The sequence below is a fragment of the Strix aluco genome, unplaced genomic scaffold (genome assembly GCF_031877795.1).
Source record: "Strix aluco isolate bStrAlu1 unplaced genomic scaffold, bStrAlu1.hap1 HAP1_SCAFFOLD_60, whole genome shotgun sequence".
Classification (NCBI taxonomy): domain Eukaryota; kingdom Metazoa; phylum Chordata; class Aves; order Strigiformes; family Strigidae; genus Strix; species Strix aluco.
Genome location: NW_027436642.1, coordinates 60,152 through 199,434, shown reverse-complemented (window position 1 = coordinate 199,434; position 139,283 = coordinate 60,152).

The following is a 139,283-nucleotide window of genomic DNA, read 5'->3' as shown; positions in this document are numbered from 1 at the left end:
TGCTTCCCAGGCACAGAGAAGGTGCTAGCAAGGAATTCTCTGCCTGCCTTTCCCCAGTGCTCTGCAAGCTCTCCAGGACAACAGCAAATCTGGGGCTCTGTGCTTTCTTTCCTTCTGAACAAGTGTTAGTGTTTTCTGCACAAAAGCGATTCTGCGATGCAATGTGAACACTTTTGCTTCCCAGGCACAGAGAAGGTGCTAGCAAGGAATTCTCTGCCTGCCTTTCCCCAGTGCTCTGCAAGCTCTCCAGGACAACAGCAAATCTGGGGCTCTGTGCTTTCTTTCCTTCTGAACAAGTGTTAGTGTTTTCTGCACAAAAGCGATTCTTGCGAAGCAATGTGAATACTTCTGCTTCCCAGGCACAGAGAAGCTGCTAGCAGGAAATTCTCTGCCTGCCTTTCCCCAGTGCTCTGCAAGCTCTCCAGGACAACAGCAAATCTGGGGCTCTGTGCTTTCTTTCGTTCTGAACAAGTGTTACTGTTTTCTGCACAAAAGCGATTCTGCGAAGCAATGTGAACAGGCACAGAGAAGGTGCTAGCAGGGAATTCTCTGCCTGCCTTTCCCCAGTACTCTGCAAGCTCTCCAGGACAACATAGAATCTGGGGCTCTGTGCTTTCTTTCCTTCTGAACAAGTGTTAGTGTTTTCTGCACAAAAGCGATTCTGCGAAGCAATGTGAACACTTCTGCTTCCCAGGCACAGAGAAGGTGCTAGCAAGGAATTCTCTGCCTGCCTTTCCCCAGTGCTCTGCAAGCTCTCCAGGACAACATAAAATCTGGAGCTCTGTGCTTTCTTTCCTTCTGAACAAGTGTTACTGTTTTCTGCACAAAAGCGATTCTGCGAAGCAATGTGAACAGGCACAGAGAAGGTGCTAGCAGGGAATTCTCTGCCTGCCTTTCCCCAGTGCTCTGCAAGCTCTCCAGGACAACATAGAATCTGGGGCTCTGTGCTTTCTTTCCTTCTGAACAAGTGTTAGTGTTTTCTGCACAAAAGCGTTTCTGCGAAGCAATGTGAACACTTCTGCTTCCCAGGCACAGAGAAGGTGCTAGCAAGGAATTCTCTGCCTGCCTTTCCCCAGTGCTCTGCAAGCTCTCCAGGACAACATAAAATCTGGGGCTCTGTGCTTTCTTTCCTTCTGAACAAGTGTTACTGTTTTCTGCACAAAAGCGATTCTTGCGAAGCAATGTGAACACTTCTGCTTCCCAGGCACAGAGAAGGTGCTAGCAGGGAATTCTCTGCCTGCCTTTCCCCAGTGCTCTGCAAGCTCTCCAGGACAACATAGAATCTGGGGCTCTGTGCTTTCTTTCCTTCTGAACAAGTGTTACTGTTTTCTGCACAAAAGCGATTCTGCGAAGCAATGTGAACACTTCTGCTTCCCAGGCACAGAGAAGGTGCTAGCAAGGAATTCTCTGCCTGCCTTTCCCCAGTGCTCTGCAAGCTCTCCAGGACAACAGCAAATCTGGGGCTCTGTGCTTTCGTTCATTCTGAACAAGTGTTAGTGTTTTCTGCACAAAAGCGATTCTGCGAAGCAATGGGAACACTTCTACTTCCCAGGCACAGAGAAGGTGCTAGCAGGGAATTCTCTGCCTGCCTTTCCCCAGTGCTCTGCAAGCTCTCCAGGACAACATAGAATCTGGGGCTCTGTGCTTTCTTTCGTTCTGAACAAGTGTTAGTGTTTTCTGCACAAAAGCGATTCTGAGAAGCAATATGAACACTTCTGCTTCCCAGGCACAGAGAAGGTGCTAGCAGGGAATTCTCTGCCTGCCTTTCCCCAGTGCTCTGCAAGCTCTCCAGGACAACAGCAAACCTGGGGCTCTGTGCTTTCTTTCATTCTGAACAAGTGTTGCTGTTTTCTGCACAAAAGTGATTCTGCGAAGCAATGTGAACACTTCTGCTTCCCAGGCACAGAGAAGGTGCTAGCAGGGAATTCTCTGCCTGCCTTTCCCCAGTACTCTGCAAGCTCTCCAGGACAACATAAAATCTGGGGCTGTGTGCTTTCTTTCGTTCTGAACAAGTGTTAATGTTTTCTGCACAAAAGCGATTCTGCGAAGCAATGTGAACACTTCTGCTTCCCAGGCACAGAGAAGGTGCTAGCAGGGAATTCTCTGCCTGCCTTTCCCCAGTGCTCTGCAAGCTCTCCAGGACAACATAAAATCTGGGGCTCTGTGCTTTCTTTCCTTCTGAACAAGTGTTAGTGTTTTCTGCACAAAAGCGATTCTGCGAAGCAATGTGAACAGGCACAGAGAAGGTGCTATCAGGGAATTCTCTGCCTGCCTTTCCCCAGTGCTCTGCAAGCTCTCCAGGACAACATAAAATCTGGGGCTCTGTGCTTTCTTTCCTTCTGAACAAGTGTTACTGTTTTCTGCACAAAAGCGATTCTTGCGAAGCAATGTGAACACTTCTGCTTCCCAGGCACAGAGAAGGTGCTAGCAAGGAATTCTCTGCCTGCCTTTCCCCAGTGCTCTGCAAGCTCTCCAGGACAACAGCAAATCTGGGGCTCTGTGCTTTCTTTCCTTCTGAACAAGTGTTACTGTTTTCTGCACAAAAGCGATTCTTGCGAAGCAATGTGAACACTTCTGCTTCCCAGGCACAGAGAAGCTGCTAGCAGGAAATTCTCTGCCTGCCTTTCCCCAGTGCTCTGCAAGCTCTCCAGGACAACAGCAAATCTGGGGCTCTGTGCTTTCTTTCGTTCTGAACAAGTGTTAGTGTTTTCTGCACAAAAGCGATTCTGCGAAGCAATGTGAACAGGCACAGAGAAGGTGCTATCAGGGAATTCTCTGCCTGCCTTTCCCCAGTACTCTGCAAGCTCTCCAGGACAACATAGAATCTGGGGCTCTGTGCTTTCTTTCCTTCTGAACAAGTGTTAGTGTTTTCTGCACAAAAGCGATTCTGCGAAGCAATGTGAACACTTCTGCTTCCCAGGCACAGAGAAGGTGCTAGCAAGGAATTCTCTGCCTGCCTTTCCCCAGTGCTCTGCAAGCTCTCCAGGACAACATAAAATCTGGAGCTCTGTGCTTTCTTTCCTTCTGAACAAGTGTTACTGTTTTCTGCACAAAAGCGATTCTGCGAAGCAATATGAACACTTCTGCTTCCCAGGCACAGAGAAGGTGCTAGCAGGGAATTCTCTGCCTGCCTTTCCCCAGTGCTCTGCAAGCTCTCCAGGACAACAGCAAATCTGGGGCTCTGTGCTTTCTTTCGTTCTGAACAAGTCTTAGTGTTTTCTGCACAAAAGCGATTCTGCGAAGCAATGTGAACACTCCTGCTTCCCAGGCACAGAGAAGGTGCTAGCAGGGAATTCTCTGCCTGCCTTTCCCCAGTGCTCTGCAAGCTCTCCAGGACAACAGCAAATCTGGGGATCTGTGCTATCTTTCGTTCTGAACAAATGTTAGTGTTTTCTGCACAAAAGCGATTCTGAGAAGCAATATGAACACTTCTGCTTCCCAGGCACAGAGAAGGTGCTAGCAGGGAATTCTCTGCCTGCCTTTCCCCAGTGCTCTGCAAGCTCTCCAGGACAACATCAAATTTGGGGCTCTGTGCTTTCTTTCGTTCTGAACAAGTGTTACTGTTTTCTGCACAAAAGCGATTCTGCGAAGCAATGTGAACACTTCTGCTTCCCAGGCACAGAGAAGGTGCTAGCAGGGAATTCTCTGCCTGCCTTTCCCCAGTGCTCTGCAAGCTCTCCAGGACAACAGCAAACCTGGGGCTCTGTGCTTTCTTTCATTCTGAACAAGTGTTGCTGTTTTCTGCACAAAAGTGATTCTGCGAAGCAATGTGAACACTCCTGCTTCCCAGGCACAGAGAAGGTGCTAGCAGGGAATTCTCTGCCTGCCTTTCCCCAGTGCTCTGCAAGCTCTCCAGGACAACATAAAATCTGGGGCTGTGTGCTTTCTTTCGTTCTGAACTAGTGTTACTGTTTTCTGCACAAAAGCGATTCTTGCGAAGCAATGTGAACACTTCTGCTTCCCAGGCACAGAGAAGGTGCTAGCAGGGAATTCTCTGCCTGCCTTTCCCCAGTGCTCTGCAAGCTCTCCAGGACAACATAAAATCTGGGGCTCTGTGCTTTCTTTCCTTCTGAACAAGTGTTAGTGTTTTCTGCACAAAAGCGATTCTGCGAAGCAATGTGAACAGGCACAGAGAAGGTGCTATCAGGGAATTCTCTGCCTGCCTTTCCCCAGTGCTCTGCAAGCTCTCCAGGACAACATAAAATCTGGGGCTCTGTGCTTTCTTTCCTTCTGAACAAGTGTTACTGTTTTCTGCACAAAAGCGATTCTTGCGAAGCAATGTGAACACTTCTGCTTCCCAGGCACAGAGAAGGTGCTAGCAAGGAATTCTCTGCCTGCCTTTCCCCAGTGCTCTGCAAGCTCTCCAGGACAACAGCAAATCTGGGGCTCTGTGCTTTCTTTCCTTCTGAACAAGTGTTAGTGTTTTCTGCACAAAAGCGATTCTTGCGAAGCAATGTGAACACTTCTGCTTCCCAGGCACAGAGAAGCTGCTAGCAGGAAATTCTCTGCCTGCCTTTCCCCAGTGCTCTGCAAGCTCTCCAGGACAACAGCAAATCTGGGGCTCTGTGCTTTCTTTCGTTCTGAACAAGTGTTACTGTTTTCTGCACAAAAGCGATTCTGCGAAGCAATGTGAACAGGCACAGAGAAGGTGCTAGCAGGGAATTCTCTGCCTGCCTTTCCCCAGTACTCTGCAAGCTCTCCAGGACAACATAGAATCTGGGGCTCTGTGCTTTCTTTCCTTCTGAACAAGTGTTACTGTTTTCTGCACAAAAGCGATTCTGCGAAGCAATGTGAACACTTCTGCTTCCCAGGCACAGAGAAGGTGCTAGCAAGGAATTCTCTGCCTGCCTTTCCCCAGTGCTCTGCAAGCTCTCCAGGACAACATAAAATCTGGAGCTCTGTGCTTTCTTTCCTTCTGAACAAGTGTTAGTGTTTTCTGCACAAAAGCGATTCTGCGAAGCAATGTGAACAGGCACAGAGAAGGTGCTAGCAGGGAATTCTCTGCCTGCCTTTCCCCAGTGCTCTGCAAGCTCTCCAGGACAACATAGAATCTGGGGCTCTGTGCTTTCTTTCCTTCTGAACAAGTGTTACTGTTTTCTGCACAAAAGCGTTTCTGCGAAGCAATGTGAACACTTCTGCTTCCCAGGCACAGAGAAGGTGCTAGCAAGGAATTCTCTGCCTGCCTTTCCCCAGTGCTCTGCAAGCTCTCCAGGACAACATAAAATCTGGGGCTCTGTGCTTTCTTTCCTTCTGAACAAGTGTTACTGTTTTCTGCACAAAAGCGATTCTGCGAAGCAATGTGAACAGGCACAGAGAAGGTGCTATCAGGGAATTCTCTGCCTGCCTTTCCCCAGTGCTCTGCAAGCTCTCCAGGACAACATAGAATCTGGGGCTCTGTGCTTTCTTTCCTTCTGAACAAGTGTTACTGTTTTCTGCACAAAAGCGATTCTGCGAAGCAATGTGAACACTTCTGCTTCCCAGGCACAGAGAAGGTGCTAGCAAGGAATTCTCTGCCTGCCTTTCCCCAGTGCTCTGCAAGCTCTCCAGGACAACATAAAATCTGGGGCTCTGTGCTTTCTTTCCTTCTGAACAAGTGTTAGTGTTTTCTGCACAAAAGCGATTCTTGCGAAGCAATGTGAACACTTCTGCTTCCCAGGCACAGAGAAGGTGCTAGCAGGGAATTCTCTGCCTGCCTTTCCCCAGTGCTCTGCAAGCTCTCCAGGGCAACATCAAATCTGGGGCTCTGTGCTTTCGTTCATTCTGAACAAGTGTTAATGTTTTCTGCACAAAAGCGATTCTGCGAAGCAATGGGAACACTTCTGCTTCCCAGGCACAGAGAAGGTGCTAGCAGGGAATTCTCTGCCTGCCTTTCCCCAGTGCTCTGCAAGCTCTCCAGGACAACATAGAATCTGGGGCTCTGTGCTTTCTTTCCTTCTGAACAAGTGTTAGTGTTTTCTGCACAAAAGCGATTCTGCGAAGCAATGTGAACACTTCTGCTTCCCAGGCACAGAGAAGGTGCTAGCAGGGAATTCTCTGCCTGCCTTTCCCCAGTGCTCTGCAAGCTCTCCAGGACAACAGCAAATCTGGGGCTGTGTGCTTTCTTTCGTTCTGAACAAGTCTTAGTGTTTTCTGCACAAAAGCGATTCTGCGAAGCAATGTGAACACTCCTGCTTCCCAGGCACAGAGAAGGTGCTAGCAGGGAATTCTCTGCCTGCCTTTCCCCAGTGCTCTGCAAGCTCTCCAGGACAACATCAAATTTGGGGCTCTGTGCTTTCTTTCGTTCTGAACAAGTGTTACTGTTTTCTGCACAAAAGCGATTCTGCGAAGCAATGTGAACACTTCTGCTTCCCAGGCACAGAGAAGGTGCTAGCAGGGAATTCTCTGCCTGCCTTTCCCCAGTGCTCTGCAAGCTCTCCAGGACAACAGAGAATCTGGGGCTCTGTGCTTTCTTTCGTTCTGAACAAGTGTTACTGTTTTCTGCACAAAAGCGATTCTGCGAAGCAATGTGAACACTTCTCCTTCCCAGGCACAGAGAAGGTGCTAGCAGGGAATTCTCTGCCTGCCTTTCCCCAGTGCTCTGCAAGCTCTCCAGGACAACAGCAAATCTGGGGCTCTGTGCTTTCTTTCGTTCTGAACAAGTGTTAGTGTTTTCTGCACAAAAGCGATTCTGCGAAGCAATGTGAACACTTCTGCTTCCCAGGCACAGAGAAGGTGCTAGCAAGGAATTCTCTGCCTGCCTTTCCCCAGTGCTCTGCAAGCTCTCCAGGACAACATAAAATCTGGGGCTCTGTGCTTTCTTTCCTTCTGAACAAGTGTTACTGTTTTCTGCACAAAAGCGATTCTGCGAAGCAATGTGAACAGGCACAGAGAAGGTGCTAGCAGGGAATTCTCTGCCTGCCTTTCCCCAGTGCTCTGCAAGCTCTCCAGGACAACATAGAATCTGGGGCTCTGTGCTTTCTTTCCTTCTGAACAAGTGTTAGTGTTTTCTGCACAAAAGCGATTCTGCGAAGCAATGTGAACACTTCTGCTTCCCAGGCACAGAGAAGGTGCTAGCAAGGAATTCTCTGCCTGCCTTTCCCCAGTGCTCTGCAAGCTCTCCAGGACAACATAAAATCTGGGGCTCTGTGCTTTCTTTCCTTCTGAACAAGTGTTACTGTTTTCTGCACAAAAGCGATTCTTGCGAAGCAATGTGAACACTTCTGCTTCCCAGGCACAGAGAAGGTGCTAGCAGGGAATTCTCTGCCTGCCTTTCCCCAGTGCTCTGCAAGCTCTCCAGGACAACATAAAATCTGGGGCTCTGTGCTTTCTTTCCTTCTGAACAAGTGTTAGTGTTTTCTGCACAAAAGCGATTCTGCGAAGCAATGTGAACAGGCACAGAGAAGGTGCTAGCAGGGAATTCTCTGCCTGCCTTTCCCCAGTGCTCTGCAAGCTCTCCAGGACAACATAAAATCTGGGGCTCTGTGCTTTCTTTCCTTCTGAACAAGTGTTACTGTTTTCTGCACAAAAGCGATTCTGCGAAGCAATGTGAACACTTCTGCTTCCCAGGCACAGAGAAGGTGCTAGCAAGGAATTCTCTGCCTGCCTTTCCCCAGTGCTCTGCAAGCTCTCCAGGACAACATAAAATCTGGGGCTCTGTGCTTTCTTTCCTTCTGAACAAGTGTTACTGTTTTCTGCACAAAAGCGATTCTGCGAAGCAATGTGAACACTTCTGCTTCCCAGGCACAGAGAAGGTGCTAGCAGGGAATTCTCTGCCTGCCTTTCCCCAGTGCTCTGCAAGCTCTCCAGGACAACAGCAAATCTGGGGCTCTGTGCTTTCTTTCGTTCTGAACAAGTGTTAGTGTTTTCTGCACAAAAGCGATTCTGCGAAGCAATGTGAACAGGCACAGAGAAGGTGCTATCAGGGAATTCTCTGCCTGCCTTTCCCCAGTGCTCTGCAAGCTCTCCAGGACAACATAGAATCTGGGGCTCTGTGCTTTCTTTCCTTCTGAACAAGTGTTACTGTTTTCTGCACAAAAGCGATTCTGCGAAGCAATGTGAACACTCCTGCTTCCCAGGCACAGAGAAGGTGCTAGCAGGGAATTCTCTGCCTGCCTTTCCCCAGTGCTCTGCAAGCTCTCCAGGACAACATCAAATTTGGGGCTCTGTGCTTTCTTTCGTTCTGAACAAGTGTTACTGTTTTCTGCACAAAAGCGATTCTGCGAAGCAATGTGAACACTTCTGCTTCCCAGGCACAGAGAAGGTGCTAGCAGGGAATTCTCTGCCTGCCTTTCCCCAGTGCTCTACAAGCTCTCCAGGACAACATAGAATCTGGGGCTCTGTGCTTTCTTTCCTTCTGAACAAGTGTTACTGTTTTCTGCACAAAAGCGATTCTGCGAAGCAATGTGAACACTTCTGCTTCCCAGGCACAGAGAAGGTGCTAGCAAGGAATTCTCTGCCTGCCTTTCCCCAGTGCTCTGCAAGCTCTCCAGGACAACATAAAATCTGGGGCTCTGTGCTTTCTTTCCTTCTGAACAAGTGTTACTGTTTTCTGCACAAAAGCGATTCTTGCGAAGCAATGTGAACACTTCTGCTTCCCAGGCACAGAGAAGGTGCTAGCAGGGAATTCTCTGCCTGCCTTTCCCCAGTGCTCTGCAAGCTCTCCAGGACAACATAAAATCTGGGGCTCTGTGCTTTCTTTCCTTCTGAACAAGTGTTAGTGTTTTCTGCACAAAAGCGATTCTGCGAAGCAATGTGAACAGGCACAGAGAAGGTGCTAGCAGGGAATTCTCTGCCTGCCTTTCCCCAGTGCTCTGCAAGCTCTCCAGGACAACAGTGAATCTGGGGCTCTGTGCTTTCTTTCGTTCTGAACAAGTGTTAGTGTTTTCTGCACAAAAGCGATTCTGCGAAGCAATGTGAACAGGCACAGAGAAGGTGCTATCAGGGAATTCTCTGCCTGCCTTTCCCCAGTGCTCTGCAAGCTCTCCAGGACAACATAAAATCTGGGGCTCTGTGCTTTCTTTCCTTCTGAACAAGTGTTACTGTTTTCTGCACAAAAGCGATTCTTGCGAAGCAATGTGAACACTTCTGCTTCCCAGGCACAGAGAAGGTGCTAGCAGGGAATTCTCTGCCTGCCTTTCCCCAGTACTCTGCAAGCTCTCCAGGACAACATAGAATCTGGGGCTCTGTGCTTTCTTTCCTTCTGAACAAGTGTTAGTGTTTTCTGCACAAAAGCGATTCTGCGAAGCAATGTGAACACTTCTGCTTCCCAGGCACAGAGAAGGTGCTAGCAAGGAATTCTCTGCCTGCCTTTCCCCAGTGCTCTGCAAGCTCTCCAGGACAACATAAAATCTGGGGCTCTGTGCTTTCTTTCCTTCTGAACAAGTGTTAGTGTTTTCTGCACAAAAGCGATTCTTGCGAAGCAATGTGAACACTTCTGCTTCCCAGACACAGAGAAGGTGCTAGCAGGGAATTCTCTGCCTGCCTTTCCCCAGTGCTCTGCAAGCTCTCCAGGACAACATAAAATCTGGGGCTCTGTGCTTTCTTTCCTTCTGAACAAGTGTTAGTGTTTTCTGCACAAAAGCGATTCTGCGAAGCAATGTGAACAGGCACAGAGAAGGTGCTAGCAGGGAATTCTCTGCCTGCCTTTCCCCAGTGCTCTGCAAGCTCTCCAGGACAACATAAAATCTGGGGCTCTGTGCTTTCTTTCCTTCTGAACAAGTGTTACTGTTTTCTGCACAAAAGCGATTCTGCGAAGCAATGTGAACACTTTTGCTTCCCATGCACAGAGAAGGTGCTAGCAAGGAATTCTCTGCCTGCCTTTCCCCAGTGCTCTGCAAGCTCTCCAGGACAACAGCAAATCTGGGGCTCTGTGCTTTCTTTCCTTCTGAACAAGTGTTAGTGTTTTCTGCACAAAAGCGATTCTCGCGAAGCAATGTGAACACTTCTGCTTCCCAGGCACAGAGAAGCTGCTAGCAGGAAATTCTCTGGCTGCCTTTCCCCAGTGCTCTGCAAGCTCTCCAGGACAACAGCAAATCTGGGGCTCTGTGCTTTCTTTCGTTCTGAACAAGTGTTACTGTTTTCTGCACAAAAGCGATTCTGCGAAGCAATGTGAACAGGCACAGAGAAGGTGCTAGCAGGGAATTCTCTGCCTGCCTTTCCCCAGTACTCTGCAAGCTCTCCAGGACAACATAGAATCTGGGGCTCTGTGCTTTCTTTCCTTCTGAACAAGTGTTAGTGTTTTCTGCACAAAAGCGATTCTGCGAAGCAATGTGAACAGGCACAGAGAAGGTGCTAGCAGGGAATTCTCTGCCTGCCTTTCCCCAGTGCTCTGCAAGCTCTCCAGGACAACATAAAATCTGGGGCTCTGTGCTTTCTTTCCTTCTGAACAAGTGTTACTGTTTTCTGCACAAAAGCGATTCTGCGAAGCAATGTGAACACTTTTGCTTCCCATGCACAGAGAAGGTGCTAGCAAGGAATTCTCTGCCTGCCTTTCCCCAGTGCTCTGCAAGCTCTCCAGGACAACAGCAAATCTGGGGCTCTGTGCTTTCTTTCCTTCTGAACAAGTGTTAGTGTTTTCTGCACAAAAGCGATTCTCGCGAAGCAATGTGAACACTTCTGCTTCCCAGGCACAGAGAAGCTGCTAGCAGGAAATTCTCTGCCTGCCTTTCCCCAGTGCTCTGCAAGCTCTCCAGGACAACATAAAATCTGGGGCTCTGTGCTTTCTTTCGTTCTGAACAAGTGTTACTGTTTTCTGCACAAAAGCGATTCTGGAGAAGCAATGTGAACAGGCACAGAGAAGGTGCTAGCAGGGAATTCTCTGCCTGCCTTTCCCCAGTACTCTGCAAGCTCTCCAGGACAACATAGAATCTGGGGCTCTGTGCTTTCTTTCCTTCTGAACAAGTGTTAGTGTTTTCTGCACAAAAGCGATTCTGCGAAGCAATGTGAACACTTCTGCTTCCCAGGCACAGAGAAGGTGCTAGCAAGGAATTCTCTGCCTGCCTTTCCCCAGTGCTCTGCAAGCTCTCCAGGACAACATAAAATCTGGAGCTCTGTGCTTTCTTTCCTTCTGAACAAGTGTTACTGTTTTCTGCACAAAAGCGATTCTGCGAAGCAATGTGAACAGGCACAGAGAAGGTGCTAGCAGGGAATTCTCTGCCTGCCTTTCCCCAGTGCTCTGCAAGCTCTCCAGGACAACATAGAATCTGGGGCTCTGTGCTTTCTTTCGTTCTGAACAAGTGTTACTGTTTTCTGCACAAAAGCGTTTCTGCGAAGCAATGTGAACACTTCTGCTTCCCAGGCACAGAGAAGGTGCTAGCAAGGAATTCTCTGCCTGCCTTTCCCCAGTGCTCTGCAAGCTCTCCAGGACAACATAAAATCTGGGGCTCTGTGCTTTCTTTCCTTCTGAACAAGTGTTAGTGTTTTCTGCACAAAAGCGATTCTTGCGAAGCAATGTGAACACTTCTGCTTCCCAGGCACAGAGAAGCTGCTAGCAGGAAATTCTCTGCCTGCCTTTCCCCAGTGCTCTGCAAGCTCTCCAGGACAACAGCAAATCTGGGGCTCTGTGCTTTCTTTCGTTCTGAACAAGTGTTACTGTTTTCTGCACAAAAGCGATTCTGCGAAGCAATGTGAACAGGCACAGAGAAGGTGCTAGCAGGGAATTCTCTGCCTGCCTTTCCCCAGTACTCTGCAAGCTCTCCAGGACAACATAGAATCTGGGGCTCTGTGCTTTCTTTCCTTCTGAACAAGTGTTACTGTTTTCTGCACAAAAGCGTTTCTGCGAAGCAATGTGAACACTTCTGCTTCCCAGGCACAGAGAAGGTGCTAGCAAGGAATTCTCTGCCTGCCTTTCCCCAGTGCTCTGCAAGCTCTCCAGGACAACATAAAATCTGGGGCTCTGTGCTTTCTTTCCTTCTGAACAAGTGTTACTGTTTTCTGCACAAAAGCGATTCTGCGAAGCAATGTGAACAGGCACAGAGAAGGTGCTAGCAGGGAATTCTCTGCCTGCCTTTCCCCAGTACTCTGCAAGCTCTCCAGGACAACATAGAATCTGGGGCTCTGTGCTTTCTTTCCTTCTGAACAAGTGTTAGTGTTTTCTGCACAAAAGCGATTCTGCGAAGCAATGTGAACAGGCACAGAGAAGGTGCTAGCAGGGAATTCTCTGCCTGCCTTTCCCCAGTGCTCTGCAAGCTCTCCAGGACAACATAAAATCTGGGGCTCTGTGCTTTCTTTCCTTCTGAACAAGTGTTACTGTTTTCTGCACAAAAGCGATTCTGCGAAGCAATGTGAACACTTTTGCTTCCCATGCACAGAGAAGGTGCTAGCAAGGAATTCTCTGCCTGCCTTTCCCCAGTGCTCTGCAAGCTCTCCAGGACAACAGCAAATCTGGGGCTCTGTGCTTTCTTTCCTTCTGAACAAGTGTTAGTGTTTTCTGCACAAAAGCGATTCTCGCGAAGCAATGTGAACACTTCTGCTTCCCAGGCACAGAGAAGCTGCTAGCAGGAAATTCTCTGCCTGCCTTTCCCCAGTGCTCTGCAAGCTCTCCAGGACAACATAAAATCTGGGGCTCTGTGCTTTCTTTCGTTCTGAACAAGTGTTACTGTTTTCTGCACAAAAGCGATTCTGCGAAGCAATGTGAACAGGCACAGAGAAGGTGCTAGCAGGGAATTCTCTGCCTGCCTTTCCCCAGTACTCTGCAAGCTCTCCAGGACAACATAGAATCTGGGGCTCTGTGCTTTCTTTCCTTCTGAACAAGTGTTAGTGTTTTCTGCACAAAAGCGATTCTGCGAAGCAATGTGAACACTTCTGCTTCCCAGGCACAGAGAAGGTGCTAGCAAGGAATTCTCTGCCTGCCTTTCCCCAGTGCTCTGCAAGCTCTCCAGGACAACATAAAATCTGGAGCTCTGTGCTTTCTTTCCTTCTGAACAAGTGTTACTGTTTTCTGCACAAAAGCGATTCTGCGAAGCAATGTGAACAGGCACAGAGAAGGTGCTAGCAGGGAATTCTCTGCCTGCCTTTCCCCAGTGCTCTGCAAGCTCTCCAGGACAACATAGAATCTGGGGCTCTGTGCTTTCTTTCGTTCTGAACAAGTGTTACTGTTTTCTGCACAAAAGCGTTTCTGCGAAGCAATGTGAACACTTCTGCTTCCCAGGCACAGAGAAGGTGCTAGCAAGGAATTCTCTGCCTGCCTTTCCCCAGTGCTCTGCAAGCTCTCCAGGACAACATAAAATCTGGGGCTCTGTGCTTTCTTTCCTTCTGAACAAGTGTTAGTGTTTTCTGCACAAAAGCGATTCTTGCGAAGCAATGTGAACACTTCTGCTTCCCAGGCACAGAGAAGCTGCTAGCAGGAAATTCTCTGCCTGCCTTTCCCCAGTGCTCTGCAAGCTCTCCAGGACAACATAAAATCTGGGGCTCTGTGCTTTCTTTCCTTCTGAACAAGTGTTACTGTTTTCTGCACAAAAGCGATTCTGCGAAGCAATGTGAACAGGCACAGAGAAGGTGCTAGCAGGGAATTCTCTGCCTGCCTTTCCCCAGTACTCTGCAAGCTCTCCAGGACAACATAGAATCTGGGGCTCTGTGCTTTCTTTCCTTCTGAACAAGTGTTACTGTTTTCTGCACAAAAGCGTTTCTGCGAAGCAATGTGAACACTTCTGCTTCCCAGGCACAGAGAAGGTGCTAGCAAGGAATTCTCTGCCTGCCTTTCCCCAGTGCTCTGCAAGCTCTCCAGGACAACATAAAATCTGGGGCTCTGTGCTTTCTTTCCTTCTGAACAAGTGTTAGTGTTTTCTGCACAAAAGCGATTCTTGCGAAGCAATGTGAACACTTCTGCTTCCCAGGCACAGAGAAGCTGCTAGCAGGAAATTCTCTGCCTGCCTTTCCCCAGTGCTCTGCAAGCTCTCCAGGACAACAGCAAATCTGGGGCTCTGTGCTTTCTTTCGTTCTGAACAAGTGTTACTGTTTTCTGCACAAAAGCGATTCTGCGAAGCAATGTGAACAGGCACAGAGAAGGTGCTAGCAGGGAATTCTCTGCCTGCCTTTCCCCAGTACTCTGCAAGCTCTCCAGGACAACATAGAATCTGGGGCTCTGTGCTTTCTTTCCTTCTGAACAAGTGTTACTGTTTTCTGCACAAAAGCGTTTCTGCGAAGCAATGTGAACACTTCTGCTTCCCAGGCACAGAGAAGGTGCTAGCAAGGAATTCTCTGCCTGCCTTTCCCCAGTGCTCTGCAAGCTCTCCAGGACAACATAAAATCTGGGGCTCTGTGCTTTCTTTCCTTCTGAACAAGTGTTACTGTTTTCTGCACAAAAGCGATTCTGCGAAGCAATGTGAACAGGCACAGAGAAGGTGCTAGCAGGGAATTCTCTGCCTGCCTTTCCCCAGTACTCTGCAAGCTCTCCAGGACAACATAGAATCTGGGGCTCTGTGCTTTCTTTCCTTCTGAACAAGTGTTAGTGTTTTCTGCACAAAAGCGATTCTGCGAAGCAATGTGAACAGGCACAGAGAAGGTGCTAGCAGGGAATTCTCTGCCTGCCTTTCCCCAGTGCTCTGCAAGCTCTCCAGGACAACATAAAATCTGGGGCTCTGTGCTTTCTTTCCTTCTGAACAAGTGTTACTGTTTTCTGCACAAAAGCGATTCTGCGAAGCAATGTGAACACTTTTGCTTCCCATGCACAGAGAAGGTGCTAGCAAGGAATTCTCTGCCTGCCTTTCCCCAGTGCTCTGCAAGCTCTCCAGGACAACAGCAAATCTGGGGCTCTGTGCTTTCTTTCCTTCTGAACAAGTGTTAGTGTTTTCTGCACAAAAGCGATTCTCGCGAAGCAATGTGAACACTTCTGCTTCCCAGGCACAGAGAAGCTGCTAGCAGGAAATTCTCTGCCTGCCTTTCCCCAGTGCTCTGCAAGCTCTCCAGGACAACATAAAATCTGGGGCTCTGTGCTTTCTTTCGTTCTGAACAAGTGTTACTGTTTTCTGCACAAAAGCGATTCTGCGAAGCAATGTGAACAGGCACAGAGAAGGTGCTAGCAGGGAATTCTCTGCCTGCCTTTCCCCAGTACTCTGCAAGCTCTCCAGGACAACATAGAATCTGGGGCTCTGTGCTTTCTTTCCTTCTGAACAAGTGTTAGTGTTTTCTGCACAAAAGCGATTCTGCGAAGCAATGTGAACACTTCTGCTTCCCAGGCACAGAGAAGGTGCTAGCAAGGAATTCTCTGCCTGCCTTTCCCCAGTGCTCTGCAAGCTCTCCAGGACAACATAAAATCTGGAGCTCTGTGCTTTCTTTCCTTCTGAACAAGTGTTACTGTTTTCTGCACAAAAGCGATTCTGCGAAGCAATGTGAACAGGCACAGAGAAGGTGCTAGCAGGGAATTCTCTGCCTGCCTTTCCCCAGTGCTCTGCAAGCTCTCCAGGACAACATAGAATCTGGGGCTCTGTGCTTTCTTTCGTTCTGAACAAGTGTTACTGTTTTCTGCACAAAAGCGTTTCTGCGAAGCAATGTGAACACTTCTGCTTCCCAGGCACAGAGAAGGTGCTAGCAAGGAATTCTCTGCCTGCCTTTCCCCAGTGCTCTGCAAGCTCTCCAGGACAACATAAAATCTGGGGCTCTGTGCTTTCTTTCCTTCTGAACAAGTGTTAGTGTTTTCTGCACAAAAGCGATTCTTGCGAAGCAATGTGAACACTTCTGCTTCCCAGGCACAGAGAAGCTGCTAGCAGGAAATTCTCTGCCTGCCTTTCCCCAGTGCTCTGCAAGCTCTCCAGGACAACATAAAATCTGGGGCTCTGTGCTTTCTTTCCTTCTGAACAAGTGTTACTGTTTTCTGCACAAAAGCGATTCTGCGAAGCAATGTGAACAGGCACAGAGAAGGTGCTAGCAGGGAATTCTCTGCCTGCCTTTCCCCAGTACTCTGCAAGCTCTCCAGGACAACATAGAATCTGGGGCTCTGTGCTTTCTTTCCTTCTGAACAAGTGTTACTGTTTTCTGCACAAAAGCGTTTCTGCGAAGCAATGTGAACACTTCTGCTTCCCAGGCACAGAGAAGGTGCTAGCAAGGAATTCTCTGCCTGCCTTTCCCCAGTGCTCTGCAAGCTCTCCAGGACAACATAAAATCTGGGGCTCTGTGCTTTCTTTCCTTCTGAACAAGTGTTACTGTTTTCTGCACAAAAGCGATTCTGCGAAGCAATGTGAACACTTCTGCTTCCCAGGCACAGAGAAGGTGCTAGCAGGGAATTCTCTGCCTGCCTTTCCCCAGTGCTCTGCAAGCTCTCCAGGACAACATAAAATCTGGGGCTCTGTGCTTTCTTTCGTTCTGAACAAGTGTTAGTGTTTTCTGCACAAAAGCGATTCTGCGAAGCAATGTGAACAGGCACAGAGAAGGTGCTACCAGGGAATTCTCTGCCTGCCTTTCCCCAGTGCTCTGCAAGCTCTCCAGGACAACAGCAAATCTGGGGCTCTGTGCTTTCTTTCCTTCTGAACAAGTGTTAGTGTTTTCTGCACAAAAGCGATTCTTGCGAAGCAATGTGAACACTTCTGCTTCCCAGGCACAGAGAATCTGCTAGCAGGAAATTCTCTGCCTGCCTTTCCCCAGTGCTCTGCAAGCTCTCCAGGACAACAGCAAATCTGGGGCTCTGTGCTTTCTTTCGTTCTGAACAAGTGTTACTGTTTTCTGCACAAAAGCGATTCTGCGAAGCAATGTGAACAGGCACAGAGAAGGTGCTAGCAGGGAATTCTCTGCCTGCCTTTCCCCAGTACTCTGCAAGCTCTCCAGGACAACATAGAATCTGGGGCTGTGTGCTTTCTTTCGTTCTGAGCAAGTGTTACTGTTTTCTGCACAAAAGCGTTTCTGCGAAGCAATGTGAACACTTCTGCTTCCCAGGCACAGAGAAGGTGCTAGCAAGGAATTCTCTGCCTGCCTTTCCCCAGTGCTCTGCAAGCTCTCCAGGACAACATAAAATCTGGGGCTCTGTGCTTTCTTTCCTTCTGAACAAGTGTTACTGTTTTCTGCACAAAAGCGATTCTTGCGAAGCAATGTGAACACTTCTGCTTCCCAGGCACAGAGAAGGTGCTACCAGGGAATTCTCTGCCTGCCTTTCCCCAGTGCTCTGCAAGCTCTCCAGGACAACATAGAATCTGGGGCTCTGTGCTTTCTTTCCTTCTGAACAAGTGTTACTGTTTTCTGCACAAAAGCGTTTCTGCGAAGCAATGTGAACACTTGTGCTTCCCAGGCACAGAGAAGGTGCTAGCAAGGAATTCTCTGCCTGCCTTTCCCCAGTGCTCTGCAAGCTCTCCAGGACAACATAAAATCTGGGGCTCTGTGCTTTCTTTCCTTCTGAACAAGTGTTACTGTTTTCTGCACAAAAGCGATTCTTGCGAAGCAATGTGAACACTTCTGCTTCCCAGGCACAGAGAAGGTGCTAGCAGGGAATTCTCTGCCTGCCTTTCCCCAGTGCTCTGCAAGCTCTCCAGGACAATATAAAATCTGGGGCTCTGTGCTTTCTTTCCTTCTGAACAAGTGTTAGTGTTTTCTGCACAAAAGCGATTCTGCGAAGCAATGTGAACAGGCACAGAGAAGGTGCTATCAGGGAATTCTCTGCCTGCCTTTCCCCAGTGCTCTGCAAGCTCTCCAGGACAACATAAAATCTGGGGCTCTGTGCTTTCTTTCCTTCTGAACAAGTGTTACTGTTTTCTGCACAAAAGCGATTCTGCGAAGCAATGTGAACACTTCTGCTTCCCAGGCACAGAGAAGGTGCTAGCAAGGAATTCTCTGCCTGCCTTTCCCCAGTGCTCTGCAAGCTCTCCAGGACAACATAAAATCTGGGGCTCTGTGCTTTCTTTCCTTCTGAACAAGTGTTAGTGTTTTCTGCACAAAAGCGATTCTTGCGAAGCAATGTGAACACTTCTGCTTCCCAGACACAGAGAAGGTGCTAGCAGGGAATTCTCTGCCTGCCTTTCCCCAGTGCTCTGCAAGCTCTCCAGGGCAACATCAAATCTGGGGCTCTGTGCTTTCGTTCATTCTGAACAAGTGTTAGTGTTTTCTGCACAAAAGCGATTCTGCGAAGCAATGGGAACACTTCTACTTCCCAGGCACAGAGAAGGTGCTAGCAGGGAATTCTCTGCCTGCCTTTCCCCAGTGCTCTGCAAGCTCTCCAGGACAACATAGAATCTGGGGCTCTGTGCTTTCTTTCGTTCTGAACAAGTGTTAGTGTTTTCTGCACAAAAGCGATTCTGCGAAGCAATGTGAACACTTCTGCTTCCCAGGCACAGAGAAGGTGCTAGCAGGGAATTCTCTGCCTGCCTTTCCCCAGTGCTCTGCAAGCTCTCCAGGACAACAGCAAATCTGGGGCTCTGTGCTTTCTTTCGTTCTGAACAAGTGTTAGTGTTTTCGCACAAAAGCGATTCTGCGAAGCAATATGAACACTTCTGCTTTCCAGGCACAGAGAAGGTGCTAGCAGGGAATTCTCTGCCTGCCTTTCCCCAGTGCTCTGCAAGCTCTCCAGGACAACAGCAAATCTGGGGCTGTGTGCTTTCTTTCGTTCTGAACAAGTCTTAGTGTTTTCTGCACAAAAGCGATTCTGCGAAGCAATGTGAACACTTCTGCTTCCCAGGCACAGAGAAGGTGCTAGCAGGGAATTCTCTGCCTGCCTTTCCCCAGTGCTCTGCAAGCTCTCCAGGACAACATCAAATCTGGGGCCCTGTGCTTTCTTTCCTTCTGAACAAGTGTTAGTGTTTTCTGCACAAAAGCGATTCTGCGAAGCAATGTGAACACTTCTGCTTCCCAGACACAGAGAAGGTGCTAGCAGGGAATTCTCTGCCTGCCTTTCCCCAGTGCTCTGCAAGCTCTCCAGGACAACATAAAATCTGGGGCTCTGTGCTTTCTTTCCTTCTGAACAAGTGTTAGTGTTTTCTGCACAAAAGCGATTCTGCGAAGCAATGTGAACAGGCACAGAGAAGGTGCTAGCAGGGAATTCTCTGCCTGCCTTTCCCCAGTGCTCTGCAAGCTCTCCAGGACAACATAAAATCTGGGGCTCTGTGCTTTCTTTCCTTCTGAACAAGTGTTACTGTTTTCTGCACAAAAGCGATTCTGCGAAGCAATGTGAACACTTTTGCTTCCCAGGCACAGAGAAGGTGCTAGCAAGGAATTTTCTGTCTGCCTTTCCCCAGTGCTCTGCAAGCTCTCCAGGACAACAGCAAATCTGGGGCTCTGTGCTTTCTTTCCTTCTGAACAAGTGTTAGTGTTTTCTGCACAAAAGCGATTCTTGCGAAGCAATGTGAACACTTCTGCTTCCCAGGCACAGAGAATCTGCTAGCAGGAAATTCTCTGCCTGCCTTTCCCCAGTGCTCTGCAAGCTCTCCAGGACAACAGCAAATCTGGGGCTCTGTGCTTTCTTTCGTTCTGAACAAGTGTTACTGTTTTCTGCACAAAAGCGATTCTGCGAAGCAATGTGAACAGGCACAGAGAAGGTGCTAGCAGGGAATTCTCTGCCTGCCTTTCCCCAGTACTCTGCAAGCTCTCCAGGACAACATAGAATCTGGGGCTGTGTGCTTTCTTTCGTTCTGAGCAAGTGTTACTGTTTTCTGCACAAAAGCGTTTCTGCGAAGCAATGTGAACACTTCTGCTTCCCAGGCACAGAGAAGGTGCTAGCAAGGAATTCTCTGCCTGCCTTTCCCCAGTGCTCTGCAAGCTCTCCAGGACAACATAAAATCTGGGGCTCTGTGCTTTCTTTCCTTCTGAACAAGTGTTACTGTTTTCTGCACAAAAGCGATTCTTGCGAAGCAATGTGAACACTTCTGCTTCCCAGGCACAGAGAAGGTGCTACCAGGGAATTCTCTGCCTGCCTTTCCCCAGTGCTCTGCAAGCTCTCCAGGACAACATAGAATCTGGGGCTCTGTGCTTTCTTTCCTTCTGAACAAGTGTTACTGTTTTCTGCACAAAAGCGTTTCTGCGAAGCAATGTGAACACTTGTGCTTCCCAGGCACAGAGAAGGTGCTAGCAAGGAATTCTCTGCCTGCCTTTCCCCAGTGCTCTGCAAGCTCTCCAGGACAACATAAAATCTGGGGCTCTGTGCTTTCTTTCCTTCTGAACAAGTGTTACTGTTTTCTGCACAAAAGCGATTCTTGCGAAGCAATGTGAACACTTCTGCTTCCCAGGCACAGAGAAGGTGCTAGCAGGGAATTCTCTGCCTGCCTTTCCCCAGTGCTCTGCAAGCTCTCCAGGACAATATAAAATCTGGGGCTCTGTGCTTTCTTTCCTTCTGAACAAGTGTTAGTGTTTTCTGCACAAAAGCGATTCTGCGAAGCAATGTGAACAGGCACAGAGAAGGTGCTATCAGGGAATTCTCTGCCTGCCTTTCCCCAGTGCTCTGCAAGCTCTCCAGGACAACATAAAATCTGGGGCTCTGTGCTTTCTTTCCTTCTGAACAAGTGTTACTGTTTTCTGCACAAAAGCGATTCTGCGAAGCAATGTGAACACTTCTGCTTCCCAGGCACAGAGAAGGTGCTAGCAAGGAATTCTCTGCCTGCCTTTCCCCAGTGCTCTGCAAGCTCTCCAGGACAACATAAAATCTGGGGCTCTGTGCTTTCTTTCCTTCTGAACAAGTGTTAGTGTTTTCTGCACAAAAGCGATTCTTGCGAAGCAATGTGAACACTTCTGCTTCCCAGACACAGAGAAGGTGCTAGCAGGGAATTCTCTGCCTGCCTTTCCCCAGTGCTCTGCAAGCTCTCCAGGGCAACATCAAATCTGGGGCTCTGTGCTTTCGTTCATTCTGAACAAGTGTTAGTGTTTTCTGCACAAAAGCGATTCTGCGAAGCAATGGGAACACTTCTACTTCCCAGGCACAGAGAAGGTGCTAGCAGGGAATTCTCTGCCTGCCTTTCCCCAGTGCTCTGCAAGCTCTCCAGGACAACATAGAATCTGGGGCTCTGTGCTTTCTTTCGTTCTGAACAAGTGTTAGTGTTTTCTGCACAAAAGCGATTCTGCGAAGCAATGTGAACACTTCTGCTTCCCAGGCACAGAGAAGGTGCTAGCAGGGAATTCTCTGCCTGCCTTTCCCCAGTGCTCTGCAAGCTCTCCAGGACAACAGCAAATCTGGGGCTCTGTGCTTTCTTTCGTTCTGAACAAGTGTTAGTGTTTTCGCACAAAAGCGATTCTGCGAAGCAATATGAACACTTCTGCTTTCCAGGCACAGAGAAGGTGCTAGCAGGGAATTCTCTGCCTGCCTTTCCCCAGTGCTCTGCAAGCTCTCCAGGACAACAGCAAATCTGGGGCTGTGTGCTTTCTTTCGTTCTGAACAAGTCTTAGTGTTTTCTGCACAAAAGCGATTCTGCGAAGCAATGTGAACACTTCTGCTTCCCAGGCACAGAGAAGGTGCTAGCAGGGAATTCTCTGCCTGCCTTTCCCCAGTGCTCTGCAAGCTCTCCAGGACAACATCAAATCTGGGGCCCTGTGCTTTCTTTCCTTCTGAACAAGTGTTAGTGTTTTCTGCACAAAAGCGATTCTGCGAAGCAATGTGAACACTTCTGCTTCCCAGACACAGAGAAGGTGCTAGCAGGGAATTCTCTGCCTGCCTTTCCCCAGTGCTCTGCAAGCTCTCCAGGACAACATAAAATCTGGGGCTCTGTGCTTTCTTTCCTTCTGAACAAGTGTTAGTGTTTTCTGCACAAAAGCGATTCTGCGAAGCAATGTGAACAGGCACAGAGAAGGTGCTAGCAGGGAATTCTCTGCCTGCCTTTCCCCAGTGCTCTGCAAGCTCTCCAGGACAACATAAAATCTGGGGCTCTGTGCTTTCTTTCCTTCTGAACAAGTGTTACTGTTTTCTGCACAAAAGCGATTCTGCGAAGCAATGTGAACACTTTTGCTTCCCAGGCACAGAGAAGGTGCTAGCAAGGAATTTTCTGTCTGCCTTTCCCCAGTGCTCTGCAAGCTCTCCAGGACAACAGCAAATCTGGGGCTCTGTGCTTTCTTTCCTTCTGAACAAGTGTTAGTGTTTTCTGCACAAAAGCGATTCTTGCGAAGCAATGTGAACACTTCTGCTTCCCAGGCACAGAGAATCTGCTAGCAGGAAATTCTCTGCCTGCCTTTCCCCAGTGCTCTGCAAGCTCTCCAGGACAACAGCAAATCTGGGGCTCTGTGCTTTCTTTCGTTCTGAACAAGTGTTACTGTTTTCTGCACAAAAGCGATTCTGCGAAGCAATGTGAACAGGCACAGAGAAGGTGCTAGCAGGGAATTCTCTGCCTGCCTTTCCCCAGTACTCTGCAAGCTCTCCAGGACAACATAGAATCTGGGGCTGTGTGCTTTCTTTCGTTCTGAGCAAGTGTTACTGTTTTCTGCACAAAAGCGTTTCTGCGAAGCAATGTGAACACTTCTGCTTCCCAGGCACAGAGAAGGTGCTAGCAAGGAATTCTCTGCCTGCCTTTCCCCAGTGCTCTGCAAGCTCTCCAGGACAACATAAAATCTGGGGCTCTGTGCTTTCTTTCCTTCTGAACAAGTGTTACTGTTTTCTGCACAAAAGCGATTCTTGCGAAGCAATGTGAACACTTCTGCTTCCCAGGCACAGAGAAGGTGCTAGCAGGGAATTCTCTGCCTGCCTTTCCCCAGTGCTCTGCAAGCTCTCCAGGACAACAGTGAATCTGGGGCTCTGTGCTTTCTTTCGTTCTGAACAAGTGTAAGTGTTTTCTGCACAAAGGCGATTCTGCGAAGCAATGTGAACAGGCACAGAGAAGGTGCTAGCAAGGAATTCTCTGCCTGCCTTTCCCCAGTGCTCTGCAAGCTCTCCAGGACAACATAAAATCTGGGGCTCTGTGCTTTCTTTCCTTCTGAACAAGTGTTACTGTTTTCTGCACAAAAGCGATTCTTGCGAAGCAATGTGAACACTTCTGCTTCCCAGGCACAGAGAAGGTGCTAGCAGGGAATTCTCTGCCTGCCTTTCCCCAGTGCTCTGCAAGCTCTCCAGGACAACATAGAATCTGGGGCTCTGTGCTTTCTTTCCTTCTGAACAAGTGTTAGTGTTTTCTGCACAAAAGCGATTCTGCGAAGCAATGGGAACACTTCTGCTTCCCAGGCACAGAGAAGGTGCTAGCAAGGAATTCTCTGCCTGCCTTTCCCCAGTGCTCTGCAAGCTCTCCAGGACAACATAAAATCTGGGGCTCTGTGCTTTCTTTCCTTCTGAACAAGTGTTAGTGTTTTCTGCACAAAAGCGATTCTTGCGAAGCAATGTGAACACTTCTGCTTCCCAGACACAGAGAAGGTGCTAGCAGGGAATTCTCTGCCTGCCTTTCCCCAGTGCTCTGCAAGCTCTCCAGGGCAACATAAAATCTGGGGCTCTGTGCTTTCGTTCATTCTGAACAAGTGTTAGTGTTTTCTGCACAAAAGCGATTCTGCGAAGCAATGGGAACACTTCTACTTCCCAGGCACAGAGAAGGTGCTAGCAGGGAATTCTCTGCCTGCCTTTCCCCAGTGCTCTGCAAGCTCTCCAGGACAACATAGAATCTGGGGCTCTGTGCTTTCTTTCGTTCTGAACAAGTGTTAGTGTTTTCTGCACAAAAGCGATTCTGCGAAGCAATGTGAACACTTCTGCTTCCCAGGCACAGAGAAGGTGCTAGCAGGGAATTCTCTGCCTGCCTTTCCCCAGTGCTCTGCAAGCTCTCCAGGACAACAGCAAATCTGGGGCTCTGTGCTTTCTTTCGTTCTGAACAAGTGTTAGTGTTTTCTGCACAAAAGCGATTCTGCGAAGCAATATGAACACTTCTGCTTTCCAGGCACAGAGAAGGTGCTAGCAGGGAATTCTCTGCCTGCCTTTCCCCAGTGCTCTGCAAGCTCTCCAGGACAACAGCAAATCTGGGGCTGTGTGCTTTCTTTCGTTCTGAACAAGTCTTAGTGTTTTCTGCACAAAAGCGATTCTGCGAAGCAATGTGAACACTTCTGCTTCCCAGGCACAGAGAAGGTGCTAGCAGGGAATTCTCTGCCTGCCTTTCCCCAGTGCTCTGCAAGCTCTCCAGGACAACATCAAATTTGGGGCTCTGTGCTTTCTTTCGTTCTGAACAAGTGTTACTGTTTTCTGCACAAAAGCGATTCTGCGAAGCAATGTGAACACTTCTGCTTCCCAGGCACAGAGAAGGTGCTAGCAGGGAATTCTCTGCCTGCCTTTCCCCAGTGCTCTGCAAGCTCTCCAGGACAACATCAAATCTGGGGCTCTGTGCTTTCTTTCCTTCTGAACAAGTGTTAGTGTTTTCTGCACAAAAGCGATTCTGCGAAGCAATGTGAACACTTCTGCTTCCCAGACACAGAGAAGGTGCTAGCAGGGAATTCTCTGCCTGCCTTTCCCCAGTGCTCTGCAAGCTCTCCAGGACAACATAAAATCTGGGGCTCTGTGCTTTCTTTCCTTCTGAACAAGTGTTAGTGTTTTCTGCACAAAAGCGATTCTGCGAAGCAATATGAACAGGCACAGAGAAGGTGCTAGCAGGGAATTCTCTGCCTGCCTTTCCCCAGTGCTCTGCAAGCTCTCCAGGACAACATAAAATCTGGGGCTCTGTGCTTTCTTTCCTTCTGAACAAGTGTTACTGTTTTCTGCACAAAAGCGATTCTGCGAAGCAATGGGAACACTTCTGCTTCCCAGGCACAGAGAAGGTGCTAGCAAGGAATTTTCTGTCTGCCTTTCCCCAGTGCTCTGCAAGCTCTCCAGGACAACATCAAATCTGGGGCTCTGTGCTTTCTTTCCTTCTGAACAAGTGTTAGTGTTTTCTGCACAAAAGCGATTCTGCGAAGCAATGTAAACACTTCTGCTTCCCAGACACAGAGAAGGTGCTAGCAGGGAATTCTCTGCCTGCCTTTCCCCAGTGCTCTGCAAGCTCTCCAGGACAACATAAAATCTGGGGCTCTGTGCTTTCTTTCCTTCTGAACAAGTGTTAGTGTTTTCTGCACAAAAGCGATTCTGCGAAGCAATATGAACAGGCACAGAGAAGGTGCTAGCAGGGAATTCTCTGCCTGCCTTTCCCCAGTGCTCTGCAAGCTCTCCAGGACAACATAAAATCTGGGGCTCTGTGCTTTCTTTCCTTCTGAACAAGTGTTACTGTTTTCTGCACAAAAGCGATTCTGCGAAGCAATGTGAACACTTTTGCTTCCCAGGCACAGAGAAGGTGCTAGCAAGGAATTTTCTGTCTGCCTTTCCCCAGTGCTCTGCAAGCTCTCCAGGACAACAGCAAATCTGGGGCTCTGTGCTTTCTTTCCTTCTGAACAAGTGTTAGTGTTTTCTGCACAAAAGCGATTCTTGCGAAGCAATGTGAACACTTCTGCTTCCCAGGCACAGAGAAGGTGCTAGCAAGGAATTCTCTGCCTGCCTTTCCCCAGTGCTCTGCAAGCTCTCCAGGACAACATAAAATCTGGAGCTCTGTGCTTTCTTTCCTTCTGAACAAGTGTTACTGTTTTCTGCACAAAAGCGATTCTGCGAAGCAATGTGAACAGGCACAGAGAAGGTGCTAGCAGGGAATTCTCTGCCTGCCTTTCCCCAGTGCTCTGCAAGCTCTCCAGGACAACATAGAATCTGGGGCTCTGTGCTTTCTTTCGTTCTGAACAAGTGTTAGTGTTTTCTGCACAAAAGCGTTTCTGCGAAGCAATGTGAACACTTCTGCTTCCCAGGCACAGAGAAGGTGCTAGCAAGGAATTCTCTGCCTGCCTTTCCCCAGTGCTCTGCAAGCTCTCCAGGACAACATAAAATCTGGGGCTCTGTGCTTTCTTTCCTTCTGAACAAGTGTTAGTGTTTTCTGCACAAAAGCGATTCTTGCGAAGCAATGTGAACACTTCTGCTTCCCAGGCACAGAGAATCTGCTAGCAGGAAATTCTCTGCCTGCCTTTCCCCAGTGCTCTGCAAGCTCTCCAGGACAACAGCAAATCTGGGGCTCTGTGCTTTCTTTCGTTCTGAACAAGTGTTACTGTTTTCTGCACAAAAGCGATTCTGCGAAGCAATGTGAACACTTCTGCTTCCCAGGCACAGAGAAGGTGCTAGCAAGGAATTCTCTGCCTGCCTTTCCCCAGTGCTCTGCAAGCTCTCCAGGACAACATAAAATCTGGGGCTCTGTGCTTTCTTTCCTTCTGAACAAGTGTTACTGTTTTCTGCACAAAAGCGATTCTTGCGAAGCAATGTGAACACTTCTGCTTCCCAGGCACAGAGAAGGTGCTAGCAGGGAATTCTCTGCCTGCCTTTCCCCAGTGCTCTGCAAGCTCTCCAGGACAACAGTGAATCTGGGGCTCTGTGCTTTCTTTCGTTCTGAACAAGTGTTAGTGTTTTCTGCACAAAAGCGATTCTGCGAAGCAATGTGAACAGGCACAGAGAAGGTGCTATCAGGGAATTCTCTGCCTGCCTTTCCCCAGTGCTCTGCAAGCTCTCCAGGACAACATAAAATCTGGGGCTCTGTGCTTTCTTTCCTTCTGAACAAGTGTTACTGTTTTCTGCACAAAAGCGATTCTTGCGAAGCAATGTAAACACTTCTGCTTCCCAGGCACAGAGAAGCTGCTAGCAGGAAATTCTCTGCCTGCCTTTCCCCAGTGCTCTGCAAGCTCTCCAGGACAACAGCAAATCTGGGGCTCTGTGCTTTCTTTCGTTCTGAACAAGTGTTACTGTTTTCTGCACAAAAGCGATTCTGCGAAGCAATGTGAACACTTCTGCTTCCCAGGCACAGAGAAGGTGCTAGCAAGGAATTCTCTGCCTGCCTTTCCCCAGTGCTCTGCAAGCTCTCCAGGACAACATAAAATCTGGGGCTCTGTGCTTTCTTTCCTTCTGAACAAGTGTTACTGTTTTCTGCACAAAAGCGATTCTTGCGAAGCAATGTGAACACTTCTGCTTCCCAGGCACAGAGAAGGTGCTAGCAGGGAATTCTCTGCCTGCCTTTCCCCAGTGCTCTGCAAGCTCTCCAGGACAACAGTGAATCTGGGGCTCTGTGCTTTCTTTCGTTCTGAACAAGTGTTAGTGTTTTCTGCACAAAAGCGATTCTGCGAAGCAATGTGAACAGGCACAGAGAAGGTGCTATCAGGGAATTCTCTGCCTGCCTTTCCCCAGTGCTCTGCAAGCTCTCCAGGACAACATAAAATCTGGGGCTCTGTGCTTTCTTTCCTTCTGAACAAGTGTTAGTGTTTTCTGCACAAAAGCGATTCTTGCGAAGCAATGTGAACACTTCTGCTTCCCAGGCACAGAGAAGGTGCTAGCAGGGAATTCTCTGCCTGCCTTTCCCCAGTGCTCTGCAAGCTCTCCAGGGCAACATCAAATCTGGGGCTCTGTGCTTTCGTTCGTTCTGAACAAGTGTTAGTGTTTTCTGCACAAAAGCGATTCTGCGAAGCAATGTGAACAGGCACAGAGAAGGTGCTAGCAGGGAATTCTCTGCCTGCCTTTCCCCAGTACTCTGCAAGCTCTCCAGGACAACATAGAATCTGGGGCTCTGTGCTTTCTTTCCTTCTGAACAAGTGTTAGTGTTTTCTGCACAAAAGCGATTCTGCGAAGCAATGTGAACACTTCTGCTTCCCAGGCACAGAGAAGGTGCTAGCAAGGAATTCTCTGCCTGCCTTTCCCCAGTGCTCTGCAAGCTCTCCAGGACAACATAAAATCTGGAGCTCTGTGCTTTCTTTCCTTCTGAACAAGTGTTACTGTTTTCTGCACAAAAGCGATTCTGCGATGCAATGTGAACAGGCACAGAGAAGGTGCTAGCAGGGAATTCTCTGCCTGCCTTTCCCCAGTGCTCTGCAAGCTCTCCAGGACAACATAGAATCTGGGGCTCTGTGCTTTCTTTCGTTCTGAACAAGTGTTAGTGTTTTCTGCACAAAAGCGTTTCTGCGAAGCAATGTGAACACTTCTGCTTCCCAGGCACAGAGAAGGTGCTAGCAAGGAATTCTCTGCCTGCCTTTCCCCAGTGCTCTGCAAGCTCTCCAGGACAACATAAAATCTGGGGCTCTGTGCTTTCTTTCCTTCTGAACAAGTGTTAGTGTTTTCTGCACAAAAGCGATTCTTGCGAAGCAATGTGAACACTTCTGCTTCCCAGGCACAGAGAATCTGCTAGCAGGAAATTCTCTGCCTGCCTTTCCCCAGTGCTCTGCAAGCTCTCCAGGACAACAGCAAATCTGGGGCTCTGTGCTTTCTTTCGTTCTGAACAAGTGTTACTGTTTTCTGCACAAAAGCGATTCTGCGAAGCAATGTGAACACTTCTGCTTCCCAGGCACAGAGAAGGTGCTAGCAGGGAATTCTCTGCCTGCCTTTCCCCAGTGCTCTGCAAGCTCTCCAGGACAACATAAAATCTGGGGCTCTGTGCTTTCTTTCCTTCTGAACAAGTGTTACTGTTTTCTGCACAAAAGCGATTCTGCGAAGCAATGGGAACACTTCTGCTTCCCAGGCACAGAGAAGGTGCTAGCAAGGAATTCTCTGCCTGCCTTTCCCCAGTGCTCTGCAAGCTCTCCAGGACAACATAAAATCTGGGGCTCTGTGCTTTCTTTCCTTCTGAACAAGTGTTAGTGTTTTCTGCACAAAAGCGATTCTGCGAAGCAATGTGAACACTTCTGCTTCCCAGGCACAGAGAAGGTGCTAGCAAGGAATTCTCTGCCTGCCTTTCCCCAGTGCTCTGCAAGCTCTCCAGGACAACATAAAATCTGGAGCTCTGTGCTTTCTTTCCTTCTGAACAAGTGTTACTGTTTTCTGCACAAAAGCGATTCTGCGAAGCAATGTGAACAGGCACAGAGAAGGTGCTAGCAGGGAATTCTCTGCCTGCCTTTCCCCAGTGCTCTGCAAGCTCTCCAGGACAACATAGAATCTGGGGCTCTGTGCTTTCTTTCCTTCTGAACAAGTGTTACTGTTTTCTGCACAAAAGCGTTTCTGCGAAGCAATGTGAACACTTCTGCTTCCCAGGCACAGAGAAGGTGCTAGCAAGGAATTCTCTGCCTGCCTTTCCCCAGTGCTCTGCAAGCTCTCCAGGACAACATAGAATCTGGGGCTGTGTGCTTTCTTTCGTTCTGAGCAAGTGTTACTGTTTTCTGCACAAAAGCGTTTCTGCGAAGCAATGTGAACACTTCTGCTTCCCAGGCACAGAGAAGGTTCTAGCAAGGAATTCTCTGCCTGCCTTTCCCCAGTGCTCTGCAAGCTCTCCAGGACAACATAAAATCTGGGGCTCTGTGCTTTCTTTCCTTCTGAACAAGTGTTACTGTTTTCTGCACAAAAGCGATTCTTGCGAAGCAATGTGAACACTTCTGCTTCCCAGGCACAGAGAAGGTGCTAGCAGGGAATTCTCTGCCTGCCTTTCCCCAGTGCTCTGCAAGCTCTCCAGGACAACAGTGAATCTGGGGCTCTGTGCTTTCTTTCGTTCTGAACAAGTGTTAGTGTTTTCTGCACAAAAGCGATTCTGCGAAGCAATGTGAACAGGCACAGAGAAGGTGCTATCAGGGAATTCTCTGCCTGCCTTTCCCCAGTGCTCTGCAAGCTCTCCAGGACAACATAAAATCTGGGGCTCTGTGCTTTCTTTCCTTCTGAACAAGTGTTACTGTTTTCTGCACAAAAGCGATTCTTGCGAAGCAATGTGAACACTTCTGCTTCCCAGGCACAGAGAAGGTGCTAGCAGGGAATTCTCTGCCTGCCTTTCCCCAGTGCTCTGCAAGCTCTCCAGGACAACATAGAATCTGGGGCTCTGTGCTTTCTTTCCTTCTGAACAAGTGTTACTGTTTTCTGCACAAAAGCGATTCTGCGAAGCAATGGGAACACTTCTGCTTCCCAGGCACAGAGAAGGTGCTAGCAAGGAATTCTCTGCCTGCCTTTCCCCAGTGCTCTGCAAGCTCTCCAGGACAACATAAAATCTGGGGCTCTGTGCTTTCTTTCCTTCTGAACAAGTGTTAGTGTTTTCTGCACAAAAGCGATTCTTGCGAAGCAATGTGAACACTTCTGCTTCCCAGACACAGAGAAGGTGCTAGCAGGGAATTCTCTGCCTGCCTTTCCCCAGTGCTCTGCAAGCTCTCCAGGGCAACATAAAATCTGGGGCTCTGTGCTTTCTTTCCTTCTGAACAAGTGTTACTGTTTTCTGCACAAAAGCGATTCTGCGAAGCAATGGGAACACTTCTACTTCCCAGGCACAGAGAAGGTGCTAGCAGGGAATTCTCTGCCTGCCTTTCCCCAGTGCTCTGCAAGCTCTCCAGGACAACATAGAATCTGGGGCTCTGTGCTTTCTTTCGTTCTGAACAAGTGTTAGTGTTTTCTGCACAAAAGCGATTCTGCGAAGCAATGTGAACACTTCTGCTTCCCAGGCACAGAGAAGGTGCTAGCAGGGAATTCTCTGCCTGCCTTTCCCCAGTGCTCTGCAAGCTCTCCAGGACAACAGCAAATCTGGGGTCTGTGCTTTCTTTCGTTCTGAACAAGTGTTAGTGTTTTCTGCACAAAAGCGATTCTGCGAAGCAATATGAACACTTCTGCTTTCCAGGCACAGAGAAGGTGCTAGCAGGGAATTCTCTGCCTGCCTTTCCCCAGTGCTCTGCAAGCTCTCCAGGACAACAGCAAATCTGGGGCTGTGTGCTTTCTTTCGTTCTGAACAATTCTTAGTGTTTTCTGCACAAAAGCGATTCTGCGAAGCAATGTGAACACTTCTGCTTCCCAGGCACAGAGAAGGTGCTAGCAGGGAATTCTCTGCCTGCCTTTCCCCAGTGCTCTGCAAGCTCTCCAGGACAACATCAAATTTGGGGCTCTGTGCTTTCTTTCGTTCTGAACAAGTGTTACTGTTTTCTGCACAAAAGCGATTCTGCGAAGCAATGTGAACACTTCTGCTTCCCAGGCACAGAGAAGGTGCTAGCAGGGAATTCTCTGCCTGCCTTTCCCCAGTGCTCTGCAAGCTCTCCAGGACAACAGCAAACCTGGGGCTCTGTGCTTTCTTTCGTTCTGAACAAGTGTTGCTGTTTTCTGCACAAAAGCGATTCTGCGAAGCAATGTGAACACTTCTGCTTCCCAGGCACAGAGAAGGTGCTAGCAGGGAATTCTCTGCCTGCCTTTCCCCAGTGCTCTGCAGGCTCTCCAGGACAACATAGAATCTGGGGCTCTGTGCTTTCTTTCCTTCTGAACAAGTGTTAGTGTTTTCTGCACAAAAGCGATTCTGCGAAGCAATGTGAACACTTCTGCTTCCCAGGCACAGAGAAGGTGCTAGCAGGGAATTCTCTGCCTGCCTTTCCCCAGTGCTCTGCAAGCTCTCCAGGACAACAGCAAACCTGGGGCTCTGTGCTTTCTTTCATTCTGAACAAGTGTTGCTGTTTTCTGCACAAAAGTGATTCTGCGAAGCAATGTGAACACTTCTGCTTCCCAGGCACAGAGAAGGTGCTAGCAGGGAATTCTCTGCCTGCCTTTCCCCAGTGCTCTGCAAGCTCTCCAGGACAACATAAAATCTGGGGCTGTGTGCTTTCTTTCGTTCTGAACAAGTGTTACTGTTTTCTGCACAAAAGCGATTCTGCGAAGCAATGTGAACACTTCTGCTTCCCAGGCACAGAGAAGGTGCTAGCAGGGAATTCTCTGCCTGCCTTTCCCCAGTGCTCTGCAAGCTCTCCAGGACAACAGCAAATCTGGGGCTCTGTGCTTTCTTTCCTTCTGAACAAGTGTTAGTGTTTTCTGCACAAAAGCGATTCTGCGAAGCAATGTGAACAGGCACAGAGAAGGTGCTAGCAGGGAATTCTCTGCCTGCCTTTCCCCAGTGCTCTGCAAGCTCTCCAGGACAACATAAAATCTGGGGCTCTGTGCTTTCTTTCCTTCTGAACAAGTGTTACTGTTTTCTGCACAAAAGCGATTCTGCGAAGCAATGTGAACACTTCTGCTTCCCAGGCACAGAGAAGGTGCTAGCAAGGAATTCTCTGCCTGCCTTTCCCCAGTGCTCTGCAAGCTCTCCAGGACAACAGCAAATCTGGGGCTCTGTGCTTTCTTTCCTTCTGAACAAGTGTTAGTGTTTTCTGCACAAAAGCGATTCTTGCGAAGCGATGTGAACACTTCTGCTTCCCAGGCACAGAGAAGCTGCTAGCAGGAAATTCTCTGCCTGCCTTTCCCCAGTGCTCTGCAAGCTCTCCAGGACAACAGCAAATCTGGGGCTCTGTGCTTTCTTTCGTTCTGAACAAGTGTTACTGTTTTCTGCACAAAAGCGATTCTGCGAAGCAATGTGAACAGGCACAGAGAAGGTGCTAGCAGGGAATTCTCTGCCTGCCTTTCCCCAGTACTCTGCAAGCTCTCCAGGACAACATAGAATCTGGGGCTCTGTGCTTTCTTTCCTTCTGAACAAGTGTTAGTGTTTTCTGCACAAAAGCGATTCTGCGAAGCAATGTGAACACTTCTGCTTCCCAGGCACAGAGAAGGTGCTAGCAAGGAATTCTCTGCCTGCCTTTCCCCAGTGCTCTGCAAGCTCTCCAGGACAACATAAAATCTGGAGCTCTGTGCTTTCTTTCCTTCTGACCAAGTGTTACTGTTTTCTGCACAAAAGCGATTCTGCGAAGCAATGTGAACAGGCACAGAGAAGGTGCTAGCAGGGAATTCTCTGCCTGCCTTTCCCCAGTGCTCTGCAAGCTCTCCAGGACAACATAAAATCTGGGGCTCTGTGCTTTCTTTCCTTCTGAACAAGTGTTACTGTTTTCTGCACAAAAGCGATTCTTGCGAAGCAATGGGAACACTTCTGCTTCCCAGGCACAGAGAAGGTGCTAGCAGGGAATTCTCTGCCTGCCTTTCCCCAGTGCTCTGCAAGCTCTCCAGGGCAACATAAAATCTGGGGCTCTGTGCTTTCTTTCCTTCTGAACAAGTGTTACTGTTTTCTGCACAAAAGCGATTCTGCGAAGCAATGGGAACACTTCTACTTCCCAGGCACAGAGAAGGTGCTAGCAGGGAATTCTCTGCCTGCCTTTCCCCAGTGCTCTGCAAGCTCTCCAGGACAACATAGAATCTGGGGCTCTGTGCTTTCTTTCGTTCTGAACAAGTGTTAGTGTTTTCTGCACAAAAGCGATTCTGCGAAGCAATGTGAACACTTCTGCTTCCCAGGCACAGAGAAGGTGCTAGCAGGGAATTCTCTGCCTGCCTTTCCCCAGTGCTCTGCAAGCTCTCCAGGACAACATCAAATTTGGGGCTCTGTGCTTTCTTTCCTTCTGAACAAGTGTTAGTGTTTTCTGCACAAAAGCGATTCTGCGAAGCAATGTGAACAGGCACAGAGAAGGTGCTAGCAGGGAATTCTCTGCCTGCCTTTCCCCAGTGCTCTGCAAGCTCTCCAGGACAACATAAAATCTGGGGCTCTGTGCTTTCTTTCCTTCTGAACAAGTGTTACTGTTTTCTGCACAAAAGCGATTCTTGCGAAGCAATGTGAACACTTCTGCTTCCCAGGCACAGAGAAGGTGCTAGCAAGGAATTCTCTGCCTGCCTTTCCCCAGTGCTCTGCAAGCTCTCCAGGACAACAGCAAATCTGGGGCTCTGTGCTTTCTTTCCTTCTGAACAAGTGTTAGTGTTTTCTGCACAAAAGCGATTCTTGCGAAGCGATGTGAACACTTCTGCTTCCCAGGCACAGAGAAGCTGCTAGCAGGAAATTCTCTGCCTGCCTTTCCCCAGTGCTCTGCAAGCTCTCCAGGACAACAGCAAATCTGGGGCTCTGTGCTTTCTTTCGTTCTGAACAAGTGTTACTGTTTTCTGCACAAAAGCGATTCTGCGAAGCAATGTGAACAGGCACAGAGAAGGTGCTAGCAGGGAATTCTCTGCCTGCCTTTCCCCAGTACTCTGCAAGCTCTCCAGGACAACATAGAATCTGGGGCTCTGTGCTTTCTTTCCTTCTGAACAAGTGTTAGTGTTTTCTGCACAAAAGCGATTCTGCGAAGCAATGTGAACACTTCTGCTTCCCAGGCACAGAGAAGGTGCTAGCAAGGAATTCTCTGCCTGCCTTTCCCCAGTGCTCTGCAAGCTCTCCAGGACAACATAAAATCTGGAGCTCTGTGCTTTCTTTCCTTCTGACCAAGTGTTACTGTTTTCTGCACAAAAGCGATTCTGCGAAGCAATGTGAACAGGCACAGAGAAGGTGCTAGCAGGAAATTCTCTGCCTGCCTTTCCCCAGTGCTCTGCAAGCTCTCCAGGACAACATAAAATCTGGGGCTCTGTGCTTTCTTTCCTTCTGAACAAGTGTTACTGTTTTCTGCACAAAAGCGATTCTTGCGAAGCAATGTGAACACTTCTGCTTCCCAGGCATAGAGAAGGTGCTAGCAGGGAATTCTCTGCCTGCCTTTCCCCAGTGCTCTGCAAGCTCTCCAGGACAACAGTGAATCTGGGGCTCTGTGCTTTCTTTCCTTCTGAACAAGTGTTAGTGTTTTCTGCATAAAAGCGATTCTGCGAAGCAATGTGAACAGGCATAGAGAAGGTGCTATCAGGGAATTCTCTGCCTGCCTTTCCCCAGTGCTCTGCAAGCTCTCCAGGACAACATAGAATCTGGGGCTCTGTGCTTTCTTTCCTTCTGAACAAGTGTTACTGTTTTCTGCACAAAAGCGATTCTTGCGAAGCAATGTGAACACTTCTGCTTCCCAGGCACAGAGAAGGTGCTAGCAGGGAATTCTCTGCCTGCCTTTCCCCAGTGCTCTGCAAGCTCTCCAGGGCAACATCAAATCTGGGGCTCTGTGCTTTCGTTCATTCTGAACAAGTGTTAGTGTTTTCTGCACAAAAGCGATTCTGCGAAGCAATGGGAACACTTCTGCTTCCCAGGCACAGAGAAGGTGCTAGCAGGGAATTCTCTGCCTGCCTTTCCCCAGTGCTCTGCAAGCTCTCCAGGACAACATAGAATCTGGGGCTCTGTGCTTTCTTTCCTTCTGAACAAGTGTTAGTGTTTTCTGCACAAAAGCGATTCTGCGAAGCAATGTGAACACTTCTGCTTCCCAGGCACAGAGAAGGTGCTAGCAGGGAATTCTCTGCCTGCCTTTCCCCAGTGCTCTGCAAGCTCTCCAGGACAACAGCAAATCTGGGGCTGTGTGCTTTCTTTCGTTCTGAACAAGTCTTAGTGTTTTCTGCACAAAAGCGATTCTGCGAAGCAATGTGAACACTCCTGCTTCCCAGGCACAGAGAAGGTGCTAGCAGGGAATTCTCTGCCTGCCTTTCTCCAGTGCTCTGCAAGCTCTCCAGGACAACATCAAATTTGGGGCTCTGTGCTTTCTTTCGTTCTGAACAAGTGTTAGTGTTTTCTGCACAAAAGCGATTCTGCGAAGCAATATGAACACTTCTGCTTCCCAGGCACAGAGAAGGTGCTAGCAGGGAATTCTCTGCCTGCCTTTCCCCAGTGCTCTGCAAGCTCTCCAGGACAACATAAAATCTGGGGCTCTGTGCTTTCTTTCCTTCTGAACAAGTGTTACTGTTTTCTGCACAAAAGCGATTCTGCGAAGCAATGTGAACACTTCTCCTTCCCAGGCACAGAGAAGGTGCTAGCAGGGAATTCTCTGCCTGCCTTTTCCCAGTGCTCTGCAAGCTCTCCAGGACAACAGCAAATCTGGGGCTCTGTGCTTTCTTTCGTTCTGAACAAGTGTTAGTGTTTTCTGCACAAAAGCGATTCTGCGAAGCAATGTGAACACTTCTGCTTCCCAGGCACAGAGAAGGTGCTAGCAGGGAATTCTCTGCCTGCCTTTCCCCAGTGCTCTGCAAGCTCTCCAGGACAACATAAAATCTGGGGCTCTGTGCTTTCTTTCCTTCTGAACAAGTGTTACTGTTTTCTGCACAAAAGCGATTCTGCGAAGCAATGTGAACACTTCTGCTTCCCAGGCACAGAGAAGGTGCTAGCAAGGAATTCTCTGCCTGCCTTTCCCCAGTGCTCTGCAAGCTCTCCAGGACAACATAGAATCTGGGGCTCTGAGCTTTCTTTCGTTCTGAACAAGTGTTAGTGTTTTCTGCACAAAAGCGATTCTGCGAAGCAATGTGAACACTTCTGCTTCCCAGGCACAGAGAAGGTGCTAGCAGGGAATTCTCTGCCTGCCTTTCCCCAGTGCTCTGCAAGCTCTCCAGGACAACAGCAAATCTGGGGCTCTGTGCTTTCTTTCGTTCTGAACAAGTGTTACTGTTTTCTGCACAAAAGCGATTCTGAGAAGCAATATGAACACTTCTGCTTCCCAGACACAGAGAAGGTGCTAGCAGGGAATTCTCTGCCTGCCTTTCCCCAGTGCTCTGCAAGCTCTCCAGGGCAACATCAAATCTGGGGCTCTGTGCTTTCGTTCATTCTGAACAAGTGTTAGTGTTTTCTGTACAAAAGCGATTCTGCGAAGCAATGGGAACACTTCTACTTCCCAGGCACAGAGAAGGTGCTAGCAGGGAATTCTCTGCCTGCCTTTCCCCAGTGCTCTGCAAGCTCTCCAGGACAACATAGAATCTGGGGCTCTGTGCTTTCTTTCCTTCTGAACAAGTGTTAGTGTTTTCTGCACAAAAGCGATTCTGCGAAGCAATGTGAACACTTCTGCTTCCCAGGCACAGAGAAGGTGCTAGCAGGGAATTCTCTGCCTGCCTTTCCCCAGTGCTCTGCAAGCTCTCCAGGACAACAGCAAATCTGGGGCTCTGTGCTTTCTTTCGTTCTGAACAAGTGTTAGTGTTTTCTGCACAAAAGCGATTCTGCGAAGCAATATGAACACTTCTGCTTTCCAGGCACAGAGAAGGTGCTAGCAGGGAATTCTCTGCCTGCCTTTCCCCAGTGCTCTGCAAGCTCTCCAGGACAACAGCAAATCTGGGGCTGTGTGCTTTCTTTCGTTCTGAACAAGTCTTAGTGTTTTCTGCACAAAAGCGATTCTGCGAAGCAATGTGAACACTTCTGCTTCCCAGGCACAGAGAAGGTGCTAGCAGGGAATTCTCTGCCTGCCTTTCCCCAGTGCTCTGCAAGCTCTCCAGGACAACATCAAATTTGGGGCTCTGTGCTTTCTTTCGTTCTGAACAAGTGTTACTGTTTTCTGCACAAAAGCGATTCTGCGAAGCAATGTGAACACTTCTGCTTCCCAGGCACAGAGAAGGTGCTAGCAGGGAATTCTCTGCCTGCCTTTCCCCAGTGCTCTGCAAGCTCTCCAGGACAACAGCAAACCTGGGGCTCTGTGCTTTCTTTCATTCTGAACAAGTGTTGCTGTTTTCTGCACAAAAGTGATTCTGCGAAGCAATGTGAACACTTCTGCTTCCCAGGCACAGAGAAGGTGCTAGCAGGGAATTCTCTGCCTGCCTTTCCCCAGTGCTCTGCAGGCTCTCCAGGACAACATAGAATCTGGGGCTCTGTGCTTTCTTTCCTTCTGAACAAGTGTTAGTGTTTTCTGCACAAAAGCGATTCTGCGAAGCAATGTGAACACTTCTGCTTCCCAGGCACAGAGAAGGTGCTAGCAGGGAATTCTCTGTCTGCCTTTCCCCAGTGCTCTGCAAGCTCTCCAGGACAACAGCAAATCTGGGGCTGTGTGCTTTCTTTCGTTCTGAACAAGTCTTAGTGTTTTCTGCACAAAAGCGATTCTGCGAAGCAATGTGAACACTCCTGCTTCCCAGGCACAGAGAAGGTGCTAGCAGGGAATTCTCTGCCTGCCTTTCTCCAGTGCTCTGCAAGCTCTCCAGGACAACATCAAATTTGGGGCTCTGTGCTTTCTTTCCTTCTGAACAAGTGTTACTGTTTTCTGCACAAAAGCGATTCTGCGAAGCAATGTGAACACTTCTCCTTCCCAGGCACAGAGAAGGTGCTAGCAGGGAATTCTCTGCCTGCCTTTTCCCAGTGCTCTGCAAGCTCTCCAGGACAACAGCAAATCTGGGGCTCTGTGCTTTCTTTCGTTCTGAACAAGTGTTAGTGTTTTCTGCACAAAAGCGATTCTGCGAAGCAATGTGAACACTTCTGCTTCCCAGGCACAGAGAAGGTGCTAGCAGGGAATTCTCTGCCTGCCTTTCCCCAGTGCTCTGCAAGCTCTCCAGGACAACATAAAATCTGGGGCTCTGTGCTTTCTTTCCTTCTGAACAAGTGTTACTGTTTTCTGCACAAAAGCGATTCTGCGAAGCAATGTGAACACTTCTGCTTCCCAGGCACAGAGAAGGTGCTAGCAAGGAATTCTCTGCCTGCCTTTCCCCAGTGCTCTGCAAGCTCTCCAGGACAACATAGAATCTGGGGCTCTGAGCTTTCTTTCGTTCTGAACAAGTGTTAGTGTTTTCTGCACAAAAGCGATTCTGCGAAGCAATGTGAACACTTCTGCTTCCCAGGCACAGAGAAGGTGCTAGCAGGGAATTCTCTGCCTGCCTTTCCCCAGTGCTCTGCAAGCTCTCCAGGACAACAGCAAATCTGGGGCTCTGTGCTTTCTTTCGTTCTGAACAAGTGTTACTGTTTTCTGCACAAAAGCGATTCTGAGAAGCAATATGAACACTTCTGCTTCCCAGACACAGAGAAGGTGCTAGCAGGGAATTCTCTGCCTGCCTTTCCCCAGTGCTCTGCAAGCTCTCCAGGGCAACATCAAATCTGGGGCTCTGTGCTTTCGTTCATTCTGAACAAGTGTTACTGTTTTCTGCACAAAAGCGATTCTGCGAAGCAATGGGAACACTTCTACTTCCCAGGCACAGAGAAGGTGCTAGCAGGGAATTCTCTGCCTGCCTTTCCCCAGTGCTCTGCAAGCTCTCCAGGACAACATAGAATCTGGGGCTCTGTGCTTTCTTTCGTTCTGAACAAGTGTTAGTGTTTTCTGCACAAAAGCGATTCTGCGAAGCAATGTGAACACTTCTGCTTCCCAGGCACAGAGAAGGTGCTAGCAGGGAATTCTCTGCCTGCCTTTCCCCAGTGCTCTGCAAGCTCTCCAGGACAACAGCAAATCTGGGGCTCTGTGCTTTCTTTCGTTCTGAACAAGTGTTAGTGTTTTCTGCACAAAAGCGATTCTGCGAAGCAATATGAACACTTCTGCTTTCCAGGCACAGAGAAGGTGCTAGCAGGGAATTCTCTGCCTGCCTTTCCCCAGTGCTCTGCAAGCTCTCCAGGACAACAGCAAATCTGGGGCTGTGTGCTTTCTTTCGTTCTGAACAAGTCTTAGTGTTTTCTGCACAAAAGCGATTCTGCGAAGCAATGTGAACACTTCTGCTTCCCAGGCACAGAGAAGGTGCTAGCAGGGAATTCTCTGCCTGCCTTTCCCCAGTGCTCTGCAAGCTCTCCAGGACAAAATCAAATTTGGGGCTCTGTGCTTTCTTTCGTTCTGAACAAGTGTTACTGTTTTCTGCACAAAAGCGATTCTGCGAAGCAATGTGAACACTTCTGCTTCATAGGCACAGAGAAGGTGCTAGCAGGGAATTCTCTGCCTGCCTTTCCCCAGTGCTCTGCAAGCTCTCCAGGACAACAGCAAACCTGGGGCTCTGTGCTTTCTTTCATTCTGAACAAGTGTTGCTGTTTTCTGCACAAAAGTGATTCTGCGAAGCAATGTGAACACTTCTGCTTCCCAGGCACAGAGAAGGTGCTAGCAGGGAATTCTCTGCCTGCCTTTCCCCAGTGCTCTGCAGGCTCTCCAGGACAACATAGAATCTGGGGCTCTGTGCTTTCTTTCCTTCTGAACAAGTGTTAGTGTTTTCTGCACAAAAGCGATTCTGCGAAGCAATGTGAACACTTCTGCTTCCCAGGCACAGAGAAGGTGCTAGCAGGGAATTCTCTGTCTGCCTTTCCCCAGTGCTCTGCAAGCTCTCCAGGACAACAGCAAACCTGGGGCTCTGTGCTTTCTTTCATTCTGAACAAGTGTTGCTGTTTTCTGCACAAAAGTGATTCTGCGAAGCAATGTGAACACTTCTGCTTCCCAGGCACAGAGAAGGTGCTAGCAGGGAATTCTCTGCCTGCCTTTCCCCAGTGCTCTGCAAGCTCTCCAGGACAACATAAAATCTGGGGCTGTGTGCTTTCTTTCGTTCTGAACAAGTGTTACTGTTTTCTGCACAAAAGCGATTCTGCGAAGCAATGTGAACACTTCTGCTTCCCAGGCACAGAGAAGGTGCTAGCAGGGAATTCTCTGCCTGCCTTTCCCCAGTGCTCTGCAAGCTCTCCAGGACAACATAAAATCTGGGGCTCTGTGCTTTCTTTCCTTCTGAACAAGTGTTAGTGTTTTCTGCACAAAAGCGATTCTGCGAAGCAATGTGAACAGGCACAGAGAAGGTGCTAGCAGGGAATTCTCTGCCTGCCTTTCCCCAGTGCTCTGCAAGCTCTCCAGGACAACATAAAATCTGGGGCTCTGTGCTTTCTTTCCTTCTGAACAAGTGTTACTGTTTTCTGCACAAAAGCGATTCTTGCGAAGCAATGTGAACACTTCTGCTTCCCAGGCACAGAGAAGGTGCTAGCAAGGAATTCTCTGCCTGCCTTTCCCCAGTGCTCTGCAAGCTCTCCAGGACAACAGCAAATCTGGGGCTCTGTGCTTTCTTTCCTTCTGAACAAGTGTTAGTGTTTTCTGCACAAAAGCGATTCTTGCGAAGCGATGTGAACACTTCTGCTTCCCAGGCACAGAGAAGCTGCTAGCAGGAAATTCTCTGCCTGCCTTTCCCCAGTGCTCTGCAAGCTCTCCAGGACAACAGCAAATCTGGGGCTCTGTGCTTTCTTTCGTTCTGAACAAGTGTTACTGTTTTCTGCACAAAAGCGATTCTGCGAAGCAATGTGAACAGGCACAGAGAAGGTGCTAGCAGGGAATTCTCTGCCTGCCTTTCCCCAGTACTCTGCAAGCTCTCCAGGACAACATAGAATCTGGGGCTCTGTGCTTTCTTTCCTTCTGAACAAGTGTTAGTGTTTTCTGCACAAAAGCGATTCTGCGAAGCAATGTGAACACTTCTGCTTCCCAGGCACAGAGAAGGTGCTAGCAAGGAATTCTCTGCCTGCCTTTCCCCAGTGCTCTGCAAGCTCTCCAGGACAACATAAAATCTGGAGCTCTGTGCTTTCTTTCCTTCTGAACAAGTGTTACTGTTTTCTGCACAAAAGCGATTCTGCGAAGCAATGTGAACAGGCACAGAGAAGGTGCTAGCAGGGAATTCTCTGCCTGCCTTTTCCCAGTGCTCTGCAAGCTCTCCAGGACAACATAAAATCTGGGGCTCTGTGCTTTCTTTCGTTCTGAACAAGTGTTAGTGTTTTCTGCACAAAAGCGATTCTGCGAAGCAATGTGAACACTTCTGCTTCCCAGGCACAGAGAAGGTGCTAGCAGGGAATTCTCTGCCTGCCTTTCCCCAGTGCTCTGCAAGCTCTCCAGGACAACATAAAATCTGGGGCTCTGTGCTTTCTTTCCTTCTGAACAAGTGTTACTGTTTTCTGCACAAAAGCGATTCTGCGAAGCAATGTGAACACTTCTGCTTCCCAGGCACAGAGAAGGTGCTAGCAAGGAATTCTCTGCCTGCCTTTCCCCAGTGCTCTGCAAGCTCTCCAGGACAACATAGAATCTGGGGCTCTGAGCTTTCTTTCGTTCTGAACAAGTGTTAGTGTTTTCTGCACAAAAGCGATTCTGCGAAGCAATGTGAACACTTCTGCTTCCCAGGCACAGAGAAGGTGCTAGCAGGGAATTCTCTGCCTGCCTTTCCCCAGTGCTCTGCAAGCTCTCCAGGACAACAGCAAATCTGGGGCTCTGTGCTTTCTTTCGTTCTGAACAAGTGTTACTGTTTTCTGCACAAAAGCGATTCTGAGAAGCAATATGAACACTTCTGCTTCCCAGACACAGAGAAGGTGCTAGCAGGGAATTCTCTGCCTGCCTTTCCCCAGTGCTCTGCAAGCTCTCCAGGGCAACATCAAATCTGGGGCTCTGTGCTTTCGTTCATTCTGAACAAGTGTTAGTGTTTTCTGCACAAAAGCGATTCTGCGAAGCAATGGGAACACTTCTACTTCCCAGGCACAGAGAAGGTGCTAGCAGGGAATTCTCTGCCTGCCTTTCCCCAGTGCTCTGCAAGCTCTCCAGGACAACATAGAATCTGGGGCTCTGTGCTTTCTTTCGTTCTGAACAAGTGTTAGTGTTTTCTGCACAAAAGCGATTCTGCGAAGCAATGTGAACACTTCTGCTTCCCAGGCACAGAGAAGGTGCTAGCAGGGAATTCTCTGCCTGCCTTTCCCCAGTGCTCTGCAAGCTCTCCAGGACAACAGCAAATCTGGGGCTCTGTGCTTTCTTTCGTTCTGAACAAGTGTTAGTGTTTTCTGCACAAAAGCGATTCTGCGAAGCAATATGAACACTTCTGCTTTCCAGGCACAGAGAAGGTGCTAGCAGGGAATTCTCTGCCTGCCTTTCCCCAGTGCTCTGCAAGCTCTCCAGGACAACAGCAAATCTGGGGCTGTGTGCTTTCTTTCGTTCTGAACAAGTCTTAGTGTTTTCTGCACAAAAGCGATTCTGCGAAGCAATGTGAACACTTCTGCTTCCCAGGCACAGAGAAGGTGCTAGCAGGGAATTCTCTGCCTGCCTTTCCCCAGTGCTCTGCAAGCTCTCCAGGACAACATCAAATTTGGGGCTCTGTGCTTTCTTTCGTTCTGAACAAGTGTTACTGTTTTCTGCACAAAAGCGATTCTGCGAAGCAATGTGAACACTTCTGCTTCCCAGGCACAGAGAAGGTGCTAGCAGGGAATTCTCTGCCTGCCTTTCCCCAGTGCTCTGCAAGCTCTCCAGGACAACAGCAAACCTGGGGCTCTGTGCTTTCTTTCATTCTGAACAAGTGTTGCTGTTTTCTGCACAAAAGTGATTCTGCGAAGCAATGTGAACACTTCTGCTTCCCAGGCACAGAGAAGGTGCTAGCAGGGAATTCTCTGCCTGCCTTTCCCCAGTGCTCTGCAGGCTCTCCAGGACAACATAGAATCTGGGGCTCTGTGCTTTCTTTCCTTCTGAACAAGTGTTAGTGTTTTCTGCACAAAAGCGATTCTGCGAAGCAATGTGAACACTTCTGCTTCCCAGGCACAGAGAAGGTGCTAGCAGGGAATTCTCTGTCTGCCTTTCCCCAGTGCTCTGCAAGCTCTCCAGGACAACAGCAAATCTGGGGCTGTGTGCTTTCTTTCGTTCTGAACAAGTCTTAGTGTTTTCTGCACAAAAGCGATTCTGCGAAGCAATGTGAACACTCCTGCTTCCCAGGCACAGAGAAGGTGCTAGCAGGGAATTCTCTGCCTGCCTTTCTCCAGTGCTCTGCAAGCTCTCCAGGACAACATCAAATTTGGGGCTCTGTGCTTTCTTTCCTTCTGAACAAGTGTTACTGTTTTCTGCACAAAAGCGATTCTGCGAAGCAATGTGAACACTTCTGCTTCCCAGGCACAGAGAAGGTGCTAGCAGGGAATTCTCTGCCTGCCTTTCCCCAGTGCTCTGCAAGCTCTCCAGGACAACATAAAATCTGGGGCTCTGTGCTTTCTTTCCTTCTGAACAAGTGTTACTGTTTTCTGCACAAAAGCGATTCTGCGAAGCAATGTGAACACTTCTCCTTCCCAGGCACAGAGAAGGTGCTAGCAGGGAATTCTCTGCCTGCCTTTTCCCAGTGCTCTGCAAGCTCTCCAGGACAACAGCAAATCTGGGGCTCTGTGCTTTCTTTCGTTCTGAACAAGTGTTAGTGTTTTCTGCACAAAAGCGATTCTGCGAAGCAATGTGAACACTTCTGCTTCCCAGGCACAGAGAAGGTGCTAGCAGGGAATTCTCTGCCTGCCTTTCCCCAGTGCTCTGCAAGCTCTCCAGGACAACATAAAATCTGGGGCTCTGTGCTTTCTTTCCTTCTGAACAAGTGTTACTGTTTTCTGCACAAAAGCGATTCTGCGAAGCAATGTGAACACTTCTGCTTCCCAGGCACAGAGAAGGTGCTAGCAAGGAATTCTCTGCCTGCCTTTCCCCAGTGCTCTGCAAGCTCTCCAGGACAACATAGAATCTGGGGCTCTGAGCTTTCTTTCGTTCTGAACAAGTGTTAGTGTTTTCTGCACAAAAGCGATTCTGCGAAGCAATGTGAACACTTCTGCTTCCCAGGCACAGAGAAGGTGCTAGCAGGGAATTCTCTGCCTGCCTTTCCCCAGTGCTCTGCAAGCTCTCCAGGACAACAGCAAATCTGGGGCTCTGTGCTTTCTTTCGTTCTGAACAAGTGTTACTGTTTTCTGCACAAAAGCGATTCTGAGAAGCAATATGAACACTTCTGCTTCCCAGACACAGAGAAGGTGCTAGCAGGGAATTCTCTGCCTGCCTTTCCCCAGTGCTCTGCAAGCTCTCCAGGGCAACATCAAATCTGGGGCTCTGTGCTTTCGTTCATTCTGAACAAGTGTTAGTGTTTTCTGCACAAAAGCGATTCTGCGAAGCAATGGGAACACTTCTACTTCCCAGGCACAGAGAAGGTGCTAGCAGGGAATTCTCTGCCTGCCTTTCCCCAGTGCTCTGCAAGCTCTCCAGGACAACATAGAATCTGGGGCTCTGTGCTTTCTTTCGTTCTGAACAAGTGTTAGTGTTTTCTGCACAAAAGCGATTCTGCGAAGCAATGTGAACACTTCTGCTTCCCAGGCACAGAGAAGGTGCTAGCAGGGAATTCTCTGCCTGCCTTTCCCCAGTGCTCTGCAAGCTCTCCAGGACAACAGCAAATCTGGGGCTCTGTGCTTTCTTTCGTTCTGAACAAGTGTTAGTGTTTTCTGCACAAAAGCGATTCTGCGAAGCAATATGAACACTTCTGCTTTCCAGGCACAGAGAAGGTGCTAGCAGGGAATTCTCTGCCTGCCTTTCCCCAGTGCTCTGCAAGCTCTCCAGGACAACAGCAAATCTGGGGCTGTGTGCTTTCTTTCGTTCTGAACAAGTCTTAGTGTTTTCTGCACAAAAGCGATTCTGCGAAGCAATGTGAACACTTCTGCTTCCCAGGCACAGAGAAGGTGCTAGCAGGGAATTCTCTGCCTGCCTTTCCCCAGTGCTCTGCAAGCTCTCCAGGACAACATCAAATTTGGGGCTCTGTGCTTTCTTTCGTTCTGAACAAGTGTTACTGTTTTCTGCACAAAAGCGATTCTGCGAAGCAATGTGAACACTTCTGCTTCCCAGGCACAGAGAAGGTGCTAGCAGGGAATTCTCTGCCTGCCTTTCCCCAGTGCTCTGCAAGCTCTCCAGGACAACAGCAAACCTGGGGCTCTGTGCTTTCTTTCATTCTGAACAAGTGTTGCTGTTTTCTGCACAAAAGTGATTCTGCGAAGCAATGTGAACACTTCTGCTTCCCAGGCACAGAGAAGGTGCTAGCAGGGAATTCTCTGCCTGCCTTTCCCCAGTGCTCTGCAGGCTCTCCAGGACAACATAGAATCTGGGGCTCTGTGCTTTCTTTCCTTCTGAACAAGTGTTAGTGTTTTCTGCACAAAAGCGATTCTGCGAAGCAATGTGAACACTTCTGCTTCCCAGGCACAGAGAAGGTGCTAGCAGGGAATTCTCTGTCTGCCTTTCCCCAGTGCTCTGCAAGCTCTCCAGGACAACAGCAAACCTGGGGCTCTGTGCTTTCTTTCATTCTGAACAAGTGTTGCTGTTTTCTGCACAAAAGTGATTCTGCGAAGCAATGTGAACACTTCTGCTTCCCAGGCACAGAGAAGGTGCTAGCAGGGAATTCTCTGCCTGCCTTTCCCCAGTGCTCTGCAAGCTCTCCAGGACAACATAAAATCTGGGGCTGTGTGCTTTCTTTCGTTCTGAACAAGTGTTACTGTTTTCTGCACAAAAGCGATTCTGCGAAGCAATGTGAACACTTCTGCTTCCCAGGCACAGAGAAGGTGCTAGCAGGGAATTCTCTGCCTGCCTTTCCCCAGTGCTCTGCAAGCTCTCCAGGACAACATAAAATCTGGGGCTCTGTGCTTTCTTTCCTTCTGAACAAGTGTTAGTGTTTTCTGCACAAAAGCGATTCTGCGAAGCAATGTGAACAGGCACAGAGAAGGTGCTAGCAGGGAATTCTCTGCCTGCCTTTCCCCAGTGCTCTGCAAGCTCTCCAGGACAACATAAAATCTGGGGCTCTGTGCTTTCTTTCCTTCTGAACAAGTGTTACTGTTTTCTGCACAAAAGCGATTCTTGCGAAGCAATGTGAACACTTCTGCTTCCCAGGCACAGAGAAGGTGCTAGCAAGGAATTCTCTGCCTGCCTTTCCCCAGTGCTCTGCAAGCTCTCCAGGACAACAGCAAATCTGGGGCTCTGTGCTTTCTTTCCTTCTGAACAAGTGTTAGTGTTTTCTGCACAAAAGCGATTCTTGCGAAGCGATGTGAACACTTCTGCTTCCCAGGCACAGAGAAGCTGCTAGCAGGAAATTCTCTGCCTGCCTTTCCCCAGTGCTCTGCAAGCTCTCCAGGACAACAGCAAATCTGGGGCTCTGTGCTTTCTTTCGTTCTGAACAAGTGTTACTGTTTTCTGCACAAAAGCGATTCTGCGAAGCAATGTGAACAGGCACAGAGAAGGTGCTAGCAGGGAATTCTCTGCCTGCCTTTCCCCAGTACTCTGCAAGCTCTCCAGGACAACATAGAATCTGGGGCTCTGTGCTTTCTTTCCTTCTGAACAAGTGTTAGTGTTTTCTGCACAAAAGCGATTCTGCGAAGCAATGTGAACACTTCTGCTTCCCAGGCACAGAGAAGGTGCTAGCAAGGAATTCTCTGCCTGCCTTTCCCCAGTGCTCTGCAAGCTCTCCAGGACAACATAAAATCTGGAGCTCTGTGCTTTCTTTCCTTCTGACCAAGTGTTACTGTTTTCTGCACAAAAGCGATTCTGCGAAGCAATGTGAACAGGCACAGAGAAGGTGCTAGCAGGAAATTCTCTGCCTGCCTTTCCCCAGTGCTCTGCAAGCTCTCCAGGACAACAGTGAATCTGGGGCTCTGTGCTTTCTTTCCTTCTGAACAAGTGTTAGTGTTTTCTGCACAAAAGCGATTCTGCGAAGCAATGGGAACATTTCTGCTTCCCAGGCACAGAGAAGGTGCTAGCAGGGAATTCTCTGCCTGCCTTTCCCCAGTGCTCTGCAAGCTCTCCAGGACAACAGCAAATCTGGGGCTGTGTGCTTTCTTTCGTTCTGAACAAGTCTTAGTGTTTTCTGCACAAAAGCGATTCTGCGAAGCAATGTGAACACTCCTGCTTCCCAGGCACAGAGAAGGTGCTAGCAGGGAATTCTCTGCCTGCCTTTCCCCAGTGCTCTGCAAGCTCTCCAGGACAACATAAAATCTGGGGCTCTGTGCTTTCTTTCCTTCTGAACAAGTGTTACTGTTTTCTGCACAAAAGCGATTCTGCGAAGCAATGTGAACACTTCTGCTTCCCAGGCACAGAGAAGGTGCTAGCAGGGAATTCTCTGCCTGCCTTTCCCCAGTGCTCTGCAAGCTCTCCAGGACAACATAAAATCTGGGGCTCTGTGCTTTCTTTCCTTCTGAACAAGTGTTACTGTTTTCTGCACAAAAGCGATTCTGCGAAGCAATGTGAACACTTCTGCTTCCAGGCACAGAGAAGGTGCTAGCAGGGAATTCTCTGCCTGCCTTTTCCCAGTGCTCTGCAAGCTCTCCAGGACAACAGCAAATCTGGGGCTCTGTGCTTTCTTTCCTTCTGAACAAGTGTTACTGTTTTCTGCACAAAAGCGATTCTGCGAAGCAATGTGAACACTTCTGCTTCCCAGGCACAGAGAAGGTGCTAGCAGGGAATTCTCTGCCTGCCTTTCCCCAGTGCTCTGCAAGCTCTCCAGGACAACATAAAATCTGGGGCTCTGTGCTTTCTTTCCTTCTGAACAAGTGTTACTGTTTTCTGCACAAAAGCGATTCTGCGAAGCAATGTGAACACTTCTGCTTCCCAGGCACAGAGAAGGTGCTAGCAAGGAATTCTCTGCCTGCCTTTCCCCAGTGCTCTGCAAGCTCTCCAGGACAACATAGAATCTGGGGCTCTGTGCTTTCTTTCGTTCTGAACAAGTGTTAGTGTTTTCTGCACAAAAGCGATTCTGCGAAGCAATGTGAACACTTCTGCTTCCCAGGCACAGAGAAGGTGCTAGCAGGGAATTCTCTGCCTGCCTTTCCCCAGTGCTCTGCAAGCTCTCCAGGACAACAGCAAATCTGGGGCTCTGTGCTTTCTTTCGTTCTGAACAAGTGTTACTGTTTTCTGCACAAAAGCGATTCTGAGAAGCAATATGAACACTTCTGCTTCCCAGGCACAGAGAAGGTGCTAGCAGGGAATTCTCTGCCTGCCTTTCCCCAGTGCTCTGCAATCTCTCCAGGACAACAGCAAATCTGGGGCTCTGTGCTTTCTTTCGTTCTGAACAAGTCTTAGTGTTTTCTGCACAAAAGCGATTCTGCGAAGCAATGTGAACAGGCACAGAGAAGGTGCTAGCAGGGAATTCTCTGCCTGCCTTTCCCCAGTGCTCTGCAAGCTCTCCAGGACAACATAGAATCTGGGGCTCTGTGCTTTCTTTCCTTCTGAACAAGTGTTACTGTTTTCTGCACAAAAGCGATTCTGCGAAGCAATGGGAACACTTCTGCTTCCCAGGCACAGAGAAGGTGCTAGCAAGGAATTCTCTGCCTGCCTTTCCCCAGTGCTCTGCAAGCTCTCCAGGACAACATAAAATCTGGGGCTCTGTGCTTTCTTTCCTTCTGAACAAGTGTTACTATTTTCTGCACAAAAGCGATTCTTGCGAAGCAATGTGAACACTTCTGCTTCCCAGGCACAGAGAAGGTGCTAGCAGGGAATTCTCTGCCTGCCTTTCCCCAGTGCTCTGCAAGCTCTCCAGGACAACATAAAATCTGGGGCTCTGTGCTTTCTTTCCTTCTGAACAAGTGTTAGTGTTTTCTGCACAAAAGCGATTCTGCGAAGCAATGTGAACAGGCACAGAGAAGGTGCTAGCAGGGAATTCTCTGCCTGCCTTTCCCCAGTGCTCTGCAAGCTCTCCAGGACAACATAAAATCTGGGGCTCTGTGCTTTCTTTCCTTCTGAACAAGTGTTACTGTTTTCTGCACAAAAGCGATTCTGCGAAGCAATGTGAACACTTTTGCTTCCCATGCACAGAGAAGGTGCTAGCAAGGAATTCTCTGCCTGCCTTTCCCCAGTGCTCTGCAAGCTCTCCAGGACAACATAAAATCTGGGGCTCTGTGCTTTCTTTCCTTCTGAACAAGTGTTAGTGTTTTCTGCACAAAAGCGATTCTTGCGAAGCAATGTGAACACTTCTGCTTCCCAGGCACAGAGAAGGTGCTAGCAGGGAATTCTCTGCCTGCCTTTCCCCAGTGCTCTGCAAGCTCTCCAGGGCAACATCAAATCTGGGGCTCTGTGCTTTCTTTCCTTCTGAACAAGTGTTAGTGTTTTCTGCACAAAAGCGATTCTGCGAAGCAATGGGAACACTTCTACTTCCCAGGCACAGAGAAGGTGCTAGCAGGGAATTCTCTGCCTGCCTTTCCCCAGTGCTCTGCAAGCTCTCCAGGACAACATAGAATCTGGGGCTCTGTGCTTTCTTTCCTTCTGAACAAGTGTTACTGTTTTCTGCACAAAAGCGATTCTGCGAAGCAATGTGAACACTTCTGCTTCCCAGGCACAGAGAAGGTGCTAGCAGGGAATTCTCTGCCTGCCTTTCCCCAGTGCTCTGCAAGCTCTCCAGGACAACAGCAAATCTGGGGCTCTGTGCTTTCTTTCGTTCTGAACAAGTGTTAGTGTTTTCTGCACAAAAGCGATTCTGCGAAGCAATATGAACACTTCTGCTTCCCAGGCACAGAGAAGGTGCTAGCAGGGAATTCTCTGCCTGCCTTTCCCCAGTGCTCTGCAAGCTCTCCAGGACAACAGCAAATCTGGGGCTGTGTGCTTTCTTTCGTTCTGAACAAGTCTTAGTGTTTTCTGCACAAAAGCGATTCTGCGAAGCAATGTGAACACTTTTGCTTCCCATGCACAGAGAAGGTGCTAGCAAGGAATTCTCTGCCTGCCTTTCCCCAGTGCTCTGCAAGCTCTCCAGGACAACAGCAAATCTGGGGCTCTGTGCTTTCTTTCCTTCTGAACAAGTGTTAGTGTTTTCTGCACAAAAGCGATTCTTGCGAAGCAATGTGAACACTTCTGCTTCCCAGGCACAGAGAAGCTGCTAGCAGGAAATTCTCTGCCTGCCTTTCCCCAGTGCTCTGCAAGCTCTCCAGGACAACAGCAAATCTGGGGCTCTGTGCTTTCTTTCGTTCTGAACAAGTGTTACTGTTTTCTGCACAAAAGCGATTCTGCGAAGCAATGTGAACAGGCACAGAGAAGGTGCTAGCAGGGAATTCTCTGCCTGCCTTTCCCCAGTGCTCTGCAAGCTCTCCAGGACAACATAGAATCTGGGGCTCTGTGCTTTCTTTCCTTCTGAACAAGTGTTAGTGTTTTCTGCACAAAAGCGATTCTGCGAAGCAATGTGAACACTTCTGCTTCCCAGGCACAGAGAAGGTGCTAGCAAGGAATTCTCTGCCTGCCTTTCCCCAGTGCTCTGCAAGCTCTCCAGGACAACATAAAATCTGGAGCTCTGTGCTTTCTTTCCTTCTGAACAAGTGTTACTGTTTTCTGCACAAAAGCGATTCTGCGAAGCAATGTGAACAGGCACAGAGAAGGTGCTAGCAGGGAATTCTCTGCCTGCCTTTCCCCAGTGCTCTGCAAGCTCTCCAGGACAACATAGAATCTGGGGCTCTGTGCTTTCTTTCCTTCTGAACAAGTGTTACTGTTTTCTGCACAAAAGCGTTTCTGCGAAGCAATGTGAACACTTCTGCTTCCCAGGCACAGAGAAGGTGCTAGCAAGGCATTCTCTGCCTGCCTTTCCCCAGTGCTCTGCAAGCTCTCCAGGACAACATAAAATCTGGGGCTCTGTGCTTTCTTTCCTTCTGAACGAGTGTTACTGTTTTCTGCACAAAAGCGATTCTTGCGAAGCAATGTGAACACTGCTGCTTCCCAGGCACAGAGAAGCTGCTAGCAGGAAATTCTCTGCCTGCCTTTCCCCAGTGCTCTGCAAGCTCTCCAGGACAACATAAAATCTGGGGCTCTGTGCTTTCTTTCCTTCTGAACAAGTGTTACTGTTTTCTGCACAAAAGCGATTCTGCGAAGCAATATGAACACTTCTGCTTCCCAGGCACAGAGAAGGTGCTAGCAGGGAATTCTCTGCCTGCCTTTCCCCAGTGCTCTGCAAGCTCTCCAGGACAACAGCAAATCTGGGGCTGTGTGCTTTCTTTCGTTCTGAACAAGTCTTAGTGTTTTCTGCACAAAAGCGATTCTGCGAAGCAATGTGAACACTTCTGCTTCCCAGGCACAGAGAAGGTGCTAGCAGGGAATTCTCTGCCTGCCTTTCCCCAGTGCTCTGCAAGCTCTCCAGGACAACATCAAATCTGGGGCTCTGTGCTTTCTTTCCTTCTGAACAAGTGTTAGTGTTTTCTGCACAAAAGCGATTCTGCGAAGCAATGTGAACACTTCTGCTTCCCAGACACAGAGAAGGTGCTAGCAGGGAATTCTCTGCCTGCCTTTCCCCAGTGCTCTGCAAGCTCTCCAGGACAACATAAAATCTGGGGCTCTGTGCTTTCTTTCCTTCTGAACAAGTGTTAGTGTTTTCTGCACAAAAGCGATTCTGCGAAGCAATGTGAACAGGCACAGAGAAGGTGCTAGCAGGGAATTCTCTGCCTGCCTTTCCCCAGTGCTCTGCAAGCTCTCCAGGACAACATAAAATCTGGGGCTCTGTGCTTTCTTTCCTTCTGAACAAGTGTTACTGTTTTCTGCACAAAAGCGATTCTGCGAAGCAATGTGAACACTTTTGCTTCCCATGCACAGAGAAGGTGCTAGCAAGGAATTCTCTGCCTGCCTTTCCCCAGTGCTCTGCAAGCTCTCCAGGACAACAGAGAATCTGGGACTCTGTGCTTTCTTTCCTTCTGAACAAGTGTTAGTGTTTTCTGCACAAAAGCGATTCTGCGAAGCAATGTGAACAGGCACAGAGAAGGTGCTAGCAGGGAATTCTCTGCCTGCCTTTCCCCAGTGCTCTGCAAGCTCTCCAGGACAACAGCAAATCTGGGGCTGTGTGCTTTCTTTCGTTCTGAGCAAGTGTTACTGTTTTCTGCACAAAAGCGTTTCTGCGAAGCAATGTGAACACTTCTGCTTCCCAGGCACAGAGAAGGTGCTAGCAAGGAATTCTCTGCCTGCCTTTCCCCAGTGCTCTGCAAGCTCTCCAGGACAACATAAAATCTGGGGCTCTGTGCTTTCTTTCCTTCTGAACAAGTGTTACTGTTTTCTGCACAAAAGCGATTCTTGCGAAGCAATGTGAACACTTCTGCTTCCCAGGCACAGAGAAGGTGCTAGCAGGGAATTCTCTGCCTGCCTTTCCCCAGTGCTCTGCAAGCTCTCCAGGACAACAGTGAATCTGGGGCTCTGTGCTTTCTTTCGTTCTGAACAAGTGTTAGTGTTTTCTGCACAAAAGCGATTCTGCGAAGCAATGTGAACAGGCACAGAGAAGGTGCTATCAGGGAATTCTCTGCCTGCCTTTCCCCAGTGCTCTGCAAGCTCTCCAGGACAACAGCAAATCTGGGGCTCTGTGCTTTCTTTCCTTCTGAACAAGTGTTACTGTTTTCTGCACAAAAGCGATTCTTGCGAAGCAATGTGAACACTTCTGCTTCCCAGGCACAGAGAAGGTGCTAGCAGGGAATTCTCTGCCTGCCTTTCCCCAGTGCTCTGCAAGCTCTCCAGGACAACATAGAATCTGGGGCTCTGTGCTTTCTTTCCTTCTGAACAAGTGTTACTGTTTTCTGCACAAAAGCGATTCTGCGAAGCAATGTGAACACTTCTGCTTCCCAGGCACAGAGAAGGTGCTAGCAAGGAATTCTCTGCCTGCCTTTCCCCAGTGCTCTGCAAGCTCTCCAGGACAACATCAAATCTGGGGCTCTGTGCTTTCTTTCCTTCTGAACAAGTGTTACTGTTTTCTGCACAAAAGCGATTCTTGCGAAGCAATGTGAACACTTCTGCTTCCCAGGCACAGAGAAGGTGCTAGCAGGGAATTCTCTGCCTGCCTTTCCCCAGTGCTCTGCAAGCTCTCCAGGGCAACATCAAATCTGGGGCTCTGTGCTTTCTTTCCTTCTGAACAAGTGTTAGTGTTTTCTGCACAAAAGCGATTCTGCGAAGCAATGGGAACACTTCTACTTCCCAGGCACAGAGAAGGTGCTAGCAGGGAATTCTCTGCCTGCCTTTCCCCAGTGCTCTGCAAGCTCTCCAGGACAACATAGAATCTGGGGCTCTGTGCTTTCTTTCGTTCTGAACAAGTGTTAGTGTTTTCTGCACAAAAGCGATTCTGCGAAGCAATGTGAACACTTCTGCTTCCCAGGCACAGAGAAGGTGCTAGCAGGGAATTCTCTGCCTGCCTTTCCCCAGTGCTCTGCAAGCTCTCCAGGACAACAGCAAATCTGGGGCTCTGTGCTTTCTTTCGTTCTGAACAAGTGTTAGTGTTTTCTGCACAAAAGCGATTCTGCGAAGCAATATGAACACTTCTGCTTCCCAGGCACAGAGAAGGTGCTAGCAGGGAATTCTCTGCCTGCCTTTCCCCAGTGCTCTGCAAGCTCTCCAGGACAACAGCAAATCTGGGGCTGTGTGCTTTCTTTCGTTCTGAACAAGTCTTAGTGTTTTCTGCACAAAAGAGATTCTGCGAAGCAATGTGAACACTTCTGCTTCCCAGGCACAGAGAAGGTGCTAGCAGGGCATTCTCTGCCTGCCTTTCCCCAGTGCTCTGCAAGCTCTCCAGGACAACATCAAATCTGGGGCTCTGTGCTTTCTTTCCTTCTGAACAAGTGTTAGTGTTTTCTGCACAAAAGCGATTCTGCGAAGCAATGTGAACACTTCTGCTTCCCAGACACAGAGAAGGTGCTAGCAGGGAATTCTCTGCCTGCCTTTCCCCAGTGCTCTGCAAGCTCTCCAGGACAACATAAAATCTGGGGCTCTGTGCTTTCTTTCCTTCTGAACAAGTGTTAGTGTTTTCTGCACAAAAGCGATTCTGCGAAGCAATGTGAACAGGCACAGAGAAGGTGCTATCAGGGAATTCTCTGCCTGCCTTTCCCCAGTGCTCTGCAAGCTCTCCAGGACAACATAAAATCTGGGGCTCTGTGCTTTCTTTCCTTCTGAACAAGTGTTACTGTTTTCTGCACAAAAGCGATTCTGCGAAGCAATGTGAACACTTTTGCTTCCCATGCACAGAGAAGGTGCTAGCAAGGAATTCTCTCCCTGCCTTTCCCCAGTGCTCTGCAAGCTCTCCAGGACAACAGCAAATCTGGGGCTCTGTGCTTTCTTTCCTTCTGAACAAGTGTTAGTGTTTTCTGCACAAAAGCGATTCTTGCGAAGCAATGTGAACACTTCTGCTTCCCAGGCACAGAGAAGCTGCTAGCAGGAAATTCTCTGCCTGCCTTTCCCCAGTGCTCTGCAAGCTCTCCAGGACAACATAAAATCTGGAGCTCTGTGCTTTCTTTCCTTCTGAACAAGTGTTACTGTTTTCTGCACAAAAGCGATTCTGCGAAGCAATGTGAACAGGCACAGAGAAGGTGCTAGCAGGGAATTCTCTGCCTGCCTTTCCCCAGTGCTCTGCAAGCTCTCCAGGACAACATAGAATCTGGGGCTCTGTGCTTTCTTTCCTTCTGAACAAGTGTTACTGTTTTCTGCACAAAAGCGTTTCTGCGAAGCAATGTGAACACTTCTGCTTCCCAGGCACAGAGAAGGTGCTAGCAAGGAATTCTCTGCCTGCCTTTCCCCAGTGCTCTGCAAGCTCTCCAGGACAACATAAAATCTGGGGCTCTGTGCTTTCTTTCCTTCTGAACAAGTGTTAGTGTTTTCTGCACAAAAGCGATTCTTGCGAAGCAATGTGAACACTTCTGCTTCCCAGGCACAGAGAAGCTGCTAGCAGGAAATTCTCTGCCTGCCTTTCCCCAGTGCTCTGCAAGCTCTCCAGGACAACAGCAAATCTGGGGCTCTGTGCTTTCTTTCGTTCTGAACAAGTGTTACTGTTTTCTGCACAAAAGCGATTCTGCGAAGCAATATGAACACTTCTGCTTCCCAGGCACAGAGAAGGTGCTAGCAGGGAATTCTCTGCCTGCCTTTCCCCAGTGCTCTGCAAGCTCTCCAGGACAACAGCAAATCTGGGGCTGTGTGCTTTCTTTCGTTCTGAACAAGTCTTAGTGTTTTCTGCACAAAAGCGATTCTGCGAAGCAATGTGAACACTTCTGCTTCCCAGGCACAGAGAAGGTGCTAGCAGGGAATTCTCTGCCTGCCTTTCCCCAGTGCTCTGCAAGCTCTCCAGGACAACATCAAATCTGGGGCTCTGTGCTTTCTTTCCTTCTGAACAAGTGTTAGTGTTTTCTGCACAAAAGCGATTCTGCGAAGCAATGTGAACACTTCTGCTTCCCAGACACAGAGAAGGTGCTAGAAGGGAATTCTCTGCCTGCCTTTCCCCAGTGCTCTGCAAGCTCTCCAGGACAACATAAAATCTGGGGCTCTGTGCTTTCTTTCCTTCTGAACAAGTGTTAGTGTTTTCTGCACAAAAGCGATTCTGCGAAGCAATGTGAACAGGCACAGAGAAGGTGCTAGCAGGGAATTCTCTGCCTGCCTTTCCCCAGTGCTCTGCAAGCTCTCCAGGACAACAGCAAATCTGGGGCTGTGTGCTTTCTTTCGTTCTGAACAAGTCTTAGTGTTTTCTGCACAAAAGCGATTCTGCGAAGCAATGTGAACACTTCTGCTTCCCAGGCACAGAGAAGGTGCTAGCAGGGAATTCTCTGCCTGCCTTTCCCCAGTGCTCTGCAAGCTCTCCAGGACAACATCAAATCTGGGGCTCTGTGCTTTCTTTCCTTCTGAACAAGTGTTAGTGTTTTCTGCACAAAAGCGATTCTGCGAAGCAATGTGAACACTTCTGCTTCCCAGACACAGAGAAGGTGCTAGCAGGGAATTCTCTGCCTGCCTTTCCCCAGTGCTCTGCAAGCTCTCCAGGACAACATAAAATCTGGGGCTCTGTGCTTTCTTTCCTTCTGAACAAGTGTTAGTGTTTTCTGCACAAAAGCGATTCTGCGAAGCAATGTGAACAGGCACAGAGAAGGTGCTAGCAGGGAATTCTCTGCCTGCCTTTCCCCAGTGCTCTGCAAGCTCTCCAGGACAACATAAAATCTGGGGCTCTGTGCTTTCTTTCCTTCTGAACAAGTGTTACTGTTTTCTGCACAAAAGCGATTCTGCGAAGCAATGTGAACACTTTTGCTTCCCATGCACAGAGAAGGTGCTAGCAAGGAATTCTCTCCCTGCCTTTCCCCAGTGCTCTGCAAGCTCTCCAGGACAACAGCAAATCTGGGGCTCTGTGCTTTCTTTCCTTCTGAACAAGTGTTAGTGTTTTCTGCACAAAAGCGATTCTTGCGAAGCAATGTGAACACTTCTGCTTCCCAGGCACAGAGAAGCTGCTAGCAGGAAATTCTCTGCCTGCCTTTCCCCAGTGCTCTGCAAGCTCTCCAGGACAACAGCAAATCTGGGGCTCTGTGCTTTCTTTCGTTCTGAACAAGTGTTACTGTTTTCTGCACAAAAGCGATTCTGCGAAGCAATGTGAACAGGCACAGAGAAGGTGCTAGCAGGGAATTCTCTGCCTGCCTTTCCCCAGTGCTCTGCAAGCTCTCCAGGACAACATAGAATCTGGGGCTCTGTGCTTTCTTTCCTTCTGAACAAGTGTTAGTGTTTTCTGCACAAAAGCGATTCTGCGAAGCAATGTGAACACTTCTGCTTCCCAGGCACAGAGAAGGTGCTAGCAAGGAATTCTCTGCCTGCCTTTCCCCAGTGCTCTGCAAGCTCTCCAGGACAACATAAAATCTGGGGCTCTGTGCTTTCTTTCCTTCTGAACGAGTGTTACTGTTTTCTGCACAAAAGCGATTCTTGCGAAGCAATGTGAACACTTCTGCTTCCCAGGCACAGAGAAGGTGCTAGCAGGAAATTCTCTGCCTGCCTTTCCCCAGTGCTCTGCAAGCTCTCCAGGACAACAGCAAATCTGGGGCTCTGTGCTTTCTTTCGTTCTGAACAAGTGTTACTGTTTTCTGCACAAAAGCGATTCTGCGAAGCAATATGAACACTTCTGCTTCCCAGGCACAGAGAAGGTGCTAGCAGGGAATTCTCTGCCTGCCTTTCCCCAGTGCTCTGCAAGCTCTCCAGGACAACAGCAAATCTGGGGCTGTGTGCTTTCTTTCGTTCTGAACAAGTCTTAGTGTTTTCTGCACAAAAGCGATTCTGCGAAGCAATGTGAACACTTCTGCTTCCCAGGCACAGAGAAGGTGCTAGCAGGGAATTCTCTGCCTGCCTTTCCCCAGTGCTCTGCAAGCTCTCCAGGACAACATCAAATCTGGGGCTCTGTGCTTTCTTTCCTTCTGAACAAGTGTTAGTGTTTTCTGCACAAAAGCGATTCTGCGAAGCAATGTGAACACTTCTGCTTCCCAGACACAGAGAAGGTGCTAGCAGGGAATTCTCTGCCTGCCTTTCCCCAGTGCTCTGCAAGCTCTCCAGGACAACATAAAATCTGGGGCTCTGTGCTTTCTTTCCTTCTGAACAAGTGTTAGTGTTTTCTGCACAAAAGCGATTCTGCGAAGCAATGTGAACAGGCACAGAGAAGGTGCTAGCAGGGAATTCTCTGCCTGCCTTTCCCCAGTGCTCTGCAAGCTCTCCAGGACAACATAAAATCTGGGGCTCTGTGCTTTCTTTCCTTCTGAACAAGTGTTACTGTTTTCTGCACAAAAGCGATTCTTGCGAAGCAATGTGAACACTTTTGCTTCCCATGCACAGAGAAGGTGCTAGCAAGGAATTCTCTCCCTGCCTTTCCCCAGTGCTCTGCAAGCTCTCCAGGACAACAGCAAATCTGGGGCTCTGTGCTTTCTTTCGTTCTGAACAAGTGTTACTGTTTTCTGCACAAAAGCGATTCTGCGAAGCAATGTGAACAGGCACAGAGAAGGTGCTAGCAGGGAATTCTCTGCCTGCCTTTCCCCAGTGCTCTGCAAGCTCTCCAGGACAACATAGAATCTGGGGCTCTGTGCTTTCTTTCCTTCTGAACAAGTGTTACTGTTTTCTGCACAAAAGCGATTCTGCGAAGCAATGGGAACACTTCTGCTTCCCAGGCACAGAGAAGGTGCTAGCAAGGAATTCTCTGCCTGCCTTTCCCCAGTGCTCTGCAAGCTCTCCAGGACAACATAAAATCTGGGGCTCTGTGCTTTCTTTCCTTCTGAACAAGTGTTACTATTTTCTGCACAAAAGCGATTCTTGCGAAGCAATGTGAACACTTCTGCTTCCCAGGCACAGAGAAGGTGCTAGCAGGGAATTCTCTGCCTGCCTTTCCCCAGTGCTCTGCAAGCTCTCCAGGACAACATAAAATCTGGGGCTCTGTGCTTTCTTTCCTTCTGAACAAGTGTTAGTGTTTTCTGCACAAAAGCGATTCTGCGAAGCAATGTGAACAGGCACAGAGAAGGTGCTAGCAGGGAATTCTCTGCCTGCCTTTCCCCAGTGCTCTGCAAGCTCTCCAGGACAACAGCAAATCTGGGGCTGTGTGCTTTCTTTCGTTCTGAACAAGTCTTAGTGTTTTCTGCACAAAAGCGATTCTGCGAAGCAATGTGAACACTTCTGCTTCCCAGGCACAGAGAAGGTGCTAGCAGGGAATTCTCTGCCTGCCTTTCCCCAGTGCTCTGCAAGCTCTCCAGGACAACATCAAATCTGGGGCTCTGTGCTTTCTTTCCTTCTGAACAAGTGTTAGTGTTTTCTGCACAAAAGCGATTCTGCGAAGCAATGTGAACACTTCTGCTTCCCAGACACAGAGAAGGTGCTAGCAGGGAATTCTCTGCCTGCCTTTCCCCAGTGCTCTGCAAGCTCTCCAGGACAACATAAAATCTGGGGCTCTGTGCTTTCTTTCCTTCTGAACAAGTGTTAGTGTTTTCTGCACAAAAGCGATTCTGCGAAGCAATGTGAACAGGCACAGAGAAGGTGCTAGCAGGGAATTCTCTGCCTGCCTTTCCCCAGTGCTCTGCAAGCTCTCCAGGACAACATAAAATCTGGGGCTCTGTGCTTTCTTTCCTTCTGAACAAGTGTTACTGTTTTCTGCACAAAAGCGATTCTGCGAAGCAATGTGAACACTTTTGCTTCCCATGCACAGAGAAGGTGCTAGCAAGGAATTCTCTCCCTGCCTTTCCCCAGTGCTCTGCAAGCTCTCCAGGACAACAGCAAATCTGGGGCTCTGTGCTTTCTTTCCTTCTGAACAAGTGTTAGTGTTTTCTGCACAAAAGCGATTCTTGCGAAGCAATGTGAACACTTCTGCTTCCCAGGCACAGAGAAGCTGCTAGCAGGAAATTCTCTGCCTGCCTTTCCCCAGTGCTCTGCAAGCTCTCCAGGACAACAGCAAATCTGGGGCTCTGTGCTTTCTTTCGTTCTGAACAAGTGTTACTGTTTTCTGCACAAAAGCGATTCTGCGAAGCAATGTGAACAGGCACAGAGAAGGTGCTAGCAGGGAATTCTCTGCCTGCCTTTCCCCAGTGCTCTGCAAGCTCTCCAGGACAACATAGAATCTGGGGCTCTGTGCTTTCTTTCCTTCTGAACAAGTGTTAGTGTTTTCTGCACAAAAGCGATTCTGCGAAGCAATGTGAACACTTCTGCTTCCCAGGCACAGAGAAGGTGCTAGCAAGGAATTCTCTGCCTGCCTTTCCCCAGTGCTCTGCAAGCTCTCCAGGACAACATAAAATCTGGGGCTCTGTGCTTTCTTTCCTTCTGAACGAGTGTTACTGTTTTCTGCACAAAAGCGATTCTTGCGAAGCAATGTGAACACTTCTGCTTCCCAGGCACAGAGAAGCTGCTAGCAGGAAATTCTCTGCCTGCCTTTCCCCAGTGCTCTGCAAGCTCTCCAGGACAACAGCAAATCTGGGGCTCTGTGCTTTCTTTCGTTCTGAACAAGTGTTACTGTTTTCTGCACAAAAGCGATTCTGCGAAGCAATATGAACACTTCTGCTTCCCAGGCACAGAGAAGGTGCTAGCAGGGAATTCTCTGCCTGCCTTTCCCCAGTGCTCTGCAAGCTCTCCAGGACAACAGCAAATCTGGGGCTGTGTGCTTTCTTTCGTTCTGAACAAGTCTTAGTGTTTTCTGCACAAAAGCGATTCTGCGAAGCAATGTGAACACTTCTGCTTCCCAGGCACAGAGAAGGTGCTAGCAGGGAATTCTCTGCCTGCCTTTCCCCAGTGCTCTGCAAGCTCTCCAGGACAACATCAAATCTGGGGCTCTGTGCTTTCTTTCCTTCTGAACAAGTGTTAGTGTTTTCTGCACAAAAGCGATTCTGCGAAGCAATGTGAACACTTCTGCTTCCCAGACACAGAGAAGGTGCTAGCAGGGAATTCTCTGCCTGCCTTTCCCCAGTGCTCTGCAAGCTCTCCAGGACAACATAAAATCTGGGGCTCTGTGCTTTCTTTCCTTCTGAACAAGTGTTAGTGTTTTCTGCACAAAAGCGATTCTGCGAAGCAATGTGAACAGGCACAGAGAAGGTGCTAGCAGGGAATTCTCTGCCTGCCTTTCCCCAGTGCTCTGCAAGCTCTCCAGGACAACATAAAATCTGGGGCTCTGTGCTTTCTTTCCTTCTGAACAAGTGTTACTGTTTTCTGCACAAAAGCGATTCTTGCGAAGCAATGTGAACACTTTTGCTTCCCATGCACAGAGAAGGTGCTAGCAAGGAATTCTCTCCCTGCCTTTCCCCAGTGCTCTGCAAGCTCTCCAGGACAACAGCAAATCTGGGGCTCTGTGCTTTCTTTCGTTCTGAACAAGTGTTACTGTTTTCTGCACAAAAGCGATTCTGCGAAGCAATGTGAACAGGCACAGAGAAGGTGCTAGCAGGGAATTCTCTGCCTGCCTTTCCCCAGTGCTCTGCAAGCTCTCCAGGACAACATAGAATCTGGGGCTCTGTGCTTTCTTTCCTTCTGAACAAGTGTTAGTGTTTTCTGCTCAAAAGCGATTCTGCGAAGCAATGGGAACACTTCTGCTTCCCAGGCACAGAGAAGGTGCTAGCAAGGAATTCTCTGCCTGCCTTTCCCCAGTGCTCTGCAAGCTCTCCAGGACAACATAAAATCTGGGGCTCTGTGCTTTCTTTCCTTCTGAACAAGTGTTACTATTTTCTGCACAAAAGCGATTCTTGCGAAGCAATGTGAACACTTCTGCTTCCCAGGCACAGAGAAGGTGCTAGCAGGGAATTCTCTGCCTGCCTTTCCCCAGTGCTCTGCAAGCTCTCCAGGACAACATAAAATCTGGGGCTCTGTGCTTTCTTTCCTTCTGAACAAGTGTTACTGTTTTCTGCACAAAAGCGATTCTGCGAAGCAATGTGAACAGGCACAGAGAAGGTGCTATCAGGGAATTCTCTGCCTGCCTTTCCCCAGTGCTCTGCAAGCTCTCCAGGACAACAGAGAATCTGGGACTCTGTGCTTTCTTTCCTTCTGAACAAGTGTTAGTGTTTTCTGCACAAAAGCGATTCTTGCGAAGCAATGTGAACACTTCTGCTTCCCAGGCACAGAGAAGCTGCTAGCAGGAAATTCTCTGCCTGCCTTTCCCCAGTGCTCTGCAAGCTCTCCAGGACAACAGCAAATCTGGGGCTCTGTGCTTTCTTTCGTTCTGAACAAGTGTTACTGTTTTCTGCACAAAAGCGATTCTGCGAAGCAATGTGAACAGGCACAGAGAAGGTGCTAGCAGGGAATTCTCTGCCTGCCTTTCCCCAGTACTCTGCAAGCTCTCCAGGACAACATAGAATCTGGGGCTCTGTGCTTTCTTTCCTTCTGAACAAGTGTTAGTGTTTTCTGCACAAAAGCGATTCTGCGAAGCAATGTGAACACTTCTGCTTCCCAGGCACAGAGAAGGTGCTAGCAAGAAATTCTCTGCCTGCCTTTCCCCAGTGCTCTGCAAGCTCTCCAGGACAACATAAAATATGGGGCTCTGTGCTTTCTTTCCTTCTGAACAAGTGTTAGTGTTTTCTGCACAAAGGCGATTCTGCGAAGCAATGTGAACAGGCACAGAGAAGGTGCTAGCAGGGAATTCTCTGCCTGCCTTTCCCCAGTGCTCTGCAAGCTCTCCAGGACAACATAGAATCTGGTCCTGTGTGCTTTCTTTCCTTCTGAACAAGTGTTACTGTTTTCTGCACAAAAGCGTTTCTGCGAAGCAATGTGAACACTTCTGCTTCCCAGGCACAGAGAAGGTGCTAGCAAGGAATTCTCTGCCTGCCTTTCCCCAGTGCTCTGCAAGCTCTCCAGGACAACATAAAATCTGGGGCTCTGTGCTTTCTTTCCTTCTGAACAAGTGTTACTGTTTTCTGCACAAAAGCGATTCTTGCGAAGCAATGTGAACACTTCTGCTTCCCAGGCACAGAGAAGGTGCTAGCAGGGAATTCTCTGCCTGCCTTTCCCCAGTGCTCTGCAAGCTCTCCAGGACAACAGTGAATCTGGGGCTCTGTGCTTTCTTTCGTTCTGAACAAGTGTTACTGTTTTCTGCACAAAAGCGATTCTGCGAAGCAATGTGAACAGGCACAGAGAAGGTGCTATCAGGGAATTCTCTGCCTGCCTTTCCCCAGTGCTCTGCAAGCTCTCCAGGACAACAGCAAATCTGGGGCTCTGTGCTTTCTTTCCTTCTGAACAAGTGTTACTGTTTTCTGCACAAAAGCGATTCTTGCGAAGCAATGTGAACACTTCTGCTTCCCAGGCACAGAGAAGGTGCTAGCAGGGAATTCTCTGCCTGCCTTTCCCCCGTGCTCTGCAAGCTCTCCAGGACAACATAGAATCTGGGGCTCTGTGCTTTCTTTCCTTCTGAACAAGTGTTACTGTTTTCTGCACAAAAGCGATTCTGCGAAGCAATGTGAACACTTCTGCTTCCCAGGCACAGAGAAGGTGCTAGCAAGGAATTCTCTGCCTGCCTTTCCCCAGTGCTCTGCAAGCTCTCCAGGACAACATCAAATCTGGGGCTCTGTGCTTTCTTTCCTTCTGAACAAGTGTTAGTGTTTTCTGCACAAAAGCGATTCTGCGAAGCAATGGGAACACTTCTACTTCCCAGGCACAGAGAAGGTGCTAGCAGGGAATTCTCTGCCTGCCTTTCCCCAGTGCTCTGCAAGCTCTCCAGGACAACAGCAAATCTGGGGCTCTGTGCTTTCTTTCGTTCTGAACAAGTCTTAGTGTTTTCTGCACAAAAGCGATTCTGCGAAGCAATGTGAACACTTCTGCTTCCCAGGCACAGAGAAGGTGCTAGCAGGGAATTCTCTGCCTGCCTTTCCCCAGTGCTCTGCAAGCTCTCCAGGACAACATCAAATCTGGGGCTCTGTGCTTTCTTTCCTTCTGAACAAGTGTTAGTGTTTTCTGCACAAAAGCGATTCTGCGAAGCAATGTGAACACTTCTGCTTCCCAGACACAGAGAAGGTGCTAGAAGGGAATTCTCTGCCTGCCTTTCCCCAGTGCTCTGCAAGCTCTCCAGGACAACATAAAATCTGGGGCTCTGTGCTTTCTTTCCTTCTGAACAAGTGTTAGTGTTTTCTGCACAAAAGCGATTCTGCGAAGCAATGTGAACAGGCACAGAGAAGGTGCTAGCAGGGAATTCTCTGCCTGCCTTTCCCCAGTGCTCTGCAAGCTCTCCAGGACAACATAAAATCTGGGGCTCTGTGCTTTCTTTCCTTCTGAACAAGTGTTACTGTTTTCTGCACAAAAGCGATTCTGCGAAGCAATGTGAACACTTTTGCTTCCCATGCACAGAGAAGGTGCTAGCAAGGAATTCTCTCCCTGCCTTTCCCCAGTGCTCTGCAAGCTCTCCAGGACAACAGCAAATCTGGGGCTCTGTGCTTTCTTTCCTTCTGAACAAGTGTTAGTGTTTTCTGCACAAAAGCGATTCTTGCGAAGCAATGTGAACACTTCTGCTTCCCAGGCACAGAGAAGCTGCTAGCAGGAAATTCTCTGCCTGCCTTTCCCCAGTGCTCTGCAAGCTCTCCAGGACAACAGCAAATCTGGGGCTCTGTGCTTTCTTTCGTTCTGAACAAGTGTTACTGTTTTCTGCACAAAAGCGATTCTGCGAAGCAATGTGAACAGGCACAGAGAAGGTGCTAGCAGGGAATTCTCTGCCTGCCTTTCCCCAGTGCTCTGCAAGCTCTCCAGGACAACATAGAATCTGGGGCTCTGTGCTTTCTTTCCTTCTGAACAAGTGTTAGTGTTTTCTGCACAAAAGCGATTCTGCGAAGCAATGTGAACACTTCTGCTTCCCAGGCACAGAGAAGGTGCTAGCAAGGAATTCTCTGCCTGCCTTTCCCCAGTGCTCTGCAAGCTCTCCAGGACAACATAAAATCTGGAGCTCTGTGCTTTCTTTCCTTCTGAACAAGTGTTACTGTTTTCTGCACAAAAGCGATTCTGCGAAGCAATGTGAACAGGCACAGAGAAGGTGCTAGCAGGGAATTCTCTGCCTGCCTTTCCCCAGTGCTCTGCAAGCTCTCCAGGACAACATAGAATCTGGGGCTCTGTGCTTTCTTTCCTTCTGAACAAGTGTTACTGTTTTCTGCACAAAAGCGTTTCTGCGAAGCAATGTGAACACTTCTGCTTCCCAGGCACAGAGAAGGTGCTAGCAAGGAATTCTCTGCCTGCCTTTCCCCAGTGCTCTGCAAGCTCTCCAGGACAACATAAAATCTGGGGCTCTGTGCTTTCTTTCCTTCTGAACAAGTGTTAGTGTTTTCTGCACAAAAGCGATTCTTGCGAAGCAATGTGAACACTTCTGCTTCCCAGGCACAGAGAAGCTGCTAGCAGGAAATTCTCTGCCTGCCTTTCCCCAGTGCTCTGCAAGCTCTCCAGGACAACAGCAAATCTGGGGCTCTGTGCTTTCTTTCGTTCTGAACAAGTGTTACTGTTTTCTGCACAAAAGCGATTCTGCGAAGCAATATGAACACTTCTGCTTCCCAGGCACAGAGAAGGTGCTAGCAGGGAATTCTCTGCCTGCCTTTCCCCAGTGCTCTGCAAGCTCTCCAGGACAACAGCAAATCTGGGGCTGTGTGCTTTCTTTCGTTCTGAACAAGTCTTAGTGTTTTCTGCACAAAAGCGATTCTGCGAAGCAATGTGAACACTTCTGCTTCCCAGGCACAGAGAAGGTGCTAGCAGGGAATTCTCTGCCTGCCTTTCCCCAGTGCTCTGCAAGCTCTCCAGGACAACATCAAATCTGGGGCTCTGTGCTTTCTTTCCTTCTGAACAAGTGTTAGTGTTTTCTGCACAAAAGCGATTCTGCGAAGCAATGTGAACACTTCTGCTTCCCAGACACAGAGAAGGTGCTAGAAGGGAATTCTCTGCCTGCCTTTCCCCAGTGCTCTGCAAGCTCTCCAGGACAACATAAAATCTGGGGCTCTGTGCTTTCTTTCCTTCTGAACAAGTGTTAGTGTTTTCTGCACAAAAGCGATTCTGCGAAGCAATGTGAACAGGCACAGAGAAGGTGCTAGCAGGGAATTCTCTGCCTGCCTTTCCCCAGTGCTCTGCAAGCTCTCCAGGACAACATAAAATCTGGGGCTCTGTGCTTTCTTTCCTTCTGAACAAGTGTTACTGTTTTCTGCACAAAAGCGATTCTGCGAAGCAATGTGAACACTTTTGCTTCCCATGCACAGAGAAGGTGCTAGCAAGGAATTCTCTCCCTGCCTTTCCCCAGTGCTCTGCAAGCTCTCCAGGACAACATAAAATCTGGGGCTCTGTGCTTTCTTTCCTTCTGAACAAGTGTTAGTGTTTTCTGCACAAAAGCGATTCTTGCGAAGCAATGTGAACACTTCTGCTTCCCAGGCACAGAGAAGCTGCTAGCAGGAAATTCTCTGCCTGCCTTTCCCCAGTGCTCTGCAAGCTCTCCAGGACAACAGCAAATCTGGGGCTCTGTGCTTTCTTTCGTTCTGAACAAGTGTTACTGTTTTCTGCACAAAAGCGATTCTGCGAAGCAATGTGAACAGGCACAGAGAAGGTGCTAGCAGGGAATTCTCTGCCTGCCTTTCCCCAGTACTCTGCAAGCTCTCCAGGACAACATAGAATCTGGGGCTCTGTGCTTTCTTTCCTTCTGAACAAGTGTTAGTGTTTTCTGCACAAAAGCGATTCTGCGAAGCAATGTGAACACTTCTGCTTCCCAGGCACAGAGAAGGTGCTAGCAAGGAATTCTCTGCCTGCCTTTCCCCAGTGCTCTGCAAGCTCTCCAGGACAACATAAAATCTGGAGCTCTGTGCTTTCTTTCCTTCTGAACAAGTGTTACTGTTTTCTGCACAAAAGCGATTCTGCGAAGCAATGTGAACAGGCACAGAGAAGGTGCTAGCAGGGAATTCTCTGCCTGCCTTTCCCCAGTGCTCTGCAAGCTCTCCAGGACAACATAGAATCTGGGGCTCTGTGCTTTCTTTCCTTCTGAACAAGTGTTACTGTTTTCTGCACAAAAGCGATTCTGCGAAGCAATGTGAACACTTCTGCTTCCCAGGCACAGAGAAGGTGCTAGCAAGGAATTCTCTGCCTGCCTTTCCCCAGTGCTCTGCAAGCTCTCCAGGACAACATAAAATCTGGGGCTCTGTGCTTTCTTTCCTTCTGAACAAGTGTTACTGTTTTCTGCACAAAAGCGATTCTGCGAAGCAATGTGAACACTTCTGCTTCCCAGGCACAGAGAAGCTGCTAGCAGGAAATTCTCTGCCTGCCTTTCCCCAGTGCTCTGCAAGCTCTCCAGGACAACAGCAAATCTGGGGCTCTGTGCTTTCTTTCGTTCTGAACAAGTGTTACTGTTTTCTGCACAAAAGCGATTCTGCGAAGCAATGTGAACAGGCACAGAGAAGGTGCTAGCAGGGAATTCTCTGCCTGCCTTTCCCCAGTACTCTGCAAGCTCTCCAGGACAACATAGAATCTGGGGCTGTGTGCTTTCTTTCGTTCTGAGCAAGTGTTACTGTTTTCTGCACAAAAGCGTTTCTGCGAAGCAATGTGAACACTTCTGCTTCCCAGGCACAGAGAAGGTGCTAGCAAGGAATTCTCTGCCTGCCTTTCCCCAGTGCTCTGCAAGCTCTCCAGGACAACATAAAATCTGGAGCTCTGTGCTTTCTTTCCTTCTGAACAAGTGTTACTGTTTTCTGCACAAAAGCGATTCTTGCGAAGCAATGTGAACACTTCTGCTTCCCAGGCACAGAGAAGGTGCTAGCAGGGAATTCTCTGCCTGCCTTTCCCCAGTGCTCTGCAAGCTCTCCAGGACAACAGTGAATCTGGGGCTCTGTGCTTTCTTTCCTTCTGAACAAGTGTTACTGTTTTCTGCACAAAAGCGATTCTGCGAAGCAATGTGAACAGGCACAGAGAAGGTGCTATCAGGGAATTCTCTGCCTGCCTTTCCCCAGTGCTCTGCAAGCTCTCCAGGACAACATAAAATCTGGGGCTCTGTGCTTTCTTTCCTTCTGAACAAGTGTTACTGTTTTCTGCACAAAAGCGATTCTTGCGAAGCAATGTGAACACTTCTGCTTCCCAGGCACAGAGAAGGTGCTAGCAGGAAATTCTCTGCCTGCCTTTCCCCAGTGCTCTGCAAGCTCTCCAGGACAACATAGAATCTGGGGCTCTGTGCTTTCTTTCCTTCTGAACAAGTGTTACTGTTTTCTGCACAAAAGCGATTCTTGCGAAGCAATGTGAACACTTCTGCTTCCCAGACACAGAGAAGGTGCTAGCAGGGAATTCTCTGCCTGCCTTTCCCCAGTGCTCTGCAAGCTCTCCAGGGCAACATCAAATCTGGGGCTCTGTGCTTTCGTTCATTCTGAACAAGTGTTAGTGTTTTCTGCACAAAAGCGATTCTGCGAAGCAATGGGAACACTTCTACTTCCCAGGCACAGAGAAGGTGCTAGCAGGGAATTCTCTGCCTGCCTTTCCCCAGTGCTCTGCAAGCTCTCCAGGACAACATAGAATCTGGGGCTCTGTGCTTTCTTTCGTTCTGAACAAGTGTTAGTGTTTTCTGCACAAAAGCGATTCTGCGAAGCAATGTGAACACTTCTGCTTCCCAGGCACAGAGAAGGTGCTAGCAGGGAATTCTCTGCCTGCCTTTCCCCAGTGCTCTGCAAGCTCTCCAGGACAACAGCAAATCTGGGGCTCTGTGCTTTCTTTCGTTCTGAACAAGTGTTAGTGTTTTCTGCACAAAAGCGATTCTGCGAAGCAATATGAACACTTCTGCTTTCCAGGCACAGAGAAGGTGCTAGCAGGGAATTCTCTGCCTGCCTTTCCCCAGTGCTCTGCAAGCTCTCCAGGACAACAGCAAATCTGGGGCTGTGTGCTTTCTTTCGTTCTGAACAAGTCTTAGTGTTTTCTGCACAAAAGCGATTCTGCGAAGCAATGTGAACACTTCTGCTTCCCAGGCACAGAGAAGGTGCTAGCAGGGAATTCTCTGCCTGCCTTTCCCCAGTGCTCTGCAAGCTCTCCAGGACAACATCAAATTTGGGGCTCTGTGCTTTCTTTCGTTCTGAACAAGTGTTACTGTTTTCTGCACAAAAGCGATTCTGCGAAGCAATGTGAACACTTCTGCTTCCCAGGCACAGAGAAGGTGCTAGCAGGGAATTCTCTGCCTGCCTTTCCCCAGTGCTCTGCAAGCTCTCCAGGACAACAGCAAACCTGGGGCTCTGTGCTTTCTTTCATTCTGAACAAGTGTTGCTGTTTTCTGCACAAAAGTGATTCTGCGAAGCAATGTGAACACTTCTGCTTCCCAGGCACAGAGAAGGTGCTAGCAGGGAATTCTCTGCCTGCCTTTCCCCAGTGCTCTGCAGGCTCTCCAGGACAACATAGAATCTGGGGCTCTGTGCTTTCTTTCCTTCTGAACAAGTGTTAGTGTTTTCTGCACAAAAGCGATTCTGCGAAGCAATGTGAACACTTCTGCTTCCCAGGCACAGAGAAGGTGCTAGCAGGGAATTCTCTGCCTGCCTTTCCCCAGTGCTCTGCAAGCTCTCCAGGACAACAGCAAACCTGGGGCTCTGTGCTTTCTTTCATTCTGAACAAGTGTTGCTGTTTTCTGCACAAAAGTGATTCTGCGAAGCAATGTGAACACTTCTGCTTCCCAGGCACAGAGAAGGTGCTAGCAGGGAATTCTCTGCCTGCCTTTCCCCAGTGCTCTGCAAGCTCTCCAGGACAACATAAAATCTGGGGCTCTGTGCTTTCTTTCCTTCTGAACAAGTGTTAGTGTTTTCTGCACAAAAGCGATTCTGCGAAGCAATGTGAACACTTCTGCTTCCCAGGCACAGAGAAGGTGCTAGCAGGGAATTCTCTGCCTGCCTTTCCCCAGTGCTCTGCAAGCTCTCCAGGACAACATAAAATCTGGGGCTCTGTGCTTTCTTTCCTTCTGAACAAGTGTTAGTGTTTTCTGCACAAAAGCGATTCTGCGAAGCAATGTGAACAGGCACAGAGAAGGTGTTAGCAGGGAATTCTCTGCCTGCCTTTCCCCAGTACTCTGCAAGCTCTCCAGGACAACATAGAATCTGGGGCTCTGTGCTTTCTTTCCTTCTGAACAAGTGTTAGTGTTTTCTGCAGAAAAGCGATTCTGCGAAGCAATGTGAACACTTCTGCTTCCCAGGCACAGAGAAGGTGCTAGCAAGGAATTCTCTGCCTGCCTTTCCCCAGTGCTCTGCAAGCTCTCCAGGACAACATAAAATCTGGAGCTCTGTGCTTTCTTTCCTTCTGAACAAGTGTTACTGTTTTCTGCACAAAAGCGATTCTGCGAAGCAATGTGAACAGGCACAGAGAAGGTGCTAGCAGGGAATTCTCTGCCTGCCTTTCCCCAGTGCTCTGCAAGCTCTCCAGGACAACATAAAATCTGGGGCTCTGTGCTTTCTTTCCTTCTGAACAAGTGTTACTGTTTTCTGCACAAAAGCGATTCTTGCGAAGCAATGTGAACACTTCTGCTTCCCAGGCATAGAGAAGGTGCTAGCAGGGAATTCTCTGCCTGCCTTTCCCCAGTGCTCTGCAAGCTCTCCAGGACAACATAGAATCTGGGGCTCTGTGCTTTCTTTCCTTCTGAACAAGTGTTACTGTTTTCTGCACAAAAGCGATTCTGCGAAGCAATGTGAACACTTCTGCTTCCCAGGCACAGAGAAGGTGCTAGCAAGGAATTCTCTGCCTGCCTTTCCCCAGTGCTCTGCAAGCTCTCCAGGACAACATAAAATCTGGGGCTCTGTGCTTTCTTTCCTTCTGAACAAGTGTTAGTGTTTTCTGCACAAAAGCGATTCTTGCGAAGCAATGTGAACACTTCTGCTTCCCAGGCACAGAGAAGGTGCTAGCAGGGAATTCTCTGCCTGCCTTTCCCCAGTGCTCTGCAAGCTCTCCAGGGCAACATCAAATCTGGGGCTCTGTGCTTTCGTTCATTCTGAACAAGTGTTAGTGTTTTCTGCACAAAAGCGATTCTGCGAAGCAATGGGAACATTTCTGCTTCCCAGGCACAGAGAAGGTGCTAGCAGGGAATTCTCTGCCTGCCTTTCCCCAGTGCTCTGCAAGCTCTCCAGGACAACATAGAATCTGGGGCTCTGTGCTTTCTTTCGTTCTGAACAAGTGTTAGTGTTTTCTGCACAAAAGCGATTCTGCGAAGCAATGTGAACACTTCTGCTTCCCAGGCACAGAGAAGGTGCTAGCAGGGAATTCTCTGCCTGCCTTTCCCCAGTGCTCTGCAAGCTCTCCAGGACAACATAGAATCTGGGGCTCTGTGCTTTCTTTCCTTCTGAACAAGTGTTACTGTTTTCTGCACAAAAGCGATTCTGCGAAGCAATGTGAACACTCCTGCTTCCCAGGCACAGAGAAGGTGCTAGCAGGGAATTCTCTGCCTGCCTTTCCCCAGTGCTCTGCAAGCTCTCCAGGACAACATCAAATTTGGGGCTCTGTGCTTTCTTTCCTTCTGAACAAGTGTTACTGTTTTCTGCACAAAAGCGATTCTGCGAAGCAATGTGAACACTTCTGCTTCCCAGGCACAGAGAAGGTGCTAGCAGGGAATTCTCTGCCTGCCTTTCCCCAGTGCTCTGCAAGCTCTCCAGGACAACATAAAATCTGGGGCTCTGTGCTTTCTTTCCTTCTGAACAAGTGTTACTGTTTTCTGCACAAAAGCGATTCTGCGAAGCAATGTGAACACTTCTCCTTCCCAGGAAGAGAGAAGGTGCTAGCAGGGAATTCTCTGCCTGCCTTTTCCCAGTGCTCTGCAAGCTCTCCAGGACAACAGCAAATCTGGGGCTCTGTGCTTTCTTTCGTTCTGAACAAGTGTTAGTGTTTTCTGCACAAAAGCGATTCTGCGAAGCAATGTGAACACTTCTGCTTCCCAGGCACAGAGAAGGTGCTAGCAGGGAATTCTCTGCCTGCCTTTCCCCAGTGCTCTGCAAGCTCTCCAGGACAACAGCAAATCTGGGGCTCTGTGCTTTCTTTCCTTCTGAACAAGTGTTACTGTTTTCTGCACAAAAGCGATTCTGCGAAGCAGTGTGAACACTTCTGCTTCCCAGGCACAGAGAAGGTGCTAGCAAGGAATTCTCTGCCTGCCTTTCCCCAGTGCTCTGCAAGCTCTCCAGGACAACATAGAATCTGGGGCTCTGAGCTTTCTTTCGTTCTGAACAAGTGTTAGTGTTTTCTGCACAAAAGCGATTCTGCGAAGCAATGTGAACACTTCTGCTTCCCAGGCACAGAGAAGGTGCTAGCAGGGAATTCTCTGCCTGCCTTTCCCCAGTGCTCTGCAAGCTCTCCAGGACAACAGCAAATCTGGGGCTCTGTGCTTTCTTTCGTTCTGAACAAGTGTTACTGTTTTCTGCACAAAAGCGATTCTGAGAAGCAATATGAACACTTCTGCTTCCCAGGCACAGAGAAGGTGCTAGCACGGAATTCTCTGCCTGCCTTTCCCCAGTGCTCTGCAATCTCTCCAGGACAACAGCAAATCTGGGGCTGTGTGCTTTCTTTCGTTCTGAACAAGTCTTAGTGTTTTCTGCACAAAAGCGATTCTGCGAAGCAATGTGAACAGGCACAGAGAAGGTGCTAGCAGGGAATTCTCTGCCTGCCTTTCCCCAGTGCTCTGCAAGCTCTCCAGGACAACATAGAATCTGGGGCTCTGTGCTTTCTTTCCTTCTGAACAAGTGTTACTGTTTTCTGCACAAAAGCGATTCTGCGAAGCAATGGGAACACTTCTGCTTCCCAGGCACAGAGAAGGTGCTAGCAAGGAATTCTCTGCCTGCCTTTCCCCAGTGCTCTGCAAGCTCTCCAGGACAACATAAAATCTGGGGCTCTGTGCTTTCTTTCCTTCTGAACAAGTGTTACTATTTTCTGCACAAAAGCGATTCTTGCGAAGCAATGTGAACACTTCTGCTTCCCAGGCACAGAGAAGGTGCTAGCAGGGAATTCTCTGCCTGCCTTTCCCCAGTGCTCTGCAAGCTCTCCAGGACAACAGCAAATCTGGGGCTCTGTGCTTTCTTTCGTTCTGAACAAGTGTTACTGTTTTCTGCACAAAAGCGATTCTGCGAAGCAATGTGAACAGGCACAGAGAAGGTGCTAGCAGGGAATTCTCTGCCTGCCTTTCCCCAGTACTCTGCAAGCTCTCCAGGACAACATAGAATCTGGGGCTCTGTGCTTTCTTTCCTTCTGAACAAGTGTTAGTGTTTTCTGCACAAAAGCGATTCTGCGAAGCAATGTGAACACTTCTGCTTCCCAGGCACAGAGAAGGTGCTAGCAAGAAATTCTCTGCCTGCCTTTCCCCAGTGCTCTGCAAGCTCTCCAGGACAACATAAAATCTGGGGCTCTGTGCTTTCTTTCGTTCTGAACAAGTGTTAGTGTTTTCTGCACAAAAGCGATTCTGCGAAGCAATGTGAACAGGCACAGAGAAGGTGCTAGCAGGGAATTCTCTGCCTGCCTTTCCCCAGTGCTCTGCAAGCTCTCCAGGACAACATAGAATCTGGGGCTGTGTGCTTTCTTTCGTTCTGAGCAAGTGTTACTGTTTTCTGCACAAAAGCGTTTCTGCGAAGCAATGTGAACACTTCTGCTTCCCAGGCACAGAGAAGGTGCTAGCAAGGAATTCTCTGCCTGCCTTTCCCCAGTGCTCTGCAAGCTCTCCAGGACAACATAAAATCTGGGGCTCTGTGCTTTCTTTCCTTCTGAACAAGTGTTACTGTTTTCTGCACAAAAGCGATTCTTGCGAAGCAATGTGAACACTTCTGCTTCCCAGGCACAGAGAAGGTGCTAGCAGGGAATTCTCTGCCTGCCTTTCCCCAGTGCTCTGCAAGCTCTCCAGGACAACAGTGAATCTGGGGCTCTGTGCTTTCTTTCGTTCTGAACAAGTGTTAGTGTTTTCTGCACAAAAGCGATTCTGCGAAGCAATGTGAACAGGCACAGAGAAGGTGCTATCAGGGAATTCTCTGCCTGCCTTTCCCCAGTGCTCTGCAAGCTCTCCAGGACAACAGCAAATCTGGGGCTCTGTGCTTTCTTTCCTTCTGAACAAGTGTTACTGTTTTCTGCACAAAAGCGATTCTTGCGAAGCAATGTGAACACTTCTGCTTCCCAGGCACAGAGAAGGTGCTAGCAGGGAATTCTCTGCCTGCCTTTCCCCAGTGCTCTGCAAGCTCTCCAGGACAACATAGAATCTGGGGCTCTGTGCTTTCTTTCCTTCTGAACAAGTGTTACTGTTTTCTGCACAAAAGCGATTCTGCGAAGCAATGTGAACACTTCTGCTTCCCAGGCACAGAGAAGGTGCTAGCAAGGAATTCTCTGCCTGCCTTTCCCCAGTGCTCTGCAAGCTCTCCAGGACAACATAAAATCTGGGGCTCTGTGCTTTCTTTCCTTCTGAACAAGTGTTAGTGTTTTCTGCACAAAAGCGATTCTTGCGAAGCAATGTGAACACTTCTGCTTCCCAGGCACAGAGAAGCTGCTAGCAGGGAATTCTCTGCCTGCCTTTCCCCAGTGCTCTGCAAGCTCTCCAGGACAACAGCAAATCTGGGGCTGTGTGCTTTCTTTCGTTCTGAACAAGTCTTAGTGTTTTCTGCACAAAAGCGATTCTGCGAAGCAATGTGAACACTTCTGCTTCCCAGGCACAGAGAAGGTGCTAGCAGGGAATTCTCTGCCTGCCTTTCCCCAGTGCTCTGCAAGCTCTCCAGGACAACATCAAATCTGGGGCTCTGTGCTTTCTTTCCTTCTGAACAAGTGTTAGTGTTTTCTGCACAAAAGCGATTCTGCGAAGCAATGTGAACACTTCTGCTTCCCAGACACAGAGAAGGTGCTAGCAGGGAATTCTCTGCCTGCCTTTCCCCAGTGCTCTGCAAGCTCTCCAGGACAACAGCAAATCTGGGGCTCTGTGCTTTCTTTCCTTCTGAACAAGTGTTAGTGTTTTCTGCACAAAAGCGATTCTGCGAAGCAATGTGAACAGGCACAGAGAAGGTGCTAGCAGGGAATTCTCTGCCTGCCTTTCCCCAGTGCTCTGCAAGCTCTCCAGGACAACATAAAATCTGGGGCTCTGTGCTTTCTTTCCTTCTGAACAAGTGTTACTGTTTTCTGCACAAAAGCGATTCTGCGAAGCAATGTGAACACTTTTGCTTCCCATGCACAGAGAAGGTGCTAGCAAGGAATTCTCTGCCTGCCTTTCCCCAGTGCTCTGCAAGCTCTCCAGGACAACATAGAATCTGGGGCTCTGTGCTTTCTTTCCTTCTGAACAAGTGTTAGTGTTTTCTGCACAAAAGCGATTTTTGCGAAGCAATGTGAACACTTCTGCTTCCCAGGCACAGAGAAGCTGCTAGCAGGAAATTCTCTGCCTGCCTTTCCCCAGTGCTCTGCAAGCTCTCCAGGACAACAGCAAATCTGGGGCTCTGTGCTTTCTTTCGTTCTGAACAAGTGTTACTGTTTTCTGCACAAAAGCGATTCTGCGAAGCAATGTGAACAGGCACAGAGAAGGTGCTAGCAGGGAATTCTCTGCCTGCCTTTCCCCAGTACTCTGCAAGCTCTCCAGGACAACGTAGAATCTGGGGCTCTGTGCTTTCTTTCCTTCTGAACAAGTGTTAGTGTTTTCTGCACAAAAGCGATTCTGCGAAGCAATGTGAACACTTCTGCTTCCCAGGCACAGAGAAGGTGCTAGCAAGGAATTCTCTGCCTGCCTTTCCCCAGTGCTCTGCAAGCTCTCCAGGACAACATAAAATCTGGAGCTCTGTGCTTTCTTTCCTTCTGAACAAGTGTTACTGTTTTCTGCACAAAAGCGATTCTGCGAAGCAATGTGAACAGGCACAGAGAAGGTGCTAGCAGGGAATTCTCTGCCTGCCTTTCCCCAGTGCTCTGCAAGCTCTCCAGGACAACATAGAATCTGGGGCTCTGTGCTTTCTTTCCTTCTGAACAAGTGTTACTGTTTTCTGCACAAAAGCGTTTCTGCGAAGCAATGTGAACACTTCTGCTTCCCAGGCACAGAGAAGGTGCTAGCAAGGAATTCTCTGCCTGCCTTTCCCCAGTGCTCTGCAAGCTCTCCAGGACAACATAAAATCTGGGGCTCTGTGCTTTCTTTCCTTCTGAACAAGTGTTAGTGTTTTCTGCACAAAAGCGATTCTTGCGAAGCAATGTGAACAATTCTGCTTCCCAGGCACAGAGAAGCTGCTAGCAGGAAATTCTCTGCCTGCCTTTCCCCAGTGCTCTGCAAGCTCTCCAGGACAACAGCAAATCTGGGGCTCTGTGCTTTCTTTCGTTCTGAACAAGTGTTACTGTTTTCTGCACAAAAGCGATTCTGCGAAGCAATGTGAACAGGCACAGAGAAGGTGCTAGCAGGGAATTCTCTGCCTGCCTTTCCCCAGTACTCTGCAAGCTCTCCAGGACAACATAGAATCTGGGGCTGTGTGCTTTCTTTCGTTCTGAGCAAGTGTTACTGTTTTCTGCACAAAAGCGTTTCTGCGAAGCAATGTGAACACTTCTGCTTCCCAGGCACAGAGAAGGTGCTAGCAAGGAATTCTCTGCCTGCCTTTCCCCAGTGCTCTGCAAGCTCTCCAGGACAACATAAAATCTGGGGCTCTGTGCTTTCTTTCCTTCTGAACAAGTGTTACTGTTTTCTGCACAAAAGCGATTCTTGCGAAGCAATGTGAACACTTCTGCTTCCCAGGCACAGAGAAGGTGCTAGCAGGGAATTCTCTGCCTGCCTTTCCCCAGTGCTCTGCAAGCTCTCCAGGACAACAGTGAATCTGGGGCTCTGTGCTTTCTTTCGTTCTGAACAAGTGTTAGTGTTTTCTGCACAAAAGCGATTCTGCGAAGCAATGTGAACAGGCACAGAGAAGGTGCTATCAGGGAATTCTCTGCCTGCCTTTCCCCAGTGCTCTGCAAGCTCTCCAGGACAACATAAAATCTGGGGCTCTGTGCTTTCTTTCCTTCTGAACAAGTGTTACTGTTTTCTGCACAAAAGCGATTCTTGCGAAGCAATGTGAACACTTCTGCTTCCCAGGCACAGAGAAGGTGCTATCAGGGAATTCTCTGCCTGCCTTTCCCCAGTGCTCTGCAAGCTCTCCAGGACAACATAGAATCTGGGGCTCTGTGCTTTCTTTCCTTCTGAACAAGTGTTACTGTTTTCTGCACAAAAGTGATTCTGCGAAGCAATGGGAACACTTCTGCTTCCCAGGCACAGAGAAGGTGCTAGCAGGGAATTCTCTGCCTGCCTTTCCCCAGTGCTCTGCAAGCTCTCCAGGACAACATAAAATCTGGGGCTCTGTGCTTTCTTTCCTTCTGAACAAGTGTTAGTGTTTTCTGCACAAAAGCGATTCTTGCGAAGCAATGTGAACACTTCTGCTTCCCAGACACAGAGAAGGTGCTAGCAGGGAATTCTCTGCCTGCCTTTCCCCAGTGCTCTGCAAGCTCTCCAGGGCAACATCAAATCTGGGGCTCTGTGCTTTCGTTCATTCTGAACAAGTGTTAGTGTTTTCTGCACAAAAGCGATTCTGCGAAGCAATGGGAACACTTCTACTTCCCAGGCACAGAGAAGGTGCTAGCAGGGAATTCTCTGCCTGCCTTTCCCCAGTGCTCTGCAAGCTCTCCAGGACAACATAGAATCTGGGGCTCTGTGCTTTCTTTCGTTCTGAACAAGTGTTAGTGTTTTCTGCACAAAAGCGATTCTGCGAAGCAATGTGAACACTTTTGCTTCCCATGCACAGAGAAGGTGCTAGCAAGGAATTCTCTGCCTGCCTTTCCCCAGTGCTCTGCAAGCTCTCCAGGACAACATAGAATCTGGGGCTCTGTGCTTTCTTTCCTTCTGAACAAGTGTTAGTGTTTTCTGCACAAAAGCGATTCTTGCGAAGCAATGTGAACACTTCTGCTTCCCAGGCACAGAGAAGCTGCTAGCAGGAAATTCTCTGCCTGCCTTTCCCCAGTGCTCTGCAAGCTCTCCAGGACAACAGCAAATCTGGGGCTCTGTGCTTTCTTTCGTTCTGAACAAGTGTTACTGTTTTCTGCACAAAAGCGATTCTGCGAAGCAATGTGAACAGGCACAGAGAAGGTGCTAGCAGGGAATTCTCTGCCTGCCTTTCCCCAGTACTCTGCAAGCTCTCCAGGACAACATAGAATCTGGGGCTCTGTGCTTTCTTTCGTTCTGAACAAGTGTTAGTGTTTTCTGCACAAAAGCGATTCTGCGAAGCAATGTGAACACTTCTGCTTCCCAGGCACAGAGAAGGTGCTAGCAAGGAATTCTCTGCCTGCCTTTCCCCAGTGCTCTGCAAGCTCTCCAGGACAACATAAAATCTGGAGCTCTGTGCTTTCTTTCCTTCTGAACAAGTGTTACTGTTTTCTGCACAAAAGCGATTCTGCGAAGCAATGTGAACAGGCACAGAGAAGGTGCTAGCAGGGAATTCTCTGCCTGCCTTTCCCCAGTGCTCTGCAAGCTCTCCAGGACAACATAGAATCTGGGGCTCTGTGCTTTCTTTCCTTCTGAACAAGTGTTACTGTTTTCTGCACAAAAGCGTTTCTGCGAAGCAATGTGAACACTTCTGCTTCCCAGGCACAGAGAAGGTGCTAGCAAGGAATTCTCTGCCTGCCTTTCCCCAGTGCTCTGCAAGCTCTCCAGGACAACATAAAATCTGGGGCTCTGTGCTTTCTTTCCTTCTGAACAAGTGTTAGTGTTTTCTGCACAAAAGCGATTCTTGCGAAGCAATGTGAACACTTCTGCTTCCCAGGCACAGAGAAGCTGCTAGCAGGAAATTCTCTGCCTGCCTTTCCCCAGTGCTCTGCAAGCTCTCCAGGACAACAGCAAATCTGGGGCTCTGTGCTTTCTTTCGTTCTGAACAAGTGTTACTGTTTTCTGCACAAAAGCGATTCTGCGAAGCAATGTGAACAGGCACAGAGAAGGTGCTAGCAGGGAATTCTCTGCCTGCCTTTCCCCAGTACTCTGCAAGCTCTCCAGGACAACATAGAATCTGGGGCTGTGTGCTTTCTTTCGTTCTGAGCAAGTGTTACTGTTTTCTGCACAAAAGCGTTTCTGCGAAGCAATGTGAACACTTCTGCTTCCCAGGCACAGAGAAGGTGCTAGCAAGGAATTCTCTGCCTGCCTTTCCCCAGTGCTCTGCAAGCTCTCCAGGACAACATAAAATCTGGGGCTCTGTGCTTTCTTTCCTTCTGAACAAGTGTTACTGTTTTCTGCACAAAAGCGATTCTTGCGAAGCAATGTGAACACTTCTGCTTCCCAGGCACAGAGAAGGTGCTAGCAGGGAATTCTCTGCCTGCCTTTCCCCAGTGCTCTGCAAGCTCTCCAGGACAACAGTGAATCTGGGGCTCTGTGCTTTCTTTCGTTCTGAACAAGTGTTAGTGTTTTCTGCACAAAAGCGATTCTGCGAAGCAATGTGAACAGGCACAGAGAAGGTGCTATCAGGGAATTCTCTGCCTGCCTTTCCCCAGTGCTCTGCAAGCTCTCCAGGACAACATAAAATCTGGGGCTCTGTGCTTTCTTTCCTTCTGAACAAGTGTTACTGTTTTCTGCACAAAAGCGATTCTTGCGAAGCAATGTGAACACTTCTGCTTCCCAGGCACAGAGAAGGTGCTAGCAGGGAATTCTCTGCCTGCCTTTCCCCAGTGCTCTGCAAGCTCTCCAGGACAACATAGAATCTGGGGCTCTGTGCTTTCTTTCCTTCTGAACAAGTGTTACTGTTTTCTGCACAAAAGCGATTCTGCGAAGCAATGGGAACACTTCTGCTTCCCAGGCACAGAGAAGGTGCTAGCAAGGAATTCTCTGCCTGCCTTTCCCCAGTGCTCTGCAAGCTCTCCAGGACAACATAAAATCTGGGGCTCTGTGCTTTCTTTCCTTCTGAACAAGTGTTAGTGTTTTCTGCACAAAAGCGATTCTTGCGAAGCAATGTGAACACTTCTGCTTCCCAGACACAGAGAAGGTGCTAGCAGGGAATTCTCTGCCTGCCTTTCCCCAGTGCTCTGCAAGCTCTCCAGGGCAACATCAAATCTGGGGCTCTGTGCTTTCGTTCGTTCTGAACAAGTGTTAGTGTTTTCTGCACAAAAGCGATTCTGCGAAGCAATGGGAACACTTCTACTTCCCAGGCACAGAGAAGGTGCTAGCAGGGAATTCTCTGCCTGCCTTTCCCCAGTGCTCTGCAAGCTCTCCAGGACAACATAGAATCTGGGGCTCTGTGCTTTCTTTCGTTCTGAACAAGTGTTAGTGTTTTCTGCACAAAAGCGATTCTGCGAAGCAATGTGAACACTTCTGCTTCCCAGGCACAGAGAAGGTGCTAGCAGGGAATTCTCTGCCTGCCTTTCCCCAGTGCTCTGCAAGCTCTCCAGGACAACAGCAAATCTGGGGCTCTGTGCTTTCTTTCGTTCTGAACAAGTGTTAGTGTTTTCTGCACAAAAGCGATTCTGCGAAGCAATGTGAACACTTCTGCTTTCCAGGCACAGAGAAGGTGCTAGCAGGGAATTCTCTGCCTGCCTTTCCCCAGTGCTCTGCAAGCTCTCCAGGACAACAGCAAATCTGGGGCTGTGTGCTTTCTTTCGTTCTGAACAAGTCTTAGTGTTTTCTGCACAAAAGCGATTCTGCGAAGCAATGTGAACACTTCTGCTTCCCAGGCACAGAGAAGGTGCTAGCAGGGAATTCTCTGCCTGCCTTTCCCCAGTGCTCTGCAAGCTCTCCAGGACAACATCAAATTTGGGGCTCTGTGCTTTCTTTCGTTCTGAACAAGTGTTACTGTTTTCTGCACAAAAGCGATTCTGCGAAGCAATGTGAACACTTCTGCTTCCCAGGCACAGAGAAGGTGCTAGCAGGGAATTCTCTGCCTGCCTTTCCCCAGTGCTCTGCAAGCTCTCCAGGACAACAGCAAACCTGGGGCTCTGTGCTTTCTTTCATTCTGAACAAGTGTTGCTGTTTTCTGCACAAAAGTGATTCTGCGAAGCAATGTGAACACTTCTGCTTCCCAGGCACAGAGAAGGTGCTAGCAGGGAATTCTCTGCCTGCCTTTCCCCAGTGCTCTGCAGGCTCTCCAGGACAACATAGAATCTGGGGCTCTGTGCTTTCTTTCCTTCTGAACAAGTGTTAGTGTTTTCTGCACAAAAGCGATTCTGCGAAGCAATGTGAACACTTCTGCTTCCCAGGCACAGAGAAGGTGCTAGCAGGGAATTCTCTGCCTGCCTTTCCCCAGTGCTCTGCAAGCTCTCCAGGACAACAGCAAACCTGGGGCTCTGTGCTTTCTTTCATTCTGAACAAGTGTTGCTGTTTTCTGCACAAAAGTGATTCTGCGAAGCAATGTGAACACTTCTGCTTCCCAGGCACAGAGAAGGTGCTAGCAGGGAATTCTCTGCCTGCCTTTCCCCAGTGCTCTGCAAGCTCTCCAGGACAACATAAAATCTGGGGCTCTGTGCTTTCTTTCCTTCTGAACAAGTGTTAGTGTTTTCTGCACAAAAGCGATTCTGCGAAGCAATGTGAACACTTCTGCTTCCCAGGCACAGAGAAGGTGCTAGCAAGGAATTCTCTGCCTGCCTTTCCCCAGTGCTCTGCAAGCTCTCCAGGACAACATAAAATCTGGGGCTCTGTGCTTTCTTTCGTTCTGAACAAGTGTTACTGTTTTCTGCACAAAAGCGATTCTTGCGAAGCAATGTGAACACTTCTGCTTCCCAGGCACAGAGAAGGTGCTAGCAGGGAATTCTCTGCCTGCCTTTCCCCAGTGCTCTGCAAGCTCTCCAGGACAACAGTGAATCTGGGGCTCTGTGCTTTCTTTCGTTCTGAACAAGTGTTAGTGTTTTCTGCACAAAAGCGATTCTGCGAAGCAATGTGAACAGGCACAGAGAAGGTGCTATCAGGGAATTCTCTGCCTGCCTTTCCCCAGTGCTCTGCAAGCTCTCCAGGACAACATAAAATCTGGGGCTCTGTGCTTTCTTTCCTTCTGAACAAGTGTTACTGTTTTCTGCACAAAAGCGATTCTTGCGAAGCAATGTGAACACTTCTGCTTCCCAGGCACAGAGAAGGTGCTAGCAGGGAATTCTCTGCCTGCCTTTCCCCAGTGCTCTGCAAGCTCTCCAGGACAACATAGAATCTGGGGCTCTGTGCTTTCTTTCCTTCTGAACAAGTGTTAGTGTTTTCTGCACAAAAGCGATTCTGCGAAGCAATGTGAACACTTCTGCTTCCCAGGCACAGAGAAGCTGCTAGCAGGAAATTCTCTGCCTGCCTTTCCCCAGTGCTCTGCAAGCTCTCCAGGACAACAGCAAATCTGGGGCTCTGTGCTTTCTTTCGTTCTGAACAAGTGTTACTGTTTTCTGCACAAAAGCGATTCTGCGAAGCAATGTGAACAGGCACAGAGAAGGTGCTAGCAGGGAATTCTCTGCCTGCCTTTCCCCAGTACTCTGCAAGCTCTCCAGGACAACATAGAATCTGGGGCTCTGTGCTTTCTTTCGTTCTGAACAAGTGTTAGTGTTTTCTGCACAAAAGCGATTCTGCGAAGCAATGTGAACACTTCTGCTTCCCAGGCACAGAGAAGGTGCTAGCAAGGAATTCTCTGCCTGCCTTTCCCCAGTGCTCTGCAAGCTCTCCAGGACAACATAAAATCTGGAGCTCTGTGCTTTCTTTCCTTCTGAACAAGTGTTACTGTTTTCTGCACAAAAGCGATTCTGCGAAGCAATGTGAACAGGCACAGAGAAGGTGCTAGCAGGGAATTCTCTGCCTGCCTTTCCCCAGTGCTCTGCAAGCTCTCCAGGACAACATAGAATCTGGGGCTCTGTGCTTTCTTTCCTTCTGAACAAGTGTTACTGTTTTCTGCACAAAAGCGTTTCTGCGAAGCAATGTGAACACTTCTGCTTCCCAGGCACAGAGAAGGTGCTAGCAAGGAATTCTCTGCCTGCCTTTCCCCAGTGCTCTGCAAGCTCTCCAGGACAACATAAAATCTGGGGCTCTGTGCTTTCTTTCCTTCTGAACAAGTGTTAGTGTTTTCTGCACAAAAGCGATTCTTGCGAAGCAATGTGAACACTTCTGCTTCCCAGGCACAGAGAAGGTGCTAGCAGGGAATTCTCTGCCTGCCTTTCCCCAGTGCTCTGCAAGCTCTCCAGGACAACAGTGAATCTGGGGCTCTGTGCTTTCTTTCGTTCTGAACAAGTGTTAGTGTTTTCTGCACAAAAGCGATTCTGCGAAGCAATGTGAACAGGCACAGAGAAGGTGCTAGCAGGGAATTCTCTGCCTGCCTTTCCCCAGTACTCTGCAAGCTCTCCAGGACAACATAGAATCTGGGGCTGTGTGCTTTCTTTCGTTCTGAGCAAGTGTTACTGTTTTCTGCACAAAAGCGTTTCTGCGAAGCAATGTGAACACTTCTGCTTCCCAGGCACAGAGAAGGTGCTAGCAAGGAATTCTCTGCCTGCCTTTCCCCAGTGCTCTGCAAGCTCTCCAGGACAACATAAAATCTGGGGCTCTGTGCTTTCTTTCCTTCTGAACAAGTGTTACTGTTTTCTGCACAAAAGCGATTCTTGCGAAGCAATGTGAACACTTCTGCTTCCCAGGCACAGAGAAGGTGCTAGCAGGGAATTCTCTGCCTGCCTTTCCCCAGTGCTCTGCAAGCTCTCCAGGACAACATAGAATCTGGGGCTCTGTGCTTTCTTTCGTTCTGAACAAGTGTTAGTGTTTTCTGCACAAAAGCGATTCTGCGAAGCAATGTGAACAGGCACAGAGAAGGTGCTATCAGGGAATTCTCTGCCTGCCTTTCCCCAGTGCTCTGCAAGCTCTCCAGGACAACATAAAATCTGGGGCTCTGTGCTTTCTTTCCTTCTGAACAAGTGTTACTGTTTTCTGCACAAAAGCGATTCTTGCGAAGCAATGTGAACACTTCTGCTTCCCAGGCACAGAGAAGGTGCTAGCAGGGAATTCTCTGCCTGCCTTTCCCCAGTGCTCTGCAAGCTCTCCAGGACAACATAGAATCTGGGGCTCTGTGCTTTCTTTCCTTCTGAACAAGTGTTACTGTTTTCTGCACAAAAGCGATTCTGCGAAGCAATGTGAACACTTCTGCTTCCCAGGCACAGAGAAGGTGCTAGCAAGGAATTCTCTGCCTGCCTTTCCCCAGTGCTCTGCAAGCTCTCCAGGACAACATAAAATCTGGGGCTCTGTGCTTTCTTTCCTTCTGAACAAGTGTTAGTGTTTTCTGCACAAAAGCGATTCTTGCGAAGCAATGTGAACACTTCTGCTTCCCAGGCACAGAGAAGCTGCTAGCAGGAAATTCTCTGCCTGCCTTTCCCCAGTGCTCTGCAAGCTCTCCAGGGCAACATCAAATCTGGGGCTCTGTGCTTTCGTTCATTCTGAACAAGTGTTAGTGTTTTCTGCACAAAAGCGATTCTGCGAAGCAATGGGAACACTTCTACTTCCCAGGCACAGAGAAGGTGCTAGCAGGGAATTCTCTGCCTGCCTTTCCCCAGTGCTCTGCAAGCTCTCCAGGACAACATAGAATCTGGGGCTCTGTGCTTTCTTTCGTTCTGAACAAGTGTTAGTGTTTTCTGCACAAAAGCGATTCTGCGAAGCAATGTGAACACTTCTGCTTCCCAGGCACAGAGAAGGTGCTAGCAGGGAATTCTCTGCCTGCCTTTCCCCAGTGCTCTGCAAGCTCTCCAGGACAACAGCAAATCTGGGGCTCTGTGCTTTCTTTCGTTCTGAACAAGTGTTAGTGTTTTCTGCACAAAAGCGATTCTGCGAAGCAATGTGAACACTTCTGCTTTCCAGGCACAGAGAAGGTGCTAGCAGGGAATTCTCTGCCTGCCTTTCCCCGGTGCTCTGCAAGCTCTCCAGGACAACAGCAAATCTGGGGCTGTGTGCTTTCTTTCGTTCTGAACAAGTCTTAGTGTTTTCTGCACAAAAGCGATTCTGCGAAGCAATGTGAACACTTCTGCTTCCCATGCACAGAGAAGGTGCTAGCAGGGAATTCTCTGCCTGCCTTTCCCCAGTGCTCTGCAAGCTCTCCAGGACAACATCAAATTTGGGGCTCTGTGCTTTCTTTCGTTCTGAACAAGTGTTACTGTTTTCTGCACAAAAGCGATTCTGCGAAGCAATGTGAACACTTCTGCTTCCCAGGCACAGAGAAGGTGCTAGCAGGGAATTCTCTGCCTGCCTTTCCCCAGTGCTCTGCAAGCTCTCCAGGACAACAGCAAACCTGGGGCTCTGTGCTTTCTTTCATTCTGAACAAGTGTTGCTGTTTTCTGCACAAAAGTGATTCTGCGAAGCAATGTGAACACTTCTGCTTCCCAGGCACAGAGAAGGTGCTAGCAGGGAATTCTCTGCCTGCCTTTCCCCAGTGCTCTGCAGGCTCTCCAGGACAACATAGAATCTGGGGCTCTGTGCTTTCTTTCCTTCTGAACAAGTGTTAGTGTTTTCTGCACAAAAGCGATTCTGCGAAGCAATGTGAACACTTCTGCTTCCCAGGCACAGAGAAGGTGCTAGCAGGGAATTCTCTGCCTGCCTTTCCCCAGTGCTCTGCAAGCTCTCCAGGACAACAGCAAACCTGGGGCTCTGTGCTTTCTTTCATTCTGAACAAGTGTTGCTGTTTTCTGCACAAAAGTGATTCTGCGAAGCAATGTGAACACTTCTGCTTCCCAGGCACAGAGAAGGTGCTAGCAGGGAATTCTCTGCCTGCCTTTCCCCAGTGCTCTGCAAGCTCTCCAGGACAACATAAAATCTGGGGCTCTGTGCTTTCTTTCCTTCTGAACAAGTGTTAGTGTTTTCTGCACAAAAGCGATTCTGCGAAGCAATGTGAACACTTCTGCTTCCCAGGCACAGAGAAGGTGCTAGCAAGGAATTCTCTGCCTGCCTTTCCCCAGTGCTCTGCAAGCTCTCCAGGACAACATAAAATCTGGGGCTCTGTGCTTTCTTTCCTTCTGAACAAGTGTTACTGTTTTCTGCACAAAAGCGATTCTTGCGAAGCAATGTGAACACTTCTGCTTCCCAGGCACAGAGAAGGTGCTAGCAGGGAATTCTCTGCCTGCCTTTCCCCAGTGCTCTGCAAGCTCTCCAGGACAACAGTGAATCTGGGGCTCTGTGCTTTCTTTCGTTCTGAACAAGTGTTAGTGTTTTCTGCACAAAAGCGATTCTGCGAAGCAATGTGAACAGGCACAGAGAAGGTGCTATCAGGGAATTCTCTGCCTGCCTTTCCCCAGTGCTCTGCAAGCTCTCCAGGACAACAGCAAATCTGGGCCTCTGTGCTTTCTTTCGTTCTGAACAAGTGTTACTGTTTTCTGCACAAAAGCGATTCTTGCGAAGCAATGTGAACACTTCTGCTTCCCAGGCACAGAGAAGGTGCTAGCAGGGAATTCTCTGCCTGCCTTTCCCCAGTGCTCTGCAAGCTCTCCAGGACAACATAGAATCTGGGGCTCTGTGCTTTCTTTCCTTCTGAACAAGTGTTACTGTTTTCTGCACAAAAGCGATTCTGCGAAGCAATGGGAACACTTCTGCTTCCCAGGCACAGAGAAGGTGCTAGCAGGGAATTCTCTGCCTGCCTTTCCCCAGTGCTCTGCAAGCTCTCCAGGACAACAGCAAACCTGGGGCTCTGTGCTTTCTTTCATTCTGAACAAGTGTTGCTGTTTTCTGCACAAAAGTGATTCTGCGAAGCAATGTGAACACTTCTGCTTCCCAGGCACAGAGAAGGTGCTAGCAGGGAATTCTCTGCCTGCCTTTCCCCAGTGCTCTGCAAGCTCTCCAGGACAACATAAAATCTGGGGCTCTGTGCTTTCTTTCCTTCTGAACAAGTGTTAGTGTTTTCTGCACAAAAGCGATTCTGCGAAGCAATGTGAACACTTCTGCTTCCCAGGCACAGAGAAGGTGCTAGCAAGGAATTCTCTGCCTGCCTTTCCCCAGTGCTCTGCAAGCTCTCCAGGACAACATAAAATCTGGGGCTCTGTGCTTTCTTTCCTTCTGAACAAGTGTTACTGTTTTCTGCACAAAAGCGATTCTTGCGAAGCAATGTGAACACTTCTGCTTCCCAGACACAGAGAAGGTGCTAGCAGGGAATTCTCTGCCTGCCTTTCCCCAGTGCTCTGCAAGCTCTCCAGGGCAACATCAAATCTGGGGCTCTGTGCTTTCGTTCATTCTGAACAAGTGTTAGTGTTTTCTGCACAAAAGCGATTCTGCGAAGCAATGGGAACACTTCTACTTCCCAGGCACAGAGAAGGTGCTAGCAGGGAATTCTCTGCCTGCCTTTCCCCAGTGCTCTGCAAGCTCTCCAGGACAACATAGAATCTGGGGCTCTGTGCTTTCTTTCGTTCTGAACAAGTGTTAGTGTTTTCTGCACAAAAGCGACTCTGCGAAGCAATGTGAACACTTCTGCTTCCCAGGCACAGAGAAGGTGCTAGCAGGGAATTCTCTGCCTGCCTTTCCCCAGTGCTCTGCAAGCTCTCCAGGACAACAGCAAATCTGGGGCTCTGTGCTTTCTTTCGTTCTGAACAAGTGTTAGTGTTTTCTGCACAAAAGCGATTCTGCGAAGCAATATGAACACTTCTGCTTTCCAGGCACAGAGAAGGTGCTAGCAGGGAATTCTCTGCCTGCCTTTCCCCAGTGCTCTGCAAGCTCTCCAGGACAACAGCAAATCTGGGGCTGTGTGCTTTCTTTCGTTCTGAACAAGTCTTAGTGTTTTCTGCACAAAAGCGATTCTGCGAAGCAATGTGAACACTTCTGCTTCCCAGGCACAGAGAAGGTGCTAGCAGGGAATTCTCTGCCTGCCTTTCCCCAGTGCTCTGCAAGCTCTCCAGGACAACATCAAATTTGGGGCTCTGTGCTTTCTTTCGTTCTGAACAAGTGTTACTGTTTTCTGCACAAAAGCGATTCTGCGAAGCAATGTGAACACTTCTGCTTCCCAGGCACAGAGAAGGTGCTAGCAGGGAATTCTCTGCCTGCCTTTCCCCAGTGCTCTGCAAGCTCTCCAGGACAACAGCAAACCTGGGGCTCTGTGCTTTCTTTCATTCTGAACAAGTGTTGCTGTTTTCTGCACAAAAGTGATTCTGCGAAGCAATGTGAACACTTCTGCTTCCCAGGCACAGAGAAGGTGCTAGCAGGGAATTCTCTGCCTGCCTTTCCCCAGTGCTCTGCAGGCTCTCCAGGACAACATAGAATCTGGGGCTCTGTGCTTTCTTTCCTTCTGAACAAGTGTTAGTGTTTTCTGCACAAAAGCGATTCTGCGAAGCAATGTGAACACTTCTGCTTCCCAGGCACAGAGAAGGTGCTAGCAGGGAATTCTCTGCCTGCCTTTCCCCAGTGCTCTGCAAGCTCTCCAGGACAACAGCAAACCTGGGGCTCTGTGCTTTCTTTCATTCTGAACAAGTGTTGCTGTTTTCTGCACAAAAGTGATTCTGCGAAGCAATGTGAACACTTCTGCTTCCCAGGCACAGAGAAGGTGCTAGCAGGGAATTCTCTGCCTGCCTTTCCCCAGTGCTCTGCAAGCTCTCCAGGACAACATAAAATCTGGGGCTCTGTGCTTTCTTTCCTTCTGAACAAGTGTTAGTGTTTTCTGCACAAAAGCGATTCTGCGAAGCAATGTGAACACTTCTGCTTCCCAGGCACAGAGAAGGTGCTAGCAGGGAATTCTCTGCCTGCCTTTCCCCAGTGCTCTGCAAGCTCTCCAGGACAACATAAAATCTGGGGCTCTGTGCTTTCTTTCCTTCTGAACAAGTGTTAGTGTTTTCTGCACAAAAGCGATTCTGCGAAGCAATGTGAACAGGCACAGAGAAGGTGCTAGCAGGGAATTCTCTGCCTGCCTTTCCCCAGTGCTCTGCAAGCTCTCCAGGACAACATAAAATCTGGGGCTCTGTGCTTTCTTTCCTTCTGAACAAGTGTTACTGTTTTCTGCACAAAAGCGATTCTTGCGAAGCAATGTGAACACTTCTGCTTCCCAGGCACAGAGAAGGTGCTAGCAAGGAATTCTCTGCCTGCCTTTCCCCAGTGCTCTGCAAGCTCTCCAGGACAACAGCAAATCTGGGGCTCTGTGCTTTCTTTCCTTCTGAACAAGTGTTACTGTTTTCTGCACAAAAGCGATTCTTGCGAAGCGATGTGAACACTTCTGCTTCCCAGGCACAGAGAAGCTGCTAGCAGGAAATTCTCTGCCTGCCTTTCCCCAGTGCTCTGCAAGCTCTCCAGGACAACAGCAAATCTGGGGCTCTGTGCTTTCTTTCGTTCTGAACAAGTGTTACTGTTTTCTGCACAAAAGCGATTCTGCGAAGCAATGTGAACAGGCACAGAGAAGGTGCTAGCAGGGAATTCTCTGCCTGCCTTTCCCCAGTACTCTGCAAGCTCTCCAGGACAACATAGAATCTGGGGCTCTGTGCTTTCTTTCCTTCTGAACAAGTGTTAGTGTTTTCTGCACAAAAGCGATTCTGCGAAGCAATGTGAACACTTCTGCTTCCCAGGCACAGAGAAGGTGCTAGCAAGGAATTCTCTGCCTGCCTTTCCCCAGTGCTCTGCAAGCTCTCCAGGACAACATAAAATCTGGAGCTCTGTGCTTTCTTTCCTTCTGAACAAGTGTTACTGTTTTCTGCACAAAAGCGATTCTGCGAAGCAATGTGAACAGGCACAGAGAAGGTGCTAGCAGGAAATTCTCTGCCTGCCTTTCCCCAGTGCTCTGCAAGCTCTCCAGGACAACATAAAATCTGGGGCTCTGTGCTTTTTTTCCTTCTGAACAAGTGTTACTGTTTTCTGCACAAAAGCGATTCTTGCGAAGCAATGTGAACACTTCTGCTTCCCAGGCATAGAGAAGGTGCTAGCAGGGAATTCTCTGCCTGCCTTTCCCCAGTGCTCTGCAAGCTCTCCAGGACAACAGTGAATCTGGGGCTCTGTGCTTTATTTCCTTCTGAACAAGTGTTAGTGTTTTCTGCATAAAAGCGATTCTGCGAAGCATTGTGAACAGGCATAGAGAAGGTGCTATCAGGGAATTCTCTGCCTGCCTTTCCCCAGTGCTCTGCAAGCTCTCCAGGACAACATAGAATCTGGGGCTCTGTGCTTTCTTTCCTTCTGAACAAGTGTTACTGTTTTCTGCACAAAAGCGATTCTGCGAAGCAATGTGAACACTTCTGCTTCCCAGGCACAGAGAAGGTGCTAGCAAGGAATTCTCTGCCTGCCTTTCCCCAGTGCTCTGCAAGCTCTCCAGGACAACATAAAATCTGGGGCTCTGTGCTTTCTTTCCTTCTGAACAAGTGTTAGTGTTTTCTGCACAAAAGCGATTCTTGCGAAGCAATGTGAACACTTCTGCTTCCCAGGCACAGAGAAGGTGCTAGCAGGGAATTCTCTGCCTGCCTTTCCCCAGTGCTCTGCAAGCTCTCCAGGGCAACATCAAATCTGGGGCTCTGTGCTTTCGTTCATTCTGAACAAGTGTTAGTGTTTTCTGCACAAAAGCGATTCTGCGAAGCAATGGGAACATTTCTGCTTCCCAGGCACAGAGAAGGTGCTAGCAGGGAATTCTCTGCCTGCCTTTCCCCAGTGCTCTGCAAGCTCTCCAGGACAACATAGAATCTGGGGCTCTGTGCTTTCTTTCGTTCTGAACAAGTGTTAGTGTTTTCTGCACAAAAGCGATTCTGCGAAGCAATGTGAACACTTCTGCTTCCCAGGCACAGAGAAGGTGCTAGCAGGGAATTCTCTGCCTGCCTTTCCCCAGTGCTCTGCAAGCTCTCCAGGACAACAGCAAATCTGGGGCTGTGTGCTTTCTTTCGTTCTGAACAAGTCTTAGTGTTTTCTGCACAAAAGCGATTCTGCGAAGCAATGTGAACACTCCTGCTTCCCAGGCACAGAGAAGGTGCTAGCAGGGAATTCTCTGCCTGCCTTTCTCCAGTGCTCTGCAAGCTCTCCAGGACAACATCAAATTTGGGGCTCTGTGCTTTCTTTCCTTCTGAACAAGTGTTACTGTTTTCTGCACAAAAGCGATTCTGCGAAGCAATGTGAACACTTCTGCTTCCCAGGCACAGAGAAGGTGCTAGCAGGGAATTCTCTGCCTGCCTTTCCCCAGTGCTCTGCAAGCTCTCCAGGACAACATAAAATCTGGGGCTCTGTGCTTTCTTTCCTTCTGAACAAGTGTTACTGTTTTCTGCACAAAAGCGATTCTGCGAAGCAATGTGAACACTTCTCCTTCCCAGGCACAGAGAAGGTGCTAGCAGGGAATTCTCTGCCTGCCTTTTCCCAGTGCTCTGCAAGCTCTCCAGGACAACAGCAAATCTGGGGCTCTGTGCTTTCTTTCGTTCTGAACAAGTGTTAGTGTTTTCTGCACAAAAGCGATTCTGCGAAGCAATGTGAACACTTCTGCTTCCCAGGCACAGAGAAGGTGCTAGCAGGGAATTCTCTGCCTGCCTTTCCCCAGTGCTCTGCAAGCTCTCCAGGACAACAGCAAATCTGGGGCTCTGTGCTTTCTTTCCTTCTGAACAAGTGTTAGTGTTTTCTGCACAAAAGCGATTCTGCGAAGCAATGTGAACACTTCTGCTTCCCAGGCACAGAGAAGGTGCTAGCAAGGAATTCTCTGCCTGCCTTTCCCCAGTGCTCTGCAAGCTCTCCAGGACAACATAGAATCTGGGGCTCTGAGCTTTCTTTCGTTCTGAACAAGTGTTAGTGTTTTCTGCACAAAAGCGATTCTGCGAAGCAATGTGAACACTTCTGCTTCCCATGCACAGAGAAGGTGCTAGCAGGGAATTCTCTGCCTGCCTTTCCCCAGTGCTCTGCAAGCTCTCCAGGACAACAGCAAATCTGGGGCTCTGTGCTTTCTTTCGTTCTGAACAAGTGTTACTGTTTTCTGCACAAAAGCGATTCTGAGAAGCAATATGAACACTTCTGCTTCCCAGGCTCAGAGAAGGTGCTAGCAGGGAATTCTCTGCCTGCCTTTCCCCAGTGCTCTGCAATCTCTCCAGGACAACAGCAAATCTGGGGCTCTGTGCTTTCTTTCGTTCTGAACAAGTCTTAGTGTTTTCTGCACAAAAGCGATTCTGCGAAGCAATGTGAACAGGCACAGAGAAGGTGCTAGCAGGGAATTCTCTGCCTGCCTTTCCCCAGTGCTCTGCAAGCTCTCCAGGACAACATAGAATCTGGGGCTCTGTGCTTTCTTTCCTTCTGAACAAGTGTTACTGTTTTCTGCACAAAAGCGATTCTGCGAAGCAATGGGAACACTTCTGCTTCCCAGGCACAGAGAAGGTGCTAGCAAGGAATTCTCTGCCTGCCTTTCCCCAGTGCTCTGCAAGCTCTCCAGGACAACATAAAATCTGGGGCTCTGTGCTTTCTTTCCTTCTGAACAAGTGTTACTATTTTCTGCACAAAAGCGATTCTTGCGAAGCAATGTGAACACTTCTGCTTCCCAGGCACAGAGAAGGTGCTAGCAGGGAATTCTCTGCCTGCCTTTCCCCAGTGCTCTGCAAGCTCTCCAGGACAACAGTGAATCTGGGGCTCTGTGCTTTCTTTCGTTCTGAACAAGTGTTAGTGTTTTCTGCACAAAAGCGATTCTGCGAAGCAATGTGAACAGGCACAGAGAAGGTGCTATCAGGGAATTCTCTGCCTGCCTTTCCCCAGTGCTCTGCAAGCTCTCCAGGACAACATAAAATCTGGGGCTCTGTGCTTTCTTTCCTTCTGAACAAGTGTTAGTGTTTTCTGCACAAAAGCGATTCTGCGAAGCAATGTGAACACTTTTGCTTCCCATGCACAGAGAAGGTGCTAGCAAGGAATTCTCTGCCTGCCTTTCCCCAGTGCTCTGCAAGCTCTCCAGGACAACAGACAATCTGGGGCTCTGTGCTTTCTTTCCTTCTGAACAAGTGTTAGTGTTTTCTGCACAAAAGCGATTCTTGCGAAGCAATGTGAACACTTCTGCTTCCCAGGCACAGAGAAGCTGCTAGCAGGAAATTCTCTGCCTGCCTTTCCCCAGTGCTCTGCAAGCTCTCCAGGACAACAGCAAATCTGGGGCTCTGTGCTTTCTTTCGTTCTGAACAAGTGTTACTGTTTTCTGCACAAAAGCGATTCTGCGAAGCAATGTGAACAGGCACAGAGAAGGTGCTAGCAGGGAATTCTCTGCCTGCCTTTCCCCAGTACTCTGCAAGCTCTCCAGGACAACATAGAATCTGGGGCTCTGTGCTTTCTTTCCTTCTGAACAAGTGTTAGTGTTTTCTGCACAAAAGCGATTCTGCGAAGCAATGTGAACACTTCTGCTTCCCAGGCACAGAGAAGGTGCTAGCAAGAAATTCTCTGCCTGCCTTTCCCCAGTGCTCTGCAAGCTCTCCAGGACAACATAAAATCTGGGGCTCTGTGCTTTCTTTCCTTCTGAACAAGTGTTACTGTTTTCTGCACAAAAGCGATTCTGCGAAGCAATGTGAACACTTCTGCTTCCCAGGCACAGAGAAGGTGCTAGCAGGGAATTCTCTGCCTGCCTTTCCCCAGTGCTCTGCAAGCTCTCCAGGACAACATAAAATCTGGGGCTCTGTGCTTTCTTTCCTTCTGAACAAGTGTTACTGTTTTCTGCACAAAAGCGATTCTGCGAAGCAATGTGAACACTTCTCCTTCCCAGGCACAGAGAAGGTGCTAGCAGGGAATTCTCTGCCTGCCTTTTCCCAGTGCTCTGCAAGCTCTCCAGGACAACAGCAAATCTGGGGCTCTGTGCTTTCTTTCGTTCTGAACAAGTGTTAGTGTTTTCTGCACAAAAGCGATTCTGCGAAGCAATGTGAACACTTCTGCTTCCCAGGCACAGAGAAGGTGCTAGCAGGGAATTCTCTGCCTGCCTTTCCCCAGTGCTCTGCAAGCTCTCCAGGACAACAGCAAATCTGGGGCTCTGTGCTTTCTTTCCTTCTGAACAAGTGTTACTGTTTTCTGCACAAAAGCGATTCTGCGAAGCAATGTGAACACTTCTGCTTCCCAGGCACAGAGAAGGTGCTAGCAAGGAATTCTCTGCCTGCCTTTCCCCAGTGCTCTGCAAGCTCTCCAGGACAACATAGAATCTGGGGCTCTGAGCTTTCTTTCGTTCTGAACAAGTGTTAGTGTTTTCTGCACAAAAGCGATTCTGCGAAGCAATGTGAACACTTCTGCTTCCCATGCACAGAGAAGGTGCTAGCAGGGAATTCTCTGCCTGCCTTTCCCCAGTGCTCTGCAAGCTCTCCAGGACAACAGCAAATCTGGGGCTCTGTGCTTTCTTTCGTTCTGAACAAGTGTTACTGTTTTCTGCACAAAAGCGATTCTGAGAAGCAATATGAACACTTCTGCTTCCCAGGCTCAGAGAAGGTGCTAGCAGGGAATTCTCTGCCTGCCTTTCCCCAGTGCTCTGCAATCTCTCCAGGACAACAGCAAATCTGGGGCTCTGTGCTTTCTTTCGTTCTGAACAAGTCTTAGTGTTTTCTGCACAAAAGCGATTCTGCGAAGCAATGTGAACAGGCACAGAGAAGGTGCTAGCAGGGAATTCTCTGCCTGCCTTTCCCCAGTGCTCTGCAAGCTCTCCAGGACAACATAGAATCTGGGGCTCTGTGCTTTCTTTCCTTCTGAACAAGTGTTACTGTTTTCTGCACAAAAGCGATTCTGCGAAGCAATGGGAACACTTCTGCTTCCCAGGCACAGAGAAGGTGCTAGCAAGGAATTCTCTGCCTGCCTTTCCCCAGTGCTCTGCAAGCTCTCCAGGACAACATAAAATCTGGGGCTCTGTGCTTTCTTTCCTTCTGAACAAGTGTTACTATTTTCTGCACAAAAGCGATTCTTGCGAAGCAATGTGAACACTTCTGCTTCCCAGGCACAGAGAAGGTGCTAGCAGGGAATTCTCTGCCTGCCTTTCCCCAGTGCTCTGCAAGCTCTCCAGGACAACAGTGAATCTGGGGCTCTGTGCTTTCTTTCGTTCTGAACAAGTGTTAGTGTTTTCTGCACAAAAGCGATTCTGCGAAGCAATGTGAACAGGCACAGAGAAGGTGCTATCAGGGAATTCTCTGCCTGCCTTTCCCCAGTGCTCTGCAAGCTCTCCAGGACAACATAAAATCTGGGGCTCTGTGCTTTCTTTCCTTCTGAACAAGTGTTAATGTTTTCTGCACAAAAGCGATTCTGCGAAGCAATGTGAACACTTTTGCTTCCCATGCACAGAGAAGGTGCTAGCAAGGAATTCTCTGCCTGCCTTTCCCCAGTGCTCTGCAAGCTCTCCAGGACAACAGACAATCTGGGGCTCTGTGCTTTCTTTCCTTCTGAACAAGTGTTAGTGTTTTCTGCACAAAAGCGATTTTTGCGAAGCAATGTGAACACTTCTGCTTCCCAGGCACAGAGAAGCTGCTAGCAGGAAATTCTCTGCCTGCCTTTCCCCAGTGCTCTGCAAGCTCTCCAGGACAACAGCAAATCTGGGGCTCTGTGCTTTCTTTCGTTCTGAACAAGTGTTACTGTTTTCTGCACAAAAGCGATTCTGCGAAGCAATGTGAACAGGCACAGAGAAGGTGCTAGCAGGGAATTCTCTGCCTGCCTTTCCCCAGTACTCTGCAAGCTCTCCAGGACAACATAGAATCTGGGGCTCTGTGCTTTCTTTCCTTCTGAACAAGTGTTAGTGTTTTCTGCACAAAAGCGATTCTGCGAAGCAATGTGAACACTTCTGCTTCCCAGGCACAGAGAAGGTGCTAGCAAGAAATTCTCTGCCTGCCTTTCCCCAGTGCTCTGCAAGCTCTCCAGGACAACATAAAATCTGGGGCTCTGTGCTTTCTTTCCTTCTGAACAAGTGTTACTGTTTTCTGCACAAAAGCGATTCTGCGAAGCAATGTGAACAGGCACAGAGAAGGTGCTAGCAGGGAATTCTCTGCCTGCCTTTCCCCAGTGCTCTGCAAGCTCTCCAGGACAACATAGAATCTGGGGCTGTGTGCTTTCTTTCGTTCTGAGCAAGTGTTACTGTTTTCTGCACAAAAGCGTTTCTGCGAAGCAATGTGAACACTTCTGCTTCCCAGGCACAGAGAAGGTGCTAGCAAGGAATTCTCTGCCTGCCTTTCCCCAGTGCTCTGCAAGCTCTCCAGGACAACATAAAATCTGGGGCTCTGTGCTTTCTTTCCTTCTGAACAAGTGTTACTGTTTTCTGCACAAAAGCGATTCTTGCGAAGCAATGTGAACACTTCTGCTTCCCAGGCACAGAGAAGGTGCTAGCAGGGAATTCTCTGCCTGCCTTTCCCCAGTGCTCTGCAAGCTCTCCAGGACAACAGTGAATCTGGGGCTCTGTGCTTTCTTTCGTTCTGAACAAGTGTTAGTGTTTTCTGCACAAAAGCGATTCTGCGAAGCAATGTGAACAGGCACAGAGAAGGTGCTATCAGGGAATTCTCTGCCTGCCTTTCCCCAGTGCTCTGCAAGCTCTCCAGGACAACATAAAATCTGGGGCTCTGCGCTTTCTTTCCTTCTGAACAAGTGTTACTGTTTTCTGCACAAAAGCGATTCTTGCGAAGCAATGTGAACACTTCTGCTTCCCAGGCACAGAGAAGGTGCTAGCAGGGAATTCTCTGCCTGCCTTTCCCCAGTGCTCTGCAAGCTCTCCAGGACAACATAGAATCTGGGGCTCTGTGCTTTCTTTCCTTCTGAACAAGTGTTACTGTTTTCTGCACAAAAGCGATTCTGCGAAGCAATGTGAACACTTCTGCTTCCCAGGCACAGAGAAGGTGCTAGCAAGGAATTCTCTGCCTGCCTTTCCCCAGTGCTCTGCAAGCTCTCCAGGACAACATAAAATCTGGGGCTCTGTGCTTTCTTTCCTTCTGAACAAGTGTTAGTGTTTTCTGCACAAAAGCGATTCTTGCGAAGCAATGTGAACACTTCTGCTTCCCAGGCACAGAGAAGGTGCTAGCAGGGAATTCTCTGCCTGCCTTTCCCCAGTGCTCTGCAAGCTCTCCAGGGCAACATCAAATCTGGGGCTCTGTGCTTTCGTTCATTCTGAACAAGTGTTAGTGTTTTCTGCACAAAAGCGATTCTGCGAAGCAATGGGAACATTTCTGCTTCCCAGGCACAGAGAAGGTGCTATCAGGGAATTCTCTGCCTGCCTTTCCCCAGTGCTCTGCAAGCTCTCCAGGACAACATAGAATCTGGGGCTCTGTGCTTTCTTTCGTTCTGAACAAGTGTTAGTGTTTTCTGCACAAAAGCGATTCTGCGAAGCAATGTGAACACTTCTGCTTCCCAGGCACAGAGAAGGTGCTAGCAGGGAATTCTCTGCCTGCCTTTCCCCAGTGCTCTGCAAGCTCTCCAGGACAACAGCAAATCTGGGGCTGTGTGCTTTCTTTCGTTCTGAACAAGTCTTAGTGTTTTCTGCACAAAAGCGATTCTGCGAAGCAATGTGAACACTCCTGCTTCCCAGGCACAGAGAAGGTGCTAGCAGGGAATTCTCTGCCTGCCTTTCTCCAGTGCTCTGCAAGCTCTCCAGGACAACATCAAATTTGGGGCTCTGTGCTTTCTTTCCTTCTGAACAAGTGTTACTGTTTTCTGCACAAAAGCGATTCTGCGAAGCAATGTGAACACTTCTGCTTCCCAGGCACAGAGAAGGTGCTAGCAGGGAATTCTCTGCCTGCCTTTCCCCAGTGCTCTGCAAGCTCTCCAGGACAACATAAAATCTGGGGCTCTGTGCTTTCTTTCCTTCTGAACAAGTGTTACTGTTTTCTGCACAAAAGCGATTCTGCGAAGCAATGTGAACACTTCTCCTTCCCAGGCACAGAGAAGGTGCTAGCAGGGAATTCTCTGCCTGCCTTTTCCCAGTGCTCTGCAAGCTCTCCAGGACAACAGCAAATCTGGGGCTCTGTGCTTTCTTTCGTTCTGAACAAGTGTTAGTGTTTTCTGCACAAAAGCGATTCTGCGAAGCAATGTGAACACTTCTGCTTCCCAGGCACAGAGAAGGTGCTAGCAGGGAATTCTCTGCCTGCCTTTCCCCAGTGCTCTGCAAGCTCTCCAGGACAACATAAAATCTGGGGCTCTGTGCTTTCTTTCCTTCTGAACAAGTGTTACTGTTTTCTGCACAAAAGCGATTCTGCGAAGCAATGTGAACACTTCTGCTTCCCAGGCACAGAGAAGGTGCTAGCAAGGAATTCTCTGCCTGCCTTTCCCCAGTGCTCTGCAAGCTCTCCAGGACAACATAGAATCTGGGGCTCTGAGCTTTCTTTCGTTCTGAACAAGTGTTAGTGTTTTCTGCACAAAAGCGATTCTGCGAAGCAATGTGAACACTTCTGCTTCCCAGGCACAGAGAAGGTGCTAGCAGGGAATTCTCTGCCTGCCTTTCCCCAGTGCTCTGCAAGCTCTCCAGGACAACAGCAAATCTGGGGCTCTGTGCTTTCTTTCGTTCTGAACAAGTGTTACTGTTTTCTGCACAAAAGCGATTCTGCGAAGCAATGTGAACACTTCTGCTTCCCAGGCACAGAGAAGGTGCTAGCAGGGAATTCTCTGCCTGCCTTTCCCCAGTGCTCTGCAAGCTCTCCAGGACAACATAAAATCTGGGGCTCTGTGCTTTCTTTCCTTCTTAACAAGTGTTAGTGTTTTCTGCACAAAAGCGATTCTGCGAAGCAATGTGAACACGCACAGAGAAGGTGCTATCAGGGAATTCTCTGCCTGCCTTTCCCCAGTGCTCTGCAAGCTCTCCAGGACAACATAAAATCTGGGGCTCTGTGCTTTCTTTCCTTCTGAACAAGTGTTACTGTTTTCTGCACAAAAGCGATTCTGCGAAGCAATGTGAACACTTCTGCTTCCCAGGCACAGAGAAGGTGCTAGCAAGGAATTCTCTGCCTGCCTTTCCCCAGTGCTCTGCAAGCTCTCCAGGACAACAGTGAATCTGGGGCTCTGTGCTTTCTTTCGTTCTGAACAAGTGTTAGTGTTTTCTGCACAAAAGCGATTCTGCGAAGCAATGTGAACAGGCACAGAGAAGGTGCTATCAGGGAATTCTCTGCCTGCCTTTCCCCAGTGCTCTGCAAGCTCTCCAGGACAACATAAAATCTGGGGCTCTGTGCTTTCTTTCCTTCTGAACAAGTGTTAATGTTTTCTGCACAAAAGCGATTCTGCGAAGCAATGTGAACACTTTTGCTTCCCATGCACAGAGAAGGTGCTAGCAAGGAATTCTCTGCCTGCCTTTCCCCAGTGCTCTGCAAGCTCTCCAGGACAACAGACAATCTGGGGCTCTGTGCTTTCTTTCCTTCTGAACAAGTGTTAGTGTTTTCTGCACAAAAGCGATTTTTGCGAAGCAATGTGAACACTTCTGCTTCCCAGGCACAGAGAAGCTGCTAGCAGGAAATTCTCTGCCTGCCTTTCCCCAGTGCTCTGCAAGCTCTCCAGGACAACAGCAAATCTGGGGCTCTGTGCTTTCTTTCGTTCTGAACAAGTGTTACTGTTTTCTGCACAAAAGCGATTCTGCGAAGCAATGTGAACAGGCACAGAGAAGGTGCTAGCAGGGAATTCTCTGCCTGCCATTCCCCAGTACTCTGCAAGCTCTCCAGGACAACATAGAATCTGGGGCTCTGTGCTTTCTTTCCTTCTGAACAAGTGTTAGTGTTTTCTGCACAAAAGCGATTCTGCGAAGCAATGTGAACACTTCTGCTTCCCAGGCACAGAGAAGGTGCTAGCAAGAAATTCTCTGCCTGCCTTTCCCCAGTGCTCTGCAAGCTCTCCAGGACAACATAAAATCTGGGGCTCTGTGCTTTCTTTCCTTCTGAACAAGTGTTACTGTTTTCTGCACAAAAGCGATTCTGCGAAGCAATGTGAACAGGCACAGAGAAGGTGCTAGCAGGGAATTCTCTGCCTGCCTTTCCCCAGTGCTCTGCAAGCTCTCCAGGACAACATAGAATCTGGGGCTGTGTGCTTTCTTTCGTTCTGAGCAAGTGTTACTGTTTTCTGCACAAAAGCGTTTCTGCGAAGCAATGTGAACACTTCTGCTTCCCAGGCACAGAGAAGGTGCTAGCAAGGAATTCTCTGCCTGCCTTTCCCCAGTGCTCTGCAAGCTCTCCAGGACAACATAAAATCTGGGGCTCTGTGCTTTCTTTCCTTCTGAACAAGTGTTACTGTTTTCTGCACAAAAGCGATTCTTGCGAAGCAATGTGAACACTTCTGCTTCCCAGGCACAGAGAAGGTGCTAGCAGGGAATTCTCTGCCTGCCTTTCCCCAGTGCTCTGCAAGCTCTCCAGGACAACAGTGAATCTGGGGCTCTGTGCTTTCTTTCGTTCTGAACAAGTGTTAGTGTTTTCTGCACAAAAGCGATTCTGCGAAGCAATGTGAACAGGCACAGAGAAGGTGCTATCAGGGAATTCTCTGCCTGCCTTTCCCCAGTGCTCTGCAAGCTCTCCAGGACAACATAAAATCTGGGGCTCTGCGCTTTCTTTCCTTCTGAACAAGTGTTACTGTTTTCTGCACAAAAGCGATTCTTGCGAAGCAATGTGAACACTTCTGCTTCCCAGGCACAGAGAAGGTGCTAGCAGGGAATTCTCTGCCTGCCTTTCCCCAGTGCTCTGCAAGCTCTCCAGGACAACATAGAATCTGGGGCTCTGTGCTTTCTTTCCTTCTGAACAAGTGTTACTGTTTTCTGCACAAAAGCGATTCTGCGAAGCAATGTGAACACTTCTGCTTCCCAGGCACAGAGAAGGTGCTAGCAAGGAATTCTCTGCCTGCCTTTCCCCAGTGCTCTGCAAGCTCTCCAGGACAACATAAAATCTGGGGCTCTGTGCTTTCTTTCCTTCTGAACAAGTGTTAGTGTTTTCTGCACAAAAGCGATTCTTGCGAAGCAATGTGAACACTTCTGCTTCCCAGGCACAGAGAAGGTGCTAGCAGGGAATTCTCTGCCTGCCTTTCCCCAGTGCTCTGCAAGCTCTCCAGGGCAACATCAAATCTGGGGCTCTGTGCTTTCGTTCATTCTGAACAAGTGTTAGTGTTTTCTGCACAAAAGCGATTCTGCGAAGCAATGGGAACATTTCTGCTTCCCAGGCACAGAGAAGGTGCTATCAGGGAATTCTCTGCCTGCCTTTCCCCAGTGCTCTGCAAGCTCTCCAGGACAACATAGAATCTGGGGCTCTGTGCTTTCTTTCGTTCTGAACAAGTGTTAGTGTTTTCTGCACAAAAGCGATTCTGCGAAGCAATGTGAACACTTCTGCTTCCCAGGCACAGAGAAGGTGCTAGCAGGGAATTCTCTGCCTGCCTTTCCCCAGTGCTCTGCAAGCTCTCCAGGACAACAGCAAATCTGGGGCTGTGTGCTTTCTTTCGTTCTGAACAAGTCTTAGTGTTTTCTGCACAAAAGCGATTCTGCGAAGCAATGTGAACACTCCTGCTTCCCAGGCACAGAGAAGGTGCTAGCAGGGAATTCTCTGCCTGCCTTTCTCCAGTGCTCTGCAAGCTCTCCAGGACAACATCAAATTTGGGGCTCTGTGCTTTCTTTCCTTCTGAACAAGTGTTACTGTTTTCTGCACAAAAGCGATTCTGCGAAGCAATGTGAACACTTCTGCTTCCCAGGCACAGAGAAGGTGCTAGCAGGGAATTCTCTGCCTGCCTTTCCCCAGTGCTCTGCAAGCTCTCCAGGACAACATAAAATCTGGGGCTCTGTGCTTTCTTTCCTTCTGAACAAGTGTTACTGTTTTCTGCACAAAAGCGATTCTGCGAAGCAATGTGAACACTTCTCCTTCCCAGGCACAGAGAAGGTGCTAGCAGGGAATTCTCTGCCTGCCTTTTCCCAGTGCTCTGCAAGCTCTCCAGGACAACAGCAAATCTGGGGCTCTGTGCTTTCTTTCGTTCTGAACAAGTGTTAGTGTTTTCTGCACAAAAGCGATTCTGCGAAGCAATGTGAACACTTCTGCTTCCCAGGCACAGAGAAGGTGCTAGCAGGGAATTCTCTGCCTGCCTTTCCCCAGTGCTCTGCAAGCTCTCCAGGACAACATAAAATCTGGGGCTCTGTGCTTTCTTTCCTTCTGAACAAGTGTTACTGTTTTCTGCACAAAAGCGATTCTGCGAAGCAATGTGAACACTTCTGCTTCCCAGGCACAGAGAAGGTGCTAGCAAGGAATTCTCTGCCTGCCTTTCCCCAGTGCTCTGCAAGCTCTCCAGGACAACATAGAATCTGGGGCTCTGAGCTTTCTTTCGTTCTGAACAAGTGTTAGTGTTTTCTGCACAAAAGCGATTCTGCGAAGCAATGTGAACACTTCTGCTTCCCAGGCACAGAGAAGGTGCTAGCAGGGAATTCTCTGCCTGCCTTTCCCCAGTGCTCTGCAAGCTCTCCAGGACAACAGCAAATCTGGGGCTCTGTGCTTTCTTTCGTTCTGAACAAGTGTTACTGTTTTCTGCACAAAAGCGATTCTGCGAAGCAATGTGAACACTTCTGCTTCCCAGGCACAGAGAAGGTGCTAGCAGGGAATTCTCTGCCTGCCTTTCCCCAGTGCTCTGCAAGCTCTCCAGGACAACATAAAATCTGGGGCTCTGTGCTTTCTTTCCTTCTTAACAAGTGTTAGTGTTTTCTGCACAAAAGCGATTCTGCGAAGCAATGTGAACACGCACAGAGAAGGTGCTATCAGGGAATTCTCTGCCTGCCTTTCCCCAGTGCTCTGCAAGCTCTCCAGGACAACATAAAATCTGGGGCTCTGTGCTTTCTTTCCTTCTGAACAAGTGTTACTGTTTTCTGCACAAAAGCGATTCTGCGAAGCAATGTGAACACTTCTGCTTCCCAGGCACAGAGAAGGTGCTAGCAAGGAATTCTCTGCCTGCCTTTCCCCAGTGCTCTGCAAGCTCTCCAGGACAACATAAAATCTGGAGCTCTGTGCTTTCTTTCCTTCTGAACAAGTGTTACTGTTTTCTGCACAAAAGCGATTCTGCGAAGCAATGTGAACAGGCACAGAGAAGGTGCTAGCAGGGAATTCTCTGCCTGCCTTTCCCCAGTGCTCTGCAAGCTCTCCAGGACAACATAGAATCTGGGGCTCTGTGCTTTCTTTCCTTCTGAACAAGTGTTACTGTTTTCTGCACAAAAGCGTTTCTGCGAAGCAATGTGAACACTTCTGCTTCCCAGGCACATAGAAGGTGCTAGCAAGGAATTCTCTGCCTGCCTTTCCCCAGTGCTCTGCAAGCTCTCCAGGACAACATAAAATCTGGGGCTCTGTGCTTTCTTTCCTTCTGAACGAGTGTTACTGTTTTCTGCACAAAAGCGATTCTTGCGAAGCAATGTGAACACTTCTGCTTCCCAGGCACAGAGAAGGTGCTAGCAGGGAATTCTCTGCCTGCCTTTCCCCAGTGCTCTGCAAGCTCTCCAGGACAACAGCAAATCTGGGGCTCTGTGCTTTCTTTCCTTCTGAACAAGTGTTAGTGTTTTCTGCATAAAAGCGATTCTGCGAAGCAATGTGAACAGGCACAGAGAAGGTGCTATCAGGGAATTCTCTGCCTGCCTTTCCCCAGTGCTCTGCAAGCTCTCCAGGACAACATAAAATCTGGGGCTCTGTGCTTTCTTTCCTTCTGAACAAGTGTTAGTGTTTTCTGCACAAAAGCGATTCTTGCGAAGCAATGTGAACACTTCTGCTTCCCAGGCACAGAGAAGGTGCTAGCAGGGAATTCTCTGCCTGCCTTTCCCCAGTGCTCTGCAAGCTCTCCAGGGCAACATCAAATCTGGGGCTCTGTGCTTTCGTTCATTCTGAACAAGTGTTAGTGTTTTCTGCACAAAAGCGATTCTGCGAAGCAATGGGAACACTTCTGCTTCCCAGGCACAGAGAAGGTGCTAGCAGGGAATTCTCTGCCTGCCTTTCCCCAGTGCTCTGCAAGCTCTCCAGGACAACAGTGAATCTGGGGCTCTGTGCTTTCTTTCGTTCTGAACAAGTGTTAGTGTTTTCTGCACAAAAGCGATTCTGCGAAGCAATGTGAACACTTCTGCTTCCCAGGCACAGAGAAGGTGCTAGCAGGGAATTCTCTGCCTGCCTTTCCCCAGTGCTCTGCAAGCTCTCCAGGACAACAGCAAATCTGGGGCTCTGTGCTTTCTTTCGTTCTGAACAAGTGTTACTGTTTTCTGCACAAAAGCGATTCTGCGAAGCAATGTGAACACTTCTGCTTCCCAGGCACAGAGAAGGTGCTAGCAGGGAATTCTCTGCCTGCCTTTCCCCAGTGCTCTGCAAGCTCTCCAGGACAACATAAAATCTGGGGCTCTGTGCTTTCTTTCCTTCTTAACAAGTGTTAGTGTTTTCTGCACAAAAGCGATTCTGAGAAGCAATGTGAACACGCACAGAGAAGGTGCTATCAGGGAATTCTCTGCCTGCCTTTCCCCAGTGCTCTGCAAGCTCTCCAGGACAACATAAAATCTGGGGCTCTGTGCTTTCTTTCCTTCTGAACAAGTGTTACTGTTTTCTGCACAAAAGCGATTCTGCGAAGCAATGTGAACACTTCTGCTTCCCAGGCACAGAGAAGGTGCTAGCAAGGAATTCTCTGCCTGCCTTTCCCCAGTGCTCTGCAAGCTCTCCAGGACAACATAAAATCTGGAGCTCTGTGCTTTCTTTCCTTCTGAACAAGTGTTACTGTTTTCTGCACAAAAGCGATTCTGCGAAGCAATGTGAACAGGCACAGAGAAGGTGCTAGCAGGGAATTCTCTGCCTGCCTTTCCCCAGTGCTCTGCAAGCTCTCCAGGACAACATAGAATCTGGGGCTCTGTGCTTTCTTTCCTTCTGAACAAGTGTTACTGTTTTCTGCACAAAAGCGTTTCTGCGAAGCAATGTGAACACTTCTGCTTCCCAGGCACAGAGAAGGTGCTAGCAAGGAATTCTCTGCCTGCCTTTCCCCAGTGCTCTGCAAGCTCTCCAGGACAACATAAAATCTGGGGCTCTGTGCTTTCTTTCCTTCTGAACGAGTGTTACTGTTTTCTGCACAAAAGCGATTCTTGCGAAGCAATGTGAACACTTCTGCTTCCCAGGCACAGAGAAGGTGCTAGCAGGGAATTCTCTGCCTGCCTTTCCCCAGTGCTCTGCAAGCTCTCCAGGACAACAGCAAATCTGGGGCTCTGTGCTTTCTTTCCTTCTGAACAAGTGTTAGTGTTTTCTGCATAAAAGCGATTCTGCGAAGCAATGTGAACAGGCACAGAGAAGGTGCTATCAGGGAATTCTCTGCCTGCCTTTCCCCAGTGCTCTGCAAGCTCTCCAGGACAACATAAAATCTGGGGCTCTGTGCTTTCTTTCCTTCTGAACAAGTGTTACTGTTTTCTGCACAAAAGCGATTCTTGCGAAGCAATGTGAACACTTCTGCTTCCCAGGCACAGAGAAGGTGCTAGCAGGGAATTCTCTGCCTGCCTTTCCCCAGTGCTCTGCAAGCTCTCCAGGACAACATAGAATCTGGGGCTCTGTGCTTTCTTTCCTTCTGAACAAGTGTTACTGTTTTCTGCACAAAAGCGATTCTGCGAAGCAATGTGAACACTTCTGCTTCCCAGTCACAGAGAAGGTGCTTGCAGGGAATTCTCTGCCTGCCTTTCCCCAGTGCTCTGCAAGCTCTCCAGGACAACATAAAATCTGGGGCTCTGTGCTTTCTTTCCTTCTGAACAAGTGTTAGTGTTTTCTGCACAAAAGCGATTCTTGCGAAGCAATGTGAACACTTCTGCTTCCCAGGCACAGAGAAGGTGCTAGCAGGGAATTCTCTGCCTGCCTTTCCCCAGTGCTCTGCAAGCTCTCCAGGGCAACAGCAAATCTGGGGCTCTGTGCTTTCGTTCATTCTGAACAAGTGTTAGTGTTTTCTGCACAAAAGCGATTCTGCGAAGCAATGGGAACACTTCTGCTTCCCAGGCACAGAGAAGGTGCTAGCAGGGAATTCTCTGCCTGCCTTTCCCCAGTGCTCTGCAAGCTCTCCAGGACAACAGTGAATCTGGGGCTCTGTGCTTTCTTTCGTTCTGAACAAGTGTTAGTGTTTTCTGCACAAAAGCGATTCTGCGAAGCAATGTGAACACTTCTGCTTCCCAGGCACAGAGAAGGTGCTAGCAGGGAATTCTCTGCCTGCCTTTCCCCAGTGCTCTGCAAGCTCTCCAGGACAACAGCAAATCTGGGGCTGTGTGCTTTCTTTCGTTCTGAACAAGTCTTAGTGTTTTCTGCACAAAAGCGATTCTGCGAAGCAATGTGAACACTCCTGCTTCCCAGGCACAGAGAAGGTGCTAGCAGGGAATTCTCTGCCTGCCTTTCCCCAGTGCTCTGCAAGCTCTCCAGGACAACATCAAATTTGGGGCTCTGTGCTTTCTTTCGTTCTGAACAAGTGTTAGTGTTTTCTGCACAAAAGCGATTCTGCGAAGCAATGTGAACACTTCTGCTTCCCAGGCACAGAGAAGGTGCTAGCAGGGAATTCTCTGCCTGCCTTTCCCCAGTGCTCTGCAAGCTCTCCAGGACAACAGTGAATCTGGGGCTCTGTGCTTTCTTTCGTTCTGAACAAGTGTTAGTGTTTTCTGCACAAAAGCGATTCTGCGAAGCAATGTGAACACTTCTGCTTCCCAGGCACAGAGAAGGTGCTAGCAGGGAATTCTCTGCCTGCCTTTCCCCAGTGCTCTGCAAGCTCTCCAGGACAACAGCAAATCTGGGGCTCTGTGCTTTCTTTCGTTCTGAACAAGTGTTACTGTTTTCTGCACAAAAGCGATTCTGCGAAGCAATGTGAACACTTCTGCTTCCCAGGCACAGAGAAGGTGCTAGCAGGGAATTCTCTGCCTGCCTTTCCCCAGTGCTCTGCAAGCTCTCCAGGACAACATAAAATCTGGGGCTCTGTGCTTTCTTTCCTTCTTAACAAGTGTTAGTGTTTTCTGCACAAAAGCGATTCTGAGAAGCAATGTGAACACGCACAGAGAAGGTGCTATCAGGGAATTCTCTGCCTGCCTTTCCCCAGTGCTCTGCAAGCTCTCCAGGACAACATAAAATCTGGGGCTCTGTGCTTTCTTTCCTTCTGAACAAGTGTTACTGTTTTCTGCACAAAAGCGATTCTGCGAAGCAATGTGAACACTTCTGCTTCCCAGGCACAGAGAAGGTGCTAGCAAGGAATTCTCTGCCTGCCTTTCCCCAGTGCTCTGCAAGCTCTCCAGGACAACATAAAATCTGGAGCTCTGTGCTTTCTTTCCTTCTGAACAAGTGTTACTGTTTTCTGCACAAAAGCGATTCTGCGAAGCAATGTGAACAGGCACAGAGAAGGTGCTAGCAGGGAATTCTCTGCCTGCCTTTCCCCAGTGCTCTGCAAGCTCTCCAGGACAACATAGAATCTGGGGCTCTGTGCTTTCTTTCCTTCTGAACAAGTGTTACTGTTTTCTGCACAAAAGCGTTTCTGCGAAGCAATGTGAACACTTCTGCTTCCCAGGCACAGAGAAGGTGCTAGCAAGGAATTCTCTGCCTGCCTTTCCCCAGTGCTCTGCAAGCTCTCCAGGACAACATAAAATCTGGGGCTCTGTGCTTTCTTTCCTTCTGAACGAGTGTTACTGTTTTCTGCACAAAAGCGATTCTTGCGAAGCAATGTGAACACTTCTGCTTCCCAGGCACAGAGAAGGTGCTAGCAGGGAATTCTCTGCCTGCCTTTCCCCAGTGCTCTGCAAGCTCTCCAGGACAACAGCAAATCTGGGGCTCTGTGCTTTCTTTCCTTCTGAACAAGTGTTAGTGTTTTCTGCATAAAAGCGATTCTGCGAAGCAATGTGAACAGGCACAGAGAAGGTGCTATCAGGGAATTCTCTGCCTGCCTTTCCCCAGTGCTCTGCAAGCTCTCCAGGACAACATAAAATCTGGGGCTCTGTGCTTTCTTTCCTTCTGAACAAGTGTTACTGTTTTCTGCACAAAAGCGATTCTTGCGAAGCAATGTGAACACTTCTGCTTCCCAGGCACAGAGAAGGTGCTAGCAGGGAATTCTCTGCCTGCCTTTCCCCAGTGCTCTGCAAGCTCTCCAGGACAACATAGAATCTGGGGCTCTGTGCTTTCTTTCCTTCTGAACAAGTGTTACTGTTTTCTGCACAAAAGCGATTCTGCGAAGCAATGTGAACACTTCTGCTTCCCAGTCACAGAGAAGGTGCTTGCAGGGAATTCTCTGCCTGCCTTTCCCCAGTGCTCTGCAAGCTCTCCAGGACAACATAAAATCTGGGGCTCTGTGCTTTCTTTCCTTCTGAACAAGTGTTAGTGTTTTCTGCACAAAAGCGATTCTTGCGAAGCAATGTGAACACTTCTGCTTCCCAGGCACAGAGAAGGTGCTAGCAGGGAATTCTCTGCCTGCCTTTCCCCAGTGCTCTGCAAGCTCTCCAGGGCAACAGCAAATCTGGGGCTCTGTGCTTTCGTTCATTCTGAACAAGTGTTAGTGTTTTCTGCACAAAAGCGATTCTGCGAAGCAATGGGAACACTTCTGCTTCCCAGGCACAGAGAAGGTGCTAGCAGGGAATTCTCTGCCTGCCTTTCCCCAGTGCTCTGCAAGCTCTCCAGGACAACAGTGAATCTGGGGCTCTGTGCTTTCTTTCGTTCTGAACAAGTGTTAGTGTTTTCTGCACAAAAGCGATTCTGCGAAGCAATGTGAACACTTCTGCTTCCCAGGCACAGAGAAGGTGCTAGCAGGGAATTCTCTGCCTGCCTTTCCCCAGTGCTCTGCAAGCTCTCCAGGACAACAGCAAATCTGGGGCTGTGTGCTTTCTTTCGTTCTGAACAAGTCTTAGTGTTTTCTGCACAAAAGCGATTCTGCGAAGCAATGTGAACACTCCTGCTTCCCAGGCACAGAGAAGGTGCTAGCAGGGAATTCTCTGCCTGCCTTTCCCCAGTGCTCTGCAAGCTCTCCAGGACAACATCAAATTTGGGGCTCTGTGCTTTCTTTCGTTCTGAACAAGTGTTAGTGTTTTCTGCACAAAAGCGATTCTGCGAAGCAATGTGAACACTTCTGCTTCCCAGGCACAGAGAAGGTGCTAGCAGGGAATTCTCTGCCTGCCTTTCCCCAGTGCTCTGCAAGCTCTCCAGGACAACAGAGAATCTGGGGCTCTGTGCTTTCTTTCGTTCTGAACAAGTGTTACTGTTTTCTGCACAAAAGCGATTCTGCGAAGCAATGTGAACACTTCTCCTTCCCAGGCACAGAGAAGGTGCTAGCAGGGAATTCTCTGCCTGCCTTTCCCCAGTGCTCTGCAAGCTCTCCAGGACAACAGCAAATCTGGGGCTCTGTGCTTTCTTTCGTTCTGAACAAGTGTTAGTGTTTTCTGCACAAAAGCGATCCTGCGAAGCAATGTGAACACTTCTGCTTCCCAGGCACAGAGAAGGTGCTAGCAAGGAATTCTCTGCCTGCCTTTCCCCAGTGCTCTGCAAGCTCTCCAGGACAACATAAAATCTGGGGCTCTGTGCTTTCTTTCCTTCTGAACAAGTGTTACTGTTTTCTGCACAAAAGCGATTCTGCGAAGCAATGTGAACACTTCTGCTTCCCAGGCACAGAGAAGGTGCTAGCAAGGAATTCTCTGCCTGCCTTTCCCCAGTGCTCTGCAAGCTCTCCAGGACAACATAGAATCTGGGGCTCTGAGCTTTCTTTCGTTCTGAACAAGTGTTAGTGTTTTCTGCACAAAAGCGATTCTGCGAAGCAATGTGAACACTTCTGCTTCCCAGGCACAGAGAAGGTGCTAGCAGGGAATTCTCTGCCTGCCTTTCCCCAGTGCTCTGCAAGCTCTCCAGGACAACAGCAAATCTGGGGCTCTGTGCTTTCTTTCGTTCTGAACAAGTGTTACTGTTTTCTGCACAAAAGCGATTCTGCGAAGCAATGTGAACACTTCTGCTTCCCAGGCACAGAGAAGGTGCTAGCAGGAAATTCTCTGCCTGCCTTTCCCCAGTGCTCTGCAAGCTCTCCAGGACAACAGCAAATTTGGGGCTCTGTGCTTTCTTTCGTTCTGAACAAGTGTTAGTGTTTTCTGCACAAAAGCGATTCTGCGAAGCAATGTGAACACTTCTGCTTCCCAGGCACAGAGAAGGTGCTAGCAGGGAATTCTCTGCCTGCCTTTCCCCAGTGCTCTGCAAGCTCTCCAGGACAACATAGAATCTGGGGCTCTGTGCTTTCTTTCGTTCTGAACAAGTGTTGCTGTTTTCTGCACAAAAGCGATTCTGCGAAGCAATGTGAACACTTCTGCTTCCCAGGCACAGAGAAGGTGCTAGCAGGGAATTCTCTGCCTGCCTTTCCCCAGTGCTCTGCAAGCTCTCCAGGACAACAGCAAATCTGTGGCTGTGTGCGTTCTTTCGTTCTGAACAAGTGTTACTGTTTTCTGCACAAAAGCGATTCTGCGAAGCAATGTGAACACTTCTGCTTCCCAGGCACAGAGAAGGTGCTAGCAGGGAATTCTCTGCCTGCCTTTCTCCAGTGCTCTGCAAGCTCTCCAGGACAACGTAGAATCTGGGGCTCTGTGCTTTCTTTCGTTCTGAACAAGTGTACTGTTTTCTGCACAAAAGCGATTCTGCGAAGCAATGTGAACACTTCTGCTTCCCAGGCACAGAGAAGGTGCTAGCAGGGAATTCTCTGCCTGCCTTTCCCCAGTGCTCTGCAAGCTCTCCAGGACAACATAGAATCTGGGGCTCTGTGCTTTCTTTCGTTCTGAACAAGTGTTAGTGTTTTCTGCACAAAAGCGATTCTGAGAAGCAATGTGAACACTTCTGCTTCCCAGGCACAGAGAAGGTGCTAGCAGGGAATTCTCTGCCTGCCTTTCCCCAGTGCTCTGCAAGCTCTCCAGGACAACATAAAATCTGGGGCTCTGTGCTTTCTTTCGTTCTGAACAAGTGTTACTGTTTTCTGCACAAAAGCGATTCTGAGAAGCAATGTGAACACTTCTGCTTCCCAGGCACAGAGAAGGTGCTAGCAAGGAATTCTCTGCCTGCCTTTCCCCAGTGCTCTGCAAGCTCTCCAGGACAACATAGAATCTGGGGCTCTGTGCTTTCTTTCGTTCTGAACAAGTGTTAGTGTTTTCTGCACAAAAGCGATTCTGCGAAGCAATGTGAACACTCTGCTTCCCAGGCACAGAGAAGGTGCTAGCAGGGAATTCTCTGCCTGCCTTTCCCCAGTGCTCTGCAAGCTCTCCAGGACAACATCAAATTTGGGGCTCTGTGCTTTCTTTTGTTCTGAACAAGTCTTAGTGTTTTCTGCACAAAAGCGCTTCTGCGAAGCAATGTGAACACTTCTGCTTCCCAGGCACAGAGAAGGTGCTAGCAGGGAATTCTCTGCCTGCCTTTCCCCAGTGCTCTGCAAGCTCTCCAGGACAACGTAGAATCTGGGGCTCTGTGCTTTCTTTCCTTCTGAACAAGTGTTACTGTTTTCTGCACAAAAGCGATTCTGCGAAGCAATGTGAACACTCCTGCTTCCCAGGCACAGAGAAGGTGCTAGCAGGGAATTCTCTGCCTGCCTTTCCCCAGTGCTCTGCAAGCTCTCCAGGACAACAGAGAATCTGGGGCTCTGTGCTTTCTTTCGTTCTGAACAAGTGTTAGTGTTTTCTGCACAAAAGCGATTCTTGCGAAGCAATGTGAACACTTCTGCTTCCCAGGCACAGAGAAGGGGCTAGCAGGGAATTCTCTGCCTGCCTTTCCCCAGTGCTCTGCAAGCTCTCCAGGACAACATAGAATCTGGGGCTCTGTGCTTTCTTTCGTTCTGAACAAGTGTTACTGTTTTCTGCACAAAAGCGATTCTGCGAAGCAATGTGAACACTTCTGCTTCCCAGGCACAGAGAAGGTGCTAGCAGGGAATTCTCTGCCTGCCTTTCCCCAGTGCTCTGCAAGCTCTCCAGGACAACATAGAATCTGGGGCTCTGTGCTTTCTTTCGTTCTGAACAAGTGTTAGTGTTTTCTGCACAAAAGCGATTCTGCGAAGCAATGTGAACACTTCTGCTTCCCAGGCACAGAGAAGGTGCTAGCAGGGAATTCTCTGCCTGCCTTTCCCCAGTGCTCTGCAAGCTCTCCAGGACAACAGCAAATCTGGGGCTCTGTGCTTTCTTTCGTTCTGAACAAGTGTTACTGTTTTCTGCACAAAAGCGATTCTGCGAAGCAATGTGAACACTTCTGCTTCCCAGGCACAGAGAAGGTGCTAGCAGGGAATTCTCTGCCTGCCTTTCCCCAGTGCTCTGCAAGCTCTCCAGGACAACAGCAAATCTGGGGCTCTGTGCTTTCTTTCGTTCTGAACAAGTGTTACTGTTTTCTGCACAAAAGCGCTTCTGTGAGGCAATGTGAACACTTCTGCTTCCCAGGCACAGAGAAGGTGCTAGCAGGGAATTCTCTGCCTGCCTTTCCCCAGTGCTCTGCAAGCTCTCCAGGACAACATCAAATCTGGGGCTCTGTGCTTTCGTTCATTCTGAACAAGTGTTAGTGTTTTCTGCACAAAAGCGATTCTGCGAAGCAATGGGAACACTTCTGCTTCCCAGGCACAGAGAAGGTGCTAGCAGGGAATTCTCTGCCTGCCTTTCCCCAGTGCTCTGCAAGCTCTCCAGGACAACAGTGAATCTGGGGCTCTGTGCTTTCTTTCGTTCTGAACAAGTGTTAGTGTTTTCTGCACAAAAGCGATTCTGCGAAGCAATGTGAACACTTCTGCTTCCCAGGCACAGAGAAGGTGCTAGCAGGGAATTCTCTGCCTGCCTTTCCCCAGTGCTCTGCAAGCTCTCCAGGACAACAGCAAATCTGGGGCTGTGTGCTTTCTTTCGTTCTGAACAAGTCTTAGTGTTTTCTGCACAAAAGCGATTCTGCGAAGCAATGTGAACACTCCTGCTTCCCAGGCACAGAGAAGGTGCTAGCAGGGAATTCTCTGCCTGCCTTTCCCCAGTGCTCTGCAAGCTCTCCAGGACAACATCAAATTTGGGGCTCTGTGCTTTCTTTCGTTCTGAACAAGTGTTAGTGTTTTCTGCACAAAAGCGATTCTGCGAAGCAATGTGAACACTTCTGCTTCCCAGGCACAGAGAAGGTGCTAGCAGGGAATTCTCTGCCTGCCTTTCCCCAGTGCTCTGCAAGCTCTCCAGGACAACAGAGAATCTGGGGCTCTGTGCTTTCTTTCGTTCTGAACAAGTGTTACTGTTTTCTGCACAAAAGCGATTCTGCGAAGCAATGTGAACACTTCTCCTTCCCAGGCACAGAGAAGGTGCTAGCAGGGAATTCTCTGCCTGCCTTTCCCCAGTGCTCTGCAAGCTCTCCAGGACAACAGCAAATCTGGGGCTCTGTGCTTTCTTTCGTTCTGAACAAGTGTTAGTGTTTTCTGCACAAAAGCGATTCTGCGAAGCAATGTGAACACTTCTGCTTCCCAGGCACAGAGAAGGTGCTAGCAAGGAATTCTCTGCCTGCCTTTCCCCAGTGCTCTGCAAGCTCTCCAGGACAACATAAAATCTGGGGCTCTGTGCTTTCTTTCCTTCTGAACAAGTGTTACTGTTTTCTGCACAAAAGCGATTCTGCGAAGCAATGTGAACACTTCTGCTTCCCAGGCACAGAGAAGGTGCTAGCAAGGAATTCTCTGCCTGCCTTTCCCCAGTGCTCTGCAAGCTCTCCAGGACAACATAGAATCTGGGGCTCTGAGCTTTCTTTCGTTCTGAACAAGTGTTAGTGTTTTCTGCACAAAAGCGATTCTGCGAAGCAATGTGAACACTTCTGCTTCCCAGGCACAGAGAAGGTGCTAGCAGGGAATTCTCTGCCTGCCTTTCCCCAGTGCTCTGCAAGCTCTCCAGGACAACAGCAAATCTGGGGCTCTGTGCTTTCTTTCGTTCTGAACAAGTGTTACTGTTTTCTGCACAAAAGCGATTCTGAGAAGCAATATGAACACTTCTGCTTCCCAGGCACAGAGAAGGTGCTAGCAGGGAATTCTCTGCCTGCCTTTCCCCAGTGCTCTGCAAGCTCTCCAGGACAACAGCAAATCTGGGGCTCTGTGCTTTCTTTCGTTCTGAACAAGTCTTAGTGTTTTCTGCACAAAAGCGCTTCTGTGAGGCAATGTGAACACTTCTGCTTCCCAGGCACAGAGAAGGTGCTAGCAGGGAATTCTCTGTCTGCCTTTCCTCAGTGCTCTGCAAGCTCTCCAGGACAACAGCAAATCTGGGGCTGTGTGCTTTCTTTCGTTCTGAACAAGTGTTAGTGTTTTCTGCACAAAAGCGATTCTGCGAAGCAATGTGAACACTTCTGCTTCCCAGGCACAGAGAAGGTGCTTGCAGGGAATTCTCTGCCTGCTTTTCCCCAGTGCTCTGCAAGCACTCCAGGACAACAGCAAATCTGGGGCTGTGTGCTTTCTTTCGTTCTGAACAAGTGTTACTGTTTTCTGCACAAAAGCGATTCTGCGAAGCAATGTGAACACTTCTGCTTCCCAGGCACAGAGAAGGTGCTAGCAGGGAATTCTCTGCCTGCCTTTCCCCAGTGCTCTGCAAGCTCTCCAGGACAACAGCAAATCTGGGGCTCTGTGCTTTCTTTCGTTCTGAACAAGTGTTAGTGTTTTCTGCACAAAAGCGCTTCTGTGAGGCAATGTGAACACTTCTGCTTCCCAGGCACAGAGAAGGTGCTAGCAGGGAATTCTCTGCCTGCCTTTCCCCAGTGCTCTGCAAGCTCTCCAGGACAACATAGAATCTGGGGCTCTGTGCTTTCTTTCGTTCTGAACAAGTGTTACTGTTTTCTGCACAAAAGCGATTCTGCGAAGCAATGTGAACACTTCTGCTTCCCAGGCACAGAGAAGGTGCTAGCAGGGAATTCTCTGCCTGCCTTTCCCCAGTGCTCTGCAAGCTCTCCAGGACAACATCAAATTTGGGGCTCTGTGCTTTCTTTCGTTCTGAACGAGTGTTAGTGTTTTCTGCACAAAAGCGCTTCTGTGAGGCAATGTGAACACTTCTGCTTCCCAGGCACAGAGAAGGTGCTAGCAGGGAATTCTCTGCCTGCCTTTCCCCAGTGCTCTGCAAGCTCTCCAGGACAACAGCAAATCTGGGGCTGTGTGCTTTCTTTCGTTCTGAACAAGTCTTAGTGTTTTCTGCACAAAAGCGATTCTGCGAAGCAATGTGAACACTCCTGCTTCCCAGGCACAGAGAAGGTGCTAGCAGGGAATTCTCTGCCTGCCTTTCCCCAGTGCTCTGCAAGCTCTCCAGGACAACATCAAATTTGGGGCTCTGTGCTTTCTTTCGTTCTGAACAAGTGTTAGTGTTTTCTGCACAAAAGCGATTCTGCGAAGCAATGTGAACACTTCTGCTTCCCAGGCACAGAGAAGGTGCTAGCAGGGAATTCTCTGCCTGCCTTTCCCCAGTGCTCTGCAAGCTCTCCAGGACAACAGAGAATCTGGGGCTCTGTGCTTTCTTTCGTTCTGAACAAGTGTTACTGTTTTCTGCACAAAAGCGATTCTGCGAAGCAATGTGAACACTTCTCCTTCCCAGGCACAGAGAAGGTGCTAGCAGGGAATTCTCTGCCTGCCTTTCCCCAGTGCTCTGCAAGCTCTCCAGGACAACAGCAAATCTGGGGCTCTGTGCTTTCTTTCGTTCTGAACAAGTGTTAGTGTTTTCTGCACAAAAGCGATTCTGCGAAGCAATGTGAACACTTCTGCTTCCCAGGCACAGAGAAGGTGCTAGCAAGGAATTCTCTGCCTGCCTTTCCCCAGTGCTCTGCAAGCTCTCCAGGACAACATAAAATCTGGGGCTCTGTGCTTTCTTTCCTTCTGAACAAGTGTTACTGTTTTCTGCACAAAAGCGATTCTGCGAAGCAATGTGAACACTTCTGCTTCCCAGGCACAGAGAAGGTGCTAGCAAGGAATTCTCTGCCTGCCTTTCCCCAGTGCTCTGCAAGCTCTCCAGGACAACATAGAATCTGGGGCTCTGAGCTTTCTTTCGTTCTGAACAAGTGTTAGTGTTTTCTGCACAAAAGCGATTCTGCGAAGCAATGTGAACACTTCTGCTTCCCAGGCACAGAGAAGGTGCTAGCAGGGAATTCTCTGCCTGCCTTTCCCCAGTGCTCTGCAAGCTCTCCAGGACAACAGCAAATCTGGGGCTCTGTGCTTTCTTTCGTTCTGAACAAGTGTTACTGTTTTCTGCACAAAAGCGATTCTGAGAAGCAATATGAACACTTCTGCTTCCCAGGCACAGAGAAGGTGCTAGCAGGGAATTCTCTGCCTGCCTTTCCCCAGTGCTCTGCAAGCTCTCCAGGACAACAGCAAATCTGGGGCTCTGTGCTTTCTTTCGTTCTGAACAAGTCTTAGTGTTTTCTGCACAAAAGCGATTCTGCGAAGCAATGTGAACACTCCTGCTTCCCAGGCACAGAGAAGGTGCTAGCAGGGAATTCTCTGCCTGCCTTTCCCCAGTGCTCTGCAAGCTCTCCAGGACAACATCAAATTTGGGGCTCTGTGCTTTCTTTCGTTCTGAACAAGTGTTAGTGTTTTCTGCACAAAAGCGCTTCTGTGAGGCAATGTGAACACTTCTGCTTCCCAGGCACAGAGAAGGTGCTAGCAGGGAATTCTCTGTCTGCCTTTCCTCAGTGCTCTGCAAGCTCTCCAGGACAACATAAAATCTGGGGCTGTGTGCTTTCTTTCGTTCTGAACAAGTGTTAGTGTTTTCTGCACAAAAGCGATTCTGCGAAGCAATGTGAACACTTCTGCTTCCCAGGCACAGAGAAGGTGCTTGCAGGGAATTCTCTGCCTGCTTTTCCCCAGTGCTCTGCAAGCACTCCAGGACAACAGACAATCTGGGGCTGTGTGCTTTCTTTCGTTCTGAACAAGTGTTACTGTTTTCTGCACAAAAGCGATTCTGCGAAGCAATGTGAACACTTCTGCTTCCCAGGCACAGAGAAGGTGCTAGCAGGGAATTCTCTGCCTGCCTTTCCCCAGTGCTCTGCAAGCTCTCCAGGACAACAGCAAATCTGGGGCTCTGTGCTTTCTTTCGTTCTGAACAAGTGTTAGTGTTTTCTGCACAAAAGCGCTTCTGTGAGGCAATGTGAACACTTCTGCTTCCCAGGCACAGAGAAGGTGCTAGCAGGGAATTCTCTGCCTGCCTTTCCCCAGTGCTCTGCAAGCTCTCCAGGACAACATAGAATCTGGGGCTCTGTGCTTTCTTTCGTTCTGAACAAGTGTTACTGTTTTCTGCACAAAAGCGATTCTGCGAAGCAATGTGAACACTTCTGCTTCCCAGGCACAGAGAAGGTGCTAGCAGGGAATTCTCTGCCTGCCTTTCCCCAGTGCTCTGCAAGCTCTCCAGGACAACATCAAATTTGGGGCTCTGTGCTTTCTTTCGTTCTGAACGAGTGTTAGTGTTTTCTGCACAAAAGCGCTTCTGTGAGGCAATGTGAACACTTCTGCTTCCCATGCACAGAGAAGGTGCTAGCAGGGAATTCTCTGCCTGCCTTTCCCCAGTGCTCTGCAAGCTCTCCAGGACAACATAGAATCTGGGGCTCTGTGCTTTCTTTCGTTCTGAACAAGTGTTACTGTTTTCTGCACAAAAGCGATTCTGCGAAGCAATGTGAACACTTCTGCTTCCCAGGCACAGAGAAGGTGCTAGCAGGAAATTCTCTGCCTGCCTTTCCCCAGTGCTCTGCAAGCTCTCCAGGACAACAGCAAATTTGGGGCTCTGTGCTTTCTTTCGTTCTGAACAAGTGTTAGTGTTTTCTGCACAAAAGCGATTCTGCGAAGCAATGTGAACACTTCTGCTTCCCAGGCACAGAGAAGGTGCTAGCAGGGAATTCTCTGCCTGCCTTTCCCCAGTGCTCTGCAAGCTCTCCAGGACAACATAGAATCTGGGGCTCTGTGCTTTCTTTCGTTCTGAACAAGTGTTGCTGTTTTCTGCACAAAAGCGATTCTGCGAAGCAATGTGAACACTTCTGCTTCCCAGGCACAGAGAAGGTGCTAGCAGGGAATTCTCTGCCTGCCTTTCCCCAGTGCTCTGCAAGCTCTCCAGGACAACAGCAAATCTGTGGCTGTGTGCGTTCTTTCGTTCTGAACAAGTGTTACTGTTTTCTGCACAAAAGCGATTCTGCGAAGCAATGTGAACACTTCTGCTTCCCAGGCACAGAGAAGGTGCTAGCAGGGAATTCTCTGCCTGCCTTTCCCCAGTGCTCTGCAAGCTCTCCAGGACAACATAGAATCTGGGGCTCTGTGCTTTCTTTCCTTCTGAACAAGTGTTACTGTTTTCTGCACAAAAGCGATTCTGCGAAGCAATGTGAACACTTCTGCTTCCCAGGCACAGAGAAGGTGCTAGCAGGGAATTCTCTGCCTGCCTTTCTCCAGTGCTCTGCAAGCTCTCCAGGACAACATAGAATCTGGGGCTCTGTGCTTTCTTTCGTTCTGAACAAGTGTTACTGTTTTCTGCACAAAAGCGATTCTGCGAAGCAATGTGAACACTTCTGCTTCCCAGGCACAGAGAAGGTGCTAGCAGGGAATTCTCTGCCTGCCTTTCTCCAGTGCTCTGCAAGCTCTCCAGGACAACGTAGAATCTGGGGCTCTGTGCTTTCTTTCGTTCTGAACAAGTGTACTGTTTTCTGCACAAAAGCGATTCTGCGAAGCAATGTGAACACTTCTGCTTCCCAGGCACAGAGAAGGTGCTAGCAGGGAATTCTCTGCCTGCCTTTCCCCAGTGCTCTGCAAGCTCTCCAGGACAACATAGAATCTGGGGCTCTGTGCTTTCTTTCGTTCTGAACAAGTGTTAGTGTTTTCTGCACAAAAGCGATTCTGAGAAGCAATGTGAACACTTCTGCTTCCCAGGCACAGAGAAGGTGCTAGCAGGGAATTCTCTGCCTGCCTTTCCCCAGTGCTCTGCAAGCTCTCCAGGACAACATAAAATCTGGGGCTCTGTGCTTTCTTTCGTTCTGAACAAGTGTTACTGTTTTCTGCACAAAAGCGATTCTGAGAAGCAATGTGAACACTTCTGCTTCCCAGGCACAGAGAAGGTGCTAGCAAGGAATTCTCTGCCTGCCTTTCCCCAGTGCTCTGCAAGCTCTCCAGGACAACATAGAATCTGGGGCTCTGTGCTTTCTTTCGTTCTGAACAAGTGTTAGTGTTTTCTGCACAAAAGCGATTCTGCGAAGCAATGTGAACACTCTGCTTCCCAGGCACAGAGAAGGTGCTAGCAGGGAATTCTCTGCCTGCCTTTCCCCAGTGCTCTGCAAGCTCTCCAGGACAACATCAAATTTGGGGCTCTGTGCTTTCTTTTGTTCTGAACAAGTCTTAGTGTTTTCTGCACAAAAGCGCTTCTGCGAAGCAATGTGAACACTTCTGCTTCCCAGGCACAGAGAAGGTGCTAGCAGGGAATTCTCTGCCTGCCTTTCCCCAGTGCTCTGCAAGCTCTCCAGGACAACGTAGAATCTGGGGCTCTGTGCTTTCTTTCCTTCTGAACAAGTGTTACTGTTTTCTGCACAAAAGCGATTCTGCGAAGCAATGTGAACACTTCTGCTTCCCAGGCACAGAGAAGGTGCTAGCAGGGAATTCTCTGCCTGCCTTTCCCCAGTGCTCTGCAAGCTCTCCAGGACAACAGAGAATCTGGGGCTCTGTGCTTTCTTTCGTTCTGAACAAGTGTTAGTGTTTTCTGCACAAAAGCGATTCTTGCGAAGCAATGTGAACACTTCTGCTTCCCAGGCACAGAGAAGGGGCTAGCAGGGAATTCTCTGCCTGCCTTTCCCCAGTGCTCTGCAAGCTCTCCAGGACAACATAGAATCTGGGGCTCTGTGCTTTCTTTCGTTCTGAACAAGTGTTACTGTTTTCTGCACAAAAGCGATTCTGCGAAGCAATGTGAACACTTCTGCTTCCCAGGCACAGAGAAGGTGCTAGCAGGGAATTCTCTGCCTGCCTTTCCCCAGTGCTCTGCAAGCTCTCCAGGACAACATAGAATCTGGGGCTCTGTGCTTTCTTTCGTTCTGAACAAGTGTTAGTGTTTTCTGCACAAAAGCGATTCTGCGAAGCAATGTGAACACTTCTGCTTCCCAGGCACAGAGAAGGTGCTAGCAGGGAATTCTCTGCCTGCCTTTCCCCAGTGCTCTGCAAGCTCTCCAGGACAACAGCAAATCTGGGGCTCTGTGCTTTCTTTCGTTCTGAACAAGTGTTACTGTTTTCTGCACAAAAGCGATTCTGCGAAGCAATGTGAACACTTCTGCTTCCCAGGCACAGAGAAGGTGCTTGCAGGGAATTCTCTGCCTGCTTTTCCCCAGTGCTCTGCAAGCTCTCCAGGACAACAGCAAATCTGGGGCTGTGTGCTTTCTTTCGTTCTGAACAAGTGTTAGTGTTTTCTGCACAAAAGCGATTCTGCGAAGCAATGTGAACACTTCTGCTTCCCAGGCACAGAGAAGGTGCTAGCAGGGAATTCTATGCCTGCCTTTCCCCAGTGCTCTGCAAGCTCTCCAGGACAACATAGAATCTGGGGCTCTGTGCTTTCTTTCGTTCTGAACGAGTGTTAGTGTTTTCTGCACAAAAGCGCTTCTGTGAGGCAATGTGAACACTTCTGCTTCCCAGTCACAGAGAAGGTGCTTGCAGGGAATTCTCTGCCTGCCTTTCCCCAGTGCTCTGCAAGCTCTCCAGGACAACAGCAAATCTGGGGCTCTGTGCTTTCTTTCATTCTGAACGAGTGTTAGTGTTTTCTGCACAAAAGCGCTTCTGTGAGGCAATGTGAACACTTCTGCTTCCCAGGCACAGAGAAGGTGCTAGCAGGGAATTCTCTGCCTGCCTTTCCCCAGTGCTCTGCAAGCTCTCCAGGACAACATAGAATCTGGGGCTCTGTGCTTTCTTTCGTTCTGAACAAGTGTTACTGTTTTCTGCACAAAAGCGATTCTGCGAAGCAATGTGAACACTTCTGCTTCCCAGGCACAGAGAAGGTGCTAGCAGGGAATTCTCTGCCTGCCTTTCCCCAGTGCTCTGCAAGCTCTCCAGGACAACATAGAATCTGGGGCTCTGTGCTTTCTTTCGTTCTGAACAAGTGTTAGTGTTTTCTGCACAAAAGCGATTCTGCGAAGCAATGTGAACACTTCTGCTTCCCAGGCACAGAGAATGTGCTTGCAGGGAATTCTCTGCCTGCTTTTCCCCAGTGCTCTGCAAGCACTCCAGGACAACAGCAAATCTGGGGCTGTGTGCTTTCTTTCGTTCTGAACAAGTGTTACTGTTTTCTGCACAAAAGCGATTCTGCGAAGCAATGTGAACACTTCTGCTTCCCAGGCACAGAGAAGGTGCTAGCAGGGAATTCTCTGCCTGCCTTTCCCCAGTGCTCTGCAAGCTCTCCAGGACAACAGCAAATCTGGGGCTCTGTGCTTTCTTTCGTTCTGAACAAGTGTTACTGTTTTCTGCACAAAAGCGATTCTGCGAAGCAATGTGAACACTTCTGCTTCCCAGGCACAGAGAAGGTGCTAGCAGGGAATTCTCTGCCTGCCTTTCCCCAGTGCTCTGCAAGCTCTCCAGGACAACAGCAAATTTGGGGCTCTGTGCTTTCTTTTGTTCTGAACAAGTGTTAGTGTTTTCTGCACAAAAGCGCTTCTGTGAGGCAATGTGAACACTTCTGCTTCCCAGGCACAGAGAAGGTGCTAGCAGGGAATTCTCTGCCTGCCTTTCCCCAGTGCTCTGCAAGCTCTCCAGGACAACATAGAATCTGGGGCTCTGTGCTTTCTTTCCTTCTGAACAAGTGTTACTGTTTTCTGCACAAAAGCGATTCTGCGAAGCAATGTGAACACTTCTGCTTCCCAGGCACAGAGAAGGTGCTAGCAGGGAATTCTCTGCCTGCCTTTCCCCAGTGCTCTGCAAGCTCTCCAGGACAACATCAAATTTGGGGCTCTGTGCTTTCTTTCGTTCTGAACAAGTGTTACTGTTTTCTGCACAAAAGCGATTCTGCGAAGCAATGTGAACACTTCTGCTTCCCAGGCACAGAGAAGGTGCTAGCAGGGAATTCTCTGCCTGCCTTTCCCCAGTGCTCTGCAAGCTCTCCAGGACAACATCAAATTTGGGGCTCTGTGCTTTCTTTTGTTCTGAACAAGTGTTAGTGTTTTCTGCACAAAAGCGATTCTTGCGAAGCAATGTGAACACTTCTGCTTCCCAGGCACAGAGAAGGTGCTAGCAGGGAATTCTCTGCCTGCCTTTCCCCAGTGCTCTGCAAGCTCTCCAGGACAACATAGAATCTGGGGCTCTGTGCTTTCTTTCCTTCTGAACAAGTGTTACTGTTTTCTGCACAAAAGCGATTCTGCGAAGCAATGTGAACACTTCTGCTTCCCAGGCACAGAGAAGGTGCTAGCAGGGAATTCTCTGCCTGCCTTTCCCCAGTGCTCTGCAAGCTCTCCAGGATAACAGAGAATCTGGGGCTCTGTGCTTTCTTTCGTTCTGAACAAGTGTTAGTGTTTTCTGCACAAAAGCGATTCTTGCGAAGCAATGTGAACACTTCTGCTTCCCAGACACAGAGAAGGTGCTAGCAGGGAATTCTCTGCCTGCCTTTCCCCAGTGCTCTGCAAGCTCTCCAGGACAACATAGAATCTGGGGCTCTGTGCTTTCTTTCGTTCTGAACAAGTGTTACTGTTTTCTGCACAAAAGCGATTCTGCGAAGCAATGTGAACACTTCTGCTTCCCAGGCACAGAGAAGGTGCTAGCAGGGAATTCTCTGCCTGCCTTTCTCCAGTGCTCTGCAAGCTCTCCAGGACAACATAGAATCTGGGGCTCTGTGCTTTCTTTCGTTCTGAACAAGTGTACTGTTTTCTGCACAAAAGCGATTCTGCGAAGCAATGTGAACACTTCTGCTTCCCAGGCACAGAGAAGGTGCTAGCAGGGAATTCTCTGCCTGCCTTTCCCCAGTGCTCTGCAAGCTCTCCAGGACAACATAGAATCTGGGGCTCTGTGCTTTCTTTCGTTCTGAACAAGTGTTAGTGTTTTCTGCACAAAAGCGATTCTGCGAAGCAATGTGAACACTTCTGCTTCCCAGGCACAGAGAAGGTGCTAGCAGGGAATTCTCTGCCTGCCTTTCCCCAGTGCTCTGCAAGCTCTCCAGGACAACATAAAATCTGGGGCTGTGTGCTTTCTTTCGTTCTGAACGAGTGTTACTGTTTTCTGCACAAAAGCGATTCTGCGAAGCAATGTGAACACTTCTGCTTCCCAGGCACAGAGAAGGTGCTAGCAAGGAATTCTCTGCCTGCCTTTCCCCAGTGCTCTGCAAGCTCTCCAGGACAACATAGAATCTGGGGCTCTGTGCTTTCTTTCGTTCTGAACAAGTGTACTGTTTTCTGCACAAAAGCGATTCTGCGAAGCAATGTGAACACTTCTGCTTCCCAGGCACAGAGAAGGTGCTAGCAGGGAATTCTCTGCCTGCCTTTCCCCAGTGCTCTGCAAGCTCTCCAGGACAACATAGAATCTGGGGCTCTGTGCTTTCTTTCGTTCTGAACAAGTGTTAGTGTTTTCTGCACAAAAGCGATTCTGCGAAGCAATGTGAACACTTCTGCTTCCCAGGCACAGAGAAGGTGCTAGCAGGGAATTCTCTGCCTGCCTTTCCCCAGTGCTCTGCAAGCTCTCCAGGACAACATCAAATCTGGGGCTGTGTGCTTTCTTTCGTTCTGAACGAGTGTTACTGTTTTCTGCACAAAAGCGATTCTGCGAAGCAATGTGAACACTTCTGCTTCCCAGGCACAGAGAAGGTGCTAGCAAGGAATTCTCTGCCTGCCTTTCCCCAGTGCTCTGCAAGCTCTCCAGGACAACATAGAATCTGGGGCTCTGTGCTTTCTTTCGTTCTGAACAAGTGTACTGTTTTCTGCACAAAAGCGATTCTGCGAAGCAATGTGAACACTTCTGCTTCCCAGGCACAGAGAAGGTGCTAGCAGGGAATTCTCTGCCTGCCTTTCCCCAGTGCTCTGCAAGCTCTCCAGGACAACATAGAATCTGGGGCTCTGTGCTTTCTTTCGTTCTGAACAAGTGTTAGTGTTTTCTGCACAAAAGCGATTCTGCGAAGCAATGTGAACACTTCTGCTTCCCAGGCACAGAGAAGGTGCTAGCAGGGAATTCTCTGCCTGCCTTTCCCCAGTGCTCTGCAAGCTCTCCAGGACAACATAAAATCTGGGGCTGTGTGCTTTCTTTCGTTCTGAACGAGTGTTACTGTTTTCTGCACAAAAGCGATTCTGCGAAGCAATGTGAACACTTCTGCTTCCCAGGCACAGAGAAGGTGCTAGCAAGGAATTCTCTGCCTGCCTTTCCCCAGTGCTCTGCAAGCTCTCCAGGACAACAGAGAATCTGGGGCTCTGTGCTTTCTTTTGTTCTGAACAAGTGTTAGTGTTTTCTGCACAAAAGCGATTCTGTGAGGCAATGTGAACACTTCTGCTTCCCAGGCACAGAGAAGGTGCTAGCAGGGAATTCTCTGCCTGCCTTTCCCCAGTGCTCTGCAAGCTCTCCAGGACAACAGCAAATCTGGGGCTGTGTGCTTTCTTTCGTTCTGAGCAAGTGTTACTGTTTTCTGCACAAAAGCGATTCTGCGAAGCAATGTGAACACTTCTGCTTCCCAGGCACAGAGAAGGTGCTAGCAGGGAATTCTCTGCCTGCCTTTCCCCAGTGCTCTGCAAGCTCTCCAGGACAACATAGAATCTGGGGCTCTGTGCTTTCTTTCCTTCTGAACAAGTGTTAGTGTTTTCTGCACAAAAGCGATTCTGCGAAGCAATGTGAACACTTCTGCTTCCCAGGCACAGAGAAGGTGCTAGCAGGGAATTCTCTGCCTGCCTTTCCCCAGTGCTCTGCAAGCTCTCCAGGAGAACATCAAATCTGGGGCTCTGTGCTTTCTTTCCTTCTGAACAAGTGTTACTGTTTTCTGCACAAAAGCGATTCTGAGAAGCAATATGAACACTTCTGCTTCCCAGGCACAGAGAAGGTGCTAGCAGGGAATTCTCTGCCTGCCTTTCTCCAGTGCTCTGCAAGCTCTCCAGGACAACATAGAATCTGGGGCTCTGTGCTTTCTTTCGTTCTGAACAAGTGTTACTGTTTTCTGCACAAAAGCGATTCTGCGAAGCAATGTGAACACTTCTGCTTCCCAGGCACAGAGAAGGTGCTAGCAGGGAATTCTCTGCCTGCCTTTCCCCAGTGCTCTGCAAGCTCTCCAGGACAACATAGAATCTGGGGCTCTGTGCTTTCTTTCGTTCTGAACAAGTGTTACTGTTTTCTGCACAAAAGCGATTCTGCGAAGCAATGTGAACACTTCTGCTTCCCAGGCACAGAGAAGGTGCTAGCAGGGAATTCTCTGCCTGCCTTTCCCCAGTGCTCTGCAAGCTCTCCAGGACAACAGCAAATCTGGGGCTGTGTGCTTTCTTTCGTTCTGAACAAGTGTTAGTGTTTTCTGCACAAAAGCGATTCTTGCGAAGCAATGTGAACACTTCTGCTTCCCAGGCACAGAGAAGGTGCTAGCAGGGAATTCTCTGCCTGCCTTTCCCCAGTGCTCTGCAAGCTCTCCAGGACAACAGCAAATCTGGGGCTCTGTGCTTTCTTTCGTTCTGAACAAGTGTTACTGTTTTCTGCACAAAAGCGATTCTGCGAAGCAATGTGAACACTTCTGCTTCCCAGGCACAGAGAAGGTGCTAGCAGGGAATTCTCTGCCTGCCTTTCCCCAGTGCTCTGCAAGCTCTCCAGGACAACATAGAATCTGGGGCTCTGTGCTTTCTTTCGTTCTGAACAAGTGTTACTGTTTTCTGCACAAAAGCGATTCTGCGAAGCAATGTGAACACTTCTGCTTCCCAGGCACAGAGAAGGTGCTAGCAGGGAATTCTCTGCCTGCCTTTCCCCAGTGCTCTGCAAGCTCTCCAGGACAACAGAGAATCTGGGGCTCTGTGCTTCTTTCGTTCTGAACAAGTGTTAGTGTTTTCTGCACAAAAGCGATTCTGCGAAGCAATGTGAACACTTCTGCTTCCCAGGCACAGAGAAGGTGCTAGCAGGGAATTCTCTGCCTGCCTTTCCCCAGTGCTCTGCAAGCTCTCCAGGACAACATCAAATCTGGGGCTCTGTGCTTGCTTTCGTTCTGAACAAGTGTTACTGTTTTCTGCAGAAAAGCGACTCTGAGAAGCAATGTGAACACTTCTGCTTCCCAGTCACAGAGAAGGTGCTTGCAGGGAATTCTCTGCCTGCCTTTCCCCAGTGCTCTACAAGCTCTCCAGGGCAAGAGCGAATCTGAGAGTCTGTGCTTTATTTCCGCCCGTATGTGCATTAATGTCCTCTGCTTTAAGGTGCGATGGTGGATCCTGGGATGCTGAGTGGTGGATGTGGATTGGTGGATGTTGGTAAGCTTCATTTTGGATCGTGGATTGTCGGGTGTTGGATGGTAAATGATGGATTGTTGATGATGGATGGTACATGTTGGATGGTGGATGGTGGAAATTGGGATGGTGGATGGCGGATAGTTTTTTGTATGATATTGGAAGGTGGATGGGTGGTGGTGGATGTTGAATGGAGGATGGTGTATGGTGTATTGTGGTATGGTATATGTTGGATGGTTGATGGTGGGAAGTTGGAGGGTGGATAGTGGATTGCTGATTGTGGGATGGTGGATGGTGGATTGTGGGATGGTGGATTGTGGGATGGTAAATTGTGGATGGTGTGAAGGTTGTTGGTGGGAAGGTGGATGGTCGATGGCTGATGTTTAATTGTGGGAACGTGGATGTTGGATTTTGGATGCTGGATTGTGGGATGGTGGATGTTGGACGGTGTGAAGGTGTTTGGTTGTTGGTGGATTGTGGGATGGTGGATGGTTGATGGTTGATGATGGATCGTGGAAGGTGGATGGTGGATGGTGGATAGTGGATTGTGGGATGGTGTATGTTGATGGTGGATGGTGGGAATCTGGATGGGGGATGGTGTTTTGTGGGATGGTGCATTGTGGGGATTTGTAAGGACCTCCTGGGGGAAATGGGCATGTGAGCAGTCCTGCATATGAGTAAGGCTGGTAAAGCCTCAGTGTTGGCAAGGATGTGATGAAATGACCCTGGAAGAATGAGGAAGAACCCAGGAAGTTAAACAACTTCAGGGTGTGGGTTTGGACGGAGGAAGAAGTTTGTACAATGTCGATGTGGCAGTTCTCATTCAATCAGAAGAGAGCTTAAGGAGCATGTGCAAAGATAACTGTCCAATCAGAGAGAATTCTACCACGTGATTGTATCATGTGATTTTCACCTGCATTATAAAAGGCTTGTTTCACCATAATAAAATTGGCATTGCTTAATCAATCTGGTTGTCCGCATGTCCATCTCTCCCGCATATGGCTCCCTCTGCAGGGACCCACAGATTCGTACAAGTCTGATGAGGACTTGGTGATGTGCAATCACGGGTGGAAAGCTGGTCGAAACTGTTCCAGACGCTGCCCTGGTGTCTGAAGGAGAGAATCAATGCGCTGTAACTTTAAGGCTCCGTGAGAGGCGGTAGCCAGGGATCTGCCTCTGGCGGCAGCCAGGGAGGAATGGGGTCCACACTTACTAGAGATGAGCAAGCAGTGGTGAAACTCCTCCAACATATCCTCTCCGTGAGAGGGATAAAATATGACAAGTCCAACTTAGAAGGCTTATTAAAGTGGAGCCGAGAGAAAGGACTTATCCCCAGTCCAGGGCTTGTATTTGAAGCCGCTACCTGGGAAGCCATAGGGAAACAGCTATGGGACTCAGTTAGTGATGGAGGAAAGTCGGCAAAAGAAGTGACCGGTTACACCACGCTGTGGAAATTAATCCGAGAGACACTACAGGAGATGAGTAGTGAGTGTGCGGCTGTGGCTTCTGCCTCTGCAGCTCTCGGAGCATCTTCTAACTTTGATATATCAGCCACACCGCCGCTGCCGCCGCTACCGCACTGCCCCGGCCACAGCCAGAGGGATGGTCCGGCCCCTTCCCCCACCTCGGCCTCCTCGCCCCGGGGCGACGAGGGAGGGGGCTACTCTCTGCTGCTTGTGGCTCCCGCCACGCTGGGTCAGCCAAAAACTCTGTTTGCCTTATCAATTGTGCCGCCGGGACTGCAGCGAGCAGTGGGGGCTAAATCCAAAACTGCGTAATCAGGGGCTGGAAACAGCGGAAGTGTATCTGATGCGAACCGGAAAGGGACTGAGGAGAAACCGAAAGAGGCTAAAGACTCCAATAGTGGGCGGGACACAGATGAGGGTGTGGGTAGCAGGTACTTGTGCCCGCCTCTCCCTCCCTCACAAGTCAACGCCACAGAAGAACACACCCCCGCTTCACAAGTTGGCTCTTCAAACACTGAAACTTTACTCCTGCAGCTTGTAAACAGCCTTCAGAAACTGACTGTATCACAGGGAGAGAAGATGAAGCAGAAACCATATACGTTTTCGTCAAATACGGAACCACAACCATCTGCTCCTTCTGATCCATCGCTCGAATATTCAGCTCCCGTGCCTGCTACTAATTCCTTCTTCTCGTCATTACCAGAGACGGTGACTGCATCCCCGCCATCTCACCCTGCAACTTCACATCTTTTCTCTTCACAGGTGCAGAGTGCTGATGGAAAGGAATTATTAGAGATGCTATAGTAGAAGGATCTTTTATCCCAGAAAGCATACAAGCATTTCCAGTTTCTTTTAATACTGTTACTGGTGCCAATGAGTGGGATCCCTTAGATTGGAAGCTGCTTGAAAAGGTTAGGGCCTCAGTAGTACAAAATGGTCTCCACCATCAATTAACTATATCTTCTCATCATCATTGTTAATTCCAAAAGATATCGATCAAATAGCGGCAGTTATTTTAACTCCATCTCAAAAAATTATTTGAAAGCACGTGGGTGAAGTTAGCTAACAAACAGGTTCGTCCACGACCAGAGGGTGATCCCCTCTATCTTGTCCAAGCACAAATGCTATTGGGTACAGGGCCTTTCGCCACAGTAGATCTACAGGCCAATTTTTCTAACGAAGTGTTAAGGTTATCACAGTCAATAGCCAGTCAGGCCCTAATGTCTGTACCTGATACAGAAGGAAAGAAACAGGACAAGTTTGTAACAGTAAAACAAGGACTTAATGAACCTTTTTCAAAATTTGTAGATCATCTTTATGACTCTCTAGAACAACAACCTGACATGACCCAAGAGATGAAGGAAAATAAATTTAAGTTAATGGCCTTCAAAAATGCTAATCCATCTACCAAACGGCTGTTAGTGACCCTCCCACATGGAGCATCTGTAGCTGACATGATTGAATTAACCAACAGAGGAATGCAACAGGCTAATGTTGCAGCCTATGCCGCTGCAGTGCGTGAAGCGGTTGCACCATTTTTTAACAATTTATTATGAGCCTAGTTATTAATAAGGAGCCCGGCTAGCTCAGTCGGTAGAGCATGGGGCAGAACAAGCCCGCAGAGGAGACGGCCACTGTCAGACTCCTGCTGCATATACTCTCTATGAGAGGGATAACTTATAATGAAACTTCTTTACGAAGGTTATTTAAATGGTGCAGAAACCACGGCTATCCTGCTGATACCCTCACTGCCTTTGAGCCAGCAAAATGGGCTGAAATAGGTGAATGGTATAAAACAAAGAAGGGGGAATTTTCTGGACGCACCACATAATCAACTAGCAATGACTTTATATATTCTTAATGGTGTTTTGATGTTTGTAGTGTTTGTCATTTTATGTTGTGTGAGTGATAAGTGTAAGAGGCCTCTTTGTGTGATTGTTTTCTGTGTGTGAGATGCAGCCCAGCTGCAGCTGCGGAGTGTGGAGCGCTCTGACAGAGCACCCAAGTGCCTGCTGGGTCATCGGTGCAGCCTGTTTCTTCGAACTAAGTGTTTCAAGTGTCATAAGGCTCAAGTGTTAGCAAAAAACCTGGAAAGTGCTAACTGGGAAGGACCATATCCCTTGATAACCGGGGGAAGAGGTTATGCTTGTGTCTCCACAGGTCACAGTCCCCACAGGTGATTACCAGCAAGTTGTGTGCAACGACACCTGAGGCGTGAGAGGCAGCTTTTGGTAGACACTCAGGAGCCAGCTGTGGGTGCTGTGGATGCCCCTGTGCCAACAGTTCGCGATCTCTTCAACTGATCATTTAAGCAGAATGTATGGGTAATGCTTGCTATTGCAATAGGACAAAATACACTATCTCAGTCTTTAATCACACCACAGTTGCCAACTCTTTTAAGAGAAAATGCTGACAGTAATTGCAACTCCTTGATGAAATAGATAGGCTTACTAGTCACTAGTGAAAGAAGTAGGTTAGACAAAATGTAGTTATTAATAAGGATGAAATGCTATAAGAATGTGTGTATTCACCTTTCTTTGTTTAGCAATATTAAGAATTAAGAAGTCAAGTGTTTAACCTTATTAGAAACTCCCTTGGTTTTCCCCCCTGAGTGGTGGCCAGGCTCTGGGTGGAACCCAACAGGAGGGTGAAATCAGATGTTTCCGCTCAAAGGAAATTGCCAGTTATTTTGGCCTGCTGATTTGGAGGTTGGACCTGCTTGCAGCAATTTTGGATGCCTCACCTATGGATGGACACATCATGTAGGACTTTCCAGTTTGTGAGGAAGGGCACTCTAAATTCTTGCTGCATCCAGGGTTCCCCAGCAATTGCGGATCTGAATGTTAGCACCCCATTAAGTAAGTGTGCTATTTCATATTTTTCCTTACTGTTTACTTTTGTAGTATTTCATCATATCCCTTAGTTGTGGATACTGCAATTACCTTACTCTAGTAACTGTAACTGCTGTGTTGTTTCTAGCGTTCTGTGAAACTATTTTAAGTATGCTGTGTTTTGAAGCTTGCCTAACCCTTAATTGATGAAGTCTCGAAATAAGTCTTGCAGGTGCAGCTTTACACATCCTCTGAGCAATAGCTAGGAAGAACAGGCCTTGGAAGATAGATAAGAAACTGCTGAGTTATGCCAAGGTAGCGGGCAAAACCAGCAGACAGCTACAACACTGAACTGCGAAAAAGCACTAAGCTGTGAGAAGTTACCATCGTTGTAGGGCGGAATGCGCCAGAGAATATGGAAAATTAGTTCAATTGACCCGTGAAACTAATAATGGACCAGCCTATACCTCTCAAAATTTTTTTTTTTTTTTGTCAACTCTGGGGTATACATCACATCACAGGTATACCACATTCCCCCACGGGGCAAGCCATAGTGGAGAGAGCGCATCAAAACTTGAAAGGCGCTTTTGCAAAAACAAAAAGGGGGAGAGGTCTTGGCTGCTGCAGAACCACTTGCAAAAGCGGTGTATGTGTTAAATTACTTATGGCTCACAGGTGATAGGGCGGAACCACCAGTAGTAATACATAAGTATGGGTCTGAAATCCGGTATAAGCCAGTGTGGAGATAGTGCTTTTGCTCAGTACAAAGATGTTGCTATAGGAGAGTGGAAAGGACCTGTGGAACTAACAATGACGGGTCGAGGCTATGCCTGCGTTATTACCGATACCGGCACTAGATGGGCTCCATCTCGTTGGGTGCGGCCTTGGAAAGGAGATCAGTTTTGTGATTCTAAGCCTTGTGATGGTTCTGACAGTGACTAATGCTCATCCAGCAAAAGTAGTGTTTCCCCGACCAAACATATGGGTAACTATAGCTAAAGAGACAGGTCAAGAATCCACGAGAATTCATTGGGTTTGTGTCAGACGATAGTTGGGCAAAAATGAAACTTTCACAGGCCAATGACATTGCTCAAATTACCCAGGCCGGCACCAACACCACAACCTTTCGGCAAGGTCAACTTATTATGAGCAAAGTATTGTTAAAAGGAGTAATCATTGTAATTATTGTGCTTGCTATTATTTTGCCATGCTTAATTTCTTGTATTAGACAATCGTTGCAGAAAAGCTTGCAAGGAGTTTGGATTGCTCAAAAACAAAAAGAGGGATATGTGGGGATTCTAAAGGATTTCCTGCTAGGAAATCAGCATGTGAGCAATCCTGCATATGAGCAAGACTGGCAAAGCCTCAGCGTCAGCAAGGATGTGATGAGGAGATGACCCTGGAAGAATGAGGAAGAACCCAGGAAGTTAAACAACTTCAGGGTGTTGGTCTGGGCAGAGAAGAAGTTTGTACAATGTCGATGTGGCAGTTCTCATCCAATCAGAAGAGAGCTTAAGGAGCATGTGCGAAGCTAACTGTCCAATCAGAAAGAATTGTACCATGTGATTGTATCTTGTGATTTTCACCTGCATTATAAAAGGCTTGTCCACCATAATAAAGTAGGCATTGCTTAATCACTGTGTGATCATGTGCATAGCTCCCACAGGGAAGTATTTCAGGAGGGGAGTGATTCAGGAGTATTTCAGGGGGTACTATTTTGGTGGGAGCATTTTGGGGGGAGTTTTTCAGGGGGGACTGTTTGTGGGGGAGTATTTCGGGGTGGGAGTATTTTGGGGGGTTGGGGGTGGGTCTTTCGAGTGGACTCTTTCAGGGGAAACTGTTTCAGAGGGGGACTAATTCGGGGGGAGTATTTTGGGGAGACTATTTAGGGGAGAGAATTTCATGGGGAGTCTCACAGTGGAGCAGTTTGAGGGGGAGTATTCCAGGAGCAGTATGTTGGGGGGAGTGTTTTGGGGGGAGTATTTCGGGGGGCAGTGTTACAGGAGCATTATTTTGGGGGGAGCATTTTGGGAGGAAGTATTTCAGGTGAGTGTTTCAGAGAAGGAGTAATTCGAGGGGAGTATTCCAGGCGGGAGTTTTTCAGAGGTGGGGGGTGTGTGTGGTATTTCAGGGGGGAGTGTTATGGGTGGGGACTATTTTGGGGGGGAGAGTATTTTGGTGGGACTATTTTGGGTGGGGAGTATTTCAGGGGGGAGTATTTCCAGGGGAGTATTTTGGGAGGGGTGGGGGTGGGGGACGACTGTTTCAGGGGGATTATGTTGGGGGGGGAGAATTTCAGAGGGGGAGTATTCTGGGAAGAGAGTTTTGGGCGGAGTAATTCAGCGGGAGTGTTTTTGGGGGAGTATTCCAGGGTAGTATTTTGGGGGACAGTGGTTCAGGAGCATTATTTCAGGGGGAGTATTTCAGGTGAGTGTTTTGGGGGAGGAGTATTTTGGGGGGAATATTTTGGAGGGGAGTATTTGGAGGAGAGTATTTTGGGAGGGACTGTTTTGAGGGGTAATATTTCGGGGGGACTATGTTGGGGTGTTAGTGTTTCAGGGGGGAGTATTTTGGGGTTTGGATATTCCCTGAGCATGCTTTTAGCACTGTAAGCCCCTTTGGACTCCTTTTGTCGCAGTCACACTGCTCCCAATATCTCCATTCCCAAAAAGGAGCCTTGTTTTTCTTGTCTCTGCTATCTAGGATGCCTCTCGAGACCTTCCTTGTGCTCCACAGAATTTTGGTAGCATGTTGCCTCTCTTTTTATCTCTCTTATTGCTACGAGACTTTTGTGACCCCCCCCTGCTCCCAGTCACCATGTGTCATGAGATGGTCTCTGTGTACCACAGCCCGGTTTTAGCTCTGCAGCGGACGTTGATCCTGTCTCATTTCCTCAGAAACCCATCTGCGGGTTTATGTCTCGGAGGGAGCGTTGTTATCGTCATCCTCTCTGCCGTCTAGAGTGTCTCCACTTGGTCCCCGGCCTCCTGAGGACATCTGTACTGTACTGGAATCCCCTCCAGGCTTCTTCCTTGTGTCTCTGAGACTTCTGTGGTGTCTTGGGCCCAGTCAGGACCCCTCTAGTGGCACAGTGATGCCTATCGGTGTCTTTGAGGTTGCCCTTAGCAGACTTCTAGCTTTGTCGTGGGCCTCAGACCCTTCTCGTTCCCTTAGAGAGTTTCCCCCGTCCATGTCTGTGACCCAGGCCGGTCATTCTGTCCTCTCTTCCCTCTAGCCGTGCCTCTATTACTGCCCTGGGCCTGTGATGACACATTTACCCAGTTGGGATCCTCTCAGGATTTCATGGTCATGTCCCCAGTCCTTTGGATGACTCCCTGGCTCCCTTGGGACAGTTCTGGTCACGATGCCTTCCCGAGACCTTCCTGGTTCTCTGGTTCCATCTTGTAGTGCTTTAGGTGGGGCCATCTTTGAACCACAGAACACTCCTTTGTTCGTCTCTGCTATCTGGGATTCCAGCGTTCAGTTCCCGGCCACCCGAGACCACCCCTGCTCTGCTCAGATGATCACCCGAATTCCTCCTTGTCATCTCTGAGCCTTCTTTTGTCCATCGGCCCCCTCAACACCCCTCTCCTCGCAGTCACAATGCCGGCTCGGATCTTCCTCGATCTCCACTGCAGCTTTTAGCACTCCAGCTCCTTTTCTCTCGTTCTGTCAGAGCCCCCCTTCTTTCTTTGCTACTCAGCGCTCCTTTATCCCTCTCTCTACCATCCAGCGTGTCTCCATTTGCTTGTTCTCTCGCTCGTCTGTAGTTTGCCTCGATGTCCTCGCTGTGTCTCCGAGCCCTCTTTTCTTACCCTGCCCCTTCCTGATTACTCTCTAGAACAACGTCTTCCATGTCCTTTCACATACTCCACCGCACTCTTGTAGCACCTTGGCTCCCTTTCAATTTTATTATTTTGTGCTCTCCAGAGCTCTCTTCTCTTACTTTTAAGTATTAGGCATGCCTTCATTCAGCCCCCGGCCCCCTGAGGACGTCTGGACTTTGTTCAATTCCCTTCTGAGTTTGTTGCATCCCTAAGACTTCTTTGGTCTCTCTAATCCCTGTGATAATGCTTCTTGTTTTGCCAGAACCTTTTCTGAAGCCATCTTTGTGTTCCAGAACTGTCTTTTGGTTTTCCACCCTATCACATGTTTTTATTTGGTGTCTGGTATCCCAAAGATGTGTACTGTCAGCTCAGATGTGTTCTGGAGTTTTTCCAGAGAAGACGATCACCTTCATCTATGATCGATGCGTCTCCCGTGGTGTTTTCTGTCATGTTTTGCAATTTATTTTTGTTCTGGCTACTTAAGTGTTAACTAGGCTGCTTCATACAGCTTCTGATACATTTCTTGCAATTCCATGTTTTTTTGGTCTTTTCTGTCCTCTGGGACTCTTCAGGGCATTAATTGGAGAGACTGTCAAGGTCACTCTGAGTTGTTGGCCATGGACAGTCAATAATTTATATTGCAACCGGTGGTGTTTTTGAGATGGGATTCTTACAGGATCTAATTCTGCTCTGGTCTTCACTCCTATCCAGAACACGTTCTGTTAGAAGTTAGGCAGCATGTGGGGTCTTGCTAGAAAAGAAGCGTAACCCCGTAGCATTCTGGTTTTTTTTCATAGGAAAATAAAGTGTATTGTTTTGGTTAATGATATTCTTATGGCATTTAGCCAACTACTTTCCTACATAGCTTAGTATGATACCTGTCTTTATCTATACTCCAGAAAAGCTCAGTTTAATTCCCTACCCAGTCGCATCACTGAATCAACAGAAGTAGTGAAAGAACAGACATTGTTGTTTCCAGGAAGGGTTGTTTTCTTTATTCAGCCTTTTGCGCGCTGTAACCTTAAGGCAGAGGAGAAAACTTGCTGCTGCTCCCCTGGCTGCCTGGATGCCTCTGGGGGTTCGCCCCTCCCCTACCCCAGGTGATTGTGGTCAGGGTGGTGGGTGGGTCCCAGGGTATATGAGCCCCAGGCTCTGGTCAGGGAGCTCCTTCTGCTTCTGGGCTTCTCTGAGGTCAGTGCTCTAGAGGTCCTTGAGTGGGTGGCAGCTTTAGAGCTGTGGAAGCTCTTTGGGCAGGAGTGTTTGGATATTCACAGCAACAGAGGTACCTGTGGGGAGAGTGTCAGGACCCGTCAAGGTTCAGCAGCGTATGGAATACGAGGTGCACTGGCATGTAGGGGTTTATTTTCAGGTGAGTAATTTTGTATCAAGAGGTGGTTGGGTGTGTGTGTGTTTAAGATGGCTTAATAGCATTGTGTTGCGTTTTCCTGGCTTTTCTGACTCGATGGAAGATGCACCGTTGTTTTTTTCCCCTAGTTTTGCTGCATACTGTGTCAGTTGTTGATCTCCCCTGTCTCAGTAGGCCCAATGGTGAGAAGATGGAGCACGGGTTGAAGTGAGCATCCTGCATGCACCTGTAGGTGCAGTTTGGGCGTTTCTCAAAAAAGCAGCAGGAATGTAAGGAGCAGTGTCCTTTGGGATATGGGATGGCTCATTGTGTTTTCCTATTGTGCACAGAGCACCGTGTAGTTTTGTACAGGTGGGCACCTTTGAAGTAGGATGAGTGTTTGAGGTGAGATGGGGTAGTAGAGAGTAGGAGCACGGGCTTGGTGTTTTCACACAAGCACCACCATAATGTTTTTTCTTTTGCTATCATAGGTGCCACAAGCGACGACAGCCATAGCGTCCAATACTGGCAACGGTGTGAAGCAGGTGAGCGGAAAGCAAGATGCTTTTGAGGAGGAGGGTGTTGTGGAAGGGGCTGTGTCGGCTGACACATGCAGTTGTTGTGCAGCTGATGACGAGGAGCCTGGTGTCTGCAGGAATATCCTGGTTAGCTGGTGTGGTTTTTGTGGAAGATGGCTTCAGACTCCCAGCCCCCAGCTCAGTCGAGGGACTGGTGTTTGGGAGAGGGCTCTGGGGGGAGCCCAAGGTTGGGAATTGCAGGGAGGGGTTCTCCAGTCAGCGTAGGGCAGAGGCCTGTCCAGGAGCAGCATCCTTTGGGCTGGGAAAGGGAGCAGGGTACCCTTCTGCATGCAACTGCCCAGTGCTGGGCAGGGCAGTTCCAGCCTATGGCTGTGGTGTTGTGTGGCTTGTGTCTTCTGTTTTCTGTGTCCTAGAGCTTCCTCAGGTCTCGATGTCCCTGTTGCTCTTTGTGCTCAAGTAGCACAGCATGTGCCTCGGGTGCCATCCCCGGGGTCAGGCGTGCCCGTAGTCATTGCAGAATGGTGGCCGGGTGCTTCTTTTATTGCATTACAAGCCTAAAGCATGGATAGGTTTTGGAAGTTTCAGGAGATCAGTCTGCTTTGGCAGCGTTGTTCCAGGCTATGTTAACCTCTCTGACCCTGGGCGGTCCATTTCTGCAAAGAGCTTTTCTGGGAGTTCTTCCCTGCATCCTTACATTCTTAGTTCTTGCAGTGAGGCTTCTTGCACATGCCTCATCCTGGCTGCTCCCACCTGTTTTTGTCTCGGGCCACAACGTTTGGCTCTTCTCAGCCTGCCATGGATTCTTCCTTTTGGCCCCCGAGGTCTTCTCATCCGGCAGCGTCTCTGGCCTGAGGGGTCACTCCTGGAGAGCTTGTTTTAATGTCTCAGTCACAGCATTTGGCTTGTCTGTGTGCAGCGCTGGTCTGTGCCTGTTTGTGTCTGGGTGGGAGCTGTTCTGCCTGGGGGCACAGCAGTGATGGGCAACAAACGAATAGTCTAAGAATCGAAGGCTGACGTGGTGATAAGCCCAGACTTTGTAGGCAGAGGGTGTGCGGCCTGTTTCAGAGCAAGTAGCCTCATATGCAGCAGGCAAGAGTCTTTCTGTAGTGCTGTGCAGAGACACTGGGGATGGCTGGGTTGTGTTTAGTGGCAGGCTGCAGGGAGGATCTAGGTGGTGTACCTCCATGGAAATGAGACCTCTGGAATTGTTCAGCCATCGCTCAGCATCCATGTGACTTGTTTGACACCGTTTCTGCAGGTGCAGTGGGGAGACCTGGGCGCCAAAGGGCGACGGAGGAGGCGAGCGGAGCGCTGTGAGAAGGTCAGTTGATGTACGGCGTCGGAGGGAAGATGAGAGTGGTGGCTCTATGACCACCCTATAAACGTGTTTTATTTTGGAGGTGTAAGCAGGATAGCGGCAGCCGAGGGCACTCGAGCGAGGTGAGCTGGGACTAGCTTAGCAGTTATTTTTCAGGTTCTGTATTGTTGGTGCCATTAGAAGCATCCCTTGCAGTTTGTGTCTTACAGGTGGTACCCAAGCCTCCACAGGACAAGCTGTGACCAGCAGAGGTGGGGTGGGTGAGCACGCAAGGTAAAGGAGTGGGAGAGGGTTATGGGTGTGGGCAGGCTGTAGTTTTGGGCAGTATCCCAGCAAGTGGTACTTTGGTTTTTGCAGGTGACGCACGTGGCGTCGGAAGGGTGAAGCCGCTGCGTCATCATAGCTTTTAGTCTTTCCCAGCATTTTGTCTCCATCGGTCACTGGGGTGTTATTACCCATCTTTCATCCAGAGTTCTGGCATTATTGTACAGCAGGCCACACCGGGGCATCTGTGTCAGGTGGCCTTGGCATCATTGCACATACTGTCAGGCTGTGTCTTTTGATCTGGCGTTAACTCTAGCCTGTGTGGTAGTCCTGCATCCTTAGGTCCTGTTTGTGGAGCATGTAGATGTGTGTGTTTGAGGTGGAGCTGCTTTGTGTGTTTGTAGCCATTCCAGATGGGGTGGAATGGTCCAAGCAGGGGATGGTAGTGTGGTGGTGAGCGTGGCCTGTTTGGGTGGAGGTTGTGTAGGCTGGTTTTGGGGATAGACAGTAGTTATCACCAAGCAGGCTCTAGAGTTCCTTCTTCTGTCTGCTGCTGGTGCCATAGGGCCACTGGCATCCCAGAAGCGAATCCTTCCAGGAGATTTGATGGAGTGTACAAATGGAAGCAAAGAAGGAGTGGTGGACGTATTCCTCTGCTCCCAACTGTGGGGGCCTGTGGTGTGGAATCATGTGGAGTGGTGGCGATGGCTTCAGGTGTGTGATGATGCAGTTCCAGGGATGGTTATGGAATTGGGTTGCTCTGCCACTCCGGGAGGTGAAGGTTGGATAGAGTAGATGTTGAATGAGTGTTAGTTTTAGAAGGTATCTATCCTTGTATGTGAGGCTCTTTCATTTCAGGGTCTATGGAATGTAGAGGTAGCTCCTCCTGTCTTTCAAAAAGAGTAGAGAAACTCTCAAGCAGGGCAATTTCTGTTTCTCCTTGACCTGGTTGATGGTCACCTGGTGCTGGCTGCTCTGTCAGGTGATGTTCATGGCCAGTGTTTGGGTGGAGGTTGGGCTCAGGCTGTGGTGTTTGCAGGCAGGGGGATTTTGGAGGCCTCTGGGAGCTGTGTTGTGAGGAGTGCTGCAGCTGTGGGGCAGAGAACTGTTGTGGTGGTCAGGTGGCCAGGTGGGTGAGCTGAGAGTGAGGGGGGTTTGTGGGGTAACTGAAGGAGTGCTGTGCTTGGAATGGGTCTCCCTGGGTGTGATTGCTTTATGCATTGGCTTTGTGTTGCAGGTGGAGTTGAGGTTTTTGAGTATTTAGAAAAAAATAATTTAAAAATGCCAGGTGGGGGAGCGAGGGATTTTTTTTTTGTTTCCCCTGGCTGGGTGTTTTTTTCCCTGGTCCCGGCCGCTCTGCGAGGCGATGATCAGTGCCAGTGTTTGGACGCAGAGTGGGTAGGGCTGGGGTTTCTGCAGGCCGGGCAATGTTGGAGGCCTCCCGGGAGCGGTGTTCCTGGTCTCCTGTGTGTCACAGTGGTATTTAAATAGTGATGAATCCAGGTAGGAGAGACATGATGCCAATAGGAGTGTGTGAAATGAGCATCAGTGCTGGGAGAGGTCATGGGGGTAGGGAAATCTCTCCTTAGGGCTTTAGGGTTTGTGAAGTGCATCAGTCTTGGTGTCAAGTAGGTTTAATCAAGGTGTATTTGCTTTTGGTTCCAAGGTGTATCAAATAGGTAAAAGGTGTTTTGTAATATACTTTAGTAAAAGTGTCTTTGCTCTGGTTCTAAGATTTCTTAAGCAAATGAAAGTTATGCTTTAAGGTAGCTTCAATAAAGGTATATTTGCTCCTGGTTCTACTGTTATCAAATAAGTAAAAGCTGTTTTGTAATGTAGCTTTAAAAAAAGTGTATTAGTTAGGGTTGGTTCCTGTGTGGCTTTTTGGATGTCTGACTTTGACCCTCTTTCTCTCTGTGCATCTCACTTTGTTCCTGTGTCTCCACCTTGCACCCCTTTTTGGCATCTACCTTTTTCTGGCCTATATTTGCCCTCTGGCCTCCAAATTCTCTGACCTCTACTTGCTTTTGGCCTCCCACCACCTCTTGGCCTCCAATTTTTCCTAGCCTTTACTTTCTTCCCAGCTCTTTTCAGCCTCCCACCCCTTTTTGGCTTCCACATTTTTCTGGCCTCTATTTCCCTTCCACCCTCCCTTTCTGACCTCTGGCAGCTTTTCAGCCCCCTCCTTTATTCTGGCCTTTATGTGCTCTTTGAACTTTGGACCCTTTTTTGCCCACCCAGCCCTTTCCAGTCTCCCACCCCATTTCGTACTCCACAAGTTTCTGCCCTTTACCTGCCCTTTGGTCTCCACTATTTGCTGGCCTCTGTGTCCCCTTGCCACTCCTGGCATGCAAGGCCAAGGGTTCAGTGCAAACCGGGCTCAAATGTTTGGAGAGGAGCTGTCACAGCTGAAGCTGGAGAGGCCTGAGAAACAGGAAGAAAGTCAAGGCCGCCTGGGCAGCAGCTGCCTCCACTGTGGGAAGAGAGACCCTGCCTCTCTGGGTGAGGAAGGAGCCCTCTTCATAGTCCACAG